Source organism: Melopsittacus undulatus, chromosome 3 (genome assembly GCF_012275295.1).
Source record: "Melopsittacus undulatus isolate bMelUnd1 chromosome 3, bMelUnd1.mat.Z, whole genome shotgun sequence".
Lineage (NCBI taxonomy): Eukaryota > Metazoa > Chordata > Aves > Psittaciformes > Psittaculidae > Melopsittacus > Melopsittacus undulatus.
Window position 1 is genome coordinate 107,815,956 of NC_047529.1, and position 142,510 is coordinate 107,958,465.

At 44.7% G+C, this 142,510-nt stretch overlaps 3 protein-coding genes across 4 annotated transcripts in view; 2 read left to right on the top strand and 1 right to left on the bottom strand.

The window, feature by feature from the left end:
* The first annotated feature begins 4,562 nt into the window (after positions 1–4,562).
* XDH (xanthine dehydrogenase) lies at positions 4,563–57,183 on the top strand. Of its 2 annotated transcripts, none has more exons than XM_034060552.1 (37): positions 4,563–4,697; positions 12,246–12,303; positions 14,689–14,785; positions 15,991–16,099; positions 17,180–17,306; positions 18,079–18,140; positions 20,252–20,320; positions 21,114–21,182; positions 21,597–21,683; positions 23,011–23,152; positions 23,973–24,065; positions 24,846–24,997; positions 25,894–25,987; positions 26,633–26,742; positions 29,994–30,178; positions 30,672–30,846; positions 31,380–31,469; positions 32,122–32,291; positions 34,768–34,891; positions 35,632–35,751; positions 37,255–37,351; positions 39,276–39,400; positions 40,122–40,255; positions 41,588–41,675; positions 42,297–42,383; positions 43,254–43,445; positions 43,935–44,080; positions 44,659–44,740; positions 45,315–45,410; positions 46,125–46,253; positions 47,266–47,340; positions 48,172–48,224; positions 49,330–49,444; positions 50,084–50,149; positions 51,737–51,925; positions 53,193–53,360; positions 54,102–57,183. In XM_034060552.1, exons 3-37 carry the CDS (start codon positions 14,748–14,750, stop codon positions 54,150–54,152), a joined length of 3,909 nt encoding a protein of 1,302 aa, XP_033916443.1. In that variant the 5' UTR covers positions 4,563–4,697; positions 12,246–12,303; positions 14,689–14,747; the 3' UTR covers positions 54,153–57,183. The 2 variants fall into 2 exon arrangements, with proteins under 2 accessions (XP_033916443.1, XP_033916442.1); XM_034060551.1 differs by lacking the exon at positions 4,563–4,697 and adding an exon at positions 4,710–5,514.
* A 26,161-nt stretch (positions 57,184–83,344) lies between these two features.
* Positions 83,345–113,672, bottom strand: EHD3 (EH domain containing 3). The gene is made up of 6 exons (XM_034060732.1): positions 113,069–113,672; positions 106,338–106,514; positions 100,824–100,921; positions 88,010–88,422; positions 86,884–87,048; positions 83,345–85,368 (listed from the first exon to the last, which is right to left on the bottom strand). The coding sequence occupies exons 1-6, from the start codon at positions 113,293–113,295 to the stop codon at positions 84,841–84,843; spliced, it is 1,608 nt and encodes a 535-aa protein (XP_033916623.1). The 5' UTR covers positions 113,296–113,672; the 3' UTR covers positions 83,345–84,840.
* Positions 113,673–121,611: 7,939 nt separating this feature from the next.
* The window catches only part of LOC101881710 (calpain-14), a 22,191-nt gene continuing 1,292 nt past the window's right edge, over positions 121,612–142,510 (top strand). The window contains exons 1-18 of the mRNA XM_034061278.1: positions 121,612–121,867; positions 124,219–124,288; positions 125,254–125,372; positions 125,943–126,079; positions 127,190–127,364; positions 128,232–128,297; positions 128,922–129,007; positions 130,241–130,315; positions 130,947–131,110; positions 131,780–131,943; positions 134,632–134,837; positions 135,391–135,427; positions 136,007–136,069; positions 137,790–137,847; positions 139,594–139,658; positions 140,323–140,391; positions 140,504–140,582; positions 141,821–141,937. Coding sequence (XP_033917169.1) covers positions 121,637–121,867; positions 124,219–124,288; positions 125,254–125,372; positions 125,943–126,079; positions 127,190–127,364; positions 128,232–128,297; positions 128,922–129,007; positions 130,241–130,315; positions 130,947–131,110; positions 131,780–131,943; positions 134,632–134,837; positions 135,391–135,427; positions 136,007–136,069; positions 137,790–137,847; positions 139,594–139,658; positions 140,323–140,391; positions 140,504–140,582; positions 141,821–141,937 — 1,981 coding nt within the window. The 5' untranslated portion in view covers positions 121,612–121,636. The remainder of the gene's footprint in view (positions 121,868–124,218; positions 124,289–125,253; positions 125,373–125,942; positions 126,080–127,189; positions 127,365–128,231; positions 128,298–128,921; positions 129,008–130,240; positions 130,316–130,946; positions 131,111–131,779; positions 131,944–134,631; positions 134,838–135,390; positions 135,428–136,006; positions 136,070–137,789; positions 137,848–139,593; positions 139,659–140,322; positions 140,392–140,503; positions 140,583–141,820; positions 141,938–142,510) is intronic.

Here is a 142,510-nt window from a genome sequence, read left to right on the forward strand (position 1 = left end):
ACAACTTGGACATGTTAATGGTAGGAGCTAATTGGGAGCTAGAAGGAAATTGTATTACAAGATATTAATATGTACAGGATTTTTTTAGCAAGGTCTGTGAAGAGAGGCAGTCATGTTCTTAGATGAACAGAAGTAGTTGGAGAATGCCTGCAAGCTTTTGGCATACAGATCCCTCTGAGACAGAGCAGTTAATCATAGAATAGTTAGGGTTGGAAAGGACCTTAAGCTCATCTAGTTCCAACCCCCCTGCCATGGGCAGGGACACCTCACACAAAACCATAGCACCCAAGGCTTTGTCCAACCTGGCCTTGAACACTGCAGGGATGGAACATTCACAACTTCCCTGGGCAACCCATTCCAGTGCCTCAGCACCCTTACAGTAAAGAATTTCTTCCTTATATCCAATCTAAACCTTTGCTGTTTAAGTTTCAACCTGTTGCCCCTTGTCCTGTCACTACAGTCCCTAATGAATAGTCCCTCCCCAGCATCCCTGTATGCCCCCTTCAGATACTGGAAGGCTATTAAGTGCCAGGTTGATTCAGAAAGCCTCCTTTTGTTAGCAGAAGCAGCTGTGGAGGTTTTATTGTCTTTTGAATGAACTGTCCACTGAAGTACTGCATTCTAAAATGAGAAAGTGATTAGCAGTGAGATACACAGGGCAGCCAGAGCACTTGTGCAGATGCCCAGAGAGGTTTAGGACAGGATATTAAATAGAAATTCTCATATAGTTGGTATCAGAGTTTTGACAAGGAGCCATATGCCAGATTGCATCTGATGTATAGATGAGAGAAAACTAGATTTAATGATCTCTTGAGCAAAATTCATCCATACCTTCACAGAGGCAGAAGAAAACAGATGAGGCAGACCTCTGTGTAGAGACTGTCTCCTGTGAAGAGCAACAGTGGAAAATTAGCCATGTAGGGTATGGTGTGGGAGCTAGCTTTTACTTATTCAGACTGCCCCAGAAGCTCCTACTTGTGTGCTTTGGGATCCTGGAATATCAGAGTATTATTTGAAGGCGGAGAGGAGGTGCTTTAGCAGCTGTTCAGAAGCATGAAGAGCTCTGCATAGTTGTTGCAGCTGCTCCCCTCTCCTTTCCTCCTTGAAACAACCACTGGAGGCTTTGCTTCCCCCCATAACAAAGGCAGCAACCAGTCTATAAGGGGACTCCACTTTCTTTTGGTGTATTCTGGGGCAGAGTTACAATGACTAAATGCATAAGGTACTCCTAGAACATCAGCAAAGAAGAGGAATTAAACCTAAGAAGAAGGATTAAAATACCTTACTGATTTTTATTGAGTTAGATTATTGGACAGGGGTTTGATCTCTCATGATACCCTGAAGGCAAGTAAAAGACAACTCCTAAGTGTCAAGCTAGCTGTTGCTGAAGACAATGCTCATGAAGAGAGGGAACATCTGTGGAAAAGCCTGCTTGAAAACAAGTTGCTTTTCAGGTTGTATTTGAAACATCCTTTGTTTGGTCGACTGGAATTAGGTAATGAAAGGAAATGTGGACTAATTGAACCAAGTCTTGCTTTGCTGATTGTTCTGAAGACTAGTGATAACTAATACCTCTCAACTGAGGGCTGAATTAGCTTAGTTCATTTCTTCTAGCTGTCAGAGGAAGCCAGTGGTAGGACTAAGGAAAGAACTATAATTAAGCTCCACCCATCTTCAAATGCAGGTGAAGAGATCATAATTCATGAAATGGATCCATACAATTAGAAAATATTCATACAATTATAAGCTGAACACTGAATGACTAGTGATTCATGAATAATGACCCAGTATCCACTCACAAACCTCAATGAGGAGATCCGATTTATATTTGGTTTGTGACCATGATCTTTTTCAAACCTGAACCTGTAACCAGAAAGACCTTTTGGGAGACTTATAAATGAAGTATGAACATCCCAATCCAGTCAGATAACAAGTCCACTTACTTCAAGAGTCTGTCTATAACAGTGGTCCATAGGTAATGCCAAGGAAGGAGACTTCCTCAGGCAACACTCTCTGCCTTCACATTCACAGTCTGTAATCAATACATAAAATAATGAATAAATAAATAAAATCAAAATTTTAACCTGTACAGAGAACTTACAATAAAGCAACACAACCATCAATAGCTTATGCTCTGGGAAGAATCTTTAAGTAAGATAGGGTATGTAAAGCCATAACTAACCTGGTATGCCCTCACAGCTGACCCTGATTTCAGCTGGTGGAGACCTCTGGAGATCCCTGAAAAGAATACCAGTGCAGGATATTTGTGCCAGCTGAAGAGGGATCTCCAGATCCAAAGCAAACAGTGGAAAGATGGCAACAGTGGATACTTATAAGCTTGTAACAATAATCCAGCTATTAGAGAGGGGTAGCAGGTATACAAGATCAATGTGAAAACATTGGAAGCTTCACACATGAGCATTAAAGGACTGACTTGGGACTTTGTTTTGTTTACTCTCTGCTTTACCAAACTTCTCCTCATAAATCCCTCCACAGAACCCTCTTCAGAGTTGCTTGTGTTTCTTCCCTCCCATTTCTCTCAAGAGGAGCATGAGAACAAAGCAACAAACCTTCTCACCTTTGGTTTAAACCTTTTCCTTCATTACCCCTGGCACTGGTTTGTTGTTGTGTTCTCATACATTTAATACCTAATTCTGGCATTAAACTCCTTTGGCAGGAATAGTGTTTCCTTAAATTTCACTGTGTTTATTGAGCTCCACATAGGATCATCTGCAGAACAGATTATCATTACAATTGCAACAGTCAGAATGAGAAAAGCCAGTTCCCTTTTTTTTCCCTAGGTTCTTGACTAATATCAGCTGCTTTCTGAGCTCTTTAGGGAGTGAGTGCAACTGCAGGGAATTTGGGACTTCTAAAACATACCCATCTCTGAGTTATGAATGGGCAAAGGGGTATTTCTAAAATGGGAAACCTGCCAGACTTGAACTGACCGGTAAGCCAGAATAACTTGTCTCAGAATCAGTTTGTGTTTGATAAAAGGTTTTCGTTTTAGCTCACTCAAGTGAGTTCTGTGTGAATGGAGGTGTTCTGTAATACACGTTTACCGAGGGTTTGGGATTTTTGCATGGGTTCCCCTTCTCCATCCCCATTTTTCTCTGTCATTTCTGGTAATTCAATTTGGCTTAGGGTTGGATTTCCAGACTTCACTAGCACAAGTTCCCCTGCTCTGGTGTTATTTAGAGGGTTTGGAAAATTACTGTTCTAGATGTCTCTAGTTTTCTGCCTATGAAATAGATATTGTAATAGACTATCCTATCAGAATGGTGAGAGAATTAATTTGGTATAGTGTGGTCAGTGACAGTGCTGAGATGAGGTCTGAAGTTTTATATTACTGTCTAATCTCTATATAGAGGTCACTATATATATAGATTAGGTTTTTTTTTTTTTCTTATGTGTATATATAAATACTAAGTTGCTGGGTCAAAAATACACATTATAGTAGAATATCATAAGCTGCATTTACTGACTTAGCAGAGAGGAATAATTTAGCTGTAATCACCAAAGCTAGGCAAAAATTTGTGCATGGGATTCCTTAAAAAGGGGTGACATGATCACCTGTGTTCTTTAAACCGAAGCAGAACATCATGCATTATGGAAAACACAGATTAGGAAACTAAGCATGTTTGATTTTGCTGTTAATGCTGTAATGGCTAGTTGCTTTAAGATTGCTGTAACATGTTACCTGTGGTTATGAGTAATAATTGTTATTTAAAGTATTACAAAACTATTTAGGACTACTAAGCTTGTGTACACTAATTTTAAGATTGATGCTTGCTACGTGAGGGTTGTGCTTATATAAATTTGCACAGATACAAAGCAAAAGAGATGAAGACTTCTTGGAGAAAAGCCTTGTTTTCCCAATACTTCTGTAATACAGAGTGGGAGGTGCCAGACAATAGGTGTCAGCACTGGTTCAGTTATGCACAACTTCCCTGCAGCTGGTGTTAAGCACAAGCTTGCTGTGAACTAGACTTTGAGCTAACTGCCTCTAAAGAAGTGCTGTGACAGTGTTTGGCACTTCTTGTAAATAGCTTTTCTCAGGGGATAGACTGGGCAATAGAATACACAAGTCAGAAGATAAAAGCGGGTAAATATAATGTATGTATGGTATGGGCTCTGCCCTGTTTTCAAAATACTGAAGGAAAGGCTGTTTCTGAAGGTGGTGGTTTAGATTTTGTTGATTTGTGAATTGTTCAGAGAGGTTCCTGGGAGGAGACTTTGATGAAGCACTTTCCCAGGGACTTTAGGAAACAAAAGAAACCCTAATTGAAGCTTCTAAGCCTGGTAGGCTGAAGAAGGAAAGCAAAGTCACCAAAATCAGGATGGAGCAGACAGGACTAAGTACAGTGCAAGGAAACTTCCATAAGACTTTGGAATCATGCTGTTTTATGGAGGAATTTTGAACTGGAGCTAAGGGTTTTGATAGCTTGTTCATGAAATCAGTGCATGTCACATCAATGCAACAATTCTGTTTTAGACAATTGGACAATTCTGCAACAACTTTGGAAGCCAAACCAGGAAGACTTAATGCAAAATGTGCAATGGAGAAACCAGGTGAAACTCCATCAAGGAAGTGGAAGACAAATTCTTCATAGAATTGGATTTCCTCTGTGTTTCACTGGCAGCACTCACATAAGGATATACAACCCAGGATATGAGGATTAAGCCAAAAAGATGTAAGCCTAAATGCTGTAAGAGCCCAGTGAAAACATTATGGTCTTTGACCAGCACCTCTTTTAAGGTGCTGGATTAGAGTGTCAGTTGTCTAGAATTGCTTTTATCTGGACAAATGCTTATCTGTTTAAACTATGTCCTTGCAGGTGGAGGATACTGTAGCTTTAAAACTGTAAGGAAAGATAGTGAAACAGCCTTGCAGTCAGTCTACTAGCTGATGTGCATGTATGGAGGAGTTGATAAATAAGCAGGTGCTCTCATTAGAGACCTGTGTGTGGTGAATGCCAGGGGGATGGCTATGCACAGGGCTTTTCCTTGTTAATATTTGGTGGGGGAGACAGTTGAGATAACCCCCCCACCCCTGTCCCTGGAGTGTGTGTTGTATTGCAAAATCCTGTGTGTTCCTGGCAGCTGTTGCAGTGGCACACTCGGAGTGCTCCAAGCCTGGCAGTATAATCTAAAGGGAATGCAGTTGAATTGTGATCTATTGCTATATAAAAGGGGGCGGGTCACTCTGCTGGTTCCAGCTCCTTTTCTGTCATTACTGCTGCAGAAGCACCAACCAAAGGCAGCTGGCACGCCTCTTCGTTGGCTCTTACATAATGTGGGGTTTCACAGGGCACTGATGTAGAAATAAAGTCAAACATTCTTGAGGCAGACTCACATTACTTGTATCGCTGGTGCTCACTTCGCTGTGGGGTGTAGGGCTGCTCCTGGGAGGGTGATTGGTGGCCCTGTTTGAGTGGATTTTGGAAGGTGCACAGGATGGCTCCAAGCGACACGAGGGATGAACTTGTTTTCTTTGTCAATGGTAAAAAGGTAAGGAAGATTCCAGCTTTGTGTCTTGATTACTTGTTTTTCTGGTAATCTTTTTCCTCCTTTCAAGGTTTCTAATACCAGCACAATTAGCATGGCATTTACCTATTAAATTGTGAAGACTGCTTATTGCTTTACTAAGTGGCTTTTTCTCTTCTTTGACTTTACCTTGTGAATCACTCAGAGTAGCACTCACATAATATTCCTTTTACATTTTAGATTTGTTGACAATGCTTTACTGCAGTTCTGAGGCAACTAAGTAAAGGTGCACTGACTTCATACAGGCATTTCTACTATAAATGGTTTCAGTATTTACAACAGATCTGGAAAACATAACTCATATGTAAATATCTGTATATAATTTCTATGTTCAGTATGTAATCAGACTTTTGATTTTTAGAAGGGCTTTCAGCAAAATGTTCATTCCACTTCCATTTAGAAAGCTAGAAAGCTCTAAAATCCAAGCCCATTAACTGATACTGTTCCCTAGATCAGCTGCTGACAATTACCCAAGAAGTGACTGTGTCTTGCAGGAGGGTGTCTGGTCCTTGTATATGCTCAACACCTTTGTTTGCCCCAAAGCCCCCCCTCTGTTTGGATTTCCCTGGCTATCATCGCAACCTTGACTATTCAAAAGCTTGGAACAAGTCAAGGCTGCCTGGTTTTGACCTACGAGTACCAAGTTAGCTCTGTTTGTGAGCTCAGCTCAATGCTAACCTTGCCCTGCTGCCTTCCCCTTGCCTAGATACTTGGGCAGGGAAACTTGTGCCAGCTGGGAGACTTGGGAAGGGGAGAGGGTTGCATATCCACTGTGTGCTGTGGAGCTGAGAGTCTGTGCACTGCTTAGGGCTAAATCATGTGCAGCACCAGGTTTGGGTTAGATAATATATATGTATTTATATATTTTATTTAATCCTTTGAGATTAAATAAACACATTATTCTTAGCTGGTTAAAAAGCTCTGTGCCCTGCCCTATAGACTGGCACAGGTTTGGTATCATTTTTGCTTTTGTTGATCTTTCCTGCTAGCTTAATCAAGTGTAAATGTGGGTGAGATTGTTGGTACAATGAGAGCTTTTAGTTACAAATTTTGATCCCAAGACTGGATTGGAATTTGAACTTCCCAAGGTACTAGAGCATTAGATACTAATGTTTTGTTATATCAAAGTATTGGTAGTTAGGAGTTAGAATGAAGCTTATCTAGAATGGATTGCAAGGTAGTAGAAGGGCTTTTGAATGTAATACTTATGTAGAACCCAGTCCTGTTTCTGAGGTTCCATAAAGAAGGGTGACAACTAAGCTTTGCTCACACAGATCAGTAATGGCTCCTATGTCAATGTTAACTGACATGTCAGCCATTCACTCTTTCTAGAGGGAGGTGAAAACTTGGAGCTCCAGGTTAATCATGACTAGGTAATGGAGCCTGATCAAGAGTGTGAAGCAGTGGCACAAGATGATGTGTGAATTTCATCTGATGCATTTTCTGCTATGGTGGGCACAGGTGGCATAGCATTAACTTGTCATCCTCTTGCTCTGTGAAGGTTTTAGTGACTTCAGCTCCCTACTCTGTGAACCCCAATTTTTAGAGGGTGAACTGGGAGCTCTTTGAGTCTTGCAGGTTGCCACAAACATGTTGGACAATCCAGACCCTGACACAGGCCTTGTTTTCATTTTCTGGTATGCTCTAATGGAAGAGAATTGTAGTTCTGGTGCCAGAGCAGCTAGGGTTCAAAACCAATATGCTACTCATGGTAGGTATGCAGAGTTTATAAACAAACTCTTGTATGCATTTAGAGCTTTAACATTTATTAGTAGTTATCTATTATTAGTAGTACAGGAGCATTGCTCTGCAGAAATCAATGGAAAAGCCCTTCTTCTTGGAGGAGACTCTTGACTAACATGAAAATGTGTATTGGTCAAGGCAAAAAAGAAGGGACTGAGCTGCACAGAGCTGGTTCTGTGGGGCTCTTTTATATGGGGAGAGGCAGAGAGGGGAAGAAAGAGCAGCCTAGACCCTGAAGTCTAGCAGTGGAAGGCAAACAGTTCCTTTTGTATCTGTTATCTCTTCTTACTCCATCCTGAAGCTCATAAATATGTTGTGAATGGCATTGCCCTTGATGCATTTCAGCAGTTTTTATGGAACTGCAGCTCTTGTTTACAAAAGTCACATCTCAGGGCCGACCTTGTGCATGTGTAAAGGGGTTTATCACAGTGTGATCTTGACAGTTGTTGGCTAAGAAAACCCCACCAGGGAATGATTAATACTACCAGTGTTATCAACTCATTCTGTGTGTCAAGGCTGTCTCAGTATCCTTCCCTGCTGGCTCGTGGATGTGACAGTGCTAGCAAAGGAGCATGTTCCACTGATCAGAGAGGAGAGAGCTTCTTGGGTTGTGCTCTACTCAGACCCTCTAGTGATGTTTTCTTCCTATTCCCTTCCTGGATGTGTTACTAAAATTGCTTGAGTTACACCACCACCAAATGCAGGTTTAAGAGAGAGAATTGGGCTCATGGGGCAGTTCAGTCTGTGGCAATGAATGTGGAGTTTGTTTGGACATGTCTGCACAATGAGACGTTATGTGATAGAAGGGGTGGTGGGAAGTGCCTGGGCAATGCTGCTGAAACAGCAGGTAGCAAGGTAGGATGTGGCTCCATCCATAGAGTCCTGGCTAAATATTCCTGTTGATTTGCTGTGAAGAATGTGATAGCATTGCCTGTGAGAAAGGTTACTGCTGTGTGAATTCTTGACAGCTTGACGTTGCTAATGGGTTGCCCATATTCTGTCATAGTACAAAACTGCGATAAGAGGTGGTAGATAAGATAGGGACTTTCATGGCAGCAAATACTTCTCTCTTTAGCCTAGTCTGCAGTCTTGTCAGAGAAAAAGTCTCTTTAGAACAGCTGAGCATACTTCACATTCAGGACTGTTTATTTTAAGCACCTGTTTACTTCACTGGGTATAAAGCTTGGCACGCAACTAAGACAGAGTTACCCGTGTTAACACAGAGTTAACACGGAGTCTGCCTAGAGTAGAATGGAAAACAACACACACAATTTAAAACTAATAGTGGCAGTTTTGTTTTCCTCAGCTGACAAATCTGTCTGATGCATCTATAGCATGTAATTTTAGTTCAAACACATGGAGTCAATATTTCTATTCCTATTCTGAGTGTTAAGAGGGGTGCTGTGCTGGAGGCCACATTAGACCTCTTCCCAAGCCTGTGGATGTTTGACTGCAGATGGGGCCAGTCAAAATACAGGACTTTTTGAGCTTTGGGATTCTCTGGGTCCTCCATAAACAGTGAGTTACAAGCTTTCAGCGTGCTGGTTTAAAGCAAAACAAAATGTTCTCATGAGCAATAGCAGATGTACATTGTGTGGTTATATTTCAGTGTGTTCCTCTGTGCTCTAATCCTTTTCCCTAGTGTAAATGCATTTGAAATCTCTTGTTACTTCAGGAAATACACATTCACAAGATTTTAAGGTCCTAGGGGACCTTTACCATTGACTAGTCTGACTTGCTGTGGGGCAGTCTGGTTAAAACCTTCCACCTTCTCATCTAGGGCCTAATTGAGTGACTAGGGACTAGTGATTGAATGGGAGCTTGTTGTTCAGAAAGGCATCTGTTTCTCATTTGAAGACCCTAGCTGATGGAAAGCTTAGCATGTTGTTTGGTAAACTAGGAAAGTTTCCATTTTCTTTCCCTTGTTGTTTCTCTATTTAGCTTTCTCAACTACTGTTCTTTTAAATTGAAAAACCCTTTTTTTTAACTTTTTGGGAATACTAATTTAAACATGATGCTTTGTGTTGTAAAGGCAAAGTTATCTGAGTTAGTGAACGCTGGTAGAGAAGAGAGCAAACAAAATATGTACTGAGATCCAAGTGTTTTACATAAAAACATGGGAAGGTGAGCTGAACACCTCTCTGGACCAGCCCATGGGCTCTAAGTGTGTGGAACTGCTTAGGAACTTGTTCCATGTAGTGCCTGAAGAGCTATGGGGCCGGGCTGAGCTCCCTGCTGAGGTGATCTGTGTGTTCAAGATTCCTAGAATCAGTAGGCAAATAGATGTGTACTACAAATAGAGCAGTACAGAGCAAATTTGTCTGGAGTCACTTGACTGTCCGTGCCATCCTAACATTTCCAACAAAGTTTCCTTCTACATTTGATTAATATTTAAGCTACCACATGCAGTAAAATCCACAGTTTTGAATCTGCCAAAGCGGTGTATTTGACAATATGAAATTTGGCTTAAAAAACAAAAAACCCAGCCAGTAATGAGCAAAAATGAAATATTTCTTTAATCACAGTGTCTAAGTAGGTTGATCCTACTCCCACTGAGGGCAGTGAGTATAATTCGTTTTCCTTCTATACAAGGACACTGGGGGAGGTGAACAGGAATTGTTTTGATGGGTAAGATATTGAGCTGTGAATCACGTTGTTCTGGGCATCAGACAAGAGAAGATGTTATCCCCACCCACAGGGTTTTAAAACATTTTCAGAACAAATCACAGTAGGTGATTGTAACAAACCAAAGACTGATGGTGTCCTGCGGCACGTCATTCTTCATCAATGGCAATGAACAAGAGGGAGCAACAGTAAAAAGTTCATACTCTCTAGCCAACAAGAGAGGCTTGTAAACAAGCATCCCTTTGTCAGGACCCTGATTGCAAAGAAATGACTCTTTGCTCTCTGATATTTGAGATCTGGGTTAAACCAAAATGTCCTCCCAACTCTTACCCCTAATCTTCCTCTGATCCTAAGTCTCTCCCAGCATTACTGAGACAGTGGAGCAGTTTGAAGTGACTGAAGCAGGAATCCTGGGCTACTGGTTTCAGCAGGGTAAGAGCATGGATTTGCTCAGGACATGTTCCTACTGGGGCCACTTCTGATAAAGCTGACTAGAGGGTTGACTTTGGGACTTAACACATGCTTAAATACTTCATTGAGAGTGTGTGGAGCTGAGTGGCTAAATGCTTTGCTGAATGAAGGCTTAGGCACATGTTTTATTTCTTACTTAACTTTCTTAAAAGGAACCACTAGGCCAAGCTTTTAATTGCTTAGTTTGAGTACATACCAGAGTGCTGCTTGGGTTCTTTACAGAAGAATTCTTGAGACATTTTCTTTGAATAATCTCAGTCTTTGAGTATTTTGAAGCTTTTTCTCAGTGTCTGGCTATCTTGGAAGCTGCTTTGAAGGGCTTGCAATGACCATCCGCACAGCCCTAAGGAAGAAATTCAGCTTGATAATGAGGGGATGAGTTGCTGAGAAAGGCTCTTTTCCTATGAAAGGGCTCTCAAAGGCCTTTTGTCTATGGGACAGTTGTAGTCACAGGTATTTTTTGGAACTATCTGCTCATGTCTGTTTCCCAGACTACAGCAGAAGGATATATGTGCTTACTCTGAACCAACCGGTCATGAGAGCCTCTACATGCTCTTACTTGCTTCTGTGCATCCAAAAGGTGAGGGAATAGGAATGCTCTGCTCTGAATAGCAGCAACAACTGTTGTATGATTTACAGTAAGACAATTCCAAGCTCAAAGAACGAACTTTGTTTCCTTATAGATTATCCTCAATGCAGGAATGAGAGATGCAAAAACCATCCGGTTGCGTTTTGTAGCAGCAGCTTTATCGGCTAGCTCTAAAAACATGGACTCAAATAGGAAGTATGAACCTTGTCTCTTCAGAATAGCCCTGTCACGTGTCGAAGGCATAACACTGAAGCAGTCCAGAGGTTGTGAAGGTTTCTTATCAGGAATTAAAAAGGCTTGCACAGTTGACCTCTGCCTCAATCTGCCCTTCAAACAGGGAGTGATTAACTTAAATAAACTGTAACCATTGTACTTGGGACTTGCACAATGTAAGAGCCAAGAGCACATGATTACATTCTGGCACATGGTGAATCTGGAGAAGTTTCTTGATGCTTTACTAATAACAGGAAAAGGGGAAGACAAGCTCTGAGGCCAGGTGGAGGCAAGGGCAGACCTTTGGTTTCTGACCCTTGGGCAGAGCTTCAAGTAAAATCTACTTTTCCATTTAATAGGTAACTGCTAATACTGTTGTTCACTAATAGGATGGAGCTGACTCAAAATGTGCAGAGGAAGTTTCCCCTTGGCTGATATTTCCCATTCCCGCACTTAGGATGGCTGATAATGTAACACTGATTTAACGCTAACAGGGAAGAAAGAGAAACTTCAAGATGTTTGGTACTTGCTGTGTGTCCTGCAGCACCTGTACTGCTCATTTTAGGGTTTCTGCTGTTGTTTTTTTCTGTGCAAAGGCTGTTACTGGTGCTGTTTCTGTCATTCTCTTTATCTGCTCATTTTTCGGTCTCTTCTAATAACAATATGGAGAAGGGACAGCAGTCAGTTATGTATGGTCAGTCAAGATGAGGTGCAATTTGGGGAGATGTCAAGAGTTCAAAACTTGAGTACAAAACACAGCTCTTTCTCTCTGCTCACTACTGATTCCATTTGCCATTTCTGAAGATTCGTCTCAGTGTGACAAACTGAAAAACTCTGACATATGTAATGTGTATTTTCTCTGTTGCAATGAATTCAAGGAAAAGTTGTGTCTGGATATGTGGCCAGCATTGCTGAACCTAGTAAGAGGAGTTAATCAGTGGCTCTCCTTCCTGCTCTGAAAGGAAGTTATAGCAAGACCAAGCTTTCTCCTTCCTACTAACCTATCTCTGTTGTTCAGCATTCAGTGTGTAACAGGATCTTCCTCTTCTTCCAGGTGGTGGAGAAAGATGTGGACCCAGAAACAACTCTGCTAACCTATCTGCGAAGAAAACGTATCCAGTGTCAGAAGAAACAGCAGAAGGCTTTAAATGCCTACAGCATTTCATAATTGTTTACTGTTCTGCCTGGGAGTTGAGTGCTGGGCAGAGCTTGTGCAGAGTGTAAGAGGGAGGGTTCTGCAGGGTCTGGTGTTTCTTGCTGCCAAAGATTACAGCTGGTATTCCAAGCTTAAACAACAGCAAGTTTTAAATAATATTCTTTAAATAAATTTTTAATAATTTGTTAATATTTTAAAGGGAAAACTCAATATTACTGGGAATCAGAATAGGATGTAAAGAAAAAAGACAAAAATAAAAGGAAATTCAGATTTTGTTCCACATAAATTGTAAAGAATTTTCTGGCCAAAATATTACAGCCACTTGAGCTGCTTGCTTTAGCACCCAATAATTGGGGTATTACTGGATACTTAATATCCAATAACTTGATTATCCTGTGGCCTGTTTATCAGATGACCCAGGGATGCAAACTCAGAGGCAGAGGTTCCCACCACATACCATGGGCATGTTACAGGAGTGGATGCATGCAGTCACGTTTCATTCCTGTTTGAAACTGGTCAACACATGAGTCAGATTAGCTTCAGGAGCTGGGTAGCTATTACTGTGATGACCAGGCTGGCTATACTAGGCTTGGTTCAGTGGATAGTGTCTTCTGAGGTTTTATCTGACTAGCTGGGTCTGTGCATATGCCCAACTGTTCCCATCTGTGTTGGTTTATGCCTTAAAGAGAATCATGCACGCTTATTTCACCATGCTGCCATGTTCTGTTTGTCTAGGATCTGAAAGAAGTACTAGAATATAACTCACACTCCTTTGGGATTTCCAGTGGAACTATCAACAGCCCTATTTTGTCGGACCATGTCTGAGGTGGATAAAGTTCAAGAGGGAAAATAAGTGGCATGACTGTGCCTTTGTGTACTTCTTACCACTAGACCTTTTATGTGTAAGCGTGTTAATATCTAATGCAAATAGCTCTGTAAAGAGATAACCAGAGCTCTTCAAAACCTTCTGATCTTCTACAAGAACATTCTGGTAAACTTAGGTTGTAGATGTCTGGTTATGGTCAGACAAATAGTTTGAGAAACGACTCAGGCAGATTAGCACTGTTGCCAAGAGAAACATTAGATGGCATAGTAAAGCTATTTCTGTTGAAGGAGGCACATTATTGTAGGTAAAGTAGGCATAGTGCTTAGGGACATGATTTAGTGGTGGACTTGGCAGCGTTAGGTTTATGGTCAGACTTGATGATCTTGAAGGTCTTTTCCAACCAAAATGATTCTGATTTCCATGATTCTATGAAAATGGACAGTTCCAGAATCTTTGCAGTGAAGGCAAAGATGATTTGAGTTCCCTGAATCATGATGATTGTTGTTTTTCCATAGACTGAAGTTGATTATCTCAGCAAGGCATGTGTCCATTGGCAATGAAAACTGCTGTTCTTTTCCCACCAAAAACATCTCAGCATTGGCCAATCCTTTTCACAATAGATAACAGCTTCTAATTACCTTCTAGTGAGTGAAGGAACCCAAAGCAGATGTGACTCAAGGTATTCTTTCCTGAAATCCCTTTACAGGACATTTGATGTAACGCCTGATTTTAAAGTACAGACATCCACTTTGCAGCCTGTGGAGGAATCTGCTTAAGCTGGTGCACACACTTTGTGAGTTCCCAAGTGTCTCTGCAGTGATTCTGTGCATCTCTGCTAGTTCTGGCTCTCTGTGTTTCCTGGGGTCTTACCTGAATCAGGCTGCTGGCAAATGTGCTTAGCTGGTTTTGTTCCTAGCAATGTGGAATCCATCATAAATGGGTCCAAGAGAGGAGCTGGGGTGGCCAGACCATGATTCTCCAGATGCAGATAGTCTGTGAGTAGTTCAAGTGCAGCTCCTGTGTCAGTGCTTAACTGCGTGACTCATAGAACTGTGGGACTGCTCTGCCTGGGTACCTTCAAAGTGGTAGGAATCACCAGGTGGAGGAAGAAGCCAACCACCACTGGTAAGAGGTGCTGAAGGAGATGTCACCATGTGTCTCGGGGATGTGGTGCATGCCTGAACAGCTCCTGCTCACACTGAGACTGCTTTGTTTCCCTTATATCAGTTCCTTTTCTGAGTCTAAAGAAAAGTGGGAACTGTTGAATTTCAGACACTTCTCTGTTTATCCTAAGAGTCTATTTGAACATAAACAGCCTCCTTTTTAGGGCTTTGGGTGTTCATCTTGGAGCTCACATGCCAGTATTTGAAACTTTGCTTATGTTGAGTTAATTTATTAAGCATTAAAAATGAGTGTTTGGTCTCCAGCAAGAACGTGTTGCTAAGCCTTGATTGACACCTCTTTGAGTAGGCTTCTGCCAACATTCTTTATTTTCCTTGATTCCTGTTCTCTCAGTGGGCCTATGTGGAACCAAACTAGGCTGTGGAGAAGGTGGATGTGGTGCTTGCACTGTAATGATATCCAAGTATGATCCCTTTCAGAAGAAAATCCTGTATCCTTTGCAATCTAAACTCTTCAACAGAGAAATGAAATGGGGACAGATCCAGATTCTTGACATTCCGGAAGTGTTACTGTTTCTAACAAAAGTTATATAATGTATGTTTCTGCCAAAACATAGCTTTTCACTTTCAGAACATAAACTCAAGACAAGAAGGTGTTTTTTTCCTACAGCATTACACAGTGCTGATAGGGAACTATTTCACTGTGCCATGAAATATTTGTACTGGTTCTACCTTGCAGGCTATCTGTCTTTTCCCAATTCAGAATGCCTTTCTGTTCCCTTCTTGTGAAGTAATATGACTCTTGGTTGTGATCACCCAAATAATGATTACTGTGATAAAATCTTTATTGCTATTATATTACTGTAATAATCTGGTTCCTCTATGCCAGCAGTTATTTACTTTTTCTCTACTTCTGTTGTATCCTTCAGAATGACTCTTATTTCCTAAGACACAAACTTCCTCCTGTTCCCTCTTTAATTGATGAGTGGAGCAATGGAATCAAACAAAACAGGGAATGGAGAGAAAGGATGAGGCAGAGGAAAAACAAGCAAATCTTCGATATATTTGGAATAATGCTTGGAGATACTTTAACTTGGGATCAACTTAGTGGTTCTGCTTAGTAATGTGGTCTTGAACAGGATATCTTTAGGGTCGTTATTCTGTCTTGATAGAAACGAAATAAAGCAGCTAGTTTCTATAAAATTTTGGCATCATTATTTTATTTATAATAGAACTCTATATGTTATTATATTATATCTATAATATAATATTATTCTATTCCTTCAGCCTGGAATTTTTCATGGTGTCTACCACCTAGAAATTGTTTCTTAGGCAAAAGGCCAAGAAATCGGCTCTTTTCTGTAACTTTGTGAATGGGACAGACCAGCTGTGTAACGTCTCGGTATTTGTTGTCTGCCTCTGTGAATTACTTGGTTTCTGTAAAGGTTAACATGCAACAAGGATGTTTCAAGCTCTAATTTCTGGGTCAAATCCTGGTGCATACTTAGTTTAAAGTTCAAGTGAGGTTGATGAGAACTTTGACTGGTGTACGATCGGTCATGTAACAAATACCTGTATCACATCACACCTATTGTGTCCACTGCTACAGTTCCTGAGTACTCTTCAGTCCTCCTGTCCACTTTTTCCTTTGTTGAGCAGCACTGTCAAATGAAATGACCTTAATTTATTATTTTAGCCACCATACTGCCAATGCTTGCCTCTTCCCTATCTGTGCCCTGCATCATGTAGCTGTAACTACTGTTGAAGGCATAGGAAACACAAAATCCAGGCTGCACCCAGCCCAGGTAAGCTATTAATACCGGCAACTTTAAAACCCTCTATTTATGTTTTCTTCTTATGTTAATGAATTCTGTTCCGAGGTGTTGGGACCTCTGTCATGATGTTAGATGCGGGAGTTTGACTTCCCACATGAGTAGTCTTTACTTGCAGGAATGCCTATGTGATGGAATCAAACTTCTGGGTCAGTGCTGCAGCTCTGTCACACCCTAGCAAGTTAACTGCTGCTATCCTGGCTGAATTGATAATACATTTATTTTAGGGCTATGTGGCTGTGTTTGGTCCACATCCTGGACCAAATCCCAGGAACTGGGAAGAGTGATGTTATGGTGAAAGCCTATAGAATGAGCTGGAACCAGGAATCTGAGTTAGATTTTGGCTCTTCTGTGGTCTTCCATGAAAGACCTTGATTTCTCATCCTGTGTAGTGAGGAACCTTCCCTGCAGTAGAGCAGTAAGTTTTGGTTCAGCAATGTTTCTGGAATCCCATAATATTCTTGGTGGGGAGGAGTGACAGGAATGTGAAGCTTTGCTCTTCTAGCAAGGTGTTATAATGCACTTTTTGTGGAAGCCTCAGCTTTGTCAGGGGTACCGTTCCTTTAGGAGAATTATGATTCATCTCAGTTTGTACAGCAGGTAGGACTTGTGCCAGTTTCTGAGACGGTAAACAACAAAGTGAAGAGTACATTAGACATGCATGAATGATGGCAGCTAGGCTGACCTTTGTTTGCTTGCCTTCTTTTCCTTATCTCCCTTTAAGATTCTAACAGCTAAGTTTTGAAATTCACACTCATGTCTATACAAGTAGCCCCAACTTTTCTAGCATGGTAGATCCAAAGAGCTCCTGATCTCATTGGAGGTTTTAGTCGCCTTCAGTTGGGAATTCAAAGCCTAGATGCATACTTTTCAGAGAGTTCTCTTTTTCTGCAGTCTGCTTCACGCAGTATTTGACTATCTCATCAGAGAACATCTGATGATAGTTTTAGCTCCTCTGGTGAGATTGTGTTTTTCTTAACAGGGATGTTACAGAAAGAAGCACAACAGTGAACTTGATATCATGACCTGATGGTTGTTGTTACTTTTTCTCAGGAGAGAATAGCAAAAAGTCATGGGTCCCAATGTGGCTTTTGCACTCCAGGCATTGTCATGTCCATGTACACGTTGCTTCGGAACAAACCTGAGCCCAAAATGGAGGACATAGAAGATGCTTTCCAAGGTAACACTCATAGCCCTGCGGAGCTGCAGCCTGTTCTGCTTTTATTACATCTGCTTCACTAAATGGGATGGAGGTGCACCTTTGGTTAATGTCTTTCATTAAAGATAGCTAATTGTCATGAAGTTCAGAAGTAGCTTTTCCCCTAGGAGACTTCTAGGTGCTGTGTGAGCAAAAATAGACTGGAAAATCTCACAGAAGTTCATTGTTTCCCCTGAAGCAGGGGCAAGTACCCTCAGTCTTGGATTAAGATGCCACTAATCTCCACATCTTGTTTGTTCGTTGCTGTCACAAAAGCCTGCAGAGGTGACAGCATCTGTGCCAGCCAACCTCATGTTGTAAAGGATAAAGAGAGCAATATAGGTGATGGAGTGTGGCAGAATCCAACCGTGTAAATCATCTGAGTGGCTGCTATTATTGCTGAGGTTAGAGCTATTACCATGCTTCTGGCACTGACCCACGAGGAAATCAGATGCAGGAGGAAGCAACCTCTGTAATTCAGGAGACTGGATAGTTGGTATACTGACTGCATTCACACAGTTGGGGTAGATGAATACTGAATAAGGCAGATTGCATTTTTTTTTCTAATTAATTTCAATAGAAAAGGATGGTAGGATTGTTGCAAGATTATTAATGAAATATTCCTCTTCCCAGTTCTTTCAGTAACTTTACCCAGATTTGACAAGCTTTTGTGAGAACAATAAAACGTTCTAAAAGAAGGGAGGTTTTCAGCCAAATGACACTGAATCTTTGTCCTTTTGCTCTGGCAATGTAGGGAATTTGTGTCGGTGTACGGGATACAGACCAATTCTGGAAGGATACAGGACATTTGCCAAAGTAAGTGGCTTCAGATAATGTTTAAAACAAATCTGGAAGGCTGGCTGTCTTTCTGGTACTGAAATAACCTTGAGATTAAATGGTGATGGAAGAAACGTATATACGTGCCACAACAGCCCAGCTCCAACTCTTGACCCCTTTGTATGTGCTTCATGCAACAATAATGCAGGAAGACCAACTCCTTTACTCACCCCAGCTGCTGGAAGTGGAGCACCTGGTGGTCCATTTATGGACCACAGGTTATCAGACTGATTCTTTTCTGTAAGTTCTCAGTGTCTCTGCCTAATGCAGCTTGCACACGATCCCTGATGTGGAAAAAGTGTAAAGGTATGGTGCATGAATAGGGACACACTAGGGGGGGTATTTGAAGAGAAAGATGTTTTCTTGGAAGATTAGCTGCAGAGCTGAAATAGCTCTGGAAAGAAGCTATAGCTCTTGCCTAGAATTCACCTGCTGGTTTGAGTGAGGTGTGAAGCTTTGCCTTAAGTTTTCTCTAGTCCCTTTGTTCCTGGAAGACTGCTTATGTCTGTGAAGAGAAGGAGATCATTAGGTATTTCAGTGATTATCAGCCACTTATGGGGCTACTCTGGTATTAAATATCACGAGTAAAGAATTTAGAATGCTGCCCATTGATTCCATTTTATTATCCAGAATTATGTTCAACAAAAAATACAAGCAGGTGTGAGATCCACTACAAATGGTTGACAAACCCAGTCGGTATAGTCTACTTGGATTTCCAACAGGCTTTCAACAGTGTCTCACCAAAGGCTTTTAAAGACAATAAGCAGCCATGGGGTAAGAGGAAAGATTGGTTAAAAGGCAGATAATGGCAGGTAGGAGAAAATGGTGTGTTTTTGCAATGGAGGGAGGCTGAGACGTGTGGTGTATGTGGGGTTATCTAAGATAACCCTAAATGCAGTGGAAAAGAGTCATGTGAGAAATAAGTTAACAAATGTCTTAGTCTGGGTAGTGAGGACAGAAACAGACTTGGAGGAATTTCAGAAGGACTTTATAAACCTGAGAGACTGGAGAATTTAATGGGATAAAAAATTCAGGGCAAATAAATACAAAGCAATTTACAGAAAGAAAGGCAGTCCTCATTTCATATCTAATAGGATAGACTGAGCAGACACAAGGTCATCTTGCTATTACATACAGGAAGATGATCTTGGAGGTGTGGTAGAGTTCCACAAAGCATCAGCTCAATGCTCATTGGCAGTCAAAACAGCACTTGAAATGCTGAAAACGCTGCCATGCCTCTGTCTGCATTATGGCTCTTCCTACACTTGAATACTCTGTGCAGTTCTGGTCCTCTCATCTCTGACAGGGTACAGCAGAATGGGGGAAGATCCAGAGAAGTGGAATAAGGATCATGTCCATGGTAATGTGGTTGCCGTACAGGGAAGCAGTAGGGAAGGGGCTCTACATAGCCCATGTACTGGTTTGTGGTGATCTCTGAGAGAGATCTATAAAATTGTGACTGGCAGGTGGAATGTGGACAGGCATCTGCTGTTCGCCGCCTCTTTCCAATACGAGAACAAAGTGTCAAGAAATGCAACTAGTAGAAGTTAGGTTGAAAACAAAGGCAGGTGATCTGCCGTATACCAGGTAGCTGACCTGCAGAACTCACCAAAGGGCGTTGTGGGCATCAAAACCTTGCACAGGCTTCAAGGGAGATGGAGCATGTACTGGGACAGAGACCTGTGGAGGGTTACTAAAGAGACAGAAACTATGCTGAGTTAAGATAGTCCCCTGAGCTGAATGCAACTGGATGCTGGTAGAGTACTAGGTATTGTATTGTATGTACTTGTCCCTTTTATTCTTCTCTCAGTATCTCCTCACAGCTCCAGCTTGAGCAGCGATACTGTCTGAATGTTCAGAGTAGTTCTAAACTAGGACAAGAGGTCTGTCAGTAGACTGGACATGACCTAGCCATGACACTGCAGGGTACTGCTTTCCACTGACAAGGGAAACGTCTACTTGCTTGGCAGCTGCCATCCCCCATTTCTGCTTTGGATATAATAAATGTGGGATCTCTCAAAAGCAAATCAAGTCTACTTGATTTCCTTGGAGTCTGCATGTGTTTCTCAGAACAGTTTTTGTCCCCACAGGACTTGGGTTGTTGTGGCAGAATGGCCAATGGCACTGGATGCTGTCGTAGTGAGAGGGAAAATAGCATGGTAAGCTGAATTTTGACAAGCCATAGTCTGCAATGTAATATTAGAGTTTTGGTGTTTTAGTCACCTCTGCTGTGGTGCAGATATTCAGAACCAGCTCAGCTTGTTTGAACTTCTGCTATTGGAATACACTGCCACTGAATGTGTCCTGGTTAGCATCAATAGCCATCATGACACAGGCTTTACACCAGTGAGCTACACACATTCCTTCTGAATCTGGGAGGTGCAACTCTTTGGTTAAATAGCATGGTGACAACTGTAAGAATGTGTTACCAGCTTCTGGTATATTGAAGCAATACATCTTTCTGTGAAAACAGATCTAAGACTCACTTAATTCCCCAGTACAGTCTTTCCCAAACTCTGCAGTCCAATGATGAATGGAGTAATTTAATCGCTGTTCCAATAAATTAGACAATCTGAAGCTTTTGGGGTATCTGGAGGAAAACCATTAATCACATTTTATGTGCCAGTTGAGGTGCAGACAATGGAGAGATGAAAACACAAATTAGGACATAAGGTAGTGCAACTATAAAATTAATTTATGAAAGAGAGAATACAATGAAATTATTTGCCAGGAATTCCAGTGAATTCCTCTGGATTCTTTGCTAGGAAGCATTCAGTGTTGCATGAAATATTCCAGCAATTAGGACTGCTTGAAGTTCTTTTGTCAAAGTACCTTATGCATGGAAAACATGACTACATAATTGCTACAAAAAAGGGAAGGAATATGTCATGTAAAAGCTGGAATATTCTGATTTTGTGTAGAATAGCTGAAGTGTGCTTGTTATTTCTTTAGAAGGCGGGCTGCTGTGGAGGAAAAGCCAATGGTCCAGGCTGCTGCATGGACGGAAAAGAAGACAATGTGGTAAGGTGCCTTTCAACTAGTAGTTTTTCCTCTATTTCTGAGATTTTGAAGTCTTAGCTCTGGCTTGTTCTGTGCCAAACCCCACTGTTTTGTATCTAGCTGTATTTATGCAAATCTCACCCCAGAAAAGGTACCTTTGTAATTTAACATGCCAATGTGAAAGTGATGTCACTTCTGATTGGCAAAAGCCTGTTAGTGTGTTCAGGGCTTGGGTTCTAGTTTCTGACCAGACATGCATTGTGATCAGATACGAACACCCGAAATGCTGAATCAGGTGATATCTTTTTGCTGTGTTTGCCATTCTGTGCTCCATGAAATAGTAATAGGGATTTGATTGGGAAGAGGAACAAGTTAGTGTTGTATGCAGATAGCTTTCTTCTCTGCATACAGCCATTTGCATTATCTCTGTCATAGAAAATGATGTCCTCCAGCCTGTTCAATTCTTCTGAGTTCCAGCCACTGGACCCCACACAGGAGCCCATCTTCCCACCAGAGTTAATGGTAAGTTCATCCAAAAAGAAATAGTATGTGGTTCATTGGTTTCATGGTGCTGCACAGGGTTTGAGTGTCTGCAGTGTCTCTGCCCCAAGGAAATGGCGAGCAGAAGATGGCTGCTGATAAAAGACGGATAGGCATGAATGCTTCCCTGTTGTATAATAGAGAAGGCTTTTAAGCCCGTGTGACTTAAAAGATATGCAGGCCAAGTTCTTGCCCCAGCTGGCTGGCTTTCCTCACTGTTTCTCACCGTACATGACTGCTCTTGGGTTGCCTTCCTTTCTGGTCACTGCCCCATGGGTGGAACAGTTGCTGACATCTAGATTTCAATTTACTAGGTCAGATGTGAACTTCTACATTAAATACAGCTGTATCTGAGCTAACGGCCCTGTCTTCTCTTTATAGTGTATGAAAAGAAGTAGAAGCTATGGGATGTAGCTGAATATATGTTTCAACTAGGTGACTTTCCAAAAGCACCAACTTCTGCACTCAGTGTAGCAGGAGTAGCAGTTGGTTAGCTCACACTCACAGGAAAGGTTAGGTGAGATTAGTTTCTCTCCATGTTTTATTCCTTTCTTTTTTGGTGTAGTTTTCACCTAAGCGAATGTGTCCCAGCCAGGAATCTAGTCCAGGACATGGCACATTTACAGCTTCCTTCACATTTAACAGTCAACTGAAATTCAGTTGTTTGTTCTGCTGCTGCACTCAGCCTAAATGTGTCATGAGCTACAACACGAGGAGGTTCTCATATATAGCTTAATATATATTTAGCATGAGATAGGTCCCATCTGCTTCTTCTCCAAGATGTTCTCCTGCCTAGAGGTTGATCTGATGTTGCTGGGGGGCAGCCGCATAAGTCTGTTTTCTTCAATCACTGGATGAAGGAATTAAAGGAACCAGAATCTGACTTTACAGCTGGTAGCTCAAATTCAGCAGTGCTAAGGAGTGACATTTTTGCAGTGAGATGAGAATGGAAAACCCATTACCCCCAAGATGGCTGAAGCCACAGACATCTGCCAGAACTTTGGTGAGATGGAGCTTACTGGCAGAGGTCTTGCTAGGGAGATGTGTCTGCAGAATGCAACTGGCAATATCAGGAAGGAAAAACTCTCGTCAGCATGAAAAAGACTTGTCACTGCCAGCAGAAGGATGGGGAATAGCTATCTGCCAACAACAGTGTGGATATCACAGCTAACCAGAAGTCACTTTACTAAGATGGAGGCTGGCCTGGTATAGGCATGGGCAGCATGTGAGCAGGGATTCTTGGCTTCAGCCAAGCTCTAGCTGAATTCACTATCTATAAGCTGAGTTCTATGTGGATTCACTTTTGCAGACTCAGAGTAACAAACAGCAGAAACAGCTGTGTTTCAAAGGTGAGCGTGTGATGTGGATCCAGCCTACAACTCTCAAGGAATTGGTGGCTCTCAAATCCCAGTACCCCAATGCCAAGCTCGTTGTGGGGAACACTGAAGTGGGTAAGAGGAAGAGCTGGTGCTCACTATGAGCGTTTGGAACACTTTCCATGGAGTATTTTGTGAGAGCTATGCAAATGTAACCCTCCCTTATGCTGTTGTTGTTAAATAGGTGTTTAATCTTCAGGTTTTATGTAAGAATGAAATTTCTTTTTGGGTACCTTAATCTCACAGTGACTGTTTTTCCCTGTTCTTTGCTGTGTTGGGTGAGAAAATCATGCTTATCCATAAGCCATAAACCATGCTTATTAAACCTCTAAGCTTATGTGTTGGGTTTGTGGAGTTTTGAGAAGAGGTGAGTGGCACACCATAAAATGTCTTCATAAGCAAACAAATTCACCTGGGAAACCTGTGTTTTAAAAGGTTTTTCAGTAAGTAAACTGTTAAGACTTGAAATCTTAATGCTTTTTTTTCCCCCAAATATATACTTCTGCAAACATAAGTGCTGAGGAGGAGAGTGCAGATGTATTTAGTAATACTGTTATCCTGAGCAATTGTTTCAGGTGACAATCCCCAAATACTGTATGGTTCATTGCATTCATTGTTCTTTCCTGAAGGATTTTGTACAACAGTAGCCAAGTTACACAAGTACTAACCAGTGTATTTTAGGTTATTGTAAGCCTAGAAAAGAGTCTCTAAAACTTCCCTATGGGAATTCTGGTATTAGTGGAAACCAGCTTTTTGTTTGGTATCTCTGTGACCTTATATAATCACAGATGGTCAATGAACCAACTCTTTAGTAGGCTTGCTGCCATTTCATTGGGAAACAGCTTAGGCTCTCTATCATCTGTGTGTAACTGAAGGAGTCTTACTTTTCCTTAAGGTATTGAGATGAGGTTAAAGAACATGTTGTATCCGGTGATAATAGCACCAGCATGGATCTCCGAAATGAATGCTGTTCAGCACACTGAAACAGGTGAGCAATAAAGAGGCAGGATGTCTGTGAAGTGAGTAGGGACTCCTTCAAATAATAAAGAGGATATGAAGGAAAATCCCAAGATTAAAAAGTGCTTTCTGTATGCATTAATTCCTCTTCCATGCAGGGAATCAACTGAGAGATATGTAAAATTAGTTTGAGAATCAGAGGGCTTTCACTAGAGGGTGTATTAGACACTTTATCTGTTTGATGCATCATGGTTTAGGTATATTAACTGGGATAATAATGGATTTCAATGAGCAGTCTTTTTAATTAGAAAATTAGTAGCTGAGGGAAAGATGCTGGATTTGACCATCTAAGGAACTAAGTGAAGTGTTGCATTTATCTTTGTGGTGGGAACAGGGCAACCTTATAAGTATTAAGAAGTAATTAGGACGATGTAGTGCATGTGGTCCAATGCTTGGTAGCATGTTTAAGTTCTGGAAACTGGAGAGGAGTTGGAGTTCACTTCTCAAAGGATGAACTAATACCTATGGGAGGGCAATATGGTTCATAATACACTGAGGCAAGAGGGTATAGTGGGTTACTGTCATATGAGAGTCAACACCACCATGAGCTGTGATTTAAAGGTGAATTTTGTTCTGGGGACATGATGTTTACATGCAGTGCATACAAAGTAGGCCAGTGTGGCTGAATGACTTCTCTATGCCCTGCTGTCTAATTAAACTTGGGGACATCTAAGCTTTGTAGACACAGTTATAACCATCCTACTGTACTTTGATGTCTGGGACAACAACAGTTCTTTTCATCTGTTTACAGGGATCACCTTTGGTGCTGCCTGTACCCTGAGCTCAGTGGAGGAGGTGCTGAGAAAAGCAGTGGCAGAGCTTCCTCCTTACAAAACAGAGGTCTTCCAGGCTGTCCTTGAGCAGCTAAGGTGGTTTGCAGGGCCACAGATCAGGAATGTTGCTGTAAGTGACTTGGGAGCATCAGGGACTAAAATGGAGACCTCAGTCTGAGGAGCTGGCCTGCATCATCCAATCTTGGTGTGCTGTGTGCTTCTCACATTTGCAAACCTAGGTGAAGAAGGTACTATGCATAAACCAGCTCCAGGAACTGACAGCAACGTGGGTCTTGGTGCCTGTGTTAACATGTTTAGCAAGCAAGGGAAACAGAAACATGGCAGCTGTCCAGGCCTGTTATCAAAATAAGTGGGGAAACTACTGAGATTTGACTAATTTAACAAATATGTATATAGGGTGCTGAACAAACCTCAGAGAAGCAGGTGTGTACATTTTTGCCAGCACAACTATGGTAGTCACAGTGTTAATGCATCAGATGTGGCAAATTCTCCTCCAGTTTTAAAGGGAAAGAAGAGGTGGGTTTGATGTGTTCCGACTCCAGATACTAAAAGGAAACAAATATGAAACAAGTAGATGAACCAACCTACCAAACATGAAATTTTACTCCACAAGATAGTGTGCCATTTGTATTGCAGCCAAAACTTGGGTTCCTGAATATTACTGAAAAGATGCTCCATACTTTCATGGATATTCCCTTAACTGCAGCTATAGTGATTGAATCTTGGTATTGTTGGGAATACGTGGTTTGAACATATAGTAGTTCTGCTGCATTACCCAAAGACTGTTCCTAAAACTGTTAGTATTTACTGGGACAGCAACTGATTTCATGGCTTTTACATTTTCCCACTTCATTAAAACCCTAAAATTGCCAAGTGAACAGGAAGAATATATCAAAGCAGAGTTAAGCTCTAGTGCACTGTGTATGGAGTAATGTACATATAAGATGCTGTGGGTGAATCTTCAGGTTTGTGAATATTTATCTGATGACTGTATTATAATTCTAGGCTCTTGGCGGGAACATAATGACAGCAAGCCCCATTTCTGACTTAAATCCTGTGTTAATGGCAAGTGGAAGCAAGTTGACTCTGCTATCAAATGGTAAGTTAGTAGCATTTCCTTGTGGCACTTAGGGGATTAGGATAGTCAACAATCCCCTGCCATGGATTATTATGTTTGGTCAGAATTTGAAGGTGGAGATTAACATTACATTTGATCCTTGTGGATTTTGCAGATAAAGATTGAAACTGTTTTGGTTTGGAGGGTTTTTTTTTTCCTATGAAGAAAGGCAACAATTTGTATTTTAACAATTTGTAATTTGTATTTGTTCTTGGGAAGAATTTTTTGGAATAGGATCCCTGAAATGGACTGTCTGATCAGAGACTTTCTCTTGTGCTGGGTTGTGTGCAGGCTACAGAAAGGGTAAAGAGGGAATTACACTGGGTTCCTGGAAACTGGTTCAGCTGGGGGCTCAGCTTTAATTACATAAAGAAGGAGGGAGATTGATCAGTTCCTGTCTAAATAAAACTTTCTATGTAGGCAGAAGCTGTCATAGAGTCCTAAAGACCAGAACAAATCTGGGAAAATCCTTCCTGACTTAGTGAGAGGGTGGAAAAATGAAAACTGGTGTCATATCAAGAGTGATTTGTGTAGGTTGGAGGATCTTTCGGATCTTTCACACTTACCATTGCTGAGCTTTGTCTGAGTTATTAATCCATCTGCCATTGATCTCTTCTTGCTCTACAGAGGGCGAAAGGACTATCATGATGGATGAGAAGTTTTTTACTGGATACAGAAAGACAATAGTTAAGCCTGAGGAAATCCTTCTCTCGGTTGAAATACCCTACAGCAAGAAGGTAAGTTTGTAGGAAAAGACTTTAGTGTTTGTGGAGCCGAAATGCTGTTATTTGGATGTTGTTTTCAATGTCAGGCACTCTTTCACTTTGAGACTGAACTCCAAATGGTGACGTGTAGTCCCAGGTGGACCAGGAAGCAAGGAAATTATTTGGTGAAAATCTAGCAACATGCTCTTTTTGACAAGCAAGGGGAGCTGGGCTTTATCATAAAGTATGGTAAGTCCAAGAAGTTTTCTAGTGCAAGCAATATGAATTTCACTTCATTGTCTGAAGGGTTTTGCGTGCATTTAATAACGATGAAAGGTGACGAGGTGATGTTCCCAAGGAATAAGTTCTGTTTGCAAAATATATAGCAAAGGTGCTAGCAGTTCCTGAAGTGAAGGTTCTGGAGGTTCCTGCTTTGTTTCTGCGAACTAAAACGGGAAAAGAAATGGGGGAAAGTGTGTATGGGTAAGACGGAAGTTCAGTTTCTGCATCCTTGACTTGCAAGGCTGAAACCAGAAGGACTGATTATTAGGGCATTTTGGCAATGTGGATTAGCAAATTCGAACAAGCCTGTGAAACTTCCTTCAAATAGAACAATGAGAACAAATAGAACTTCTGTAGCAGCATGAAGCACAACCGATGCAGAGTATCTAAGAGGTGAACCTCTACTTTCTTCCCTTTAAGGTTCAGAACATCAGTCTGTATTTTTATGGCTGTGAAGGTATTTACCTTTTTAGGGCAGAGGCTACAAGTTATAAGGTACAGCAATTCACAGTGTAGTGACTCCTCCATTCATATGACAGTCTTAAGGCAATTTCACAGGGCAAACTTTTACCAGTGGGGCAGTGGCTTCCTCCCCAGGTTATGTGCAGCTCATTGATCTGAAAAACTAAACCAACTTTTGAACTCTCTGCTTCATGGTTCCTTGGCTGATCTTTGCTGATGAACATGAAATCAGGGAGACTAAAGTTCTTCAGGGGACACCTGAAAGTGCTGGCATGAGGCAGGCAAAGTCTTCTGGAACTGTGGTTTCCTCTCAGCTGGAAGCAGGGCTGTGTCAGCACACAGATCAGTACTTTTTGGTTGTTTGTGTTTGTCTGAAACTGATGGTACCTCGTGCACTGGTGTGACCTGTCACACCATGGTAAGAGTGGCTGAACCCCAGAAATAGTAAGACTAAAGGAGTGTAGCAGTTTACACATTAAATGTCACTGTAGGGGGACTGAGCTCAGGGTAGGCTTTGTCACAGAGAGTGTGCAGTAAGAGAAGAGGCTGCTTTTTCTCTTCTTTGAAAGCTAATTGGTGTAACATTCAGCGTGGCAGAATGTCCTCACTGGGAGGATGCTGGTGATGCTCCTCTGCTATTACCTGCTGACTGCCCACTAATTACTTGAATTTAGGAAATGAAACACATCCTTCAGTTATATCATAGAATCATAAAATAGTTAGGGTTGGAAAGGACCTTAAGATCATCTAGTTCCAACCCCCCTGCCATGGGCAGGGACACCACCCAAGGCTTCATCCAACCTGGTCTTGAACACTGCCAGGGATGGAGCATTCACTACCTCCCTGGGCAACCCATTCCAGTACCTCACCACCCTCACAGTAAAGAATTTCTTCCTTAGATCCAATCTAAACCTCTGCTGTTTAAGTTTCAACCCGTTACCCCTTGTCCTATCACTACAGTCCCTAATGAATAGTCCCTCTCCAGCATCCCTATAGGCCCCCTTCAGATACTGGAAGGCTGCTATGAGGTCTCCACACAGTCTTCTCCAGGCTGAACAGCCCCAACTTTCTCAGCCTGTCTTCATATGGGAGGTGCTCCAGCCCCCTGATCATCCTCGTGGCCTCCTCTGGACTTGTTCTAACAGTTCCATGTCCTTTTTATGTTGAGGACACCAGAACTGCCCACAATACTCCAGGTGAGATCTCACAAGAGCAGAGTAGAGGGGCAGGATCACCTCCTTTGACCTGCTGGTTACCCTCCTTTTGATGCAGCCCAGGATACGGTTGGCTCTACAATAACAAGTTCTTCATGCATAAAATGGACTTTTAGTGAAACTGTTCTCCTTGCCAACACAAAGGAGCTGTTCTTTACAATAATGGAAGAACTGCTGTCCACTTCTGATGAGAAATAATTAATGGAACAGACTGCTGAGCTGTACAGTCACTTGGCTAGGCTACTACAGAAGAAACTTGGCAGAAAACTCTCCAGAAGGGCCATGCAAAGACGTTGGATCTGATTCCTCACTTAGTCTGTAAGATGCCTCAACAGAAATTTGTTCTAATCTGCAGAACAAGCAAGGGGAAAAACTTGACTGTGACTCTGTGAAAAACTACTGTACCTTCAGGGTGACACCATCTCTTGGTGTATACTGGCAGTGTTAATCTCCTATTTACTGCCACTCTGCATATGAGAACTGCTGAGTTTTATGAGTTGCTGCTGTGCTTAAAAGAATTTCCTCACTCTGTGGAGCCCAGCAGAGGATTCAGGGTAGTTACAGAGAATTGTATTTGCAGTGTCAGATTGAAATTGTCTTTTATTAATTAGTCTGGTCTATAAACAGAGGAAGTTTAGATTGGATATAAGGAAGAAGTTCTTTACTGTTAGGGTGGTGAGGCCCTGGAATGGGTTGTCCAAGGATGCTGTGAATGCTCCATCCCTGGCAATATTCAAGGCCAGGCTGGACAGAGCCTTGGGTGATATGGTCTAGTGTGAGGTGTCCCTGCCCATGGCAGGGGGTTTGGAACTAGATGATCTTAAGGTCTTTTCCAACCCTAACTATTCTATGATTCTATAACTGTGAGACATTTGTGATCATCGATTTCAGTTCTTGCAGAGTTCAAAGACTTCCAAAGGGAAGGGACTTAGGGTCTGTGTTTTACTGATTAGGCTTCCAGCTTAGCAGCCTGGGAGAAACGAATATTTGCTGAGGAACTGTAAACTTGTTTATGTACAAATATATGCCCTGGTTCTTCCTCTCAAGATATGTACAGGCAGATCTCAGTCAAAGCTCATTTCCCACACAGTCCTAGGCTGGCTAGTAAGCACTGGTCTAATACATCAGAATCAATTGTTGAATCATGTGAAAATATACAGCACTGCATGAACAAAAATGTCCTGCTTGACCCTGCAAGATGAAACAACCAGATACAGTTCCCTGGAATAGCTCATCCATGTAGAGAGATGCATTAATAGCTTGTCCATATTTATAGTCCAAAGCATGCCAAAGTAGAGAATAAAAGAATATTTTCCTCTCTCCTAGGGTGAATACTTCTCAGCTTTCAAGCAGGCTTCCCGTCGGGAGGATGACATTGCTATTGTGACCTGTGGGATGAGAGTCCTGTTCCAAGATGGTACTAGCCGAGTGGAGGACATAAAACTAAGCTATGGAGGAATGGGTCCAACAACTGTCCTGGCACTAAAAACCTGCCAGGAGCTTACTGGCAGGTAGGAACCTTCCTGTGATAGAGAGGCTGCTTAATGGAACAGTGCTGATTTTTACAGGAGCATACCAAATACTCCAAGGGGAAAGAGGAAGAAGTGTAGCTACACTTCTGCAGCAGTCTGCATTTTGCATGGTGCCTTGCTTCCTCCAGTACTCCTTACCCTCAAAGATCCATGTCAATGTCTCATTCAGAGAGCTGTTTCCATGCTAAATTCACCATTGGTTGAAATGGGCAGAAGCTAGGTGTGGGTATGACCTACAAAACTGAGGTTTTTCAAACTGGGCTAAGAAATCTGCACCCTTTAATAGCTTTTCCACATCTTTAGAAAAGATGATGTAAGCCCAAGATGAGAGCAAGGCTTACACATATACTATAACCAGAGATAGAACAGATGTTGCTTGAGAGCTTATGGAGCTGCATGTCAGAAGAGTTAGTCTGCCCTGGTGATATTTAGGACTGAGCAAGGGCTCAGTGTCACCTTTGTTCCCTTTCAGAGACTGGAATGAGAAGCTGCTGCAGGATGCCTGCCGCTTACTGGCAGGTGAGATGGATCTGTCCCCTTCTGCGCCCGGTGGGATGGTGGATTTCCGACGCACGCTCACACTCAGCTTCTTTTTCAAGTTCTACCTGACGGTCATTCAGAAACTGAGCAAGAACCACAATGGCACTGTGAGTGCTGCTGGGGAAGGCAGACTTGGGGAAGGAGGACCTGTATGTGTTGTCTTGGTGGCAGGATATTCATTCAGATTCAATGAGAGTTGTACCTCATAGCAAACTCCATGTTGCAGTAGATGCTAGGGGTACTCCTTACCCGCATGGCAATGTGGGGTGCATCTTCCCACTTGCTTCCTTGTGGCATCCCCACTTTGCTGTGGATGATGTTCTATTACAGCTCCTGTGGGTCTGTGGCTATGTTCTTTGAAAACAGCCTGAGTCCTGTTTGCCTTTTACCTAGTAAAAGATCATAGAATCATAGAATAGTTAGGGTTGGAAAGGACCTTAAGATCATCCAGTTCCAACCCCCCTGCCATGGGCAGGAACACCTCACACTAAACCATATCACCCAAGGCTTCATCCAACCTGGCCTAAAAGATGAATTATCTTCACTGGAAGATGGAAAATGGAGAATATCCTGGGCTACTGGGGGACCTGAGAAAGGGGCTGGCAGGGAAGATGATTGTTTTTTAATATGTCTCTGGCAGAACAACCTGTGTGAGCCCGTCCCCTCAAGCTACATGAGTGCTACAGAGCTGTTTCACAAAGATCCCATTGCAAATGCCCAGCTCTTCCAAGTAAGTACCAGTACTTGCATGATGTAGACCTGGGGTTTTCTGTAGCCCAAACTGCACTTCTTATCTTGTCTCCCTGAGTATGGGCAATATGTGAACTTATGTAATGCCATTTCTGAGGCTTGTATTGGGATCTCAGTCCCTTCTTTGCTTTAGAATACAATGTTCATTGCCTGTGACTGTTCTTGGCATGTACAGCTTCATAGAAATTCTGTGGGTAGCAATGTCCTCCTGCAGCCAGCTCCATATCCAGACTGATGTTTCCCTTCTGCTTTCCCGATTTACAGCCTGCTTTTCTTTGCATATCTCATGCTTCAGATACAGGATGTATCTTTTTCCTTATTTCTCCATTAATGACCTGTTCACTTCATCACTGAGAGCAGAAGCTAGTTTCCAAACTTGAACCTTTTATGCAAGCTGTAACATCAGACCCTTCTTTTCCATGGTGGTTTCCAAAACCAAATCCCTTTCACTTCGTTCTCTACAGCCCCTTCTGTGTAACCACTTGGTCTTGTTTACATTCCTTTCTGACAGGCTTAAACCCCCATCCTGTTCCCCATCTCACTGGAATGTCTCATGGTGCTTTTTGCTCTTCCTTCAATGCTTCTGTATCTGCAGTCTAAGCAGTACTAGTCAGCCATGTGTTTTACTCCAGGAAGTGCCCAGGGGGCAGGCAGTTGAAGACATGGTGGGCCGGCCTTTGATGCACGTTTCAGCAGCCAAACAAGCATGTGGAGAAGCTGTTTACTGCGATGACATCCCTCACTATGAGAATGAGCTGTATCTAACGCTGGTGACCAGCACCAAAGCCCACGCTAAGATCCTGTAAGTGTTGCTTGTGAGTTTCAGATGTCGGAAGCATCCATTGCCTGGTGGTTTAGAGAACACTGACCTGTCAAGCTGTGGGTGAAGGAAATGTTTTTGCAGTAGAGGGAACTCCAGTTCATTGCACATTGTCATATGGAGGTGAGCTGTATGTGTTACAGCTGCCTTGCAAGTCCTAGTCAGTGAGAATATGAGGGAATTAACACCAAACTCAAAGCTTTGCTGAAGCACAAAGCCCTCAGCAATAAGCAACCTTCTTGCATGCTGCGTCTCTTGTACTTCAGCAGGAAAGATTAGAAAGGAGCAGGGTAGGAGAGCACCACAATGATTCATTTTATCACTAACGAGAACATGCAGCTTAAACATGCTTTTTCCTACCTGTCTAAAAATTTAGGTTGTAACATGCAAATCTACCACAATACTCCTGCCGATGAGTCTTCTGGTTTCTGGCTTGCACAGTGCTTGCTTACACTGGCTATGATCAAGCTCTCTGCATAACAGCCCTATATGTGTTAATTTCAGCTATTAGATGTAGATATGCAGCAAGGTGGATAGGTCAGTGTTTGGAATGTAGATGACTCTGAAAATATCTTGTCCACGCAGGGCATGACTTGATACATAATTTGTAACAATAATGACTGACCAACCCTAAAATATCTATGCTGGCAGGTAATGCCATCTGCATTCTCATGAGTTTTAATCCTGCTTTACTGTGGGACTCTCTGCCCCCCACAATCCCTAATTGTGTTGGTTCTGCAGGCTCTTGTCTGCCCTCAACTACTTTGATGTGGGATGCTCTGTGTTATATTGCCTCATGTCATCCTCAATAGCTTTGTGATGTGCTGCTCATTCCTTAGGCAATACTTCCTGCCTATTTGGGCTTCCTGTCCAGAGGTTTCCCACAGTGGTCTAACACAGGACGGGCAGTATGATGGTCATGGATGCAGAGATGTAGTAGTCAGCTCTTGGGTTATGAAATTGCTCTGTCATCAATGTTACATCTTAGGTGTTGCAAAGCAGTCATTGATGAGTGCTACAAATGCATAAACACTGTTAATACTACCAGTGCAGATGGGGCAATAGAGACAGCATCAGATCTATGCCTGTGGCCACAACATGCACTATTTTCCAATTACACCTTCTCTTGCATTTCTGTTGCATGTTGATCTTTCAAGCCGTGAGCCTGTGTGGTTCTATAGAGGAAGAAGTAGCATATTTCATGGGGTGACAGAATTACCTCAGCCTATGGTTTTGAGGGTCAAAATATTGGTTTTGAAAACTTCAATTTCACCCGAGTCAGATTTTGACTACCAAGTGTAAATTCGACATCATCTGCCTCTGTATTTCCAACTAAGGGAAACTGTCAGGGGATTGTTTCTGAGGCATTCCCATGCAGAAGCACGGGAAAGTTAACTTTCCAAAGAAATATAGTGCTGTCTTCAGTTCCTGCTGTCAGGGTTCATGTGGGAAAGTTCATTCATACATTCAATGTCTCCTTAAAGAAGTCTGTCATTCGCTGGGATGCATAAACAGCTACTTCCAGGCACAGTTTGTATTGGAGTTTCAGGAATCTAAACAGGCGTGCTGAAAAAATGGCAGCAATTTACAGAAGACAATAAATCATTCAGTTAAGCAGCAACAAAGACACAGCTTTTCCATTTGCACCAGGTCCCTTGTAAAGCAAGTCAGTTACATAGCCAGTGTGCAAAACACTGCAGAAGGAGCTTAAAAGTCTTTTGTAATGGATTTTTTTTATGTGCTTCATATAGAAACTAAATTATATTGACTTCTCTAGTTACTTTCTATCCTGCTTGTCACTTAGTTCTAAATCTGTATATGATTGAAGCAGACAAGTGTTCTGGTTAGCTATCTTGTTTGCTGATTACCAAAAAAAGCCACTCATGGAGCTTTTTGCTTTTGCAGCATCTTTTCTTTTGCATCCTTTTAAATGCCCTTCAGCTTCCTTGTGATTGATGCTCAATAACTTCTTCCTGACTTACAGGCACATTTTTATCTAGAGGTGAACCCACGGTAGATGATAGATGTCTGCAATAAAAATTCATGTTTATCAAATAGGGAGGAATTTTGTCTTCACAGAATCATGGCAGCCGAGAAGACAGTGGAGACATACAGTCACTGATACCAGTCTGTCTTTGGCAAAGGGATCTGTACATGTGGCAACTGGGCCAAATTCAGATATGCTTTGGGGAAAAAGATGTATGATATAGTATTGTCCAATGCAGCAGACTGATGATAAGGCTCAGCTGGGATTCAAATTATCATATAGATTTCATCAGTTTTTGGTCTAACACATCCTTTCTACCTTGGTTCACATGATATGCATGTGACAAATTCCTTCTCTTTTGCATAGCCAGGAAATTAGGCCTGAAAATGTATTGGTATCTCATGAATGCTGACAAAAAGGAAAAATGGGAAAATAATAATGCTGTCTCTCCTCCTTTCCTTCTTTCTTCAGTTCTGTAGATGCATCTGAAGCCCAGAATGTTCCTGGGTTTGTGTGTTTTGTCTCCGCCAAAGATGTTCCTGGCAGTAACATCACTGGCATCGCTAATGATGAGACTGTCTTTGCTGAGGATGTGGTATGTGGTTAAAAATAGCCTTTCTCAATCACACTGCCCAGGCGATAAGGTTTCTAGTAGTTCCAGTGAAGTCCTCTTCTTTATACAGAGATAAATCCTAACTATTGGATCAATAGAAATCTTGGTGCCCAAATCAATAAGGTCTTAGTCTCTTTGCCCTGCGCCCCTCTCTCTATGTTATCATAGAATCACAGAATGGTTTGGGTTGGAAGGAAGCTTAAAGACCATCTAGTTCCCTGCCATGGGCAGGGACACCTTCCACCACATCAGATTGCTCAAAACCCTGTCCAACCTGGCCTTGAACATTGCCAGGGATGGGGCAATCTGTGCCAGTGCCACACCACCCTCATTGTGAAGAATTTCTTCCTAATATCTAATCTAAATCTCCTCTGTCAGTTTAAAGCCATTCCCCCTTGTTCTGTCCCTACATGCCCTTGTAAAAAGTCCACCTCCGTATTTCCTGTAGGCCCCATTTAGGTACTGGAAGACCGTTACAGGGTCTCCCTGGAGCTTTCTTTCTCTGCGCTGTTATCCTTTTGGCTGCAGGCCACTGGGACAGGCTCACTTACTCTGTTACTGTCCGAAGTTGGTTGTGATCATTTTCCCTTGGCTGGTTTTAAATAAACTGGTCTGAACGAACAGCTGCAAAACCAAAAGATATAGATGGAGATAATTATCATGAGCCTCTCCATTATTGCATGTAGACACCAGATGATGGTGGGTCCCAATCTTGCCTGTAGGTCACTTGTGTTGGTCATATCATTGGTGCGGTCCTTGCAGACACACAAGAACATTCCAGAAGAGCAGCTAAAGCTGTGAAGATTAAGTATGAAGAGCTCAAACCTATTGTCACAATTCAGGTAAGATGGCTTAGATCTGGTTCTGCAGTTAGCTTGAGATCCCCTGATGTCTAGTTAACTTCTATTCTCACTCATGGTTATTAAATCATGTGTTTTGTTAGTCTTTGTGGGTGCAGCAGGATATGGATAGAGGGAATAATAAGCATATTTAAATATAAAGAGGACACACCTATGATGTAGTACTGATTGGGAGTACGTTAACTTGTTGTGTGTTATTTGAAGCTAAAAGAAATAAGATACATCATGCTCAGCAAAGATTTGTTTAAATTAACAAGGATCCCATCAGTTACATTCTTCTGATGTGTTTACTTTCAATATTCTCTGGTCTGACCCTGATGGCTTCATTGGTATTCATTCAGTCTTCATTCTGATTTATAACACTCAGTAATAGGGTGGGGAAATGTTTTCTTCTAGCTCTGTCACTGTACTGCTTCTCTGAGATTTCTGCAGGCCACTTGTCTGCTTTCTGAGCTGATGAAACTGGTTTGCAGGAGCTCAGTCTCCCCTGTGAACATTTCCACTGACTGCATGGACACAACCCTGAGATGGCTTTTCTCAAAGCTGAAGAAGATAATGTCCACAATTTGCGATCATTTCATGCCTTTTTTTTAACTAGAAGGCTTGTTGATAAGATTTGCTTATGTGACAGTAAAAGCAAAGGGTATCTAATACAGCATTCAGATCCAGAAATGAGACAGAAGTGCATGAAGCTGCTCTTATGGGGGGAGAAACAAGAGCTGTGGGATCCTAATTAATTTTGTAATGGTCAGTATGGTCATACCTTGTGTTTTGTAATGTGAATTGTATTCATGCAAATACAGAGAGTCTGTGCATTGTCTAGTGCAGATGCTGGTGCTATCATCTGTGGACAGACCTTTCGGTTTATATGGTTTGTGGGTTCACAGACAACGTGTGTGCACTTTTCTGAGGCTTCTAGCTGTTTATTCAACCAGGGGAGATGGAATAGAGCCAAAAATGTGCTGATTTTTGTTGTTGTTTAATCATTCTGAGGAATTTTTTTCCTTTATGGAAAGCTTCAGCAAAGGTGAAATGTGTTTATAGAACTTCCCCAGGAAGGATTATTGTGTATGAACTCAGAAGTGAACTATTTCTGCAGAAGTTCTCATCCTGTTGAAGAGGTTTTAGTTTTCTCCTTTCTGATTGTTTGTTTCCTTTTCCTTTCTCCCCTATTCTTGCCTGCAGACTGTACTTAGGTTGTAAGTCATAGCTCTTGTGGCTACAGACCTTGAGATTCTGGGCCTGTAATGTAAAATGGCTCACAAGGAGCAATCTGAGACTGTCCAGTTCTGGTGTTTATTGTGAAATTGCTGAGTTGCCCAAAACTATTACATCCTGCTTCAAGTCAAGTCACTTAGCTTTTACCATAGTTAGTGTGTGATGAGTTATTGTGCTTTTTAGCTTGGGTATTTATTCTTCAATCAGAGGAAGTTTTGTTTTCATTCAGCTTCCACAAAAATTTAATTGTGTCATTACGTTTCCTAGGAAGCTATTGAGAAACAGTCCTTCTTTAAGGCTATAAAGAGGATTAAAAAGGGAGATGTGAAGAAAGGATTTGAAGAATCTGATCACATTTTGGAAGGTGAGAATATGCGTCAATGTTTCTATTAAAATAGGGTAATTTTGACAAAGGAGGTGAAATATCATGCTTGTTTATATGCTCATTAAAGTAAGGCTTTTGGGGCTAAATGTTGTATTTGGTTTCTGATGACAGTTTATATACAAATAGCTTGTGAAAGATCTAATCTCAGTTTCCAACAAACTTTGGTGCTCCCAGCTGTGCCCCTGCAAATGCTCTCTTCCAATGTAAGGACACATCTTCTTAAGCAAATATTCTGCAAAGGGAGGTTTTTTTCCCTCCCTGAGACTTATTCATGTAGGAGCTTTTCCCTGCCCGGGCATAGTGTGGTCTAAATCTTATAGACAGTTTCCTATAATCTGGTACCACTCTGTTATGAAAATGTGCCATGAATGAATGTTATGAATACATTCTATGTTATGAATACATGTGCCTGAAACCTGATCCACCAATGTTGGTGGCTGTAGGAATCGTGAAGAGCTTGGTACTGCCCTGTAATGCTGTCTTGATGTTAATTGTTGGACTGTCTTAGAGAATGAGGGGCTTTTTGATGTACTTCTTGGTTTCATTCCATTGGAGTCTCCCAGGCTGTAGAGACATGGGTAAATGCAGCAGTTATCAACAACTGTTGAAACCCTCTAAGCTAGGAGGGGAGAGTGCCAGAGCTGTGGTCTGGAGTACTCTGTCAGACCCCTGCCATTGCTTGGTGTATATATCACCAATCAATAGCTCCTAGGAGGAAGACATTTGCAGAACTGTGTATTTATCAATTAGAAGGTGATGTATCCCTCTTACAGATCCAAGAAGGAAGTTAAATCAGTTACAGACACAAAGCCTGGTGTGTAGGGAGTGTTCTTGAAGATCCTGGAGAAGCATCCCCCCTTACCTCTGCGTGGAGGAAAGGGGAGTTATTTAACTGAAACACTAATTTCCAGCTCTGTCAGTTGTTGTAGTTTGGTATGCATTGCTGAGAGCTTCCTCTGCAGTCAGCAATTGGTGCTGGCACTTGAAAGGTGTCATAAGCTATTGTTAACTGTTTTCTTAGAGTGTACTATCCTATACAAAATGAAAACACTGTGCCAAGCAAGGCAGAAATTGTTCTGAGCTAGAAGAATAGGTTATTTAAAAGGCTGCAATATTGTGGGAATGCCAGGCCAACCCCCTCGAGGAGGCAAGGGAAGGGATCCTGCTGTGTACCAGAGCAGGCGCTGTCTCACACACATTTATCACTGAGCGAATTTCTCACTGATGTACCTAATGAAGGCAGCTATTTTGTTGCTGCTGAAGTAAGTAAAAGGGAGAGGGGAGCAGGGCTTTGAGAACTTCACTGCATATTTTCATGGCAGCTGAATCGATCAGGGTCATGGCTGAGAAAGGAGGTTGATTCTGACATTCATAGCATGTAACATGACTGGAAATTGTACCTTCAGCACTGCCAGGTAAAATGTGCTGGGAAAGAGCCACATGCAGTGACAGGGTTAATTCCCAGTTAGATCATCTTAAGGCATTCTGGACTTCTATTTTTGTTCCCCTGTTTCAAATCTGTAACCTTAGATTTGACCTGTTCAGCTGGTTAATTTATTTTTATCCATCCTCTCGGAGGTGTTATAAGGGCAGTCTGAAAGGCACCAAACACTGCATCTTAAGGGTCAATGGCTTATTCTTGAAATGCCAGTCACTTGGTTTGGACTAAAGATTTCTTGAAAGTGTGTGTCTGTGGTGTCTGTTTGGGGTTTCTGGTTTTTAACATTTTGGGTTTTTTTATGTCAAATCAGAAGTTTCAGTTTTAGGGTTTGGGATAGCCAGTCTGGGCAGTGCAAAGGGTTGTTATGTCTAAAGGGTAGTAGCCTGTAGGCAGCACACGATGGGAGATACATTGTAACACCAGAGACACCCTCTCTTTGGGGCATTTCTTTCCATTTTCTAGGAGAGATGTACATTGGTGGGCAGGAACATTTCTATCTGGAAACTCACGCTACTCTGGCTGTGCCAAAGGGGGAAGATGGTGAGATGGAACTCTTTGTGTCGACCCAAAACCTCATGAAGACACAGGTACTGTCTCATTGACCTGCTATCTAAGAGGCATTTATTTCTCAGTTTTGTACTAGATAAATGTTTTTTTATAGTTGGTCCTATGTTGTGTTGAATAAAAGAAACCACATATGCTTAGAGCTGGGTATGGGGTCTAAAGTCCATATCCATCCTACTGGTGTCCTGAATCTGCTCACAGATGACAGATACATTTCTGTTGGCAGCACATCTTTGTCACCAGTGATTACATGCTTAACACTTTCTGGAGAGGGTGCCAGCTGGTCAGTAGGCATGGCTGTTGGATGATATGTCAGGAAGAGAGGTGGTATAGATGCTGACTATATGTATCAGCTCTGCCATCTTGCGAGATAGGCTACTGGCACTATGGAGTAGCTTTGACCTGTCTACTGACTCACCAAGACTGACCAAAGGTTTCATAATAGAGTGAGGAGAATGGGCAGAGTGGTTTGGTCATCAAAACCTGTCCTAAATGAGACCTTTGTCTTGGTAGCCTCATCTCATGTTAGTCTCTTCCTGTCTGCTGAAGCACTGTGTGCCTTCCCACGTCAGGGATGAAATACTGGGCTTATTGGTTCTGATTGCATCAAATCCAAGTGCAGGACCAATAGGACCTGCAGCACGACAGAGTATTTGCACTGTTGCAATGGTTGTAGAAAGGCAATGTATTAGTATCTAGTTCTGAACACCAGCTCAGCTCAGTACGTGTTCTGTTGTTCTTTAGGAGTTTGCTGCTAATGCATTGGGAGTCCCTTCAAATAGGATTGTGGTGAGAGTGAAAAGAATGGGAGGAGGATTTGGAGGAAAAGAGACTAGGAATACTATTCTGACCACTGCAGTGGCTGTTGCAGCCTTCAAGTAAGTTTGGATGTGGGGAACAAGGCTTTTTCCTTTCAGACTGTGTCAGCCTGCTTCTTTCTGGAACATTATTTACACTGGAGCATACAGAAATTCTTCATGTCTTGTTATTCTACAGCTTATAGCAAGCCTAGGACTCCCCAAAGGAAGTGTCTACTGGGCTCTTAGCTGGCTGGAGGAATTGAGCCCACTCAGAGGGGTGAAGCTGATGTGGGAATATCAGCTTTTAATAGGAAAGGGGGGAAACCCCCTTACTCTGATGTTCTTTTGGAGCAATCTGAAAACTCTTGTATCTCAAGTTATCTGCCTCTCCACCCCAAACCCTTTTGAAATCCAGCACTAGCCATGCTTATTGTTTTGTCTAACAGGGGTATGAGAGTCTCTTCCTTACGTGAAACTATTACACCAGCCTTGCACTGCTGTTTCTGTGCTCTTCTGCAAACTCTCTCTTTGGAGGAAGGGTGGCCACTGGATAGAAATCCATACTTTTCAAGCCCCTTAAAGCTCAGGGAATGAAGTTAGACTCTAACCATTTGTGAAGTGTAGACTGGAAATGTGCTTCTGATTTCTGGAGTTTTGGTATTTGCACATACTGCAAGTTTCTGTGGCTGTGAGTGAACATGGCCTTCCCAGCACTGCCCTTGTACGTGAGGATGCACCCCGCTGGCAATGCTAGATGGATCTTGCAACACAGCAGCAACTTGATAAAAGACCTTTAGAAGAAAGCAGCCAAAAGGCAGCTCCTGTAGTTAAATAGCTTTATTTTCCTATTCTGAGCAAATCACCTGCTTTTGCTGGTTAATCAGTAATACTTTTTTTTCTTTATTTCTGTGAGCCAAACCACTGTTTTATATCCCAGAGGTTATGAAATAACATCTATGGCATTCCTTACATATTTTTACAACTTGAAGATAGGCACTGGAAAGGCAGAATTGTTAGAAAATGAAGAGCAACTTCTCTAAGCATTATTATATAGCTCATATGGCATTCTCTCTTGCAAGCCAAGAGAGTGCCTTAAGAAACACTCTGGGAAACAGTAATTATTCAGTTACTAGTACCTGTCTCTGTAAGAAACTATCCTTTTTAATACCAGAGTCTCTGCAAGAGTTTTCATGAACAGGTCCCAGCTTCTAAGACTTTTTTTGGTTGGTAGGGTTTTTTTACCCTGTTGTGCCATTTTCTGAAGAGAAAGACCTGTGAACCAAGCAGTTTACCCTTAACCCCCCGTTGCTGCTCTGGAAAGACAATGCTCACCAAAAAGAGGAGAGTCTTGCTCTGTAGGAACTGTATTGTGTGTTTCAGGCTTTGCCTGATAAATACATTCTTTAACAGAACTGGCCGCCCAGTACGATGCATGCTGGATCGAGATGAGGACATGCTGATAAGCGGTGGGAGACATCCCTTCCTGGGGAGGTACAAGGTATGCATACATATGAAATGAATGCATGGCATCTTGGTGTTATCACCTGAAACATCAGAGTAGTAAGATACTGGGGGAAAAAAGTGCTTCTCTGGCTGCTTCACTGTTTCACTGCTGCTGTTCGTGCTGGAAATGGATCAGGTCAGCTGGGTTATAGCATTTTCCCTGTTGAAGTCCTCCAGATGTGCTTGTGGTTTGGATTGTTCACTTCACCTGATCTTGGCATCAACGTTCCTCTCTTCCTTGCAACCAAGACTTTGCCCCTGTTGACAGTCACATTGCTCTTAGATGCTTCCCCATTTGTTTACAGTATGGTACAACTGTTTTGTTAACTTCCTTTCCTCTTCAATCCCCATCCAGTTGCTTTTCAAAGCAAAAAATAAGCAAAAACCTGATAAGGAATGTGTGGCTGTGACAAGTGGCCACCACGTGTTTCAGAAGAGTTCTCTGGAGCAAGATTAAGATGCATAAATGGACCCTTTGCTGGGAAGCTTCCTCTGTAGCTGCCTGTGCTGCAGCAGAGGACAATCAGCCTTTTGTAATGTCCATTCAGTTGCTGGAGGGAAACACAAAACAGAACATTGTGTAGAAAACTGATTACTAAGGAGATTCTCTTGGCAGGTTGGGTTCATGAAGAATGGGAAAGTCAAGAGTCTGGAGGTTTCATACTACAGCAATGGGGGCAACTCTGTAGACCTCTCCTATGGGGTAAGTAAAACATTCTGATGGCTTCAGAGAGTTATTGCCTGCTGCTTGCCCATCCTGCTCTCTGACATGACTGAAAGCAGTCCTTGATGGGTTTTTTCAGCTTCTACACTGACTCTTTGAGTCAACTGACATGCCTTAGCATGTGCTACATAATTCTTATTGGTGCTGAAATAACTTGGATAAGGCAAAAGGGTCAAGAAAGTTTGCTTTGCATTACAGAGGGCTGTGGTGAGAAACTTGTTGCACAATACAAGATGACTGATAGTTCCTCAGCTTTGGGGAAAACTTGTTCTTTGGAGTAAGAAACATCCAAGTCAACAGGCTGCTCTGGGCAGAGTGCCTAAATCAACAAACTTGTTAAGGACTGGCTAAAACTGACATTGGCTTCACAAGCACTAAGGACAAGAATGGGGCTCAGTTCTGAGTTTGTCTTTAAGACTTTTTTTCTGCTGATGAGTAAAGAAACCTCTCCTTTTTTTTGTCATGTGAGTGACCAACCTGATAAACTAGTGTCAGTCATGTTTATTTTAGCTCCCTTTCTCCCTTTCTGGTTCTTCAAGGTGGGTAATGGTATTTAGTAGTAGTTTGGCTCAGCACAAGACCAGGGCCGACACAGGAATGTGAACAACAGAGAAAGGTGCTTATTGTCCTGTCCTTCAGGAGGATGCCACATGCCATTCAGTTGTAAATGGGACAGAGTACTGCTTGCACCTCAGTGCTCATCCAGCTGTGCTGAGTGGAACTGCAGAATAGAAGAGAAAGAGCTGGTGGCTCTACATTAGCTTCAGAGCTTTCCAGCCTGGCTTTGACAGCTAGTGAGAAGTCTGACATGTGAGTCATGTGTCCACCCACATTCCTTCTCTTTACCAGGTTATGGACAGAGCCCTATTACATTTGGATAACTCCTACAACATCCCCAATGTCAGCAGTGTGGGCATTGTTTGCAAGACCAACTTGGCTTCCAACACAGCCTTCCGTGGCTTTGGAGGGCCTCAAGGAATGATGATTGCTGAGTGCTGGATGAGTGACCTTGCTCGGAAGTGTGGCCTGCCACCTGAGGAGGTACAGACCCACTGACACATTTCGTGCTGGTGCTGCTTTTGAACAAGCTCTGAGAATGGACAAACCACAGAAGTTTATTGAGCATAAGATTTTTTGCTTCATTTTTGCTAAGCACTTAGCAGAGTCTCAGGTTTTCTGTATGACAGCCACATTATATCATGGATTATCTTCTACTTCATTGAATTCCCTCAACAGCCTCAATTGTGGAACACCTGCTTTAGGCAAGATGTATCTCAGAAAGTCCAAAGGCACTAGGTACTTTAACCTTACTAACAACGTGCTTAAGTCCCAGTCTCTCTTGAGAATTTCCAGCCTTAATGTCTTAGTCCCCATTTCCCCATAAACAGATATATGTCTGTTAATTCTGCTGTGCTGTAGAGTGAGAAGAGGAGTAAAAATTGGAACTGACATGCTTTTGATATCTTCCATTAGAAAGACCTAACCTGAAGCGTTAAACTTGACATGTCCTTTATGTGTCTCTTTGGGAAGGTGAGGAAGCTCAATCTTTATAATGAAGGAGACCTGACTCATTTTAACCAAAAGCTGGAGGGATTTACTCTGCGAAGGTGCTGGGATGAATGTATGTCAAGCTCTAGCTATCATGCCAGGAAGAAACTAATTGAAGAATTCAACAAGTAGGTGCTCTGGAGTTGTCTTGTTACCTGTTGCTTATCATCTACTGAAGTTCTCTTAGCAACTTGAGTGATACGAAGACAGACCTTATATTTGTAGAGTGACTTTAAAAATGTTTCTTTCTGAAACTCCTTTATGCTCACTATGGAAAAACCTCCTTAAGCTTGTAGCTTCAATAAGGTAGGATTTGACCTACCATGACCTGATTTTGTAAGGGAAATGTAGCAAAGGAGAGAGGGTCTGGTAAGTCCAGCCAGGCTTTTCAAATGGCTATTAAGTCGTTTTGTTTAGGTTTTCCACTGCCTTACAGTCTTTTTTAGTTGGCAGTTTAGTTAACTCAGTAGTTAATAGTCCAGGCAATTGCTTCTATAGTGCCTGGGGGAGCACCTTCAGTTCAGATTTCTTCTTGCTAGGACCTGTAAACAAAGCCAATCTTTCATAAAAATTACTGATTAACTCAATCTATATTGCATTCAGGTGCTTTGTTTCTGCTTTGGTACCTAAGCTGTCAGAGGGAACCATAGTATTGAGTGGCAATGAAAGCCCTCATGAGTATACGAATAACGTTCTTTCCCTGCAGGCAGAATCGCTGGAAGAAGAGAGGGATGTGCATCATTCCTACCAAATTTGGCATCAGTTTCACTATCCCGTTTCTGAACCAGGTCTGTAAGTGTCATTCATCTTTTCAGCAGAGAAGCTAGATTTACACTGCCTCCCCCAGGCCCTCCTCCATTTGTGCCAAACTGGAGCTTTTCAGAGTAGTAGTCAATTAGTCAAGGAAGAGCATGTGTTTTGCAAAATAAAGTGAGCAACACAGCAGTTACCAGTTCATGCTGTCCAAAAGACACCATGGTGCAGCTATGTTTCCATGGTATTGTGTTATTTTCCCTACCTATCCTCTCTTCCTCAACAGTCAGCACTGTTTCTGTTGTCTGACCTGACTTGATAGACTCTCAGTGGTGTTAGCAAGTTCAGGTGAAGGGACAGGTTTGGGTTACTTCACCTGTTTTCTAAGCTGACAATACTGACTGAAGTTTGTTGTGTCACTGGAACTGCTAGTGAGTTGATGAGACTAACCCAAACCCACCTCAAGTGTAAACTAGTGGCTTTAATTACACCAAAGAACAATATTGGTCTAGTTCCAAACCGGTTCTCTCTGTAATTTGTAACTGAAATCCTGCTAAGTACTTCACTAGTTCGTTTATGATGAGTCTTGGATTACTGTTCCTTTTATAGGCTGGAGCTCTAGTCCATGTGTATACAGATGGCTCTGTGTTACTTACACATGGGGGTACTGAGATGGGTCAAGGACTTCACACCAAGATGATTCAGGTAAGAATGAGTTTGGACTTCTTAACCAAATGAGACATCTTGTCAGGAAAATTGCCCTCAGTCTACAGTATTGCCTCAGACAGCTTGCTGCTTCCTCTCTGTGCATGTGGAGGGTAGCAAATCATGACTAATTCATCTTCACTGTTTCAGCAGCAGTGCTAGATTTCCAGATTATTATCACTATTGAGTGTGAGAATTAGGTTCTTAATCATCTGAACTGTTTATTATGTAGATAATGCAGGTTATGCTTACAATCTAGCTTCTCTAACAATTTCATTTCATCCCATAAAACTGCAGTTTACATATATTTTATGCAAAAATTGGTTGTATTGCAAGCATACATATCTATATATGCTAACGCCTTTGTAGCTAAAAAGACTTAAGGGAGTGATACTGCTTTGGCAGGGAAATGAAAGGGGAATCTAATAGGGCTCTTTATCCTCTGATTCTTACAACCGTTGAGAGAAGAATTTAGTCTCACAGTAGTGAATTGAATGTTTGTCATTGTGGCAAAAGTATATATGGTCACATTCAGTCTGTGAAGGACAAACTTAATGTTCTGGCTAGTGCTCAGTCACCGAATCAACCGAAGCCTCAAGGAAAATGAGATTTAGGACAGGAGAGGGTAGAGGTTGCAGTGCTAGCAGTGTAAGCTATGAATAATGGTCATGTATAGGAATTGCTGCTTATCCATTGTTTACTTTTCCTCTGCAGGTTGCTAGCAGATCACTGGGAATCCCCACCTCCAAAATTTACATCAGTGAGACCAGCACAAACACTGTCCCAAATACCTCCCCGACAGCTGCATCTGTCAGTGCCGACATCAATGGGATGGCCGTTCATGTAAGGAAACTGAGTTACTTGAACTAGTGGGTTGTAAGCTGGGACTGGAGAACATGGAAGTTTGATGTGTGTTTATCTGTTGCTCAAGGAAAACATATCCATTAAAAGGCAATTCCAGCCTAAGGATACCTCACAAATTCTTTACCTGTTACAACTGCTAGCATTGTTAGATGATGAATGACTGTATTTTTTAGTTGTTCAAAACTTTCCTCTAGTCCTTTTGTGGTTCTAAACTGGAGTACTTATGATTTCTCAAAGTGAGCAGAACAAAACATCCATTTAAATAGCTGGCTTCTTAGTAATTAATGCAGCCTTATCCATATCAAATATATTGTGCTGCAGATCTTGGTAACAGATGGTTTGTGGGCTGTACTTCAGAATCAAAGACCTGTAAATGTTGATACACTCAGAGCAAACATCCTTCTGTAGCAATAGTGTGATCATGATTGTTTCCGACATGGTGGAGTTACCAATGCATATATTTACAGGGTATGTGACTTTTTCATTGAAAAGAGGAATTTAGCATTGATCATTCTCAGGTTTAAAGAAAATGGGAAGTGTAACCTGAAGTAAAAGAATTAAGTTGTTTTTATTCTCTGCACAGCTTGTCTGAGTATGTTGAATTTAGGCAAGAATGTTACACATTTTTTCAGTGTTACAGGATCATCTTGCTAGGTGTGCTGAAATGTACTGCTATGACTTGGTACAGATAAAGTTACTGTATAAATGGGTGGACTTCTGATATTTTCTGTCATGGTCCTAAATATTCTGTACTGAATTTGGGGTTCCCTTCTACTATCAGCATAGTCAATCTGCTTTAACGTCTTTTTCAGTCAGCGTTTCTTCCTGCATAGCAAGATATCTGTTAGTGAACTTTGTTCCTTTTTATGATAGGCCTAAATCCTAAAGGCAATATTGATTGAAACAGAAACGTCTTTGAAACTCCTATAAGGCTTTTCATGCTATAAGCTGACTTTTCAGATCTTTAAATATTGCTTCTCTTTGTTTCCAGAATGCATGTCAAACCATCTTGAAAAGACTTGAGCCGATCAAACAGTCTAATCCCAAAGGATCCTGGGAAGACTGGGTAAGCTGCCTGTATCTGTCACAAGATAAATGGGCATTGTCAGAGATTGTTTGAGTTGGCAAACCCTGTATGCAGGTATATCCTCCAGCCTTCTGCTAGCAAAGATCTGTGCAAAGACACTGACAGAGAACCCTGGCAAGGGAAGTAACCAACACTTGCAAGAGGTCATCCCCAGAACATCAGTTATGACTTTAATACTGAGATTTCTCCAGATCCTGGTGCCTGTCCATGACAAACTTGGTCAAATAGAAGTCTTGAGTGGGTACATACATCTTTCAGGCTACAGCCTTGGACAGGAAGAAACCTTATTTGTAATGAAGGGATTCTGTTACAAAAATGACTTTTTGTGAGCTGCTATCCACATCCTATAGTGCTCCTTAGCTGCAATACCTTTGTACCCTCAGTAGTAAGAGATTAGTGTGCTGTAAGCTCTCAGGCCATTTTCAGATCCAAGTTCTCAAGAGAGGAGCTCTGACTTTGTGATTTGCAAGTCAGAGTAGGATTTCCCCTGGCCTCATTGAAGTCAAGATGACTGTCAGTTTAACCTTTGTCTCAGGTTGAAAGTCTAACCTGTAGCTGAGAGCTGCACAAACAAGAGCAAGTCTTATCCCCCTGCCAATGGGCAAGTTCTGCCCTTGGTAGCTGCTGACAGGGCTATTTGGGGAAGCAGCTGCATCATGATGTTTTCCTTTGCGCTGCTGGTGCTGGGTAGCATGAAAGCTGTGTGTCACTGGACACCTTCTATTCATGCTCTCCTGGAAATGTGTTTGGGGTAGCTCATTTGCTGTGGTTGAACGATTACTGTTTTCAAACTCTTGTTCACTTTGCCAGATTAAAGCTGCGTATGAGAACTGTGTTAGTCTGTCGGCAACGGGGTTTTATAGGTGAGTGAATGTTCACACTGTGAAGGCACAATGGGAAATTCTGGGAGGATTTACAGCCACTATCCCCTGACTCTGCTTTAACCTGGGGCTGCATTCCCTCTCCTACCTAGGAATGTTAAGCTGAGGTTAACACTATCCTGGCTGCAGAGAATCAGTTCCTGATGGAGCACAGCTCTTGAGGCCAAGTTCAAATCTCATGTAAATCTGAAGTAGATCTAACTTCACTCTAGGTGACCTAGGTCTGAGGAGGCATAAATGAAATCAGAGCTTTGCCTGGGGCTCTGCTCTGTGTCAACCTCATGACTTAGTTTTGCACTAGAACCATCATGCAGGGGAAGAAGGAGGCAGGGGTTGTCCTTGAGGACAAAGCTTCTTATGGCAATTGGCTGGAGCAGTATCCCGTTTGTTGTGGCATGAGCAGATACCAGTGCTTCTCGTTTCATTCTCCCACTTTAAACTGTGGCTGGTTCCTGTGCAGTTCTGAAATGAGCAACTTTTCTTAGCTTTGCTGCTAGAGGAAACCAGAGATCCATCATCCTAGAGGCAGAGGGGTTAACATAAAGCAAACTAAACACAGTGCTGGAGAGCTTATTTAGGACTAAAATACAATATGAGCTCATTTCTGTTGCATCTCTGAAATGTGTTTTTCTGTTAACCAATTGACTGTCAGTATTTTAATAATCCAGTTTTCAGATAAAGTATAAAATGCCAGATACAAAGTTTGCCGTGAACTGTGCTTAAATCACGTCTTAGCTTAATCCAGTTTCTGGTTCAACTTGCTCATGCTCCGAAATTTAATGACCTCCAAGAAATGTTCAACTGCACTCCAAAAGCTAAAGATTTGCTACTGGCTTGGTAGGAATGAATTCATAATAGTCATCACAAGCCCTGAGATTCATGGGAAACTAAAGGCTAAAATAGTTGGATAGATTCAATCAGGTTTTGGAATACAGAGCAGCTTTAGCAGATCTCTTGTTTATACTTTCTTAGCATGGGCTTGACAGAAGGGCTGAAACAAAAGTGAATAAGGATTTCTTGCAGTGTGCTTGTATTCATTTTGACTGTTCATTGAATGAAATGTGGTTTTGTTTTCCTTTGTGTGAAGAATTCCTGACCTTGGCTACGACTTTGAGAAGAATGAAGGGAAACCGTTCTGCTACTTCAGTTATGGCGTTGCTTGTTCTGAGGTTGAGATAGATTGCCTGACAGGTGACCACAAGGTGAGGGGGTCAGCAGTGAAATAGCCCTCTGTGTTTAGGTGAAGGAAACATTCACAGGGAGTTAGAACAAATACTGGGTGTCAGCCTGTTCCTAGCTCTGCCATTGGTCTGGTGTGACCTTCAGCGCATTTCTTAACTCCTCTGTTCCACAGTGCAACAATCCGTAAAGTATAATAAACCGATAATTGGCTACCCTGGGGGGGGTATTAGGAGGCTTTAATGAATGATTGCAAAAGTTATTGGATTTGCTTAAGAGATAGCAGCCCTGTGTTAGCACAAAAAGAGCAGCAACATGCTGGAATTGAGTTAATCATTACAAATCACACCAAAGACTTTCAGAAAGAAAGAAAAGAGGAAAAAGTATCTCATCAGAATCTGTCCTAGTTGGTTATGCTCAGATGCAGAGCACTGACACGAGCAGCTGGGAACCAATGTAAACTGGGTCCATGGATCTCTGGGGAAATCCTTTAGTTTACTTTAGGGATGACCCTCAGATTAAAAGTCAGTTGAGCTCAGGTAGATGGTTGAATGCTGGCCAAGTGTGGGTAGTGGTTGGATATATTGCTCCTCCTCATACAAGACCAGGGTGTACAAGCTGCAGCGTTCTGTGCTGATTTATTCTTTCTTTCTGCCTTTCAGAACATTCGCACAGACATTGTTATGGATGTTGGTACCAGTCTGAACCCAGCCATAGATATAGGACAGGTAAGTAAAATAGTGTTGCTATTTTTACCATGCTGAAGTACCCACGCTACTCTCAGGCTTTTCTTCATCAGCCATTATCCCTCTACAGGTTGTGTGTTTGCAAACAGAGCATTTTAAACTTGGGTATCCAGTGGGGCATACTTAGCTATGAAAACCAGTTTGACTTAACTAGGCAATAAGCACAGATTTGCCTCAGACATTAAGACTGCAGGATATTCCCCAATTACCACCACACTGGTGCTTGTCAGCATCTGCCTTGCCTAAGGAATGAATCCAGAAAATACTAATATGATGGAATAACCTCATCCCAGGCTCAGTTTCTGCAGTGTGGCATATGAGACTAAATCCCACACTCCCATCTGTCAACATCAAGTCCCACTTAACTCAGTGAAAATTCTTCTGTGAATAGAGATTCTGTCCTCCAGCTACTGCTGTGTGGGAATCTCAATAGGAAGTTGTACCAGTCACTTAGCTTGCAAATTCCTTGGGCAGGGACAAGCTTAAGTCCATATTTTGTGCAGTAGTAATCACAATGATAGCTCTCAGCAAATAAAGGTAATAAACACAAGCTTTGATGTACTAAGAGATAAAATGTTAGGTGTCTGCACATGCTAATCTAGCCATTTTAGCTCCCATGGTAACTCTAGATGTTGATGTAGTGTGATTCCTGCTGCTTTAGCTAAAATGAAACTTCATTGAAAGCAACATTTTTCCTGAAAGAGACTTTTCTGGAAGTGGCCAAGGGAAGAAGGAGCCTTTCCATCTTCACAGCCTGTCAGTTTGGGTACAAAGAGATGGGCTATACAGAGCCTGTCAAAGACATCTCAATTTCCTGTGTCCTTTGAGAAGCTGCTGCAGAGGATCTGGGGGCACAGGAAAGGATATTGTGTGACTGCAGGAGCAGAAGTACAGAGAGCTAGATTTATGAGTGTTCATGCCAGAGATTTAGACTGCTCTGCCTCTGTGAGCACACAGAGCAGAGCTGCTTCATGTCAGGTTGCTCAAGCACATCCTCCTCTCGTAGCTGCTTCCCCCCTTTTTCCCCCTCTTAAAATTAACAGTGGTCTTTGGTATTTGAATGGATATGGGAGTGTTTTTTGCAGGTGTCTGTGCTGGTCACCTGTGAATATGCAGTACTTAGGAAAGCATTTATACTGAAATAGAAAGTGTAGAATAGTTTATCTTCAGGTATGTCATCTTCAGTCTTCTTGTACTTTGAATTACCAGCAAATACAACTCATTCAGTGGTAACCTGCCTGTGAAAGAATGAATACTTTGGCATTGGTTTCCTTTTTTCCCTTGCTTCCTTGGAGAATTCCTGTCCTGCTTTTGCAGTGTATCTCTTTGTGTGTATTTGTAAACTGCTTCACCTGCCAGGGCAATGCAGCCACATCTTCATGGGAACACAGGGATTGTGCAAAGCTGCCAAGCTGTACTCAGCAGAAGGGATAAGGGATTAGGGATGAAAAGTGGGAAATTAGTCCGGAGGGGAGGGCTGGAAACTCTGGCAGAAATCATCACTGTTTGTTCTAGTGCAGGGAGGAACAGCAGCAAAAAATACGTAACCTTGTTTGGATGTGTTTGTAGATAGAAGGAGCATTTGTCCAAGGCCTTGGGCTCTTCACCATGGAGGAGCTGCGCTATTCTCCTGAAGGAAACCTGTATACTCGAGGGCCTGGGATGTATAAAATCCCAGCATTTGGAGACATCCCAACGGAATTCTATGTGTCTCTTCTCCGTGACTGTCCAAACAGCAAAGCAGTCTATTCATCCAAGGTATACCTGTGAGATCTGCAGGCCTCTTCCTGCTCTAGAACTCTGTGGTGCTGCGTGTGATGAAGTAATGATGTATGTGCATAGTTCATCTTGCTATGCTGGGTGTATTCTGGGATCTGGATGCTTTCTCCTTCCTTACCAGAGGGATGCATATTATCCTTTATAGTTAGGAAGAACTGAAATGACCTGCACATTGCTGTCCTGATTGTCCATTAGACAGAACTGAAGTGGCTTTACTGCCATAACAGAGGCCATAGCCTTCCCTTGTATGTCAGTTCCCTGGTTGCAATTCCCTAGCACCAGAGCCACCACTGCAGGTAACATTTCCAGCAGTGCTGTTTCCCCAGGTCTGATATACCAACATCTTGTGTCTGATGGTTTGTTTCTTTACTGTTTCAGTGCTCATGATACCCTTAAAGGTCCATTATTAATCCATGTGTTCTTCAGCTGTTCCCACTGCAGTCAGTGCTGCTCTCTGCAGTTAGTGAGGGCTGCACAGAGCGGGGCTGCATGTACAACATCAATGAATTTGCTTTACTTATGGTTCAACAGAGCATTTAGAGGCCATCTAACATTCTAGTCTGTATATGCCTGGCCCGCTTCCTTAGAGATTCCCATTTCCCCTTCATCCACAGAAACATCTTCATCAAGGAGAAGTTTTGGGGTGATCAGTGGTGATGGCAATTGAGAAAAAAGGGGCTGGCAGGAGCCTCAGTGCTACATAATACTTGTGTAATCCCTGAGGAAGGCATTCCTGCTAGTTTGACAAGGACCTCTAGTGATGGAGCATCATGGTCTCTGCCCAGACAACTCACCACTGAATTATCTGCATTCCCTTTGCTGCAGTTTTAGCACCATCCCAAAGTTTGTGGGAATGGGTTAGTCCCCTTTTAATTCATAACAGCCTTGCTGTGCCAGACAGCTTGTGTTTTCCTACTGTCTCTTCTTTAAATGGACTGAGAGCTGGTTTAGCTCAGTCTTGCCTCACTGATATGTGGCTGACTGGAGGCTGTTTTAGCTTCATGTTTCCCCACTGATCACATCTGGTAGACTAAGGCTCACATCTGGAAGACAAGGGGGTGTTTTGGCTTGGCCTTTGCTTCTTGACCACATCTGGGAGACTGAGACATTACGAAGAAGGAATGAGGAATGCAAACAATTCCTGATTGTCACATAGGGCTTGGTCATCTTTCTTTAGCTTCATTAGTTTTTCAAGGGCCAAGACTGTTTTGGGCTGCAGCCTCACTCTTGCTTGTACTCTGTCTAGGCTGTGGGAGAGCCACCTCTATTCCTGTCTGCCTCGGTGTTCTATGCCATTAAAGATGCCATCTACTCAGCAAGGAAGGACTCTGGCCTGACTGAGCCATTCAGGCTGGACAGTCCTGCCACGCCAGAGAGGATCCGCAATGCTTGTGTGGATATCTTCACCAAAATGGTAATAGCTTCTGGTTCCATCGTCTGCTTCCTACCTCGTATTATGGAGTGTGTGTGCTGGTCACAGTGGCCCAGGTCTGGGATAAGGCAAGATCAGAGGCTGTGGCCCTGCTTAAGCAGATGGGGTTCATTTCATGGGTGTTATTCTTCATTTAATATGCCACCAAATGAGAGGCCAATCCACAGACCAGCACTGCTAGGGCTCCTGTTGCAAGAAGGGTTGCTATACAGTATCATGAAGCTGCAGTTCATCCTTCAGTCCTCCAAGTGTAGAACAAAGGCCCTGACTTGTTGTCCTGATGCTCCTGACTATCTTCTCTCAGGGTATCACCACCACTAGCATATGTAGGGGCCTGCTGATTGCAGTGTACTCAAGAAACAGCTGTCTGTCCATGTGGGCATCCTTCAGATTTTTGCCAGCTTGAACCCCTTTGTAGTTAACAGCAAAACCTGGTTATCTTGGTCATTCTCACCTGATATCTGCATCACTGTCTGGGAGGAGGACTTGGAAATGGGTTTGAGAGCTTGCATAGGCTGTTGACCATCAGCCCTTCAGCTAGAGCCAGGCCCAGCCTCTAATAGGGGTGCAATGAGACAGACATTTCTGTGTTTTGAAGCACTGGGGTATGAGCTCAGGTCTTCAATGGTACAAAGTCACCCATCTCAAAAGGAGCATAGGGGCACACCAAACCCAGGCCAGGACCTTCATCTGTTGCTAACTTACTTTGTTTTCTCTTTACAGTGCCCTTCTGCTGAGCCAGGGACCTTTAAACCGTGGTCCGTGCGTGTGTAGATGTGTAGAAGGGAAGCTTGAGGAGCAAACTCTCCTCCTGAAACTGAGCTGACAACAGAGGGACCACAAGGCAGTAGAACTGTAATGGGAAAAATAAATCTGTGTTCATGCGGCTCATCCACTGATTCACGGAGCTTTCACATTTCATTGTCCAATCATTGTTTCCTTCTAGCAGAAGGAATTGCTGCCAGATTATAGCTGTGATGTAAATTCAAATGAAGAGTAAGTGGATGCTGATGTTATCCAGATGTTACTGAAAAATCTTACAGGTTTCATTTAAAACTGCTGCAAGGATGGGAGACATGTTTATTGCCAGCCAATGTGAAATAGCAGGGGGGTTGTTTCTTCTTTTTCTGCTGTAGGGAAAAGATGGATCACCTTGTGATGCTGTGCCAAGAACTTAAATGCATTATACCCAAACGGTCCTCTAGCTGAGATGGGGGAAGGCATGAGAGGCACTGAGGGCTGGACCCTGTTGTGTCCCTTCTGCACACAAAGCCTGATGTACACTAGAGAAAGATGAGGAGGAGTTTTGATATAAGCTAACGAAGGTGGTCTTGCCTATTTAACAAATGTGGTTCACAGGAATATCCTAAAAATCGCTGATTTATCCTATGTTAAATGACTATTGCTTTGTCTGCACTGGGGCTTTAATGAATTCTTAGTTCACGTACTACTGATTAAAGATAAAAACTACACCTATACCAAGAAGACTTGCAGTAAGATACTGCTTCATTAGTACAGCGTTTTCCCACCCCACACCTCCACATCTTTCCCCATCCTTTAAATAAGAGAGATGTCCCTGCCTCTGGCAGGGGAGTTGGAACTAGGTGATCTTAAGATCCTTTCCAACCCTAACTATTCTATGATTCTATGACATTAGAGATCTTGGAATGACAGAAAAAGTTACTCATGGTTGTTCCCAAGGCAGTTTATACCGGCCCAGGAAAGGGAGAGGATGGACACAGCTGGGGATTAGCTGGCGCTGGGTGCCCTCTAGGGTCAGTCCTTTGCTGTCGTCCTATTGCCTTGCCTTCTTTCCCAGACAAATCCTGGTTTTGCTGAATGTAAGAGAATGAGAATGTTTTGCTACAGGGACTGCTTGTCTGAAAAATGTGCTGTGTGATGACCTCGTGTCTTCTGGGTTGAATGCATTTTTCATGTTGGATTTAACGCTGAGCATCCCTCTTCACAGGTTTTGCCACTCACATTTAACACTGTAGCATCATGTTATCTCTAGGTGATACCAGCCATGTACTGTACCTGCTCATCATGTGCCAACTCTTATCTGTTTCTCTGGCCCACAGCTTTATGAAGATGTCCTTTTTCAACCTTTGCACTCCTAGGGCCATCCACAAAATATGATGCAAGAGGATGTAACTCCATTGCTTTATACAAGGTTTTGCTCACATACAAACTGCTTAAAACTGGCCTCCATCTTAGGACTTAATGTATGCACAGTTTGAAATATGTTCTTTAAACACTCCGGGGTATATAGCTTGGAAATGTGCAGATTTATTTCTTGGCTTAAAATATTATGGTTCTACCACCTAGGAGAAGCACAGTTGTGTATGTGAGTTGCAGAAAGTATTTTGTGCCTGCTGGGCTTGCTATGTAATTGTTTTGTTCATTGAAATATGATATTGCTGTTTCTTAAGCATAGAACATGTGCTAATACAGAACATGGGGAGCTATGGGCAAAGAGGATGATGGTGAGGAGCTTCCAGCGTTGTCTCAGGGGAAAGCCACCAGTGTTCACAAGAGACCTGTGGGTGTCCTGGGACATGGTGGGATGTCACCAGCAGGATGAGGGAGTGCTCTTTATCCCTCATGGTTCTGGAGGCACCTTTTCCATCATTTCAGGAGGGGTTTGTGTGTCTCACAGTCACAGTGACTGCCTGGTCAGGTGGCATTTGTAAAGGAGATGTGTCAAGTGTCTCTTTCATTATTTGCTTTGTGTGTTAATCTGAAGTGTATTTGCCACATGAGGTGTATGTGCAGTGGTCAGAGCAGGATAGGTCAGTGCAGACCTTAGCCTGTGGAGACATTTTTGCTGCAGCACCAGTGAGCCACTGTTTCCCAGGCCCCAGTCCTTGTCCTCAAGCTCACTGCAGCTCAGGGCCCTCTTATTACCCTTCCACAGCCAATAGCTGGTGGAAGGAGGAAACCAGTTCCTTTTGGGATGCACTGGAATTGAAAGTAAATTATATCAAACACCTGAGAGAGGGGGGATAGCATAAAATCAGGGTTGCAAAGTAACTACAGAAACTGGTTTTGAGGGTGTAGGAAAAAGGGAAGCTTGGAGACTAATAGGAGTTTACAGAGAGATCATAGTAATGCCTGTGGGTGAGATGGGCACCCTAAAGAACACAAAGCTGAGGTTTTCATTTCACCTCTTGGTGTCTTAAGATTTCATACATTGGTTTCCTGTGGAACTAAATGCCAGGCACTTTAGGGAAGGAGGGCTGGCAGGAATAATGTGGACTGCACTACAAAGCTGCCTGAGAACAGGTCTCCTGCTGTCAGTGCATGGCACTGCCCTCTGCTAGATGCTGCATCAGATCTTGTTACACACATCTCCCTGCATGGGATTTCAGCTTGCAATTGCTGAAGGGAAGGCTGCTTATGAAGAGAAGAATGTTCCCAATGAAATACAGTATGGATGCATGGCTAACGTTACAGTCCTTCCAGAAGTGTATTCTCAGAAGAGGAACTATGCCACCTTGCCAGACTGTACAGTATTACGCACAATAAGAGCACTTAAGTCATAATTGCTGTACCTGGGTAGGTTGTGTGAGGGTGGAAGGAGGCCATCTGATCTGATGTCTAAATGTTATTAAATGCATGTCCCTTGGAGAGAGAGGGAAGCCAAGTTTTCAGTAATTTCAGTTTTAGGTCGATTCTAATCAGGGTTTTTCACTACTGGTCTTTAATGAGCATTGTCAAATCAGTGTCTTTGTACATGAATGTGTGTGGAATTCTCTGTGAATGTCACAACACTGCAAAATAAAGCTAAAAGTTATTCTGGAAACAAGTGTGCTATGGGAAAATCTGTCACAATCTGAAAGCTGGACAGCTTCAGCTCGTCCTTGGGGTTGGGCAAGGATGGGCCCTTCCCCGAGGCAGGTCAGCTCCATGGCCAAGGTGGTTGCCATGTCCTTATCTCATCACTAGCAAGTGGAGCTGAAAGCCAGGCTCGGCCCATTTGAGTCAGTCCTGTAAAGGGGGATCCTTGCTCAAAACTTGTGAGTGGAGCAAGCATCCTGTGTTCCTGGGGCCCTCTTGAGCCTAAACATGCAGGAGATGTTAAGGTCATAAACCAGGAACAGTTCACACAGCATGGATAAAACTGAATGATAGGCTGGGGCTGTCCTTCCCTGAGCATGGAAGGGTTGGGAACATCACCAGTGGCTCCTCAGGAGGGTATGCCATATCTCACCTACTGTGTGGAGCAGACAGACTCCACACGATGCGCTCCTTTTGGGAGTGCTTCCTGTATCTGCATGGAGAGACTTGTCCCAAGGAAGCCATCACCAAACCTCTTGGCCCAAAAGGGAGCCCAGAACACAGCATGGCAGTGCAGACAGAGTGTGGGTGGATGGTGCTGTGATTTGCAGGAGGTCCAACTCACCCCATCCCACACTGCTAGGCTTGCCGAGAGCTGTTCCACCCCATCACATCTCAGTTCATGCACTTTTCCAAATCCCAATGCCATGTGTTTCCCTAGTGCCTGCTATTGCCGCATTTAAACACAGTTCAGCTGCGTGAAGAGCCTTGATACGCTGTCCCTGGCAGTGGTCCATCTCTGCTCTCTTGGAGCGGTGACATGGACAAGTGTGCTGCACACAGCTCTGGAGCAAAGGTCTTTCTGTGACCCAATTCCATTTGGATTAAACCTCTCCAAACCATTCCCTCCAGCTGGGATATTGCTACCAGGTCTCTGGGGTGCCTTGGAGGTCTGACAGAAAGCTGCTGGAGAACGGGAAAGCAGCAAGGTCCCAGCGGTAGAAACGAGACAGCCGCTGCTTCTGCTGTAGGGACAGCTCACTGAACATCTGCTCTGATAACCAGCTGTAGGTCCAATGCACTTGGCTGTCGGTGAACTCGGGGAGGAGGTTATCCACAGGCAGCCCAGCTCTCTGCAGCAGGTAACCCAGCTCCTGCCTGAGGAAGCCGAACATCACCACATAGTCATAGTGGACAAGGCAGGGCAGGCAGATGCTCACAAGAGGTTTCCAAGCCATGCTGGCGTTGTGTGCTCCACTGTCTAGAACATCCTGAACAAAGCTGCTGAAGGAAGGGCTGCTGCCCATGCCTTGCATGAACGTGGAGATCAGCCTGTGGAAAGGGTCCCTGACAAACAGCACTTTGGTGTAGGACCCTAACACAGCCTCTATCTCTGTCAGGTTGAACTTGCTCAGCTGCGTCTCCTGCCTGTGATGCCAAGGGTTGGGAAGCGGCACCGGGAGTGTCACGTTTTCCTTCTCCAGCTTTCCCAAAAGCTGCTGCCATTCCTCCATCCCTGTCGATGGCACTTGGCAGTAGAGGAGCTCCAGCTTGGTGCTGACCCTCAGACTCGAGAGCAGGCAGGCTCTGTCCTCCGGGCTCCTCGGCAGAGTGGTCACTTTGGCCGATTGGCTGCAGAACGCTCTTAGTCTCTTCTTCCTGAGCTGCTGGATGTGAAGGAAGGTGTCCAGGGTCAAAGTGAAGCCTTCCTCTGCCCTGGGGGCCAGGTCACCTGGGAAACACCATTTAAAGATGGAAGGTGACTAAAGTTCATAGGGGACCTCTGCCTTGAGCTGGCACAGGATGTTGTGGCAGGTCCTTTACCAGCCACTGCAGCATGGAAAGGACATAGCATGACGAAAGAAGATGGGTAGGGCAAAGGAGACCTGCTCTGCATGGTAAAGAGCTCAGTGTTGCCAGGAAATGGGTTTCTGTCCCTGTGAACGTGGGGGATCTTGGACACACAGAACCCTCTTCCCTCAAACCACCGTGTCTGAGCACTGACCTGGACTATAGCAGTGTGCCACAGGCCCCCTTTACTAAATCAGAGCTTTTGCCTTTATCTCCTCACTTTCAGCTGAGCTTGACTGAGGTAAGTTTACCAAAGTGAGTCAGAAATATTGTGGGAGCTGAGAAGTAGTAAATTGCTTCTGTTAATTAGTTAGCATCAGCTACGAAATGCATGTGAAAGCAAGAGATTATCCTTAATGGCTCAGGGCAATTTAGAGATCCAAACACACTTCTTACATCACTTCCATATGTAAATTCTGTCTACTGTAGATAAAGAGTCGAAAGCAAATAAAACCCAAAAAGCAAACAGAAACCAGAAGAAAACAAAGCAAATATAAGAGGCAAAAGCAATAAAAAGCCTCTATTGCAGTAGGTTTAATTTCTCAGATTCCGGCTTTGCTTTTTGCTTTGTATCTACTTGGGTTTGATGTGAAGAGGCCAGCGTGGGTTTGAATGCAGTGGGATGAATACCTGCCTTGCTGCTTTATTCCCTTGTAGCAGCAGCGCATCTGCCTCATCTGCTCAGTGTAGGCATTTGGCAGCCCTGGGGAGATGGTCCCAGGTCCTTGGGAAGGTAATTATTTCCCACTGATTTGTGGAGGCCATTGCATAGGGAACATATACACAGCTAACAATAGGAAATGGTCTGCAGGAACCCAGGAAGAAGCACAGCAATGCCTGAAGCTGTCCTAGGCTTCAACTGCACAGCCCCACACCGACAAGAAAAGCTAGTGATGGCTTTGCCCTGGGTTGACCAGCACTGGAGGGGAAGGCCAGGTCGGACAGAGCCTTGGGCAACCTAGTCTAGTGTGAGGGGTCCCTGCCCATGGCAGGGGGTTGGAACTCAATGATCTTAAGGTCCTCTACAGCCCAAACCATTCTGTGTTTTTTAGGCAAGAGAAGCATTAATCCCTGATTCCCAGGCTCCCTCCTGCCTCCCCAGCAACATTTCACCCTTCCCAGCAAAGGTTTGGGAGTTACCTTCAGCAGTTCCCCCACACCTGATACCAATGACCCCACTAAGGACATAAAGCTGCAGGGCTCACGGTAAGGGCTTTCTCCACAGGTTATCCAGTGCCCCAGGGGCTGTGCAAACAGCATCTTCCGTGCTGTAAGCATTTGCCCACCCAGACCTTCCAAAGAACTCCCCAGGCCATTCATTTCCCCTAGGTATAGAAGTGCTGCCTCCATATGGGACCATAATGCCCCTGGCATTACCTCTGTGTCCAGTGGCCAGGCTCCGGAGCAGCAGCCTCCAGCTCAGGAAGGTGGCAATGCCCAGGGCAGCGGAGAAGATGAGGCGGGGAAGGAAGCGCATTTTGGGTGCTGCTGCAATGCTGGGAGCTGAGCACAGTGCGGGTGAGCAGGCAGGGACAGGGAGAGCGGTGGGGAACCTCCTGTGTTTGTTTAATAGGAAACACACCCAGAGCTGGGTTAAAGTACTGTTTGGGCAGCAGCCCTGCTTGGCTAGGGGCAGGGAAATGGCCTGAGGCACAAAAGGTGCCTCCTGCTCTGTGCTTACAAAGTGAGCTTTTGAGGCAGAATCTGCCTTTTCCTTCAAGGGCTTTACCATCCTCAGTACTCAGCCACACCAGATGACTGTGGTCCCTGTGAGAACCGCCCTGCCTGCAGAGCCAGGTGGGGAGAGATGTCCCCCATCCCCTGATACACCTTGTTCTCTGCTGGCTTTGCACTGCTTAGGGGGATGCTGCCGTGGGGAGTGTTCAGTGATGAATGGTGGGCTCTGGGTCCTGTCTCCCTAGTGCTGGAGGGTCTTTTAAGGTAGGGGAGGGGAGGTGATGGTGTTGGATGTTCCTGTCCAGAAGGGACTGCTGAACTGCTGCCTGTGCCCTTTCTGCTGGGGGCTGCTTAAAACTGTGGCTGCTGTTTGTGGTGTCAGAGCAAAGCAGAGCAAAGGCTGAGTTATACCACAAAGGGAGTGCTTTCCCAATGAGGTGCAGCCTGACCTGGGAGTGTGACAACTGTGAAGACCAAGGCAAAGGGGACTGCAACAGCGAGGGGAGTGTGACCTGCTCCCATCCGGCCCCATGGTTATCATGGCTATAAAGACTTCAACCCGGGCAGTGATTATATACAGATTGCCTTTTCATGGCGAGATCTGCTGTCAGCAGCATCCCATGGGCTGGCACAGGGCAGGGACACACTGGCCAAAGACCCTGCAGCTGCCAGGGGCTGTAGTGGCCAAAGGAGATGGGATTGCTGCTTCAAAGCCTGGGGAGAGCAAGCAGACAGGCTGGGCACAAGAGCTGTGCTGTATGGGAGCTTGCCAGCGAAGCAACCCTGGGTGCTGGAAACCCATCCTGCTGGAGATCCTGACGGAGCCCGGTCTTGTGCCAAGGGTGGATTTGCCATCGTTCGGACTGGACAACCGTGTCTTTCCCACCAGAGGGTGCTCCAGGCCCGAGGAACCCCTGCCCGCCTCGGCTGCGCTGGGCTCGGTACACTGCGCTTCTGCACTGCCGGTTAAGGAGCCGTCTTCACGGTCGTTACGGTCACAGCTGCGGCTTTCAAAGTCGGCTGGGTCTCGTTCGAGCCTTGGGAAAGCTGCTGGAACTCTGGGAGAGGCTGTGGGATGGTTTCCATCCCTCAGTGAGGACCATACCTGTCCTTAGGTGATGGCATCCTGACGGGAGGTCAGGTCTTGCAGCAGAACCCCACTGCATGTATCCCTGCAACCCGTGCCCCCAGACGCAGGAGAAGCACGGTGCAGCCTGCGGTTGGGGTATATGGGGGCAGGAGTGAATGGTCACCCTTTGCTTCCTGTCCCAGCAGAAGGCACGCATTTATTTCAGTGTGAGCTGCAGTGCCATGCTTGCTTCTCTCAGTGTGATGGGTCTCAGGGCAGGAGGATGCCTGAGTGAAGGCATTATTAGTAACTTATTGTTAACCATGAAATTATTAGTGCTACTACTAATATTATTATTAACTGAAAATAGGTGTTTCTTGTGTCAGTAACACAAGAGCACCCCACAAGGGCTGCACGGGGATCAGTAAATCACTGCAGTGCAGGGCTCTGCACAAGGCAGCACACCCTCCAACGCAGGTTCGCTGGTGTGGAGGGCAGCACCATCAGCTTCCCTGCTCCTGGGTACCAACCTGGTGCTTCTCTGTAGCTCCCAAAGCTGCTCTGAGGCAGCTGGGCAGCAGCATCCGTGGCCTGGACACACACCAGAACCCTACAGGGGTTCAACAGGAGCTCACCCAGTCACCAACGGGCCTGGCTTGAGCACAAGGAGATGCTTTATATTAACATCCTGCAGTAAGGTTAGTGACTCAAAGGGGCAGAAGCAGCTCTGAGAGTTCTCTTCATTGAGCAGGTGGCAGCAGCACGTGCCTTCCTGCATCAGAATGTCACATTGCAGCAGGGACTGTCCCAGCCGCAGCCCTGCTGAGCCACAATGCAGCTGGAGCTGGTGGAGAGAAATGAAGTCTATTTGTGTTTTACAGTCATAAGGTGAAAGCATGAAGATGTTCTCTGCCTGAGGGGCAGGTAAATGGTGAAACCCCCTCCCTTTGCTTTGCATTGCAAAGTTTTACCAGTATGGGCCTTTCCAGAGGAGCAGGAGATGCAGGGTCTGCTGTGCCTCTGTGACCTGCAAACAGGAGGAAGCTTTGAGTTTAGGGGGAACAAGAGGAGCAGGGAACTTCTCCTCTCCTTCCCTGCCTTGTAGCTGCCATTCAAATGGGCTTCGTCCCCAGGTTTTCTTTCTTTGTGGTGCTAAGTTTTCTTACGTGTGTGTAGACACTTCAGATTTAAACTTGCTGTCAGGCTTTCCCTGCTTGTCTCCCATTGAGTGCATAGAAGTGGTTGACAAGGCCAAGAGTAATCCTTGGTAAGAAGTAGAAGGCTTCCTACCATATGTTATAGGGAGGCAGCACCCTTTCTCGGGCACAGAGGCTGAGCCACGCAAGGAAACACACTCGATCCTACTCGATGCAATTACACAAGGGGATTAATTAGGGAATTCATGTGAAATTACACCATATTTGGGCACACTCTTATTGCTGTACATGTCAGAAAAAGCTACTCTCCTTTTCTTTACTGTCAGGATTACCTGACTATGAATTTCCAGATTTAGTCCCACCAATATCTCCAACTGGATTGACTCAGGCTCCCTTTTTTCCCCTCATAGGACTCAAACCCTTTGGAGATATTCTTACATGTTAATAAACATCCTCATCTTCGGCCTTCCCACATTCCTCCCACACTTCCAAACTGTGCTAAGTATTGTCTTGTGTGGCCATGACCTGCAGGCACTGGTGTGCCGGTCCCCTCTTCCTTGTTCCTTGTTGCTCCTCGTGCTGGTGCGTGTGGGAATGTGAACTCTGCAAAGTGATGGCAAACGCTGCCCCATCCACCGAGGGATGTTTTTACATTGCGGGTAAAGGAAGAGCAGATAGGAAACCTTCTTCTCCTCCTCCCACTTCTTGTTTGGAAACTCGGGATACAACATCTATGTTTTGCATGTGATGTTGGGCCTGTTGCACAGCAGAAATGCGGGAGCAGCTGGAAGAGGAACATAATAATGCTCCTATAGCATTATTTAACATGGAAAATGCTAAAAGTCCTAAAAGTCTTTTGACTGCTCCAACTCAAACCAAAATGCCAAGGAAGAAGTCGGTATCTATGGATAAACTAGGGGTGCTGTAAGCTGAGGGAGTGGTTTCTTCTCCATCACATCTCCTGATCCCTGAGCTCCTCTCTGTGCACTCAAGGAGAAGCTTGGCTGCCCAGCTTGCTTCAACACCAGGGCATAGACTGACCCCATTGCCTTTAGTCACCGGGACTGCTTTGGATGAGGTTTAGCACATGTGAACCAGAGCATGTCTGTAAGCATTGTCTCCTTTGTTCTCATGGTCATTTAAGAGATTTGGCCAAAAGTGCTTGTTCTTGGCTGCTTCCTGCTGGGGAGGATTTGGGGTTTCCTTCTATCTGGCTCCTGCCAGATGTGGGCAGCTGTGGGGTAAGTCAACCAGCCCAATACCCTGGGCTTGTCTCCATCTCCTCCAGCACTTGCCACCAAGCTGACAGTGTTAGCAGGGAGGGCACAAAGGTGGACGTTTGCTCTTCTGTATTGGATGGAGAGCAACAGGCTGGCTTAAGGCAGGAGGGGAGAAAGCTGGAGGCCACAGGGACTGGCCAGTGCTGGACCAGAAATAGTTATGCAAGGCGGAAAGGAAAGGAAAGCAAGTTCACATTGCACCAAGGAGCAGGTAGGACAATGTTTGGAGGGGTTGTACAACTCTGGCGCTTCCTGTTTTCCGTGGGCAGGAGCTGTGATTGTCACTTCTTATTCAGCTCCTCATCCTGGGAGGAAGACACTATCGGGCTGTCCAGGGGCAGCAGGATGTTTATGTGGTAGGCTGAGTCAAGGTACTGCTTTTAATACTCCCCGGAGCAGAGTCATTGGGGGAAATGTACATTTTAGGTTGTATTTTTATTTAGAAAAGGCTCATAAACATCCCAAGAGCTTTGGGAATTGCCATGCAGGCTGCGGGCCTCCCTGCCAGCAATGAGCTCTGTGTTTCTCAGGCTATTACACAAGGATTTTACAAGGTGCCACGAGCTATTGGTAATTCAGGGAGGATTCGTGTAATTAGTGATGCTATATTGAGAAGCTTGGCTTAATTACTGCAGAAGCTGTTAAATTCTGCATCGACTTAGCTTAGGGCCCAGTGTCAACGTGAACACCTAGTGCTGGTGGAGAGGGGGTAAGGCCACCCTGTAACCTCCACCATATGCCTGCCCAAAGGACCCATCTCTGTCCGCTTTGTTAAGGACAAATGTGTTCTTCTGGAAGAGAGGGGGGTCAGGGGACTCAGTGAGCCTGAATTCCTTAACAACTGAAGGATTCCAGCCATCATCTCGCTGCGGGAGCAGGTGGGAATCCCATGGGAGAGAAAATAGTGTGTTTGGATCTACATGTGCAGGGGAAGGATGCTCATGGGACTAATGGCCGTCATCTCTATCCCATCACCTGCCATGGGACCAGCAGCCATCCATGCTATCACCCCCATCCCATCCCTTCCCATGGGACCAGCAGACATCCATCCCATCACCAGCATCTCATTCCTTACCATGGGAACATCAACTCTTCACAGAGCTTCATGGCCTGCTTGGACCTTTTATCAGCAAGAGTTTCTCTAACAAGATCTCGGTCTTGCTTTGCATCCCAAGCACCTCCTGGCTCCTCCTGCCCTTCCTCACTCTTCCTCTGTTGAAACGCAGTAGGGCTGTGGGGAGAAGCCTGGAGTGCTCACAGACAGACCAGGCAGTGCCTGTGCATGTGTGGTAATATGGCAGATCTAGTCCTTCACCTTTGCTTTCTCATTCATTTAATGTGGATCAGGTCTTGTCCTGGCTGTTCTGTTCCTTAACAACATGTGCTTTAGGGAGCGGCTCTTGGCTGCCCTTTACATTTCAGTGCCCTGCAAGCATTAGCGTGGGCAGATGCTTGCTTATTTAATCCAGACACTTCTCTTCTTTGGGCCGCTCTTCCTTTTGGGAGCAGAGAAAGAGGGGATCCTCCAAGCACCCTCAAGATCCACCTCTCCACCCCACCGATGTGGGGCAAAGCCTCTGCTCGGCCTCCAGCTTCACAGATTGTAGGGTCTTGTGTGGCCACAGTGGTGCTGCTGGGGGCTGCACAGAGGAGATCTGGGTCTGGAACATGTCAGGAGCTCCTGGAAAAGAGAGAGTGGTGGTGGAAAACATTGGGATGGCAGGAAGGAGACCTCGGGTGTGAAACATCACTCACGGGACCCAGATCTTGATCTCCCTTCTGCATTCCCTGAAGTGGGCAAGGAGGACATGGGCAAAGCAGGACGAGATCTCATGGGATTTGAGCTTGTGTCTCCCATGGGTCCTCTTTTCCTGAGCCTCAGCTCCCCTATTGCAAAACTGGGAGCCCTTCCCCAGGCTTCACACCTTGTGCCTGCCCCACATTTCTGGGGAGACAATTTTATGTTTAAAGCAGCATTTTCCCCTTTTTGCCTCATTTTTCTGTGTCGCTGCCCGGCCGGGTGAGGAAGGCTCCTGCAGTGCCTGTTGTTGATATGGGAGGATGGTTTCTCAGGCAGCTTTTGGCCTAGGATGCTCCCTGAGAGCCGAGTTTGTTTGAAGGCACATGCAGGCATCTGCCCATCGCTCCTGGCCATAGCCAAGGGAGTGCTGCCGTGTTACACTGCTGGCTATCACATTCACTTGGCTGCTGATTGTTTCCATTATTCATATAGAAACTCCTTAATTATTCCAAGATCTCCAACTTGAATTGAATGTCTTTTAAAGAAGGCAGCAGCTTGGGCTTGGGCTACTTCCACACCTGGCCTTGGGGGATGTTATTTCTAATGAGCATCGTTTTCGGGAACCCTGGAATCTCTGCTCCAGACAGTTTTACTGTACCAGAAGTGGCAGGGGGGAAAAGGGTGTAAGGTCTGTTTGTTTTACTTCTTTATCCAGACAATAAGCCAGCAAATACTCCCAGGTTGTTTATATTTGGATAAGGCTGCTCTGCGTCCTGTGAAAGGAAAATGACACATTTACTGCTCCTGCAAGAGACAGTGTGGGACACAACAGGCCTGGCCACGAGCAGGCCTGGCTGCCAGAAGCCTCTTGAAGCGACTTGTGTGATGCGCAGGATGGCTTTGGTGCTTTGGTCCAGGTGGTGAGGGCACAGCAGGGGCATGAATTTTAACCTGTTTGTAACCTATTGGTGGCATTAAGGTTGGGGGAAGATGCACAGAAAAGGCAGAGCTTGGTCCCCTGCAGCATCCTCAAGCTGCTGCCTCCTCTTCTCCTGCTGGATGTGGGGCTATGGACACCGGGAAGTGGCCTCATCAGTTTTCCCATCCAACAAGCTAGGTTTGGAGTCTGTGGGATGTGAACCATAAACTGGAATTCTGCTTTCCTGTGGTTTTACCCAAAAGCATGGTCCCTTGTCATGAGGAATGGACAGGAGGCATCATAGGGACATTCAGCTGCATGGTGCTGTGCTGGCTTTGCTTGGCTCCCACTGTCTCCTCTCTGGGCACCTGGCACTACATGGGGACATGTGTGTTGTGCCTGTGTGCCCACATCCCTTGCTGGCCCTGAGCCTCATGCCTTCCTGCAGTGAATGGGATTTAGGTGCTGCAAACAAGACCAGCAGCGAAGCCAGGGCTGAGCTGGTCCATACCCAGCCCCATCCATCCCAAGGGCAGAGTCCCTTGCCTCAACATCAGCCTTGCCTAGTGTGGATTTTGGGAGACACCCCATAGAGCACCCGCATTCGTAATATCCCACCCAGGGCTAGGTCTTATAGGTGTGGGAGCCTCTTGCCCCATTCAGCTGCATAGAGCTGAGGGATGCTCTGCCCTCCTCCTTGCTGACACATTCCTGCAACCCAAACGCATACCTGAGATGTTTCCACAGGAGCTGGGCAGCCCTTCCCAGGCAGGCACAAGGAGCAAAGTTGTGGAAACGATCCCAAAATGGTTTTCCTTTTGGTTTTTAATTCATTTTCTATATGAACTGTTGCCCAACAGGGAGAGGTTGGGCAGAGATAAAATGTGCAACCCTGAGGCCCCACAGCACCACTGGTGCTGAGACATGTCAGGGGAGAGGAATTGTCTTGGCCAGGATACTGAGTGCCTGCTTCACCCCCATGGAACCTGGGCAGCTCTGACAACTTCACCCTGGGGCAGGCACTGTAAGGGAGAGCCAGGAGCCCACGGCCTCACTGCAGTCTGTAGCCCCAGCAGGGCCCAACATCCTCTTTCTTGAGCTCAAAATTGGTCAGAATTATTGTCTTTTTCCAAATATCCTCAGGGTTATTTTTATCTAAAAGTGAAGAAAAGAGAAACTGCTCTTCCTATTGTTTTTTTTCCCAGGGTATTTTGGAAGAGTGAAAAGGGGAAATGACTTTCCTCCCTCATTCAAAGCTGGCAAACGCAGCCAAAACCTGCCTCCTCTTCCCATTATTTTACTTCTTTTCATAAACCTCACCTAACTGCCTGCAATCTGAGCATCTCTGCAGATGAAAAACCCCACTCTCTTTGAAGAGCCTGCATAGCAGATACAGGTCAAGAGAACTGCTGTCCGTGAGCTCAAGGCTTTGACGGACCCATCTGGGAGTACTTGGGATACAGGAATATTAGAGTCCTGTTTATCCATGTGTTCATCTGTACATCTCAGCTGACAAGAAGAGATGCTGCATTGCAAAATCTTCCATCACCTGCTACCTACCACTCTCCTCACCACCTCCATTGCTTCATGAAGGACATCAGTGCTGGTGACCAGTCTTGATACTGACAATGGCACACAACCTCCTCCTTGGGGCTGCCCCCTCCATTCTGGGGTGCAGTGATTGCAGCATAATGCACTGGATTACATTGATTTAAATAGGTTTTTCCCCTTCAAATGGTTGTTCTCAAAACAGTTGTGACACTATTATTCAGCAGGATCACATTTGTCTCCCTGCAGGTGCTGAGGCGCATTTGATTTAAATCTTTCCAAACAGGCTGGAAACAGGGGAAGCAGCTTCTTGTCACAGAGCAAAAACATGGTAGGGCCTGGAAAACACTGAGAAATCACTTCAGAAGAGAAATGATCCTTATGAGTCCTCCCCAACCTGACATATCCTATGATGCAAACGAGCAAATCGCTGTCCTTTCACACACAGCCACCATTAAAGAAGCAGCAGCAGATCCTGGACTCAAGGTAGCTGTGGTCTGAAAAAGCCTAAGGGATCTCAGCTGTGCTTGCTAGTGCAGGGCATGAGATGCAGCAGCTGTTGGAAGCCATGCTCTGGTGCACGCTCCACCTGCTGAATGTGGGTTGAATTCACAAGCAAGCAGTGAAACCCTTAACAAACAGGGCAAGAAAGGCACAGAAGAGAGGCCCAGAGATCCCTGTGCATGAAGGGGGGGTCCAGGGGGGTGTGAACTGTTTCACACCAACAGCCACCAGACTCTGTGAGCCCCATTCTTCCTCTGTACCTACTTCCAGTGAATGTGGCACATGGAAGCAAACCACACTGGGAGCCCTTTGGAAGCACAGGTTTCAGATACACCATTGCTAACTCTTACCCAAGACCCTGTGGCAGGTTTTGCCTCTGAGCTCATGACCCCCAGTAGTTGTTACACCCTGGATGAGCATCCTTGGCTGATTCTCCTGGTGAAGGTGAAGGAGGAAGCAAAGAAGATGAGCAATGGAGAGGTGGCTCCCTTGGGAAAGTAGGCATCCATCTCTTGTTTCAGCCCCCAAGGGAGGGTGAGCAAGGAAGGGGTGGGAAGATGCTGTGCCAAAACAGTGCTTTCCACAGCTCCTCAGTGGTGGGAACTGGCATTGCTGCTGGGATCGATGTGGGAGTGCTGCCCCAGCCCTTGGGGCTTAACTAGAGCAATGCCCCTGAGACCTGGCTCTTGGGTCCTCCTGAGGCTCTTTTACACCCTTGGCTGGTGGTTTGATGTTGCTCCATCACATTCCTACTCCCTTACTCCTTCCCCCGCAGCCCCTTTGCAGAAGACCATGCTGGTATCCCTGGAGAGCTGCCAGTGCCAGCTGCCTCTATAAATAGTCCTGCTATAAACTGAGCGAGTTGGGTCCCTGGCAGGCACAGCCCTGCCTCCAATCACTGTGCTGCAGGATGCAGGCTGTGAGCGCTGCCACACCAGAGACAGATACTGTCTTGTTCGGAGGCTGATGTTTGATTGTCAGCTGGTCAATAAGTGATGCAATGGTGGCACTCTGGTACTGCAACGTTCCCTTGGTCTTATTTAAGTCAAATGTTTTAGTCTTTGTACTGGGATAAATTGATCTTAGAAAGCAAACTAAGATATACATGCACACAAAAGGAATGCAGGCTCTGTAGCTATGAGCCTGGGTTAGATGTCAGAGCGTTGGGGTCAGACCTGTGGGTCTTTGTTTCCCTGTTCCTTAGAGGAGTCAGCATGAAGCTTCCCGTGGTTGCAGGATACATCCTTCCATTTAGAAGGCTGGTGCTTCCCCAGAGGCAGTGGGCTGAGGGCAGCTCTCATCTCCATGGCCCTGGGGGATGGCAGCAGTGCTGTTTTTCATGTTAAACTAAAGGGACAGTGTTCAGTGTCCAAGGCCAGGTTGGACAGGGCTTGGAGCAACGTGATCTAGTGGAAGGTGTCCCTGCCTGTGGCAGGGGGTTGGAACTGGATGAGCTTTAAGTTCCCTTCCAACCCAAACCACTCTGTGATCCTATGATTTCTTTATGCTGTCCTTGCCCCCATTGACTTTCTGTGCCTTTCCACATGTTGAGGCAGAGTCCCCAGGAATGGCCCCATCGGATTCAAACCCGTGCAAGGAGGAGGGAAGCTTTGTCTGCCTGCATATCTCTGACAGCTCCCTGCAGTATTAAAGGATGTCTCAGGGATGAGCTGCAGCCAGAGCTGCCTTCAATCCCGAGTGCTGCATTTCCACATCCACCTCCCCAGTGAGGGAATCGGGATTTATTCAGGAAAGGAAAAAACTCTGCACTTTTCCCAGGAAAACCTCTCCCTCCCTTCTGTTCACTTGCTGGGAGGAAGGGCTTGGGGGGGATTGAGGCAAGTGTCTGCTTGAGACCCAGAGAACATGTGAATTCCTTCTCACATTCCTCTTGCCACTCCTCCTGTTAGCACTTGAGGATTTCTTCCCTGGTCACAGAGAAAAGCAGGCAAGAAACTGTAGGAGCCAGTGGGTGGCAGAGCCTTTGTTGGTGTCTTCCTTCCATAAACTAATGCAGATGACCTTGGTGGCTTGGTGGAATAAAGGTTTCAGGGTGTGAGTACCTGCGCAGAGCAGACATAGCTAGCAAGAGTGATGCCTTTACATTACAGGACACTGAAAACCATTGGCATTCAGGCTCGAAACAGCCTGGCCTGATGCTGTGGTGCTTGCGTGTGCAGGCAGAGGTGGGGAGCAGCCCCCAAGGCAGCCCCTTATGTCCTGCTCCTCCCTGCAGCTCCATTGGGAAGTGTGGGTACATGCGTGTCAAGGAGTTGTGTGGTGGGGGAGTGGGAATGGTGGGAGGAACATCTGTTCTCCTGTGCTTATATTTATCTCCCGGTGGATGACCAGGCTCAAAAGGCAGGATACGCCTCCCTGGAGCCTGATGAACTCACAAACATCTACCTGGGAAGGATGCAAACCTGGACCCTGCTGCTAAAAATACCCTGTCAAACAGAGGTTTTCCAAAACAGAGTTCCGGAAATGCTAAATTTGGAGGTGATTCATTGAGGGAGGGGGGCACAACTGCTCTATTTATTTTCCCTTAAGGCAACCAGGAACAATGCAAATCCCAAACGCCTTCATCCTACCCCCTTGGCTGGGCTGCTGTGCTTTGAAGCATCCATCAATAACCCTGTAGGCACCGGCTTCCCAAGAAAGCAGACCTGCTGCAAAAACAGGAATCCCTTATCGGGCAGCAGGAAATGCTATTTTTACATGAAGTTCAGATTAAAAATACAAGGGAAAGATACACACCATGGGCACAGGCTAAAATTAAACCTTGAGCTTCACCCGATGGCTGGCTCCTGCTGCTTGCCTGATGGAGAAACCAAGGGTGAATGCCAAGGAGTGTGCTGTCTCTGGCTGCTCTCGGTGGGATTTGCTCTGCTGCAATGCTTTCCTCTTTCCTTTTTCACCCTTGTATGAGTGTTGCTTAAATAAAACACCCTGGACCACTGCTATGGCTCTTTGCATCTTCATGTGGCCCCTTGATACAGCTCTGAGCCAGAGGTTTCAGTTTCTGACTGCCTGATCAGCTGCTCTGACCTGTGTCCAACCCAAGCCTTTCCCTCACCAAACTTGATGGTCCAACATGATGTACTGATGTACCATGAGGGTTTGTCGTGCCCAAATGGCTCCACCATTGCCAGCTTTGGGTCTGCTCCACAGACTGGCACATCTGGGCTGGATTTTGAGCATCACCTCTCAAAGTTCTTTGGGCTCTGTAGTAATGAAACAAGCCATGGGCCACAGTCCCCCAGTCCCTTTCTTTCCCCCAGTCCAACACTGGTATGCAACTGCTAAAGCAGCACTGTGGCTGTGTGTTTTCATTACCACTGTGATTCGTACAACCAATGAAACCCATTTGCAACCACACTTGTGTTCTTCAGTACCTCATGGCTCTGTCAGCTGAAGCTGTGCTCAGGGCTCTCCTCTGAGCTGCTTTTCCAGCTCTGCACTGGGTGGCACTGGGGCAAGTCCCACACCTACCACTGGTCACAGAGGTGGTCCTGATGACACCTTGTCAGCAGCTCTTTGTGGGCTTCTCTGTATTGGATCATGGGCCAAAAGGCTTTTCATTTGTCTTGCAAAAAGCAATTAAAGTAGATGCAGAAAAGTTGCCCCATAAAATGGATCTGCAAAGACCACACTGATGTTTTTATGTGTGTGTGTATATATACATGTAGATATAAATAGTTACAAGACTGTTTCCTGCCTGGGAAAAGTCCCTTTCAAATGTCCATGGAAAGCAGGAAGGCTTTTGAACTCAGGTGGGGGCATTTTGCACCATGACAGGGTTTCCAGCTGTGTGAGAGATGCTCAAACCCCGTGGAGAGCCATAATCAGAGGCAGCAGGATGCCCACAGCTTGCTGTGTCAGCTCACAGCCAGGGATGGGTGCTTTAGGGCATTGGGTGCTTTAGGATGTGCAGCCTGTTAATGTTGGCATGGTCCAGAAAAGCAGCAGGTCTCCAAAAGGGAACAAGAGGAATGTAAATGGCAATGACAGTTGGATGTTTTGAAGCACAACAGGAGCAACAGAGCAAATAAGCTGAGCATGGAGGGTCTCAGCCCTCTCTTGTTGGGGGTATCACCACCAGCTCTGCCCAGGATGACCCTACATAGACTTAGCTTTGCTTTACCTGTTCTGAGATCATGCAATGACCCCTTTCTACAGCAAAGCTTTGCTCTGAGCCTTTGGCTACAGAACATGTCCTGAAAGGTTGTTTGCTTGGAAGAAGTACTTCAGAGCATTGGTAGCCTCCATCAGCAAAGGAATGCCCAGAAAAATCCAGTGGGAAAGCTTGAGTTAGCCAGACCCCTACAGGTGCTCAGCAGAGGTTTGGCTTGCCAGGTAAGCAGGAGTTTGAGAGCAGAATTTGTTTCACCTGAGCTGGTCTCCTCCTATTTAATGCAATTATGGGAGGGCCTGAAAGGCTGATGAGAGAGTGGTGGTGCTGCATCACTGGGAGCCAGACTGTGTGCCTTTGGAGAACAGGTAAGGGAGGAATGTGAAGGCATTTGGTGGTGGTTTTGGATGCTCTTGAATGCCCTGGGCTGGAGGGAGCTGCCTGGGTTGTTGGTTCAGCCATAATGTCATGTTTAGAAGATGGCTTTTTGATTTGGAGAGATGGTAGGGTTGTGGCATCCATTGCTGCTCCTGTCCGTGGCTGGCCTGGTCAGCTGCATGTACTGAAGATTAACATAGCATCACTTCCTTTGTCTCTCTTCTTGTGCATTGATGTGTGTTTGGGGGGAGAGCTGCTGGCAGCTTTGCTAGCTAGCATGGGCAAGAAATGAAATGATGTTGGGTAACCCTGTGTGTGAATGGTTGCGTGTGGCTTGCGTACAGTGAAAAGTGGATGCCTGGAAGCACACAAAAATGCAAGTCTGTGATCTCTGCTGTGTTGTGTAAGTGCTTCTCACTTCTGTCACTTACTGTAAGCTGAAGTAGTGAAATTCGGCTCAAAGGAGAAGTGATGTGAAATGGTACCTAATCTGATTTGGCAAAAGCACCAGCCCCACAAGTGGGCTGCTCTTCCTCTGCAGGGTGCAATCTATGTTGGACTTCACTCTGTAAAATTATCTTGCTTATGCAGAAAAGGTTTTGCTTTGCAAAACATCACCTTGCTGCTTTGACCCCCTGAGATTGCTGTCATGACTGCCCAGACTGCTCCTGTGTTGGACAGGGTCGGGGGGCTCCGTCCCTGCCTTTCCCCTTCCCATGGGCAGGGCCTGTGTACCAGTGGAGAAAAAGGGCATTTGAAGTTAGTTTTACTTGACTTTCTGGAGGGGACTGAGTTTCCAGCTGGGTATTCCTCTTTTAATGAGAACTGTTGTGGGCATTAAATACTAAAATCCAGTGTGAGAATCTGGTAGGGCATCGTGTGGTCATACCTGATGTGGAGTCAAGCACATGTGGTGAGTCTTCTCTTATCCCTGAAGGACAGACTCTTGCAGAACCAGTGAACACAGGGGTGCATGTGAATGCTTTTGGGCTGGATGGAGGTGGGTGAATCCTGCACCAAGAGCCCCTTAGGGTTTTAGCACTTAAAGAGAAGGGTAACTGAGAGGTGCTGCTTTCTCTGATATCAGCTCTTTGGCCCAGATGGTCTATGATCTGATATAACCTATGGTCTGGCCCAGGATACTGAGGTGGTAGAGAGGGCTTCCCATATAGGCCATCAAGATGCTTGGGCTGTAAGGCAATCTCCATAGGAGTACTGATTGTGACTTTGGGGTTTCAGGTGAAAACCCGTGTCTGAGATCCCCCCACCTGAATACAGGGCAGATCAGCAGTAAGCAGAAACAGCTGTGCATCTGGTGTCTCCTCCAGCATGCACACATGCCCAGATGTAATGGAGGTCACACCATCCCCAATGAGACATGTAAATGTACAGCTTGTGTCCTTGGAGATTTCATCTCTTTTTTGCCTGTGCTGGAAACTGTGAGCGTTGCCAGAGACAGTGCAAAATGCAGAGCTTGAGGAGAGGGCGCAGGGTAGGACCAAAGGTGCGCCCTGACACCCATCCATCATCCCAGTGCGGTGATGGGCTCAATGTGCTCCTCTTGGCTGATGTGCTCAGGTTTCTTGGACCTGGTCCCTGTTTCATATTCAGCAAAACAGAACTCAGTTTTTCCTCCTCCCCCAAATATGTTATGCTGCAAAAAAGAATATCTGCTGGTTCTTCCTTCCCAAGGTGTTTGAGAGTCAAATTTTATCAGAAAAAAATAAAAACCCAACCCAAAACTCAAAACAGGAAACTCTTATCAGCTTGCCAGGAAACTCTATTGCTTTGTGGAAGTGTTACCCTACGGTCATTGCTACTTTCAGTAGCTGTTTGTGTGTAATTTATGGCCTTAAGATGGGCGTCAATCTTCCATACAAGCACGGGAGAGGCTCTAAAGCTGGAAGGGGTAGTGGTAGGAGTGGAGGGTGGAGAGGAAATGCCAAGGAACAGGATTTGTATTATCTTACTTACATATATTTACAGTGATAAGATTTTCATTGTTTTCTATGGTTAAATTATGATCCTTGGTTTTTTCTGTATTCAGATCAGGAAACAACAAAAATAAGACTCCAAAAAATGCAAAAGTTTAGTCTTCAGTGACTGTTGCTCAGCAAAAGTAATTGAAGCACTTGGGATGGTCTAGGACTTTTTGGCAAGGAGATTCCTAGATTATTGCCATATGAAACCCTGTGTGTTTGTATTCCAAATACGTGCAGGTGTCTCTGTGTAAAATGATATATATATGTGTGCTATTGAAGCTTGTCAAGCTTGTCACGGGGGGTTTGCTGGTTTGTTTTCGTGCCCCAGTTTTGGTGTGCCCATCTCCAGCACAGAGGGCTTGTTCATATCCAGAAGTAGTTAAAAATTGCATTGCTCCAATGTGTCTTTGGATTTAAAACCCCAAACACTGGTATGCAATGTAGTAAAGCACGTCTGAAAACTCTGTGTGTGTGCTTTATGCATAGAGATCAGGAGCTTAACATTCAAACCTGCCTGGTAGCTGTGCTGATCAGCACTGGCTCCTTGCCCAGCATTTCCCTTTATTTTGCCTGGGTTTGTCCCCTGGTGTATCTGTTGGAGTGCTTTGTGCATTGCTGTCACACAGCATCGCAGCCATCTCTCCAACAGAGCTGTTCCATGTGCTGCGAGCTGTGTGATGTGCAGGAGGAAGCACAATGCTGCTGCTGCCAGGTTATCGTGCTTGTCACGTTCACTGCTGACTAAAGTGCTTGGTTATCTCTTAATTTCTGCTGACGAACTTCTTTTGCCTATAAATAAGAATTAAACTTCTGTCTGGAAAGCAAAGCTGCTGGGCCATGAAGGAAAAGGGACTTTCTGAGTGGGTAACCCACAGCCAGCTCTCCTAATGGCAATAGGGTCAGGCAGAAGAGCCAGGATGATGTCCTGAGTGAGCTCTCTGAGTGCCACCAGTGATGCAGAGCACTTTTCCATGGACTCCTGCCCTGGCACTTAGAAATACACCCTGGCTTTGGGAGTATGGGGAGCAATGCTTTACTGGGGACAGTGCATTTCTCAGCATGGCTTGGGGTCCTGCATGGCTGGAAGAGTCCCTTTAAAACTGGAATAAGAGGTTACAGATCTCTATCCTTCCATCTTACAACAGATAATGAGTGCACTTTGAAGCCTGACTGTCCTATTGGCTTCTAGTCTGATATCCCTGAAACAAAGGGATAAACAAAATGAAAACAAATGAAACAAATCTTTAAATAGAAAGATCAACTGTTTTCCACCCCTGTGTTTTTAAATGGTGGTCTTAAACCCAGAGCACACTGTGCAGGTTTAGCATACTGTGTTCTGCGCTTCTGGGAAATGGGTTTGTTCCATGATTGCTTGAAATCTTTGGCCAAGTGAAGTTGATAACTGCACTCATGTGTGAACTCATTTTTCGTCTCTTAATACCCAATTATGTCTCTAATAGGGTATTTGAAGACATTTGTCTGAAACCCAGTAAACAATGGCCTTTTTCTCTCCTTGGACTACATTCTGTGTTTGCAGTAGCACTTTGTTAGGAAGTAAAAAGCTATTTGCTGGGGCTGTAAAAATCACTCTTCCTCTCCTTGTACCTTATCTCATCTTCCTGGGCAGAAGTCAAGAGCCTCTTTCTTTCCCCCCTCCCCTTCCCTCTTAGATATACAATTGAATACAAATGATGCAAGGGGTATAATATGCCAGGTATTTTGCACACTCATCTCTGGGGAGCTGATAACAGCAGCCTGCCTCTCCTGGAAATGGCCTCTTGGCCTGCTCTCTCTTGCTGGAGTCAGCAGTTACTTACAGGGCTGGGAGGTGCTTGTCTCCCTTGCCCTTCCAGTAAAGGACTTGGGGCAGGCAATGAGGTTGCATTTCTGATTATCCTTGAGGCTTTGAGGTGCCTCAAGAACAGTTATCGCTGTTATTTCAGTGGCAGGTCCAGCGGCTCAGTTGCAAACCTCCAACCAGGGTGGTGGGCTCTTTGAAAGGCCTTCCCTTGGCTAGATGAGGGGGGAAATGGGCTGTGAACAGCTCTGACCAGCCCTGGAGACAGTGGGAAGCCAGATCTGTGAATCCTCTTTCCCCAGCGGTGTCCGAATGGCTAAGGTGAGCCCACCAGGTCTGTGTCACCCCGACCTTGGCAGCCTTTCCATGTAAATCACAGCTCTGACATCGATGTTGAAGGTGGCTGAGCAAATCCCCCTCTGCGGAAAGGGGAAGGCTGCAGCAAGGACCACGCCAGCTTCTGTTTGTAACTGTCCTCCTGAAAGGAAGCAGTGACAGGCTGCCTACCTGCCCTTACTTCTGTGACCCAAGTGAAGTGAGGGAGGTGACTGGGACAGAGGCAGCTGAAAAGGGCAGTGTGTCCTGATCTGTCACATTAGCAGTTTATCACCTCCTGCTCTGCAGGGCTTGTTTTCCTTCCCCTGTGAAGGAGGCATCCATGTTTCCTGCTGGCTGGAGAGTAGCTGCTCTGGGATGACAGCACAGATCCTCCATGGAGGCATGACCTGCTCTCAACATGCTCTACTTGCAGCAGCCTGCCCTGGCTGCATGTACACTGCTTCTTGACCAACTTCAGCAGCTTCCCCCTGTCCCCTGGTCTCACCTCTGTGCCTCCCTTTGTGCCTTTGCCAGCTTCCCCTGTAGCACGGGCTGGGAAGCCACCTCTGTTGTGTTGTTCTGGTACCCAACAGGGACTTTCTCTGGGCGGCTACAGGACAAGGGCCTTTACTCTCACCCATCTCAGAAGGTCTTTGGGGTGTCAAGATAAGCACTTTTCTTCCCCATTCATGCTGTGCAGGTTGGGTGAGGATCTGTACTTCCCCAGAGCCCTGCTGAGAGGGGAAGAAGGACACAGAGTGGCCTTGAGAAAGCCAATTGTTGTGAAAACCCCCAAACAAAGCCCATCAGTGCTCCTTCCAGGTTCTCACAAGAGATGTGAAACTCTGGCCTCAGGTCTGTGCTGAAATGCTGCCAAGGCTGAGATGATGTGATTCTGGGTTTGACTGAGCTGTGCAGAGGGAAAAGCTTTTCAAGCCTAGACTTTACCACTTCATAGAGAGCACGTGTCTCTTCTCTGCTGTTCTGCTGAAGTGCTATGCCTGAGGCTTGATACAGCCTCCTCCCCAGCATCCCCTCTCCTTATGACATGGGGAATGTACTGCAGGCTGGAGCAATTCAATCAGCAGAGCTGTAAGGGAAGTACTGCTGCCAAATCTCACTGCCTTCTCAGTCACCATTCCTGGGAAGCGTTGGTGGGAGGCACACACAAAGCTACCAAAACCCCATCACCATTAAGGTTGCATTGTTGCACAAACAGCTTTGAGACAGTGGTCCATGGGCTATGGTTTGGCTGCTATGGGCCTGGATATTTACAAAGCATTCAACCATCACTGTACTTGATAAGGTAAAATACATACATGGCTCTGTTGAGAGCTATTTGCTAGTTTATAGCATGTACTGCCTACCTGGGGCTGAAGCAGGTTTGAACCAGAGCTTAAAAACCAGGTCCCAAAGCACCCTCAGTACTTGACCCATGGTGGGCTTTTGATTATGGCTCCCTGTGAGACCTGGGGCTGACATGCGCTGCTTGTGTAACTCCTGTTCTGTAAAGATCCCTGTTAACTCCAGTGCACCTCTAGGCAGCAAAACTTCTTTCTCAATTGCTCTTCTGGTTGCTGGATGATTTATGAACAGCCTACAGAGCTCCAGACCAGCACTAAGTGACAACCACTAGATCATCTCCTTTACCCTTTCGAGGCTGCTCAGTTTCAGAAGGAAGAGTCAGGTCTTGTGTGGCTAGGAAGGAAGAAGGGATTTAGGTGTGCTTAGCTAATACATGTTGGTGGCTGCTGGTGGGACACTGGGAATTACGCTGCTGTTTCTTATTATAGTTTAGTTTGCAATCTGTGATTTCTTTGCTTTTATCCCTCTTGCAGGATGTGTCATCAAATATGATATTAATTGGAGAGCTAATCTTTGTGGCAAATGGTGTGAGTTCCCTAGTTTGCCAAGGGTTTGCTACATGCTAGAACTGCTTTGATGGATGCTAGTTAGCTGTTATGGATGCTTAAGCTGCTCATGTCCTTTCTGTGTATATAGAGGAACTGAAACTCATTGGCATGTGAAGGAATTATTTACTGAGGGACTGGGTCTTTCCATGCTAATCTGGGAGCAATTCAGCTTTTGAGAATTTAATATGCCTGTCAGCTTGCCAGCTGGGACTCCAGTTATGTAGTTATGGTACAAACTGGAGATGCCTGTGCTATGTGAAGCTTTAAAGATGGTTGGATGCAGATAATTCTCCTTTATCTGTTTTGTGAATGGCTTAAGCATGGCAGGAAGACAGGAAGTGAGCTTCTGCACCCATACTTTTCCACTGGCTTTAGGAGAAAAGCTGTTAAAACTCTGCCTTGAAAACTGATGGCAGAAGGAGGTAAGAGAAGTGGCCAGAGAGCTTTCCTGGGGAGCTGTGCTTCCTTCTGCTATCACCTTATAAGGAGCTTCTGTGATTCCCATCTTGCTGATAGTGGAGGGTGGAAAGCTGAGCAATGGGTAAAAGCTATTTAGAGACAGTTTCGAGTTGGCATTTGCTTGCAGCAATCCCGTGAGGCACAAGGAGAGGAATCCCACGCATATGCCCTTCATTTGTCTGCACGATGGCACAGGCAAGGAGGACAATATAATCCAAGGCCTATAAATATCTCTTGTGTCCATGTCTTCAGAAGACATTAAAGGAGCCCTTGCTGACACTTGTTTACACAACACGTAACTAGCTGGAGGAGAGCCCGTTTTAAACCTAGCAACTCAGTGTTTGACGTGCTTCTGACCAGCAAAGGCATCAGTGGAATGGGCACGCCATGGACAATGTGTACTGAGCTCACCAGGGATTTCTCTGCCTTTGGGCAGAGAGGAATTGTTTAAAATGCATTAATTTAAACACTGGCTTTGTTACTCTATCTGCAGTGCCTGAAGGTGCTGGGAAGCTACACACAGTGATTGACTTGCTGCACTAGCCTTGAACTTCTTGGGATGTTGAGTTTCCAAACTAAGCCTTGTTCTCCCCCACCCTTGCACAGACTGGGAAGAGGAGGAAAAGCACAAAGAAGGAAAGGGAAAGACCAGAAAATAATAGCTAGTGTATTATGAATATTCCACAAAAGTAACTTGGATGTTATAGTCAAGCTGTTCCTCTGTGATAACTCAATGGTGTTCTTGGTGAGTGCTCCCAAACACCCATCTGTCAAGAGCTGAAGGAGTTTAGGACTTCTGAGTCTAGGAAGAGGTTAAATAATCTATCATGTCCCTTGTTTTGCCAAAGCCTAAATGTGGAGTTACCTAATCCCACTTCCCACATCTTGTCCCTATAGTAAGAGAAACATTGAGATAAAACAATAGGAAGAAGCTATCAATGATGCAAGAGGTGTAGCTCTGCTGGGCTTGTAGGAACACTGTCAATCTATGTGAGGACAACTGGTCCATAACTGTGTTCCCCAATGCTGTCATACGGACAAAGCATTAAGGCATAATAAGAACAAGTTTAAAGAACAGTTTCCAGACTGAAGATTGAATTTCATTGTTGTATGGAGTTTATGTTGGAACTTGGAGTGATGGAAAAACTGATTCCAACTTTTTGTTTGATTAGAAATCCCTCTGAACTGGAGCATGCTGGCTGAATTCCAGCTCACTGAAGTAATTGCCTTTTTCTAAACTACACACCTCCTGTGAAATCCAGGGAACTTAGTGTAATTACTATCCTTCCCCTTCACATAAATGGTAGTACAGAACTGTTGATCCAATCTGCCTATTGTTTTCCACAGTAGAGAGAACTCCTCTATTGGCCCATATAACTTGTGGGTACAGATTTTTCTTCTCCAAATCCTTCCCAGAAAGGAACAGAAAGAGAAAAGACCAAATGCAGACCCTACTCAGTGAAAGCAAAAGGACCTTTTTGCTCTTCTGACCTTGTGGAAGCTCTTCTGTCTGTGGATGGATAGAGAGGGGCATGAAAGACGTGAATGATAATTGCATGTCCATGTGATGAAATCCCCCACCCATAGACATGAGCAAGTGAACAGGTTCCTCTGTATAACTTCCTGGGGAATACCTTGCTCAGTAACTGAGAACTGCTCTTAGGAAAAGGAAGTGTTGTCGGATGCAGATAATACCTTTGGGAGCATGGCTCTGTGAACCGACACAGTGGACATGGAGTCCTTGTGGGCCTGGGAAATCACCTCCTTGCTACAGATGTGAGGAACAATACAAGTGGCTGGGATTGCCCAAAAAGCCGTAACTGAATGGAAAAATAGAGAGGGTGTGCAGCTGCTGTCTGGGAAAGGGATAGAGAAATGTAGGTCTTCTCATGGCTGTACTGGAGGCAGGATTGCATCTGTTGCATATAGAACCTCAGGGTGCTTGGGGTTTGGTGCAGGGAGTTGGAGTGTGCTTTTGTTTTTTCATTTCCTGAAGAGCTTAACAAAAGTAAAATGTACTGGATAAACTTGTCTGAATATGGAAGACTATCTGTAAACTGCCTTTCTGGAAACAGCCTCTCAAGAGGCTGTCCTGTTCCCTCTGTAATGAGGTTGCTTTGTCTCCTGCCCTGTTGCTGAACTACAGTGCAATCGTGTTAAGTAACTGTCACTAAAATGCTTGTGCTGGCTTTTCCCCTACAACACGGCTGGGGAAGTTGCACTCTGACAGCACAAGTGGTTTCTGAGCAAGTGTTGAAAGAACCTTCCCATGCTGTGGTGGTTTTGTGCACTTGGCCTGTGCTGGCAGAGCAGTTTTCCCACTGTCCCTTCTGAGTGAATCCTGATGACACATCCTGGAGGGGCTGGTGTGGGGATGTAGAGCTGGAGCCTCTGCACAGCACACAGAGCAGACGCAGCTCTTGTGGCATGTGCTGTAGCCCTGGTGTGGATTAGCCACGGTGTGGGGGACTGCTGCTACCAATAACACACTCACTTGCTCTTTCCTGTTTACCAGCAAGCCTTTTCTTGAGACTGATAAAGAACAACTGCAGTCGGTGTGATGAAAAACTGATCTACTATGTGTGTTTTAACAAGATACCAATGTGCTGTATGAGCAGGCATCAGAAAACCATGCCCACCTAGGGGAAGGGCTGATTCAGGGGGCTCTTCAGCCTCAGCCTGGAGTCAGATGGATGCCAGTTCCACAGAATGACCTGGACAGCATTAGCAGATAGCACACTTGTAATGACAGTGAAACTGGGGGTTACTGGGTAGTTGAACTAGAGTTCTCTATAGTCACTCTGCTGACTTTCTAAATGTGCATTTATTCTTACTCTCCACCCTATGATCTCCTCTCACCTCTCTTTCCTGTACAATTGCCAAATGGAAACTGTGCCAACCACTGCAGCTCACACCCTCTTTCTGTGTGCTTCCCCAGTACATTCCTAACTGCTCTCATTGTCTTACTCATGCATCCCTCTGTCCTGTTCTGGGGACAACCACCACTGTAATCAACACATAAAGAAAAGGCAACAACAAGAGAAGCGAAATTGGAACCAGCAACATTATGGACTGGTGTTTTTTTGTGTCCTTTTCAGATCTTGATAAACCTGAAGCATTCTTGTCTGGCTTCCAGGTGAAAACTCTTTCAATATATTCCTTTTCCTAATTATTTGGTGGCTACTTCCCTCTCTGTTGGACAAGGTGAGTGGTAGGTACAATCCCACTTGCTTCAGCAAGCACTGAGGTTGTGATTAGCCTGCCAGAAGAGAAAGGAGATGTTGCAGATGTTAACCAGTCACTCATCAGTGTACACCCAGGGCCAGCAGGGCTGGTCTGTATGTGCATATTTGGGAATGTGCTAAGGATCATTTCCTCATTCTGCTGCATGTAGAAATAAGCTGCTTTTTCCCCCTTATCAGCTACAGTTCATTTTGCTATGTAAAGAAATAGACAGATCTGGCCTTTCTTTTTTAATAATGTTTTAGGACCAGGGTACAAAAGAGGTTAATGCATTAATTTCTGACAAGTGATAAATGTACTGCAAGAAGCACATCCTACATACACAGAATATATTTCTCTATATAATATGAACACAGAGATATAAAATAAGTTACACTTGTCTTGGTTTTTCATCACAGTAGGAGCTCAGCTTTATATAAAGTGACAACAGGAATTGGAACAACACGCTGCTCCAAAGCAACAACAAAACCCAGAAGAGTGCCTCTGTGTGTTGGTGTGTTCAGGAAGGAAAATGGGAAATAGAGGGATTTCTGCCAAAATCAGGTCTTGAAAACAAAAACCTCCGAGCATGAAAGAGGAGGGAGAGGGTCTCTTAGCTCAGGGCAGAGGTTCTGGAGATCAAGTGTTACTGTGTGGTGAGGAGGAAAGTGGGTGAAGGCTGCCATCTCTGCTACCTTTGTGGGGGCACAGGTAACAGAGCAAGCTCTGCCCTGTGCCCCAGTGTTCTCTGTTCTCGTGATGAACCATCTACCTACCCGACAGTGACAGGTTCCTATCTTTACATTAAGAATGGGACCTTAGCTTACACTGTGCACAATGAGAGTAAACATGTCACTTCACAGGAATGATAAACACCACTGTTCAAAGAGAAAACACTATCCACTGGTTACGAAATGTTCAGTGAGCCTGGGAGCGGTGTTCCAACCCACCTGATGTCTGCCCCTAGTGCCCTCTCCTTCTGTATCCCCTGTGGGGTGGTTCTCTTGGCCATGCCTGCAGAACTGATCTCCCCTAGGGACTGTAACAGGAGGTAGAGACGATTGGGAATTCTCAGTGCCTGTCCCACAGTGAACAATGAGGAACTCCAGCTGCCCAGTTCAGAGCTGCTTCAGATTTTATTCATATTTTTTTGCCTTTAAGGACATTGAAACACTTGTAAAATTTGACTCTTAACAGTAAATCAAGGCTCCTAAAAGTCTTAACTCTGGGGTCTAGTAACTAGTATTTTAGTGTGGGCTTATGTCTGTCAATCAGGAAGTGCTCTTTAGTTTGGCCAACAGCTCTGAGATGTTGTGGTTTCCTCTTTGCTATCAAGATCTCTGTCTCCTGAAGTTTGTGAGACTCATTTAAGAGCAAGAGGGTGCAGCCAAAGCTCAGGAAAGATAGTGGCAGTTAGCAGGTTTCCATTAGTGCCTACTCCACTCAAAAAATGCAGCCCACTTCAGTTTTTCTTCTGCTTATCAGATCCTCCTAGTCTCAACATACTTTCCTTACCTTCATATTTACAGACTACACATTAGAAAGCAGGGATGTTACACTGGAAGAGTTAATTGCATATTATTGTGAAGGACTGGACTTTTGTTTTCTTTTTTCTTCATACAACAAAATAAGTATAAATCCAAAGTTGATCTCACCTCTAAAGGTATAATTTAAGTAAACATGTTTTTCTAGATCTTTTTCCCCCCCATTCCCTTTCCCTCTCCCATGTAACTTTCACTCTGTTACTTTCCTTTTGGATGGAGGGAGGAGATGGGAAGGGAGCTCATTTGGCAGCTCATGACCTTCCAACTTGACTTTAATGAGATGATTCGCCAAGGCAAACTCCTCATCATCCAGCATGCCATCTTTGTCGATGTCAGCCAGTTTCCATATCTTGCCCAGCACTGTGTTGGGCAGCTTAGACCTTACCATCTCCTTCTTTGCATTGGCACCAGTTATTTTACCATCGACAGGTGAGAGTGTGTAGAAGATCTCATCATACATGGGCTTGTCCCTGGCCACCACCCACTCCGCATCATCGATCCCTTCACCAGCGCCTTCGCCATACCCATGGCCAAATGGACCATGCAGGGTGCCCTCAAAGGCTCCTCCCTTCACCATCTGGGTTGGCCGCTGTGACTCTTCCTGGCGTACGAGCACCATGAGCTGGGCGATGTCATTAGCCAGCATGTCTTCCACTGTCTCCAGCAGCTTGCTCTTCAGGGGCTGGAACTTGCTAAAATCCTGGGCTTGCAACTGATCCTTAAAGTGGGACAACACAGCAAGATGTGAGCACCACGGCAATGCACAGTGCAGTAACAGTGTAGAGTGGGATGACTCTCTGCTATTTGGCTCAAAACCTCTGCTATTGCAGAGGAGGAGTGGGGAGCTCAGCATTCCCTCCTCTGATAGCCCTGCTCCTCAGCATGTGATGGCCTCTCTCTGACTGGCCTTGCTCTTACTTAAATGCTGTTTAAGCCCTACCCAAAATGATCTCTGCTCACAAAGTGGGGCTTATGTAGTACATGGTGAGAAGGGAAGTGGTTTACCCAAAGGCCAAGACGATGGCCATATGCAAGTAAGACTCCTTTCTAAGTTACATAGAATTAATCTCCCTGTAGACCAAATTGTTCAAGGCAAACTGGTTCTGCAACTCTTGCTACGTCCTCCAGCCATGGCTCTGCAATCCCTCCCCCTCTGCCTTCTGAGAAGGAGATGTTACTCTAGGAAAAGACTGTTTTATTCATCAGCATGTGGGGCATCTTTCAGATGGCACAAAGGCAGCAGTATGCCTGTAAAGAGGTGAGCATGCCTTTACAGCATGGCTCAGCCTGTAAATTTTCACAGCTAAGCAAAAGTGCTTTTGAGCAGGGCTTGCAGATAAGTCTCTTCTAAAAACTGCACAACGACCTACAGCTTTATCCTTCACCCTCTACTTGTTAAATCCACACTATTCACTCCTTCTGGATCGGTACAGTTATTTTTAAACACACATTTTAACAAGCAGTGAATGGGATCCTCTATTGGATACACTCCATAGATCTCATTCCCAAGAACTTATGGAAAATATACTTCATAAAAGAAAAAGAGATGGGTGTGTTTTCCATAGGGAGCTAGTAATGACTTCAGCAGCTAGCAACTCAGAACAGGTTTCTGCTTGGACTGAAGCCATGCAGCAATGTAGCAGTGTCCAGCATTGTCTGAATATACAATACGAGGCTCTGATCCAATGTTCTTTGAAGTCTTTGACTTGCATGAACACTGGGTCAGGTCTTAGCTCTGCAGAACAGAAAACCTGTTTCTCTGTTTAAAACAGAAGAGGGGCTTTAAGTTTCCACAGGCTCCTTTCTCTCTATATACAGAGTGAAGTAGAGGATGAAAATAAAGGCAGCTCTTGAGGAAGGGGGCATATGTATAACTTTTTCTGGTTATAGTTTTTCTTTTAATATACATTAGAAATATTCTTAGGCCTGCAAAATCTGTAAATGGAACCTGGAATTTAAAATAAAACCAGAAGAAATGATTTGCTGTCAAGTGCTATTCAGGCAGAGATCCGAGAAATGAAGGCAGCTGTAGCTTCACACGAACCCTATGTGCAAAAATGTTCGTGGCCAAATATAGCCTGCGCATATTGCAAGGCCTATTTCAACATTACAACAGGCCTTTCCCAACAACTGCAACAACAATCAGTGTCTGCGTGGCTTCTGTCATATACCCTAAGGTACTCTAATGCTTCCCTTGGATGCCTGATGATGGGGCCAAGATGTCACTGCTTACCTGCATCTTTCTCAGATTAGGGAAGTCTCCTGGTGAGATCTGATGCTCCCGTTCAATCCGGGCATAAATCTCTCCCAAGTTGTTAACAAGCTCTTTCTTTTTATTGTCTTTCCCAAACACCGAGGGCATTTCCTTCTTTAGGGAGCTGATGATGTAGGCATGGACCTGAAGGGCATTAAATGATACAGAATGAAGGAGACAAGTGTTAAAGAGCATATTGGAAAATTGCTCCCAGCAGAGAGTATCTGTACCCAGGACTCAGCCCCATCTTGTCCCACCCTGAAGAACATGCTCAGCTCCTCAGTTTGCCTGTACCTCCTGATTATTGCTGCAGCACTATGTGCTGCTCAGCTGTGTGCTCTACCCGTGGTAGGACAAGGTGAAAACAGTGTATGAGTCCTGGACATACAGTAACATTCATATACACTTCCTAGAGGGAGTGGTGTGTTGTTTAATTTTACTGGGAATAGCCTTCCAGGCAACAGTCCTTTGCCAGTCTGAACCAAACATAGAGGTTTTTGGAGCTCTCTAGGCTATTTTTACTGTTTTAGTAGGAACACCAGTCCTTAACTTGTGGCATTGTGTTTTCTCTTAGAAATGAAGGCCCTTGCACAGAGGGCCTTCTAGGGAACTTTGATCTCTCTTCTCAATTTATATGGGGTTATTCCTTGGATACTGAGGGGCTTCATTCAGCTCATTTCAAATATCCAGAGATACAGCAGGCTTATTTGTCATTCCTGTGAGTCTCCACCTTCTGTGTGTCCAGGTACTTCTCTTGGCTAAGAAAGTTTAAGGTAAAAGAGCTAGAGCTTACCAATTCCCTTGGTTCTGACATACTGAAAAGGTCTTAATTCTCAAGTTGCAATCACAGAGCAACTTTCCAGATCCCTTCAAGTGCTACCTGCTTTGATCTGCAGCCACCTTTCTCCCTGTAGCCTCTAATGACTGAAGCACCGAGAAAAAGAGGTGCTTTCTTCCTTGAAGTGCATAGGACTAATATGCCAGGCCTGAGTGAAATGGGATGGATAGAAAGTAGGATCCACCAGCTCTGCAAGCCAAACTGGCTGAAACCACTCCCCTGAAGCCTCCATACTGCAGACAGTCCAAATTGAATGCCAACACCCACCTTGGCCAGCCGTGCTCGCTTGATGAGATCATTCAGCTTCCTCAGGGCTGCATTGCGGGGCAGGCTCTGGATATCCCTGAACAGATCCTGCTCCTCTGCCTCAAACAACTTGCGGTTGTCAGGGATGAGCAACGGATGCGACCAAAAGGAGCCAATGTAGACCCTGATGACCTCGGGAGTGTTGACGATCTTTCCCAGGGACCACATGAGGGCACCGTACACCCGCATCAGCTGCTGAGTCTCTATCTGGTCAGCCTTGTTGAGAACAACTCTCATCTTGTCCTCATGGTTCTTCAGGGCCTTGATGACCTCAGAAAATTCATCGGAGATGTCCAGCTTGTGCGCATCAAAAAGGAGAATGATGCGGTCAACCCGCTCTGCAAACCACTCCAGTACAGCAGCAAAGTCATAACCTGCAAGGGGGGGGAGGAAAAGCTGAGATGCACATGCATACAAGTAAAGAAGCCTATTTGCTGTACCAGAGTTATGCCATCTGAGGGTAAGCTTGCAAAGAGTAAGCTGTCCCAGTAAGATCAGGCAGCTTGATAAAGGCAACGTGAAACATCATTCCTCATCAAAGGTGGAGATGAAGCATTGTCCTTCACACTGAAACACCCAAGGTGCAAGGAGTTAAGGATGGCTCTCATCATCTTAAGAAATCCCCCAAAGAAATCCTGAACTTGTGCTACAGATGCTTCATTTAAATTCATATCACAAGGAAATTGCTACACTCAAACAGCTACTGCAGAAGTTTTGTATGTGGCAACAAGAGAGGTCTAGTTTCTGAATTACTGGCTATCAGCATAGCATACATAGGCTGTAGGACACTGGATAATTGAAGTACTTGCACCCAGACTAGTTTGAGATGTATGTCTCTACTGCTTAATAACTCTCAGGTCTTGTCTAGTTTGGCGAGACTGTTGGTCCCACTCAATTCAAAACCCAGGATGCAAATAACCTGCCTTACCTGAGTAACCATCCTGTCATACCTCCTGCATGTGCACAAAGCAAAATGATTTGTGTTTGCTTTGCCAAGTGCTTGATGCTTAGCAGACAGCATTGCTGTGAACACCAGAGGTGGACTCAAGCTACAAAGTGTGGGTTCAAATTTCTTATGCCTCAGAACTAAGGATAACAGAAGCACCAGTGTTAGACTTGGGTGCATCTCTAGGCAACACAGGGCATGATCAACAGTGTGGTGGTGATGTTGTTTTAAAAGCCAGCAATAACAACAACATGACCTTTTCTCCTAGTAGTGTTTTTTTACCTCTCAGCCTCACTGATAGGCCCTTTGCTCTTTCAGGCTCTCTATGCTGTGGAATACTTGAGGTTATTGGTGTTGCCAGAGTGTGGTACTCAGAGTTAGAAGAGATCAGGACAGAGCTTATGCTACTTGCATTCAAATCCTTTGACTATTTTAATCTTGGCTTTCATGAATAAATATATGACAATTAGTTCAGTGCTCCTCCCTTTCTCCCCTTTCTTCTTTCTGTCCTCTTAAACACCTAGAGGACACCCAGTGCATCCCAGTCATTAGGTCAGAACTACAGAAGGAAGGACTGCTGAGCTCTGATCTTGATTTTTGCCACAAGACTTTTCCTTGTGACTAAGCAAACTGGGGTGGAATCCTGGCTCTCAAGTCAGGTCAACTTTCTCTTCAGCTGGATAAATTGGTATTAAATGTTTGCTATTGAGAACTTACACAAAGCATTATTATCGGGCAGAGTTTTGCTTTGGTCAATTACAGTTTTTTCCTTACAAGAAAAGGGGTCTGGGGTTTTGGGGTGCTCTTGGATGTGGGTAGCTTGCTCTGCTCTTTTTCATGGGATCTACAGAAACTGGGTGGAAGAGAGATGTCTGTCTCACCAGTGGCCTTCTGCTCAGTTAGGACACTGGTGCCTTCTCTAGCAGCAGTAAGCAATGATGGGCCCTGGCTCTTTGCTCAGTTATGTTTGATGCTGAGAACTTCAGATAATGCACAATTAGCATTACCTTTGACAAAGACCTGCTGAGCATTCAATATATTATATTGATATCCATATATCTTGCCTAGTCCATCTGTCTGACCTCAGTAACAATCATGAGTCAGATCTTCTTACAATTGGAATAAACTTGGTCCTGCTTGCTTTTAGGTATTAACAGCCTTTTAGCCTTAAATGTTCTCATTGTAATGAGCTCACCTCCACAGGTCTAACTGCTTATCTGCTGTAAAGCCACGTGTGCTGACTCCTTCCCAAATTGCTCTGAGAGCACTAGCAGCATGACAAAGTCAATACAGATACCTTATTTCATGTGGACTGGGTTCAGGCTGTAAAATGTTGTTCTACACATAGATCAGTGAGTTTGCAAATGGGGACCACTCTCCCCTTTCCACGTGGCATATATAGCCACACCTAATGTTCCGTTCTGCTTGGGCTGTATTGGAAACCACTTAGCATGACACTGCTGTTTATTCTTCATATGCAGAGCTACACAGCTTGCTTTTTCACCATGGAAGCAATGAGTCAGGCTGACCTTGTTTGGAGATGTTTGTGCGTTTAATCTTGTCAAATCTCATTGACTAGGATGCTGTATTGTCAAGCTGGCATGTGTTTGCATGGCACCATGACTACTTTTTCCAGCCTTTTTCTTAGGGGGATCAAGGGGAAAACAGTCATGCTCTCTAAGGCACAATGCAATGCTACAGTGATGTCCTGTCACAGATCATGTGGATAGTTTCCCTCTGATAGCAGAGGAACAGCCAGTTAGCCTCCCTGTGGTTAATAGGGGCTGGGATGAGGTGGGGAAGGTGTCTGTACCTATCAAATGTGGCATTGTAGTCTTGGTATTAGCTGAGTGCCTGGGAGCCTGACCATAGACCTTTGATCTGTCACAGTCTCAGGATTATAACAAAAGTATCTTTAGGTGCTTAGCTCTGTTGATTTTTATCATGTATCAAGTCTGGATCCACAACAGCACTTAGAAGGGATCTGTTCTTTCCTATTCACCAACAAAAAAGTTGCTCTATCCAACAAGAAGAGGGCATTAATATCTGCTCAGACCTCTTGTATGTTTCCAGCTGCTACAGTAACAGTCAGTCTTGAAGGTCCTTGTGGACTTCATTAAATGTTTGGAATTGATTCCTAGACTTTCCCAGCTTCTTTGAGGAAATTCTCCTGACAACTGTCCTGCATACCACCATTGAAGAGAGAACAAAGCCCTTGGGGACATACACTTGGGGTGATGTTTCAGAGCAGGCAGAACAGTATGGACTCATCTGCATCCCATATTGAGAGAAAAAACCAACTCTTATTCATCTTGTATATCCCACTAACTTTGGCACTTAGGCAATGTGTGAGACCTCTCCTGCTGGTTCCCAGCTAAGCATGAAACCTCTCTGTGCAGTTCTAAGTATTCTCTGGTATAGAAGTATGTCAAGAAAACCAAGGTGTGTGTATTTTGTTAAGTGATGACACTTGAGAGGAAAATTATCCTAAGTGTTGTATTGTTCCTTAACATGTAGTATGACCTGCAGAAAGGGCAGGTGGGACAGACCTCTGTTTACAACTGCCTTCTTGGAGCCTGACCGTGATGGTGTTTTCCCACACAGACAAGTGCCTAGAGAACTGCTACACTGGTGATTTGTAGGGCTGACTTTTTAGTTTTGCTTTTAGCACATAAAGGAGTAGATTGTTCCTTAAGCAAAGCTTTCCTTTTCAAATGGTTCTTCAATAGCATTGAGAACTGAGGACGTTTTGCCTGACTCCAGCCAGAGCTGGAGGTGCTCAATACCTGAAAATACATGAAGTTCATTCTGTAACTAAATCCAAGCATTATAACCTTGCTTTAATTTCCATCCTATTACCCCTTTTTCATTCATAGGTGTGTAAGGCCTAACTTTTGCTTCTGGCAGATTATCAGTGTGTGAGCTTACACCAAGAATTGATCTTGATCTACAGTCAGATTAGGAGTTTTTGAAGTATTCCCTTGCTCATTCCACTGCAAATGTGTTATGTTTCTTCACGCCTTCTTAGTGTTGTAGTGTTGCTAAGGCCTCTCACAAAAGCAGCCAGTTACTATCTCTGATTTGGCAATGTTTTCAGTGATGGGTGAAGCTATCCACATAACACAGCAGTTTTATGCTAAAGTTACAGGGCATTTGGGAAGCCATCTGCTTGCCAAGCTGCATAAATGCAAAACCATCATTGCAGGGAAGTTCAGACAAATGAAAAGGGGACAATTTTCTGCTCACTAATTCCTGTCTGTGGCTGCACTTGCATTTCTGATGAAAAATGATGCACACTTAATGTCTAGTACCACTGATGAAGCTTTCACAACCTCCAGATAAGGTGAACACAAGCAGAAAATGAATCCCAAGCATACAGTATTAGGAGGATAAGATGAACATGAAAATAACTTTCTTCTATCAGATGGGTTTGGTTTTTTTTATGGGACAGATTTCCTTTTGACAGTGTGAAAACGACTCAACAGATTTTAACTCAAAGCTGACAAGTCAGTGGCTTTAGCATAGAGAGAAAATGATCTTCTTGCAGACACCCTGCCACCTAGACTCCACAAGGCAGACTGGCTTAATGAATACTTGTCTGTGTGCTACTGGAATACCTGGCAGCATGCATTTCACTAAGATCTGGCAGGATTACGCAATTACATTTCTGTCAAGTCAGGCCAAGCACGATACAGCCTTTATGCTGACTGTGGGAACACAGATGATACCTGACCCAGCATAAAGTCTGCCGGGCTGTAACATTTCAAGCCAATTTAAACCAGGAATGAGCGTGCATGTAATGGTTCAGCATTTCTCACCACGTAGCTACACTGGATGTTTTGTTTGGTTGGGCTTTGGGGGCTTTTTTGGTTGATGGTAAGCACTCTGGATTTCCTGTCTTGTGAAACTATGTCCACAGCCCCCGTGGTAGTGTTGTTTATGTGGGATGAAACGGGTATAGTAAGATCAAGAAACACTGAAAACCCTAAAGATGCTGCTTTGCACCAGGTATTTCTCAGCTTGCTGCCACTACTGCTTTAAATTGTGCTGCTGTTTTTGGTAGTTGACCTATTTCCTGCTGAATTTTAGTCCCTAGGAGCTCCCTTTTCATTCTTTTAAAGCTGGTGCTATCCAAAGGTTGAATATTCACCAGCCAGCAACCCTCCATAGGCCAGAGTTTTATGACTATGTCTCCCTATCTGTCAGGGTAGATTGGCTCTGTATCTGAGGACAGCACCAGAAGATGGGATAGCTGGCATAGCAAATGCTGACTACCTAGAGAGGGAGCAGCTTTTGAAGATGAAATGAATGCCTATTCCAGGAAGCTAATGACTTGATCTGAATCTTAAATTGAATAATAGGGTTTGGAGGCTTAGTCTATCTGGTCATGGCGATGTTCCACCTGAAAGCCATTCGAAGACAACCACATTATGGCAAAACAAGCAGACGGCCCATACTGGAGAGGGAGAATGTGCCAGGAGGGGCAGGTGTTACCTGAGTGTGACAGATGGCTGTAGCAAAGGAGAAGTAAGGCAACATGATGGTCAGAAGAAGAAAATGAAGGAAGGAAGAGAGGGGGAAGTGACACATCCCTCTGAGGACACACACAGTGAGTGGGAAGCAGAGTAGGTAGCTGTTTTAAGATCCTGGGAGAGATGATGCAGCAGAGAGAGGAGGGTGATAGGGAAGAATGAGATGAAACAGCTAGGACTTGGTGGAAAAGAACAGTGATTTGGACAAGTTTCTCTCAAGGTGGGAGCTGGTGGTGCCAGGAAGGAGAGGACAGAAGGGAACATGAAAAGCAAGGGATGAGTACTGGATATACCTCACTGCAGCTCATCCTAAACTGTCTTTGTAAAATATGGCCATATTCCTCCCTGGAAGTGGCTGCCTTCCACAGGGATATAGATATTCCTGTAATGTATACCTGTGGGTGTGTTGGGAAGTAGAAGTCCTTCAGTAGGAAAAGGTTTCTATGAATGTTCCATGTCATAATTTCTAAAGCAGACCTCAGATACTGATCAATTCTGCCTTTGCTTATGCACAAAGAAATAACCTGTCCTGGAGTTGCTGATTCACAGCACTAGGAGCTACTTCCTCCAGCCAGTGCCCTGCATCTCCTTCTCAGTACCAAGAACTAATGGAAATACTAACATATGTTTTGGAGACTTAGTTTCCCAAAGTCAAAAGGACTCAAAGCACAAAAAACCTACCTATCTTCTTGGCTAGGAAAGATGAGTGGGTGTCATATTCCTAATGTTAACATTTACATTAACCAGTACCTGGACTGGCAGGCTTTAGCTTTCATGTTTCAGGGCCAGGAGCCTGACAGGGCTCTTGCTTTATGTCAGTGGCAACTGAGTGAAATCTCACTAGGCATACTGAAATCATGTGGAGCAAAACTAAGGATAGCATTGCCCAGAACAGTTTCATTGTAACATCCTGTTTAGCTTCTATGTCCACATAACAGACCTCTTCCCCTCTACCCCTTTACATGTTTATGTCTTTGTCATTTGTGACAGATGGACTGCTAGTTTTCTGGTACTTGCGCCAATTCAGGAAACAGTTCCTAGGCAGATTTGGAGACCTCAGAAAGCATCTGAATATAGGCTAAGTTTTCCAGAGTGGTCAGTACACAGCAGCACTGAGCAGCTGGAATTCCAAGGAAGTCTTTTTATTACTATGCCCAAATACAGAGTTCTCCCAGTATACATAGTTTAAATCTAGGGAGAAATCATGTTTGAAAACCTGCCCTGAAATGGCCATCAGTAACTGGTAGCTGCTACCAGTGACTAGGGAACAGTCCTCCATTGTTAGTGCTGAGAGAATACATGATGAGCATGAAAAATGTAAACTGATGAGATACTGATGGGCATGACCATCTTTCCTTGATGAAACCAGATCCTTAGGGTATTGCTGGAGTGCACAGTAGATGATACAATGGACAAATTGAACAGCTGTTCTAAAAATCAGACTTATTACACAAATTAAGTGCTTGTATATGCTGCTAACAGGAGTAAGAAAAAAAGCACAGCCCTTTCTATCTGTGCACTAGTTAATCTCTGTTCTTTTGCATTATTTCTTTCTCTTCCAGTTCAGGAACTGCAAAATATAGCACTGTTTCCAACTGAAATCATGAAGACAGCCCCTCTCCCTAAACAAAATCATGGTTTGGCCCTTCCAAAGCCCAAACACAACCTTAAGGTTTTCTCTGCACCCTGCTTCCAGGTCAGAAAAGTTAGGTTCACAGCTTCATGTGTTTCTATAAATAAAAAGAGCTGTGCAGATTTTCTGCTCATTCCTGGGTTGCTTTGAGAGGAAGCAGAGAGCTGTGTGACTGCAGGAACTGAGCCTTGCAGTGGCACAGTGTTTGTGAGACTGTGCTAAAATCAGGCAAGTTGGTGGAGAGGCTGCCTCAATGCAGCAATGAAGGTGAAGTGGGAAGATAAAAAGCAGTGCACTTTCACCCTGCCAGGCAGATTGAAATACAAAATATAAGCAAACATCACCAGTAGGGAGTATTACAGCAAATATTTGAAATGCCTCCCTTTTAGAGGCTTTCAGGGCGGATGCTTTCAGTTGTGTATCATGCTGTTGCTAGCACACATGACAAGGCTCTTTAGAAAAAATATTTTCTTGTTGCCATTGTACCCTAAACAACATCACATGAAATGGGAGAACATCAATTCCCTTGGTATTTGCCCTTCCCTTCCAAGCATGGCTATTTGAGACACAGTTGAGTCTGAGAGCTCTCCACTGCCCATGACTCTTGCTATTAGCATTTTTCTTCTCACTTTCAGGCTTCTGAGTGACTAAATATCCCTAGTGCTGAAGCTGCTGGTCACTTGGGAATTCTCCTTCCCAGGAGGCACAGCAAGCAAAGCGTGTGGAGCTTTTTTAGTCTTGGTTATGGGAAGCCTGGGCTGTACCACAGCCAGCAGAATGGAACTGAGTGGAAGGCTGGAAAAAGGCTGGAATAGTGCATACTGGCAAGAAAGCTGATGGGCAATGATGCTGTCAGTCCTGACCTGTGGCTAGGACCCTGTGCCCTACTAATGTGGGGCAGGGAGGAGGTGATATGTGTACATAGGCAATATACGTGTATGTGTATATGTAGGGTAAATATGAAGTAAACGCTCAGGATATATATTCAGGAAGTATCAGCCTGAAACAGGGATCACCTACTGCTTGGCTGAGGCACCACTGAAACTGGCAGACTTGAATCTGCCCAGCTGAGGGCATGTGCAGGTTGAGACTGACAGCAGAGTGCATGAATTGCTGTTATCAGGTGGCTCAATCAGCATGGCAGACTGCACAAGATGATGAATTATGAGAAAGTCCTAACTCCTGAAGTACTGCATGACCTGACCTGTGGCCCTCCCCTTTATCCTTGCTCACTTCAGTAGTCATTCCTTCCTCCTCTTCCCTCCCAGGAGGATAGCCTTGGCTCATTATGTGACACCAGAACAGTGTTTTGCAAGTGGGTAGCACCCATATTATAAAACTGTCAAAGCAGACAAAACTGTGCTGTTCTGGTACAAATATCTACCCTGTAGGCATCTCTGCAGCCTGCTGTTGCCTCGTGCTCAGCTGGAAACAATAGAAGAAAGGAGAAGGACAGATGAAGTAATACAATGACTAGTTCTTTAAGTGTAGACATAGATCCATACTCCAGTATGTGAAACAGGCTGGAAGAGAAATGGCTTTCCTTCAGGCAAGGATAATACAGAAGCAGTGAAGGGCAGGATGCTTTAGGCCATGAGATCCTTGGAACACTTCCCACCAAGCCTTTAAAAACTAGGGGTCTAGCTACCATGCCTATGACACCATGGGTGCCCATCACAAAGTACCTGAGACATAGCTCAGTAGGACAAATCACTGCAGGCAACTCCTTGACTACCCTTTCTATCAGAGCCTGAGAGCAGCTGCAGCTATGTCAGTGCTGGTGATCTCATTGTATGCCAAGGGGATGTGGACTTCACCTATGACAGACTGCACTGCCCTCAACTGCTTGACAGGCCTGAACTTGCAGGTCTGCTACTGGGAAACCCCATGGGCTGCTGTGGGGGGAATGGAGCTCTTATGATCATGTAGGAAGAAAACCAGTGCAGAGCTCTTGAGAATTATACCTCCTCCTTGGAGAAAAGCTTGCATTTGCAAACCCCTGCTGCTAGCTACAGAATGCTGCCTGCTTGCAAGCACTAACACTGGTGCTTCTGCACAGTGTCTGTCCACTGGGAAAGGGATTGCATTATCTGTCACGTTAGTCCTTTCAACAGCAACAAGGCAGTGAATTTAATTCAGAGTCGAGTTCAGCCAAATAAAAAGCTTCAGAACCTGGTCTTGCCCACTGAATCACTGCTTTAAACCCACTTTCCTTGCTCCTGCTCCTTGAAACATGTATGCAGTAACAGGAACAGCCATTGCCTTGAAATTCAGGGGTATAAAGCGGCCCTCATGGATTGCTAAACTTTGATACCATGGTAATCTGCTAAATTGGTGCTGTATAGATTAGCTAATGCTCTTGATGTCTAATGGGAAAGGAGACAGATTTGTGATGTTCCCAGCGAGAGGAATTTCCTATTTTTAGACACGCTGCTGGTTCTCATGGGATGGGCAGGCTGGGAAAGCCTGCCACATCTTTTGCATCTTTACTTTTCCTCTTTCTGCTTTACCATCCACTCCCTTCCCTGTCATTATGTCACAGGTACCACAGTCTGAGGGTCTTAAAACCTACTACTGGAAAACAATAGGGCTATGAAGAATTCCCTTGCTCCCAGCAGTTAAAAAACTCCAAAGTATCTCTTGGGAAACCTCTGTAAAATTCCCTCAGGTCTTGCTTCATTTCCAAATGAAATCTGGGCAATCTGGGAAGGTTGTGCCCAGTGACAGGACATAAACTAAAACACAAAAAGCTTCACCTCAACACCAGGAAGAATTTACTTGTTGAGGGCAGCAGGGGACTGGAACAGGATGCTCAGGGAGGTTGTGGAGTCTCCCTCTCTGGAGACATTCCAAACCCACCTGGACACATTCCTGTGTAACCTGCTCTAGATGGTCCTGCCTTTGCAGGGTGGTTGGACTAGGTGATCTCCAGAGGCCCCTTCCAAACCTAATGATACTGTAAAGGCAGGAGCATTTGGCTGTGTCAGCAGGTTTTTGTACTGTCTTCTGCCTAGAAACCACACTATTGCTCTGTCTGCCTCCAAAACCAACTTGTAATGAGGGTAACTGGCTCATAAGCTTGGTGGCAGAGGCGCCAGCCTCACCCCTTTTTCCTGTTGCTCTTCCATGGGAGCTGGAAGGGAAGCATTCCCTTTCAAACACTAGGTTCCTTGAGATAAACTCAAGCCAATACCTGGCAGCAGCCCTTCCTAAACATAAGCACCTCAGCACACTTGACTCTTTCTGGTCCCTGGGCTGGATCCCCTGCAGACAGAAACTGCTGGAGTTCTGCCAGCTTCAACAAAGCTATGTTGATTTAAACCAGATGAGGAACTTGTCCTCTAGCTATTGAAGGAAAGGCCATCCGACATGGTCCACAGGCCCGTTTCTGGTTGTTCTGGATATAATCAGTGACTTAGCAAGATCCCACCTACCCTGCACTCTGAACTGCTGTGATTATGTCAGCTGACTGCCAAGTTGTGACAGCCCCTTATCTTAATTGAAATGTAGCAGAGCAAATTCCTGGGATGGTAGGATGAGCAGAAGATGGCTGTGCTCCATCTAGAGTTTTCTCCTCCCCTCAAGAGGGTGGAATGACCATGCACTAGTCACAGGGCCAATGCACAAGCACTTAATTGCATTAAGGACAGAGAAGATGTTCCAGAAGAACTTGTCCCATCTGCTTGAGGCAGTCCTACAAATACCTATAGCATGCAAAAGCTTAGAGAATTAGGACTCCCTTTTACCCTTCTCTGCTTATGAGGAATGTTCCCTCAGTTGTTCCCAGCTGTTTGGAGAGGCATTACTGGCTTGGGTCAAAGTGCACCAGTGACTTTCCTAACTTAACAGCTGTGCATCAGCATTTCTGGCATTTACTAGATAGAGTAGCTGTGGGAATCGTGGAATTGTTTAGGTTGGAAAAGACCTTTAAGATCATTGAGCCCAACTGTTAACCCAGCACTGCCAAGTCAACCCCTAAACCATGTCCCTAAGTATCTCTGAAATACCTCAGGGATGGTGGCTCCACCACTGTGTGGGGCAGCCTGTTCCAATGCTTGACCATCATTCTGGTGGAGAAATTTTTCCTAACTTCCAATCTAAACTTCCCCTGACACAGCTTGAGGCCACTTTCTCTTGCCTTATCTCTTACTTGGGAGAAGAGACTGACACCCACCTCGCTACAACATCCTGTTTTGTAGGGAATGATAAGGTCTCCCCTCAGCCTCCTTTCCTCCAGGCTGAATAATCCCACTTACCTCAGTCATTCCCCATAAGATTTGTGCTCTAGAGCCTTCTCCAGCTTCACTGCCCTCCTTGGGACCAGTCTTTGTTGTAGTGAGGTGCCCAGAACTGAACACAGCACTTGACTTGCAGCCTCACCATTGCCAAGCACAGGGGGATTATATCTTCCTTAGTCCTCCTAGCCAAGCTATTTCTGACACAAGCTAAGATGTTGCTGGCCTTCTTGGCCACCTGGGCACACTTTCAGCTGAAGGAAGGAATGTTTGCACACCATGTTTTTCAACCTTCTGAAGGCTTGTGCATCTTGCTGCCTTTTACTGACTGCCTGGAAGGAATTTTTATCCTCTAGGAGTGCAGAGAGCCATGTTAGAAAAAAACTTAATGTGAGTTTTCAATGAACACTAGCCATCCTCTATAGCATTACTGATGCTTCGTTAGCTAATGTCCCTGTGGTGGAAAATTCCAGTAAAACAAACAAGACCTGGCTCTGTGCAAGGTGGTTGCTCAATTTAAAGTGAAAAGGAAGTTTTCAAGAACAATTTCAATGCAAAGGAGTGTTAGAGAAGTGGGAAAAGCATGAGTCATCAGAAACCTTATGGGACAGAACACTGACATATGGGAAAGGCCTTAGAACTTGGGGTAGAGCCTGTGCTGCTGAAACTTAATTGTGCATTCTTAATAGGCAATGTGAATGAGAATTAATATTCTCCAACTTGAATGCTGCAATTACTCCTCTTGGCTTTCTTCCAGTGAGATGATGCATAGCTACCACCTTTGTCTAAGGAATCTGCAAGAAATGTGAACTATGCCACTATTACCTTACAGAGTAATAAGTGACTAAAGATGTTAGATTTGAAGTACTGAGATCTTTCCCACTGTGGGTGAGCCTGAGACACTCAGAAGTTCATTAAGACACCGTGCTAGTCATCAGATCCATTTAGGGTGTCCAAGATTTCTAGATTCCCCACTGCAATGAGGAACCTGAGTGCCAGTGATTCTTAAGCCCAATCCAGTCCTGTGCTAGGATCTAGGAGAACTGGATATAGTGCAAGAAACCTGCCAGGAGGTCAACTGGAAAGAAACCACACTGATTGCCATGGGAGCCTTGCTCATCAGTAAGTCACTGAAAGTATTTCTGCAAAGTACATAGGTATTAATTGACTCCTTCTGATGGAAATCTGTTCCACTGTGAATTACTGGACTGAGACATAGGTACTGATGACCTTGTCAGCAACCTTCCCTGAAAGCATTTACATTATCTATAGCAGATTACCAATGCCCCTTTGGACTTGATTTGCAAAGTCATGCTTTATCTCTGAGAGGTTTTCTGTCTACAGCTTGTACAGGTTGAGGTGAAACTCATATAGAATCCCTTTGGCTTTCACTACTATCACGTGGAAGATAACTGAACTTGGGACTTACCTCTGCTAATCCTCTGTTTTTCTCCAGAAAGGATTCCTGGCGTATCAATGACGCTGATGCTCTCTAACACAGGATTCGGTAGCTGGGCACAAACAAACCTGTATGAAAATAAATGTGCTTAAAATAAAAGCAAAAGCTATTTATGATGTGCTGAACATCACAGACAGCATGGGACAAGCCAGGCTTTCATATCACTAACATGTCTTCAGTTTGAGCTTGGAGCTGTTGATTTAAAGAAATGACAGGGAAGCCAGAACTGAACACTTTCTCTATTTTGCTGCTTCTAGAACATGGGTCTCAGTCATGATCTAAGACAGGATTTTTGTGGCTCCCATATTGTGAATTATTAATGAAAATGTGGAAATCCAAACGTTTTCATTTGCTATTTAGATTCTAGCAGAAAGTGGTATTTGTTTTTCTTCACTTTCTTGATTCTCTTACTTTTTTCACTTCACTTTTCTTCACTCCCTTGCAGACTCCTGAACTCAAATGAACTGGAATAAAACTAGTTTAGAAATAAACTGACAACATAATAAGATTTTTGTTCTCTTTCAAATCTGGTTTTCAACAGAGAAAGTGTTCTGTCCTTGGACCGTGGAAATCCTAAAGCATAGGCAGCATGAGATCAAGAAGTTGCTTAGTCTATCCTCCTGCCTCAAGGCAGGTTTAATCAGATGTTTGTCTAAAGTGTTCTTCAAATCCATAACAATGCAAACTCACCATTTGCTGGGAGTCCTACTACATTACTTAATTATCCTTAGAGCAAACCCTCTTTTTCTTAATGTGTAATCTGAATCTCCTGTGCTACAATGCCTTTCAGTCTCCAACACAGCAGATGTAGAAAATGATTTCTTCTCTTGTCACAATATATGCTATTGTCATCCTGTCTCCCTTCAGTCTTTCCTCTGAAGAATGGTGTTTTCTGTGGGTTTCCCCTTCATCTCTTTCAGTTCTCTCTAGCTGCCTTTCCAGCTCATTTCTAAATCCCTGAAGACCTTTGCACCCTTCCTTTGGGTCCTCAAACTGCTTCACATATTTCTTCAGGCATGATGCCCCAACCCTACATGTTGCTCCAGCTGTGACCTTGCCAGCAGTGAAGAGAGTGGATGGATTGCTCCTTATCTATTCCACATGACAGTCCTGTTTATATATCTCCGTAAGATGTTTGCTTTTTTAACAGCAGTGTGACACTGTTGACTTACATTCAGTTTGTAATTCACTCCTCCCCACTCTGCAGCTCTATTTCTGCATAATAGCTCTTTAGCTAGTTGTTCCCCACCTCATGCCTATGCAAATCACTGCCTATAAGGAGTAACTTGTGCTTGTGGGTTGTAGCTCATCTATTTCAGTTGCTGGTAACACCAAAGGACAGTAAAAGCCAAACCATTTACATAGCTCCTGGTAACATTTCATGGATAGCCTTTTTGTGATGGCATTCCAGGCAGCTATAACTGTGTGTGTGTATACATGTGTATTAATAGGGTGGTGTGACATCCAGATGTAAAAATGTGTTACTGTGGGAGGAAGCAGAACCACAGGATGGGGATTGGCACAAAGATGCAGTCTAGGCAGACAGAGCCCTGCAGCACTCTGAGTGGCCAGTCCTACTGAAGTCCTTGCATCTGTGAACCCCTCCAAGCTATGCTACAACCTCACCCCAATTTTTCTGCTTGTATGACTCCAAGATTTTTGCAAGAGTGAATCATTATGAGTTAGATTAATAAGCTATTTGGCTATTTCAGACCACATATTACAGCCTCTGTCCTGTATCCACAGCTTGGTAGGTGGCACCAAGGAGCATTTCTGAATGTGTAACACCTCATGTAGAAGCAGGCTGGCTTGAGTCTCCTGTTGACTGGCAGGCACAGCAACAGAGAACAAAAGGCTCCAGAGGTCACGTTATTCCCCTGTCCTGGCAGCCCAGGTTTGCTCTCCATTGCTACAGACCTGATCATTCTTTATGTTCTAGTATTAAATGGCTCAGGCAAGGGGATTTTCTACCAGTTTCTCTAGAGAAAGTACTCCATGGGAGATTTCAGATACAAGGTCAGAGGCCAGCATGAGCGACTGCTTTCTGGCTCTGTTGGCAAGGTTAAGTCTGCTGCTTTCCAAGCAGAACTGCAGGAGCTCAGGGAGCATGACCTAATTATCTCTGGGGCCATATGAAGGGAAGAACGTGGTGCCAAACTAGACTTTCACTACCTCTGCAGGCAGGACATGGGGCTGCAACAGGAACCTGTTATCCATGATGTCTCCTGCTGTTTGTTGACCACACAAAACCAGGACTGACTCCACCTTAGCTTTCCAAGACAGGGATAAGAGGAAGCTTGCAACAAAGCCAATGTGATACAAAAGTAATGGCCAAGATTCCCGATTTTGCTCCAGGCCATTGGTGCCAAGTAAGTCCTCCTGATAATTAAGTGCAACCTGTAATCTCTCTGCTGGGATCCCTCCAGAGCTGGGGTATTGCCACCAGTTAGAGTGAGGAAAACAAGCTCTTCTCACATAGCCAGGAACCACCTGGGGCAAGGAAAAGCAAACAGACAGGCTACTGCAGAGCTATTATTCTCTTTTTCCCCCTGGAAAGCTTCTCAGCCTTACCTCTGCCTCTAGCCAGGAAGATATGGGCAGGCACTCAGTCTCTTGGGAATGAAGGGAGGGAGGAGACAGGTTCTGAGCAGCAAAATTAGCTGCTGTCTCCTAGCCAAATCATGCCTGTACCACTCTTCCCTTGCTTCCTGGAAGGCAGATCCTAGTCTCTGCCGGGAAAGGGAGTAGCAGCAGAGGCTGGATGCTCACTCCCTCTGCTGCTCTACTTAGCCTCCCCTGGAGCAGCAGGCTCTGTAACCCATAGGAGACAGTGCTGTGGCCTGTGCCCTCTCAGCTGAGATGAGCATGATCTGTATGAATGCCATGGCCTTGGGCTGCTCTTCTCCTTTCCACCAGAGCCCATAATCAATTGTTACATTTAACCACCCATGGGTGAAGGAAACTTGCCGATGGTTGCTCTCTTATCTCAGTTTAGAAGGGGGGCTCCTGGCAATTATCTTCCTTCTCCAAGTTTCCTGATCACAGCCTTCTAGCTGAGGTCAGTGCCTTAGCATACACATAGCAGCAACAAGATATGTGCAAGGCAGACACATCCTTGCACTGTTTCTTGCCAAGAAGCCAGGTCCACAACAGGAGTTAAGTTTGGAGGCTTGATCCAATCCAGTGGGTGCACCCTGTCCTACATGTGCTAAAATTCTGGTTCTCAACAATTCTTCCATGCACTTAGTTTCTTAACCTCACTTGGAGTATTGTGTAAAGTTCTGGTGCCCTCAACATAAAAAGGACATGCAAGTGTTGGAACAAGTCCAGAGGAGGCCACGAGGATGATCAGGGGACTGGAGCACCTCCCGTATGAAGACAGGCTGAGAAAGTTGGGGCTGTTCAGCCTGGAGAAGACTGTGTGGAGATCGCTTAGCAGCCTTCCAGTATCTGAAGGGGGGGTATAAGGATGCTGGGGAGGGACTATTCATTAGGGACTGTAATGATAGGACAAGAGTAACAGGTTCAAACTTAAACAGGGGAAGTTTAGATTGGATATAAAGAAGAAGTTCTTTACTGTGAGGGTGGTGAGGCCCTGGAATGGGTCATCCAGGGAAGTTGTGAATGCTTCATCCCTGGCGGTGTTCAAGGCCAGGTTGGACAGAGCCTTGAGTGCCATTGGTTTAGTGTAAGGTGCCCTTGCAGAGGGCTTGGAACTAGATGGTCTTAAGGTCCTTTCCAACCTAACTATTCTATGATTCTAATTAGCTGGGTATTACCATCTGCACCTTCAGCATTGTGATGCTCACACTGCTGAACTGGTGACCCTTAGTGTGTTTCCCTTTGCCAGCTTAGAAATGGTTATATCCCCCCCTTTTCTATCTGTCAGCAGAAAAGGTGCTCATCAGCTGTTGTGGCTACTCCCTGCATTGCAAGCAGGACTGCACTTGTGTTGAATCACTGCTGTGGTCCTCTGCTCTTGTGTCCTCACAGGAGAAGAAAGAGAGTAACAAGACCACAGCATGATACAGTGAACTAGGCTGATGGATGTAGAGATCCCTTGCTTTATTAGGAGCAAACTGCATTCAGAAACCATCCATCAGTCCCATTCAGGAATGTTTGCTTTTTTTACCTTTCATGTCTGGCCTCCTTACTCCTGATGTTGCTTCTTCTCTCACTGAACTGTCTGCGAGCTGTGACTGTTCCTGGCTATCAGCAGAGCTGCTCTGAATTGTTCTCTTCATTGCTATCTCTGAACTCCATGCAGGAGACCTGTTACTTTCTTAGAGCAAACCCCATTCGTTCCCTGATGTAGGGAGGGGGCAGTCACCTGACCTAACTGTTGGCCAGATACAGATGTTCTGGGTCCTATAACATACTGACAAAGTCTGTCCAGTGCAAAACCATGTTCATGTATTTGAATTATGAGCCTGCGTAGTGATCAGATTGCTTCCTAAGCACTGTGAGGTTCTCCGCATAGTAATGATTCCAGCTAGCTCTCTCTTCTCTTGTCAAGAAGAGAGAAACCTCAGCCTTCCCTGAAGGTTCCTTCCCTGCCTCACTGCAGCCTGCAGCACTCCTGTAGTCAATGCTGGTTGGAGATGCTGCGCTCTCTGGATAGACTCGAAGCTTGGAAGTTAGAAAAGGAGCCAAAGTCCAACTTTCCAGCTTGTTTTGCTGAGCAGCTGCCATGTTTGCAATGTCTCCCACACTGTGTTAGCAGGGAAGGCGTTGATGAGGGGCGTAGTCAGTTTGTTCCCATCTGCCTGCTGTAGCACAGCTCATGCTCATCTAGGATATGGGTGTGTGCTGCCTGCTTCCTGCAAGGCCTAGATCCAAAACTCAGTATGGTTCGGATAGGTCTAGGGGATGGAAAGGTTACATTCATCATGTTGCAGAGCCACTGTCCAAGCCCCTGCTACGGGTTTGTGTTTTCACAGGAAAGACATTAGAGCTGAGGTCAGTTTGCACCTAAGGTTATATGCATAAGGCATCAGAATGGGGAGAGCCTAGGTTTGCTTCAAAGGTGACATCCAAACAATGTTTAAAAATTAAAAACCACAAAGATGTGCATTTTTTTTGTGCTAATTCCACTTCTCTACTGACTTCAGTGGCTACAACTGGTTGGACTATTTAGTTTCAGGGAGCTGAACTAACTGCAGAGTAGCAGAAGCTAGGAACGTAAGTAAGGTAGAGCAAAGTATACTAATGAGATTTACCTCTAGACTCCTACAGGATGAACTTAACAGGCTGTGTGATAGTTACTTTTGTTTGTTCAAGTAAAACGAAGGTTTGTCTCACTTGAATTTGTTAATCTGCAGTGACTGACTTGTGTGCACCTGGTAGTACTGGAATGGCTTTGCATCAGCTATGCAGATGGGGGAAAAGGGATAGGGTAACACCTTACCCCTTTAAATTTCTAGCTATGCTGCTCATTAGGTTCTAGACTGATTCTCCAGAACAACCGAGTTCTTGAGTACTGACCTGTTCAAAAAGGCATTGCCGAAGGCGTTGAGTTTCCTGAATGGTTTTTTGGGATCCACCACCAATGCATTTCCAGGAACAATTCCTTCCACATCTCCTTGCATAACTGCTATAAAGGAGTCAGTTGTAGGCTCTGGTCCAATCCTCATCCCTGGGAAATCCTGCTCCAGCAGGTACCTGTAGGTGAAAAAAACAGGGTGTGGGCATGAGACATGAACTGCCTAAGGCCTAAATGAGCTGTACTGAGGATTGCAGTGTAATTCTGAAGCTCCAGAGTATGGATCCTTCTGTGGCTATTTTTAGCACTGTCACTGAATTGTTTGATAAATGTCATGGTAGCTTTTCTATTCAGGACCTCCCCATTTAAAGCTTCCTTACTTCAGATTGATTAAGAAATTGAGATTATAGCTGCTGGGAAGACAGTCTCATCATGTTTGATCATTCTGTGTATTTTAATCCTCAAGACATTTGGAACAGACTTAGCACAGCAAAATAAAACCAGCAGTTCACTGCAATCACAGAGTTAGTCCTGAAACATTACTGGCCTTCAGTGTCCATAGCAATTATTCCACTGCTGCTCATTTCAGCCGACTCATCCAACTAATGTGCTTAGCCCCCCATTCAAATCAGTGTGCTTCTGCAATGCATCTACAGGTCTGCATTAGACTGCTCAAGCATACTGAGCATAACCATGTGGGTGGCAGAGTATATTCCAATGTTTGTTATCAACCTCAACAGAGCAGTAGAGTACAGCATCCCTTATGATTTCCTCAGCCTCTGGCAGCTTCTCTGAAGGTACAGTTTGGCAAATTTCAGGGAATGGTGCTGTAGGACTGTGAATATGATGCTGGCAGCACATCCTGACTTACCCTGCCAAGTTCAGGGTGTGTCAGTGTGTGCATGGGGACAGTTTCCTTTGGCTCATGAAGGAGCCAAATGCCATCACTGAGGTCAGGTCTATGTCTGTGGGTGCCGAAAACATCTTGCATGCTGGTTCTGTCATGAAAACTAAGATCACTGTGTGCATATGGCTTGTAAAAGGTAGGCCTCAGCATTGGATGGTGCTGGACTACCTGACCTGGTGTTTAAGCTCTGAGTTGTTACATGAAGAACATAATGACTGCCAGGTTATCAAAGTTCATAGTCTACTGTGTTGCTTGTCAGCAGTGAGCTGACACTTCTGTTGCTTTAACCTAATCTTTAGCAGATAGAAAGATACAGAATTGCTGTGATGATTAAAGTACATTCAGGGGATGGGGGAAAAGTCAATGGTAGAAAGGTTTTTCATGATTGAGATCAGTAATGTTCACTCAGGTGAGTCTTCCCAGAGAGGGGAGGTTCCTACTGGCATGTAAGCTTGTAGAAACTTTCTGGGGCTTCCGGATGTCACCATTATTTCACCAGAGGTAATCACCATCAGTGCTTAAGAACAACAAAAAATTATGCTTGTTTGTCAGGGCTATTTAGTGACACTGTATCAGCAAATGCATCTTCAGCTCCCAATGGGCAAGTTCAGATTAATTGGATCTAGAGGTAAACCAACCAAGTGCACATCCACAATATACTGCAAATTACTGCTACTTATCTGGCTTGGTACACATTAGTGAAGAGAATGGTGAAGTTACTCTTCCTACAGCCAACAACATCCATATTTCCCCTAGAAGATGACCACTTCCTTTATTGGATATGTTTTATCATGTATTTTTTGTGCCTTTCATCCAAAGCGTTTTCCAAGTCCTTTGCTCACCAGACCACCACCAGAAGTGACTTTTGTTAATGGGAGCAAATCTGACATGAAACAGCAATTGCTTAGCAATTCCCAAAAACCTGAAATAATCCAGGAAGGAGTCCAGGAAGGGAACAGCACTCTGACGTCCTATCCTAGGGTGGATACATCCTATCTACCAAAATCCTACGCAGGGCCTCCTTGAACTTTCCTATAGAAGTAGGTCATTATTTAACAAAAGCAGGCAGCAGCTAATCTGGTATGTGCCACCTCCCTGGCTGGTGATCACAATACACCTTCCTGGCAGCTATGGTAACTTTTCTCTAGGTTAAAGCAGCCCAGAATAAGGAGGAGACACTTTTCTCCTACCATGGGCTCTGTACACTATCATATAAATGTTCTTGGCTCTATTCCCTGGAGGGCTCTTTACAGTGAAATAACTATTTGCTAGGTTAGAAGCCACTTGGCCAGACTCTGGAACCTAACTCATGCCTCCAGCATGGCAGTTAAGAAATGTTACCCCTGCTGGACATCACTGCAATGCCAGTCACTGTCATTGGCTTTCCTCTGCTCCTGCTCTGTACTTTGCTTTTGGTCTGACATATTTAAGAGTGATATACAGATGGGCATTCACTGAATCCACAGAAGTAAACATGAGTTCCCTTCCAAATACTAGAGAGAAAAAAAAAACCCCAGGTTTAGATAACAATTGTAAAATGCAACAAGTGGAAGGCTTTTGGGAAACACTCCCAATTCCAGGTCATAGCCTTGCCATAAACAGTAACCTGCACATGTAATATGATAGCTGTTGAGCAACAGGACAAAAAACCCTGGGGGGTTGTTTCTCAGAAACTTTTCTATAAATGACAAAGTCTAAGCTGAAGACCTGCATGTAATAGCAGCACTCTCCTCCAGGAAGGCTGCTCAAGAGCATTTTATCACAGCTCCACTCAGTTATGTTTTGACGCATTTATGTGGTTTTCTTGTACAAGATTTAAAAACAAAACAAAACCCAAAAGCACTCATACGGAAGTAGCTACAGGCCAATATTAATTGATCTAATGTGCAACAAGTGGTATGAAATCAGAGAGATAAAGATCTGCACTGCCTAGTATCATAGCTTCTATTTTAAGTAAGGCTCCTCTGGGAACCTTGGGTACATTGTGCAGCAGGGTGTCTGCAGCACAAGAATCTCATTGTACACAGGACAAATACAAGGGGATTTATTGACACTGTCTGAGGGGGGGAAGGCACTTCTGCTAGGCAGTGACACAGTCTGCCTCTGCTAGCAGGAGCAAGCTAGAAAACACATGCAATTTTCACATTTGTGGGGATTTCTTGGAGAGAAGAGCAAACAGTATCTATGGAAAACACCGATGAGCAGCAAGCAATTTCCCCTGCCAGTGTAGCATGCCTTACTCTGACCTGCTGAGCACATTTAAGGGACTGCAGGAGTGACCTGCAGCCTGGCTTGGGAAGCCTGCAGAGACTGCCAGGCCAAGAGGTGAATGTTTCTTTTCTTAATGACCAACCTGCTTTTTGGAGAAGTGTGTGGAGTTAGTATGTAACTGGGAGCATCACATTGCTTTCTGCATTTCAGGCCTGCCCCTGCTCCTGGTGAGGGACAAGGGTAGGAAAGCTGCAGTGGCAGCCTGGCTCAGGGTTAGGATGGGTTTTGAGCAGCACTGGAGCCAAGGGAGGAGATCCCAGGCTCTCTGGACAGGAATGCCGCAGGATGTGGGGGAAGGGGCTGCCTGCCTGTGATGAGTCATGCAGGAGCCATGCAGGATGCTGCTGTGTGTGGTAGCTAGCAGAGGTGATGCCGAGTGAAAAAGGGAAGAAGGGCAGAGCAGGAGGAAATGGTGACAACTGCCCGGTGCAGGCAAAGATGAAAGGTTCAGGGCCACATGGAGAGGTCACACCAGAGCTCTGCATATAACCTGTAACAAACAGTCTGGAGAGGCCAGGACACGTAAATGATTAGCTGGAGCAAGAAGGGGTGGCTACACCAGAAAAGCAAGCCATGGTGAGAGCTAGTAGAGCTCTGGCAGGCTTGTTTATTTTATTAGCAGGATAACTGGACAGAAGCCATGATTATTTTTAGAAAAGACCATAGAATCTAAGTTAATTAGGAGACAAATGTTCTGTCCTGCACTCCCACCCTCTTACAGGAAACATAAAAAGCAATAACATCATAAAGGCAGGTTTCAGTGATATCCTGCTGTGGATATCAGATATTCTCAGGTAGAAGTGTTACCTTGTCCTCACCATCATGGTCTTTCAGACCCTGGCACTGCAGATAAGCCTCAGCCAAATTTACACGGAGAGAAAGGGAAGTGAGCAAGAAGAGAAGAAAATGCAGGAATGGAAAAGCTGCAGTTAATGACACTACATCTTCCACATAGCAAAGTAAGGCTCAATCCTCTGTGTTCCTGAAAGCAGGGGAGAACCAGGAACCTGGTTCCACTGAAGACAAGCAGCTGCTCTGGTCTCACCCCACTGGCTTTGTCCCCACACAACTCACCTTCTTCCACCCCACCTCAGCCTCTAGGAATGTTTCTCATTGCTGACCTTGACGGTCTTTTTTCTGCCATCAGCTTCTGACAAGAGAGCAGCCTCACTGCAACATGCTGCAGCTCTGGTGCTCCAAAGCCTTGCATTTCTTCCTTGTTTCACCTCAAATTTCCCAAGAACAAGGAAAGATGGCTGGGAGACAAACCCACCTCAGGTAGGTTACTAAGAGCCGTTTTTAACAGTGAACTGGGCTGGAGTTCCTTCTACACAAGTGTTTAGTGACACCAAGTAATTTCCCTGAATTGCATGGCAGTACAAGCAGGACGCAATGCAAGAGTGGAATGGGTATGTAAGGATAATACTAATTATCTCCCATCCTGACAAGATCATCGAAGAGATGTCCAGAGGCTGCTTCTTGCTTCACTCTACTGCCCAGACATAGTGGTTATCTCCCCTCCCACTTCCTCCCCCAGTCCCCTTTAACTCCTCCCTGCTCTGTTTTAGCTCCCACTTGCCTTCCCACAATAACTCTGGATGCTAATCTGGTGCTTATCCCAGTTCTCTAGTGACCAGAGCCTGCAAGTTCACACTGAAAGCCTATCACAAGCATTACTCAGTTTTCTGGCAGCTCTTGCCTTTGGTTGGGAACACAGTGAAGTAACAGACCCTCACATGTCTCCTACTATTAGAGGCCCCAGGGCTCCCAACTTTCACCTTCTTATGCACAGTTTTACACAGAAGGCAGCTCTGCCTTCCCTATGAGGCCACCTCAGGTCCATTTCACATTCCTGTGAAGTGGAAGCTCCTGGTCACTTCTGCTTGACCATAGTCTCTGTGTAGGCTCATCCCAGCCCTGTGCACAGAGAAGGCTGAGAGAAAAGGCCACAAGCATGAATGAAATGCAGTGGTCAGTCTCAGATAAGCTTGCTGACAGCAGAGCAAAGGGATTGTGGCCCATGCCACATGAGTGGGATGCCTGCAACATGCCTCGGACACCTGAACCTCTTGCAGAAGGCTTCTCAGGCTTACAGAAAAAGGGCTTTACTGAAAAGAGGGGCAAAGGCAGGAAGTCTCTGCTAACAACAGCATGCAGGTGAGACTGCAGAGAAATGCTGATGCTGGCAAGCCAGGCAGAAGCATTTGGAAGAGATGCTCTAGCTGCACAGCCAGCAACCTCAGGAATGGATATTCAGCAACCTCCTCATGTTCAGGGGAGGTTCTTCTCTGAGTATCAGTAACCCAAAGGACAGAAAGCGCCTTTGAAACAGGTTTGGTACCAAGTCACAGAACAAAGATCTGGGGTGGAACCAGACAGCTATGCTAGCTAGCCTCTCTCATGCCTCTTTATCATCTACCTGACTTGCTCACATGACAAAAGCCTTTTTACTCTTAAACTTTGTTTGCCAGGTAACAAGGTAACAGAAGTGCATTCATTTCGTGGCTCCTGGCCAGGACATTAAGCAGCAGGAATATTACAGCACACAACCCACTGTGCCCCCTTGCATTTCTCAAGGTCACTCTTTAACAGGTACAGCCAATTTGATTCACCTCTCTCTACTCTTCACAGCTCCCTCCTCCACCAAGAAATACTGGTAGAACAAAGGTCTGGCTGCTTGTGGCTTTCGTCCAGATCTACACTGGGGTAATTCCACAGATTTCAACACAACCACACCAGAAAAAGGCTGGAATTCAACGCTAAGCTTATGAATCACATAGGAAACACAGACAGCACAGCTTCGGCTCTGATCCCAAGAGAAAAGCTGCTGCAAGTTGAACTAGCAGCATGACAGAACAGAGATCTATGTCTGCAACCAAGTCCAGCTAGGAAAGTTTAACCATGTCTTCCACAGTTTCACATCAAGCTGCTGACAGCTGCCCTTTCTTTACAGCCAGGAACGAACTTAACTGCTCCCAGCAGTGCAAGGACAGAGTTAAAACAGAGCTTACAGTTGGAGTCCCGAAGATGGGCAGGTCTCTTTTGCGCACACATGCGACTCAAGCTGGGTTCTGCACCTTGCCTCTGGTCATGGTGCAGAGAAAGACGGACACAAGAGACCACTTCCCACTACCCTGGGCCATAGGCTGTCCCACCACCCAAAACCTGAAAACAGTGGCTGTCAGAGGGGGTTTACCCTGACCGGAACAGTCTCAGGGATACCCTGCACCAGGCTTCCCGCAGCCTTTGCGCTTGGAACGGACAGGAGGGCCCCAAATGACTCACGTCTCCACACTACTGCCCTGCCTGCATTCCTGCCCCGCATTTGCCACGTCTGTGATCCAGGGGACATCTCACACCATCCTATCCTAGCGAAGAAACACTCCCAGTCTGAGCGGAGGTGGCTTCCCAACGGAAAGCTGATAATGGGCACCAGGGGCGCGAAGGGGAGAACAGAAGGATCGGGGTGTAAGACAGGTAGGAGAGCAGCCCCACCACAGCCCACGGGCACTAAGGGTGCAGGCACACTCCGGAGGGAAGGAGACGGGAATTTACCTGATGAAGGTGGTCTTCCCAGTGGAGTACTGCCCCACGAGGAGCACCATGGGCTTGTTGTCGAAATCGGCATCCTCCAGTGCAGGTGAGTGGAACTCATGGAACTTATAGTGCTCTTCCAGAGGGAGCAGCTTGGTTTTGTAGAGCTTTTTCAGGCCCTCACTGACCGTCTGGAACACCTCGGGGTCCTTCCTCCGGCGGTCATCGGTGCCCAACCAGCTGAACATCTTGGGGCCGCCTGAAGCCAGCTCCGCAGTGACCACCAACGCTGGGCCGGGGGGCGGCGGTGGGCCTGGGGTGAGAGCTGCCGCTGGCTGCGGGACGGGCTATCCCCGCATGCCCGCTCCGTCGGGGAGCGGCGGGGTGACTTGGCAGGCCTCGCTCCCCTCAACGCCCACCCGCGAGGGCCGCCTTCCGTTACGCGACCCGCACACGGGCGGTCTCGGCCGGGAGAGGATGGCCTCGGGAGGGCAGAAGCACCGCTGCTCCTCGCAGCCTCGGCTGAGCGGCGCACGCCGCCTTCCCTTCCTTCACGCCGCCGGCTCCCGGCGTGGGCATGCCGCGGAGGCGGGGCGGGCGGCAGCGCCCTCCGAGCGCGGCGGGCGGCGGTTAAGAGCGGCCCGACAGGAAATGGGCCGGCACCGGAAGCCGGCGGGGCCTGGCAAGCGCCGCCCGTTCTACCCGGCGGGTGAAGCCGCGCTGCGCGGCGCCATCTTGAGGTGGGAGAAGGGCCACGACGCCCCCTGGGGGCCGAGGAGGGGTTTTGCAGCCCGGCCGCCATTTTATTCCCTTTCTCACCTCACTGTAAAATAAACCCCTTCGTGCGCAAATTTAATAGGGACTGGGCTGTTTCTGAACGCCGGCACCCCGAGCTGGGACCCCAGCCCTTCACAAAACCCCTTCCCCCGTGACTCGGCTGCGCTGCTGCTGCCCTCAGTTCTCAGGTGCTTGCAGAGATGAGGCTGGCTGTGCCCAGAGGAGTTCACCATGTAAGCAGATGAGACAGGCAAATTAGCTGCTGTCTGCACTCCTTTATTCCTCCAGCAATTAGGGCTGACAGGACAGCTGCCGAGCGAAGGCTGCAGCACTGGGGCCAAAGCCTGCATGGGTTTTCCATCAGCGGCCTGTTGTGTGTCCCCAGGGACAGCCATCAGCCATAACACCGGCTGCGGGCCTCGTCTCTTCACCACTGAGCATGTGGGACAGAGCAGGGAGTTTTCCTATAATATCTCCATCCAAACGGCTTTTTTCCCTTGAGTTGATCCAGTAGGGATGTGAAATGTGGCAAGAGGCAGTGTTGGAAGCAGTCCCACTGTGTGGAAGACGCTTGCCCTTCCCCAGCTATTTGCAGATGGCAGGAGCCCAGCCTTGTATAAGCAGAGGTGAATTAAATGTGGTTGTTTCTCATGGGTTTTGGGGTACATCGAGAGATGAGTGGGTCCCTGTGTGCCTGGACAACAATCCGGGTCCCTTTCCATGCATCTGGCTGCTGGAGCAGCCGTTTCCCTGGTTATTCCTGTTGTGTGATCCCACATGTTTGTATACTGTGGTACAGCCTGACCCATGAGGTGCGAGTGATGGCTTCAGGGACTGGTTTTCTGGAAGAGAATTGCAAGCTGCCTGTATCAGGCTCCTCTGCTTTCCTGCCAATGCCTAAAGCTGCTCTGAAAGTGGAATTAATGTTTTGAAACCTTAAGACTGATTTCCCTCATTTCTTTAGTTTTATAAGTTGAGATTTTGGGCTTTAAGAATTTAATAACTCCTTTTCCAGTGAAAACTCTGGAAAATGAAAGACCCCATAGAGATCAACATGTTTTGGCAAGTATTGCTCATATTATAGGAAAAAATCACTTTCTATATAGTTCTGCCATTTTAGGGCTGCACTACTCCGATGCCATTCTGGTATTTCTACAGCTATATATGGAGTCTCTTTGGTGCTTATTTGTGATATCCTCTGAGCTGAGCAAAGGTCAGGCCAGGAAGCCTTTGATTGTAAATCTCCGCAGGCCACCTTGGTGCCCTTCCTGAGTGCAATGAATAGGGAAGGAAAGCAAGGTTTGTGTTGTGCAAGCTGCAGGAGCTGACTGTTACAGGTATGGGAGAGCCAAGCGTGGCCCATGTTTACAAGAAGAGAGTATGTGTGAATTGTTAAGTTGTGCTAATCATAAATGTGGACACCGTATGGCCAGAAAAATGGTTCCTTGCTCTGTCTGAAGAGAGTCCCTTTCCTTTGGATTCTTTATCACCAGGGCAGATCACAACCAAGCTTGACAGTCTTTATAGACTTTCTTTAGGTGTCTCACAAACATGGCACAAGTTGATTTACTTTTCAGTCTGTTTTCATAGCCATTTGTCTTTGGAAGGCGTACTTCCTCAAGGACTCTTTTTACCTTGAAGTGTAGAGCTTGTCAAAAACAATGGGAAGTAAAATGAGGAAAGGAAGCTTAGGGTATAATGAGGTTTTTCTTTTTGCCAGAATCTGAACTGAAAACTTCAATCTGGTTTCATTGTTTATTCCTTTTCATTTGTGAAACAGGGATGTTTTAGTGGATGCTTTTTGTTGGACAGGTTGGACTCATGGTGCAATATTTAAGCAATTTTAAAGAATAAAGACTTTACATTTTAGAAATTCTGAAACAGAATGAGCATAAACCCAATTAGATATAATTAATATTAATATATTTTTTAAAATGCTGTTTCAATAGTGGAAGAATGGCTGTTTTTTGGAAGTTTCTGAGCTGTTCACATGCAAAAGGTCTCTTTTGTCCTTTACAGAAACTACTGCTCAGGATATACCCGTATCTGATACTGATGAGAGTCTGCTACTCCCCTCTACTATAGAATGTCTTTCTCTCGAGCTGTGATGGATTAACCTTTTAGGTAACCTTTTAGGTCTCTATTTGCTCACTCAAGTCCCTGCTGATGGCTGCCAGTCACTCAGCTGGATGCTTGCCTTGTCCAGGAGAGAGAGACTTTGCTGGAGAAGATTCACTTCCACTTTGGTAGAATTGAATGGGAATGGACCAAGTCACATAGTATTTACATTCAAAATGAAACCTAATTTTGAGGGGCGAAACACAATGTTGTATAACTGAAACTCGTTCCATGTGACATCAAGTCACGGTGACGTGTGTGTGTTTGCTTATCTCCTGCCTTAGGTAGGTCAGGTTTACTTCCTACAAAAGGTCAGCTGAGGCTGGGGACATTAGCAAGTTACTGAGCTGGAAAAGAGGGGGTGACTCAGTATTGTAATACTTTGACAGTGTGAAGAAACTTGCAGGAACAATGTAATTCAGTAAAATTAACTTCCTGACTGTGCAGTTACTGTCACTGTTTGTTCATTACCAAGTAAGAAACCAGTGTCAAAAGTTCTGGTAACAATGGATTCAACAGGGAATAGTCAGGTTGTGCAAAAGGGATGAGGGGAGAGGAAGGTGCAGTGGGTCCCCATAATTTAACCAAATACACTAATTTGATGAGTAAGCGAAGGACAGTTTCCTCTGGTTCAGCTAGATCAAACTTCTTTGCTGCCTGCCGTTGACATGTGGCTTAGGAACAAGTGTCTCCAGCGTAGTCTATGCTTTTCCTCACAAATTGCTGTGCCTTTACCACTCAGAAAGCTGCTGCCTTGCTCTCCTGCCCTTACTGCTCCTTCTTATTCCTCTGAAATATTTCCCATTATGTTTCTTCTGCCATTGTTCTCATGTGGCTTAGCATGCACATGCTGCCCTTTCCCCTGCCCTCTCCATGCTGCTTTTATCTCCTCATGGCCTGGGGTGGAACAAGGTGCTGGCACCCAGAAATGCCACTACAAACAGAGAATGTGGGATTGGCTAATGTATATATAATGAGAGGGAAGCATGCTTGCCTTCAGAGAGCTCTCTCCTTAAATCTGTACAGCAAATAAGACATATTGTATTGCACATAGGGTACGTGACCCATGCAATGTCTTTAATGGTGCTGAAAAGAAAAATCCTCTTGAGCCTTTTGCCATCGTTGTGATACAGAAACCTGTGGGTTTCTTATATAACTCTTGGATGGTTTTTACTGTCTCTGTCATAGGATTTATACTTTCCTCAAACTCACATAAATGTTTCTTTTAGAAATCATTCTGATTTAGTTATTGACAAAGTTGAGAGACCGTCATGGCCCCGTCTGGTCTGAGAAAATGTGGGGGGTTTGAGGGTTTTTCCTTCCTGTGTTTTGTCTTACCTGAAAGCAGAAACCTTGTTAAAACATATTTAGATATGGTTGAATGCATCTTCCTTGTTGGTGCTATTTGGAGAGACGTGGAGTTTTGTTCTTTGACTAACCAAATGGCTGATTAAACAAGGAAGCTGCTGTCCATTGAAGCGATAGGTGAGTCAAACAGTAGTCTGCATGATAGGCTGACCTGTTCTTTCATGTCTTCTGTGGAATATTGGGTTCATCAGAAATTTTCTGGCATTACTCAGTATGCTTTTTTAACCCACCTCCTGCTTCTACCCCAGTGCTTGATAGGTTAGCATTAGCTCTCGAGATTACGTAGTCAAGACACATGCACATAAATTCGCATATAGGTAGAAGATAGCATACAGTATCTAAAAGCAGCAGACATCACTGACAGTGGAACAGTTATCTTTTGCTTGAGGACACACCTGGAAAAGGTAGGACCTCAAATGCCAAGTGCTATGAGGAGGGATTTGGTGCTGGCATTCAGCAGTTACCTGTGGCTAGCACAGACTTGGGATTTTCCAGGGGGTTGAAAGGAGTATAACTGTCATCTCGGCAGGATGCTGAGTTGAAGTTGTCCTCTAGGATCACATTTACACAGTGCTGCTGGCAGTGCTGAATGTACAGCTGCTGCTGTTTTTTTCTCTGGAAGTCATAGAGAAAGGCAAAAAGTTCCTATTAGCAAGCATGAGAAGAATGGGTGGGATGTAAAGCAACTAGAGAAGCCGCACCAGCTGTTCATGTCACAGCTCCAAAGCCAAGCCACATTTTGTGCAGCCTTGTTCCCTCAGTTCTGCTGTTTGGGGGTGGCTTAGCTGATACATGATCAGAAAGTATTCTGCAGAGATCAAAAGCTTCACCTGAATTAAAGGGGAGTTGTGGGCAGTCAGAATCTCTAATGATGATGATTATGAATAGGATGTATAACCTTAAGTACTTGAAGGATAGGTCTTGATGGGATTCTCATATTTCCACTGATTTCAGTGTGACTTGCACAATTTACGGAGCAAAGAATACGTATTTTAAATTCTCAATCAGAGTCTTTAAAAGTGAATATTTGATCAGGGAAACATTGTTTGAAGTTCTGAAAGCCATCCGGGCATTTTTGCTACAGGCTTTTTTTAACATCATTGGGAGGCTCTGGGGCAGATTCGCTGCTCAGCCTTGGAAATCTCAGCAGCAGAAGGTGTTTATCAACATCTGGGACAATAATCTAAGCACTGGGAACTCAGAGCAAGGTCTTCCACTTCTTGGTATGTGCATTCGTTTTGTGAGAACACACAGTTCAGTGATTCTTTTCAGGATATTTTTATTTGCTAAAAAGCCCATAGGAAGAATGGGAGTCAGCTTGGAGTTTTTATTTCTGAAATACACCACTACATTTAATCAAAGACTTGAGGTTGTACCTGCAAGTGCTCTTTTTATACTGTGTTTAGAGACTAATAAAGATTAACAAAGCCTAATACAGTTATGTTTCCATTTTGACTAATGACTACTAATTTCTGTAGCTAATGTTCTGCTGTATTATGAAACAGTTGTAAAGGATGGCCCTGCATTGTTTGCTCTGCTCACCCGAAAATTTATTTTGCATGCAGACATTTGTTCTGTTCCACACAATCAGGAGCAGCTCCTCAGTGCAGATAGATTGTATTCATTAAATCAGAGGAGATGAGAGTAAGAGGCTCTCACAGAATTCTTTCATGGTCCAGTTACTTTTACTAAAAGTGAAGGATTCTCTGTGAATTCTTCAGATAGCAATTTTGAGACTTAGGGACAAGGTATTTAAGATGTGAGAAAGATATAGAAGAAATCATAGGATGCTAATGTAGTGGAAGGACTCAGGTTGCAGACATACTAACAAGGGGAATGTGCAGTGAGTAGAGAATAAAATCCATCCAACCTACTGGTTCACGGCTTCCATCTAAAGCTGTTAACCTCTGTCTGCTACACTTGGCTGCTTTCCCTTAGAAATTTTAATTGCAGGAAGAGACCTGCACATACTCTGCTCCACCTGTGCTGGAGGACACAGTGGGACATTCCCATTCAGTCTGGTTGGGTGACAGTGCTGGATGGAGTACAAGTGATTTCCAGGTATACCTTGGCTAGCTCTATGCAACTGTATCTGGCACCTGCTCATACACATGACTGCAGTAAGACAGCAGGCAGAAGAAGGTCAAAACAAGGTGGAACACATTGTAGCTGTCTAATGAGTGACTGTTCATGACACATAAAATGCTTCATTGCATCTTTTGTTCAGAGATTTCCAGGTAGTTTGGAAAAGTGTTTGAAACAACACACCTACAAGTAGGTTCAGCTGGTTTTCAGATCATATAAAGAAGCTGCATTATTGACTCTCAAAACAGACTGATACAGTTGAGACTGCTGGCTTAGTTTCTTGAAAAAAAGGCTCCATATTCAAGTGATTTAAACCTCCACTTTGAAAGCATTGTTTGGTGGGTTTTTTTTCAGACTATCTCTGAGTTTCAAGGCTTATCTCTAAAGTTTAGTTCTTTTTCAAATAAATGCCAGGATGAGTTGAGAACTGGTGAAGGGTTACAATAATTTTATCAGGCATAAATACTCTGCACACCGTAAAAGCAAGTCTCAAGTATTTCCTCTTCAGTGTAGCTCAGAGTATATCAGTTGCTCATCAGTTTTTCCTGAGGAGCAGCAAAATGAGAAATTCCTCTTCATACATATCTTGCCTGTCTATGTAAAGTGCAGCCAGTCACCAGGCTGTTTCCTTCCTCTTGTTTTTCTCATAAATCTATCTCTCTGTCTGTTGCTCATGTTGTTGTAGCCGTGAAAGTCAGTGGCTGTGAAAGGCGAGGTTTGGAGGGAGAGGCAGTATTTTTCGTCTGCAAAAAAACCAAGCAGGCAAGTTGTTAGGCACTTAAATCCTTTTTCAAGCTGAAATGTTTACTGTACAATAGAAAATGGATTTTTTTTTTTGTTGCCAGGGTTATATTTTGAAGATTTTTCTTTGGTTGCCCTTGAGGATCAAGCCTTGTGGATCAGTTGTAGAGTGATTTGATAACAAATGAGGGCTCTGTGTGGGAAGGATGGCACAATCTGGGGTTGTTTGGTTTTTCACAGGAAACACCAGTGACCTTCGACTTTGATGGGAGTAGCAATCAACTGGTTCCTAACCGAGACCAGTTTCCTAGGGTGCCTGGGGCAGTGATTTTGAGTCTCAGAGACCCTCCTCTGCAGGAAAGCTTTCCAAATGCTGTATCACTCTGGCATGTGAACCATTTATTGAACTTTGTAGCCCAGTTCAGTTTTCAGTCCACCTGTAATGAGAAGGCTGTGATTATGATCACCTTCTTGCTTCTGAGGGGTGTGATTTGTCTGCTGAGAGTTTAATCATCATTTCTCTCAGGAGCCCACCACTTGCAGCAGAAGGTGATCACAGGATCACTGAATAGTTTGTGTTGGAAGGGATCTTAAAGACCATCTAATTCCAACCCCCTGCCATGTGCAGGGACTCCTTCCCTAGCACCAGACTGCTCAAAGCCCTTGAGAATCATAGAATCATAGAATGGTTTGGGTTGAAAAGTTCCTTAAATATTTAGCATAGCTGCTAATATTAAAAAAAGGCAATGAAATCAGTCTTTGCTGTTTTCAGTGGGGGGATGAGAAACAGCTATCTTGAATGTTACAAGAAAAAAAATGACCTCAGCATGTGATTTCATGTGTGAATCTGTGGTAATCAGCAAGATGGAATGTGATCTCTTGGGACAGATTGTATCATTCTCAAAAATGAGGCAAAAAGGGCAAAATAACCTTTGGAGGGGTGTGAGTAATGGCTTTGTAACACCTAATGTATTCCATTTTTCTGTTAGCTTTTGGTATATGTGTTATTTTTCTTCCTTTTTGGGAAGGGGAAATAACCACATGCCAGAATGTGATTGAATAAAAACTGTCATTCATGTTGCAGTGGGTTATGAAAATATCCTGGAAAGCCTAAAATAGTCCAGAGAGACTGAGCATAACTATGTGTATGGATTCAAAGCCACATTAAAAGGCAATGGGGTCACTCATTTTGATTTCACTCAGATCTACAGTGAATGTAAAGCCCTGAAAACAGACTGATATGTGCTAAATTAGGATCAGATGGGTCCCCACTTCTCCAGGGAAGGCCACCCCCCTGCCTCTCCCTGCTGGCTAAAGAGAAAACTATAAAAGCCATGTTTAAATTGACTCTTTACACTTATTTTAATTATCAGGAATTCTTTGGGAGAAGTCACACCTCATCCCAAGAAAACAGGAGCTTCCAGCAGGACTGTGCAGGGTGAGATCCCTGCAGAATCCTCAGTGTAAAAGAATTATTGAGGTGTTACTGTGGATATCACCATGCCTTTTCTCCTGTGCTTGAAAAGAAAGAAGTCACCTGTGCCTTTAGGCAGGAGTATCTTCCAGAAACACCCCACTCTTACCCAGCAGAACTATCAGGCCTTGCTGGAGACTTGCTTGAAGAACAATCACCTGTTCACAGATGACACCTTCCCTGCTCACATCAGCTCTATAGGAACTGGAGCACTGCTGAAGAAACTGCCTCAAAATTTACAGTGGAAGAGGCCACATGTAAGTGAGTTTCAGTGAATACTGCAGTGTAAGAGGATGATCACAGCTGATAGCCAGGAAATAGTTTTAACATTGATCAGACTATTCTTAGACTTTAATTTAAGTGTGCTTTAATGCCTCTAGAGATTGCACATATTGTATCAGCTGTCATTTTGGAAGCTGGGCTATGCAGAGTTTCATAATTGCCTTTGAAGCATTTATTGCCCAAAATCATAACCAGGCTCACTGAGTTTATACCCACTAATGCTCAGAGCAGTCAGGGAGAGCAGGCAAAGGGAGCAGGGGGAGCTGGTGTCCATAGGGCTCACAGCTCTGGTGATCCCACCATGATTCCATGATGACAGTTCTTATGGTGATGGCTCCTCTCCACAAAATCCAAGATCTTGACCTTTTAGAAAATTGCTGTTTTGAAACAGTTCTTAGCCTTTGAGCCCTCTCCCATGGGCCACATACCCTTGTGATGCTGGAGTCTGCTTTTTTCACATGCAGCAGCAGATACCTTATCCTCTTGCTGGGCTGATTTTTTTTTCCTGCTTAACTGTTTAGTCTATTCTACTTAGAACAGTCTTTTCCCAGCTTTTAAGGTTTGGCTTGTACTGATACCAGTAACTGACCGTTAGTCAGTAAGTTGTTTTTAGTTCTGGGACCTGTTTTCTACTGTGCGCATGTTTCCAAGGCCTTTGCTGATATCCTATGCTTAAACTGTACCTCAAAATAAGAGGCACCTGGTTGTATGGGCTGGTCACAGAGCACATTCTCATAACAAATGGATACATATCAAGACCAGGAGGCCAGAGCAGCGGCCTGGCACATTTAGATAAGGCCTGTTACTAGCAATGGTAGTTCTGTTCTTACTGAGCCACTGAGCAACATATTGACAATCAGAACTTCCTGAAAGCAACATACAGATTTTTCTGAGAGTTCCAGTTCTCATGTTATCATATCTGTAACAGAATTCATCCAGGTAATAGCAGATAGCATCTCCTAGCTCAGATATTTTCTAGCTGTGATATTTTATCAGATTCAACCAATTTCTTAGAAGGGCTGAGTTTCTGCAAAAGTCATGAAAATCACCAGGAAAGTAGAGGCACCTTTGCTAAGTGAGCAGGAGAGGTTGGAAATAGCAAGCCCTGGTTCTCAGACTTTTGTATGTTATTCATCTCACAGATGGTTTGTGTTAAGTCAGAATCTGTATGCAGAGGAAGAGTGCAGTCCTCAGGGGCCTGAACTGGATTGTGCTGCCCTGTGGCTGAGGCAGCTAAATCATTATAGAGGTATTTGGGAAGGAAAGGTCAACCTGAGTCCTGGCTTCTACAAAGCCCTTCAGGTGTAGCTACCACGCCAGAGATAATGGAATGGACTTGAAAGCTCCCCTGTCTCTCAGTCCACCATTCTGCTGCTCTAAACTGCCTTGTGAAGAAGGCTGCCATTTGCTCTGAATGCTAAACATAGCCCAGCAAAGGCTTTTTGAGGATGGATGCTGTGCATCCTTCAGTCCCTGTGCTGCAGAGGAAAACACTGAGATTCTGCCATTCAGCCTGCAGGCTCCTAGCTTGCTGCCTCTATGACTGATGACCTGCAAATTGAACACCCAAATTCACCAAGGATGGGGGTTGGTGTCTAATTACTGTAACTGCCTTCTGAGGGTTTGCTGTTTCTCTGCAACTGCCTGAAGGGGAAGCCAACAGTGTGAAAATTAGATTGAGCAATTTGTGGGTCATTCGAGTGAAACATAAGTTTGACACTTGAGTTATTAATTTAACCCCAGAGGCACTTGTGAGAGGGGAAAAAATAACAACATAATTTCTCTCTGAACAATTATTCATGGACCTACTCTTGTCACAGGAACAGGAACTTCTGTAACAGCCATCAGTTAGTCTGTAGCTCAATTGCCAGCTGTGGAGGTATCAGCCAAGCTACCTGAAAGTTTGAACAGTTATGCTCTGCCATACTTGTCAGCAATTAGGGAGGAGCAGGGCTGGCAGGTCTGCAGGGTTCTCTTCCTAATGCATCTGCACATCAGTGACTTACATTGAGACCAAATTCAATGCAGACCAAGCACAAATGTATGCCCAGGCTTGTGTCAAGTTAGCCAGAGCACTTGATAACACTAGAGTTATACCTGAACCAGAAGAATGTCTGCTGGGACAAAGGGACCACAAGTAATTTTGAAAGCTTTGAACAGGCAGAGGGAATGTTTTGTATCACATATCCATGAGGTTTTTACATCGCAGACTGGGAGCTCACTAGATTTCCTATTTTATGAGACTACAGAAAGTCCTTGACTTTAGGCTAACCCAGCTTATGTTACTGACTTGACTCTCATATTTTTTTGGTTGTGTGATTCCCAGGCTTTGCATAGAAGTCCAGTATTTTATGGTGCAAACAGAAAGCAACTTGATCTCTGCCAAGGAGTGGTGGGTAAGGAAGCTCTTTCGCATAAATATCTAAGAATTTTTATACAAGATAATGTTTTTCCTGGAAATTTGACTGTATAAAACTTGGCATAGAAATAGAAGGTGTACATATCCTTCTACCTTCTCTTGACATGGTGCGGATGAAAAAATCATGAAGCTGGGATAGGCTCAGTAAAAAACCTGTTAAACTTTAAGGTAGGATTTGAGGCATGAAAGGTATCTCCAACAGCTGGAATCACCACTCTTTGTGCATGTTAATGCTGCAATGGGAAGTGATCCTGTTCTCTCACTGGTCTGGAATGTTGTTACTTGACCATTGCACAGAGACCATAGAAGCAGGCAAATCTGAAACTTTCTCTGTCTTTGTACTGAAGGCTCAGCATGATTGTGTTCTCTTCCCAGCTTTCCAGCTAGGAAAGTAAATGCTGTGCTCATGTTACCTGAAATGAAAGGATATATTGTCATCTGCAAAACAGGTAGAGCAGGACTAAATTAATGTTGAAGGGCTTAAACCCTTAAGCATAAAGTCTGATAAATACAGTCTTGTGTGTGAGATCCATTGGAAATTAGTTTTCACGTCTGAAAAGTTAATGTTTCTAAGAAAAATGGAATTTTTTAATAGCGTGCCTTTATAGAGAACAGAGAAACAACCCCAAACACACAATGTCCATAAAACCCCAGAATATTTCCACTGACAGCTATTTCTTGTTAGATTTCTTATTTAACCAAAAAGTATCCAAATAAAAAGATCATGGGGGAACAATTATAAACCATAGTTTGGTTAAGTAAAGCACGCATCTGGATCATCTCATTTTCTGGGTACAATGTGTTATGATTGTATGGACAGTTGTTATAACTGTAAAGACATCAGCATGACAGCGCTTCTGCAGGATCTTGGTGGTGTTCCTCAACTTGGCTGACAACACTCACTTTTCAGCCAACTGCATGTGTCCGTTTGTCTTGGCGCAGAGAACTGCTGGTTCCTGGCGGCCCTGCAAGCCCTGACGTTCCACCAGGACATCTTTGCTGCAGTTGTGCCACAAAACCAGAGCTTTGAGAGGAAATATGCCGGCATTTTCCACTTCCAGGTACATCTGCTCCCCCAGAGCACAGGAGGTCTTCACAAATCCTCTGTCACATTTTGTGTCACACCCTGAGATAATCTGTGTGACAAGTGGCCAGAGGCTATCCCAGCCTGGAGTGTAGCCCATCACCCCTCCCACAGGATAGTGCAGTGGATCAACTACAAGATATCTCTTTCTCTCCAGCTATGCACTACCCATATTTTAATCCAGGTAAAAGTCTTCTTACACAGTAGCAACAAGTGTCAGGATTTGAGCACTTCTGCTCCAACTTTCTACCACTTTGCCCAGGTTTTGATACAACTGTGCTACCCTGCAGTTAGGAATTCCTTCCTAAGAAACCCAACTGTGCCTCATTTCCCTGCTTAATCCTTTTGCACCTGTAATGTTTTCTTCCTCTGGTAGGGTGGGACTGAGGAACTGGCTCTGTGGGTGAGTCAGTATGTCCTGCTGACCCAAAGCAGCTTGTCCTGTGCCCATAGCTAAGCTATCTTGCCTTTCCTGTTGCTTCAAAGGGGAGGGTCCCGTCCAAGGGAAACATCAGCTCATTCTTTTCCCATTCCTTTCGCCTGACAGTTCTGGCATTTCGGTGAATGGGTTGATGTGGTGGTTGATGATCTCCTGCCTGTGAATGCGGCAGGGGAGCTGATCTTTGTTTCCTCAGTCTATAAGAACGTGTTCTGGGGAGCCCTTCTGGAGAAGGCATATGCTAAGTAAGTGACTCAGTCCAATTTATGCAAATAGTGTCTCTAAAATATGTTGGTTAGTGCCTACACAGTTTGTTCTTGTTTATAACTGCACCTCCTAAGTCTTGCCATGTTTGGAGTATAGTAAATGGTTCTTATCTTTTTGTTGTTATGCAGTAAAAGCTACTGCTGTAGTAGCTGTTATCAGTCCAGGCCCTTGAATTGAAACCTAAGGGTTTAGGAATTGTTGTGAAACAGACCTATTGTGGGGGGATTGTCCTGTGAGTGTTATCACTGTTTGGAGTGTATTGGCTAGGCTGAAGCCTCCCTTGTAATACTGCAGAGGAGCAAAGGCCACGAGTTTTTTAAAGAACCAGGATTTTGAAAGGTGAATGATTTCTGATGCCTTCTTTGATGTATTATGAGTTTGAGAAACCTCCAAGGAGTTTTGCTTTGGGTATCTGCTGAAACATTTTACTTTGGTTTTGGTAGAAATCCCCCAAAGCTGAGGCATCTAACAAGTTGTTAGTGAGAATACTGGCTTCTCTCCAGGGTGTTTTATCTGGAGTGGTTTATCAGGACTAAGAAGAAATCAACAAAGCAGAACTGATGGCGTTTGTTAATATTGGGCTGAAATAATTTCTGCAGAGCAGGGAAAACTCCTAGTTAACATTGAGAGAAAAAGTCCCAGCAAAGGTGAGAAAGCTGAGATATTTTCATTTGGTGTTAGAGCAAAATGACCAGAGAAAGTTGCACTGCAGTGGTAAAGTTAAATGGAGACTGAGCTCTCAAGACAGTATACCTCTCAAGGTGCTGTATCTTAGATATAGATACATGGTGATAAATTCAGGCAACATTTGCTAAGGCAGAATTGTCAAAGAACTAGTGATGGACATGTTCTCACTATAGTGCAGTGAGAAATGTCCGTGAGAGACCTTTTAGGCTATGGCTGATCTTGAGGACAATTTGCTAGATCCCCCTCTTCCTAAATTCCAATGATTCCCCTTGAGTTAATCATGACTGACAACCTTCCTTTTGTTTTTGCAAACCTTTATTGTATGTTTTCATTGGTACACTGTTCTCTTCTTACCATGTGTGACTCTAATCGCAAGAACATATTGATGTCTTTTTTTATAGACTCTATGGCTCCTATGAAGATCTGCAATTTGGGCAAGTTTCAGAAGCCTTGGTGGATTTTACAGGTGGTGTTAATATAAGGATGAAGCTTGCAGCAGCTCCTCCTGATCTGTGGGATATCCTGACCAGAGCAACCTACAGCAGATCTCTCATGGGCTGTCAGACACATTTAGGGGTGAGACTTGGAAGTGACATCCAACCTCTTCACAGCCAAAAGCCTTTCCAGACCTGTTTTGCTCTGCTCAGCTAGTCATTGTGACTCAAAAAGTATCAAAGCTACTGCATGGGACTTTCTATAGAAGCCACATTCTTAAACTTTGCACATGGATTGATTCTCTGCTGCTCTCAGCTCCCTGTTGTAATGCTTAGGGACTGATCTATGTATCAAAGAATCTGTATTACATATTGTTCTTCTTCCCATTTTTGTTACATAAATTTTCCATTCTTACAGGTGGTGCAGTGAGGCACAGAGACTCATGGAGTATCTTATATCTAAGACAGAGAGATGTGTAGTTCAGAACACAAATTCAGATCTTGGCTTCTAAGATTTAGACTGGATATTAGGAAAAAAAAGTTCACTATGAGGGTGGTGAGGCCCTATCACAGGTTGCTCAGAGGAGTTGTGGCTGCCCCATCCCTGGCAGTGTTTAAGGCCAGGTTGGGCAGTGTTTGGTCTAGTGGAAGGTGTCCCTGCCCATAGCAGAGGGTTGGAACTAGATGGTCTTTATGGTCCCTTCTAACCCAAACGGTTTTATGATTCTACTGTTCCTGGATTTTAAAAAGTGAGGTCTCTAGCCAAAGATCTATAATATAGGAAGAGATTTTCCTATCAGCTCTCCAAATTCAAGCATACTGCAAAATATGGCTGTTAGGAGCTTAGACTTAATCTTTTATTTTTTTTCCCAGTTCAAACCAGTCTTTGTTTGCTTTGAGAGTCATTGCTTATACTGGTACAGGTCTCTGGTATTAGTATGAGTCTGCTGTGTAAGCAAGGATAAAATAAAAGGTTTCTTTTTCTTCTGTTTCTCTTCCTTGTATACAGGCAACAAAGGTCCTGAAGAATGGGCTTGTTGCTGGCCATGCCTACACAGTGACTGGTATTAGAAAGGTAAGACTATCCCTAATGCCCTGGGTCCAGGTTTGTTTGGATGTCAGCAATTTTTATTGCAGTCATAGGTTCAACCTTTAGGTTGTCATAGGAAATCTATAGTATTTCTTCCCCCAGTGCTCTTGTCTTACTCTAAGGCTAAAAGAGACTGCGTGCTTTGTAACGATTCACTTCCAAGTGTGTCCATTTTACTGTCATGACCTTAATGTAAAGGACAGTGGTTGTAGATCAGCATATCTGTAAGTGTGGGAATGATTCATAGTGCTCTGCTGAAAGCATCACCTACAAATGCATTTTGGATGTTGAGGATGAAAGAACTGGCCTTTGGGGATGCTGGGAGGATGTGCTGAAAGCTACTTGGGATAAAAACCTTCCTCTGAAATCAGAGGAGGGGCCACAGAGAAGTAGAGATAATGGAATATAGGGGCCAAAACCATGAAAAACTGCAGATGGAAACGTGAGTCAAGGCTAAAATAAGGGAACTGAGCTGGGCTTCTGAGCAGAGAGTGCAGGTGGATCCCACTGATCTGCAGAAGTGTCATTGGAAGTTCCCTAAAGATACCTGTCTAGGGGTAAGTGGCAGTAAAATAATAGGTCTCAATGCAGTGTTACTGTTTTCTGCAGGTAACCTGTCAATATGGACCGGAAAACCTAGTGAGACTGAGAAATCCATGGGGAAAAATCGAATGGAAAGGGGACTGGAGTGACAGGTGAGTTTAAAAAAGGGAAGGTCTGATGCCCAGTGGGAGGAAGGGTTTCTTGGAGGAAAGATGCTGCCATCTTCAGGCATGAATTAGTGCTGAGAGCAGCATTAAGATAAGTAACAGTTGCTTGAACAGACCCTCTGGTGTCAAAGCAATGACTCTATAGATCTGTATTTCTCCAGCACATAGTGCTCACATAGTTGGGCTCATTTCACACATGCAGCTTGAACAAGCTGAGTTCTTTTCCATTCACTGAATACCAGAGGAAACATAATATGAACATCAGATACCGACCACTTTGCTGTGATCTGGCTGGCATGCAGAGTGACAGCTATGCAGGAGGCTTTAAACAAACAGCATGTTTCAGGGCATGGGAGGGACCATGCAAAGTCCTCCATGGGCTTCAAAGTGTTGGAGTTGAGTGGCTGTGCCTCCATCCTGGCTGTATGGGGAACACAAGTGTGAGATCAGAGGAAGCAACCAGTGGGGCAAATGGGCCCTTATATTTGCATCTTCCTGAAGCTTTTGATTGAGATCCATGAAAGATAATGGTTTGTATTCTAGACCACTGGCAATGGTAGACTTGTGTCCTATTCGTCTTTGAAGTGGAGCATGTTCATTTCTTCCAAGCTTCACTTCATTCCCTGTTTGCTGAGGCTTGGAGGTAGGGAGGAGGAAGAACACAGGAAAGTGTTGGGAATTGTGAGTGACTTTCACCTTGTCTGCAGAGCAATAACTTTTCTGATGCATGTCTGTCACATAATGACAACATACCAGCTGTTCCTGTTAAAGAGCATAATGAGCAACATACTGTAGGCCTGCCTTTTAAATGACTCCCAGCTGCCTCTTGTGCTGTCCTAGTCATTCATTCATTCATTATGCCAAACACTCTTCCTATTATGTCTCCTTTGACAGAAAATTAACCAACAAAACAGGTCTAGATTTTTATGGTGTAAGTACTTGGAAGCTGTGTGTGCAAGTGAATGGACTAGCATATGGAACTGCAGTATTTCTGGCTACTGCTGGAGAAAACTGTAGTCATTTAGCTACATCTCATGGGACCCAGAGTGCTTGTGGAGTATCTCCTGTGGCTGAAGGCATAGGGGACCTGTGTTTAGTGGGGAATAAATGTGGAGATATGTGGGGACAGGAATTTGGCTTCTTCTTCTAGAGAAAAGCTATGTACTCTGCCTTGAATTTGAGGCAATGTTTGAATAGTCACCTTGTTTTTGCCCTCAGCTCTTACAAATGGGAGCTGCTGAGCCCAAAGGAGAAGATTTTGCTGAGGAAAAAGAAGGATGATGGAGAATTCTGGTAATGACACAGTCTTGCTTTTCGCTTCTCTGTCAGTAGCTCTGAGGCTGCATCTGGAGATGAAGCAGCCCATTTAGGTCAAGGTATATGGGATCTTCTTTATGACAGCCCATGCTTGCTTTCTTGCTGTTTTCTGCTACATGACGACGTGAGAAGCAGTAGCTGTGCTGACACAGAAAGTGTTCACTGTTCTTCAGTGGCAGGAGTGAGGAAGAAGCAGGACACTGCTGCCGGAGACAGCTTTCAGGAGTTTTTGTCTTGCCTTTTTTTGACGATAGCTTTGGGAAGCTCTTGCGTGCCTTGTTTGCTCGTGGTTTCTCCATAGCTTCTGCCACGAGGTGGCAATGTTGTCACCCGTGTCGTTTCAGTGCTCTCCCTTTGGTGGCAATATGATTTTAATCTCTGTGCTGCTATCCTTTACTGATTTTTTAGTCTTGCATTTGCTACTCCTAGCTGCTGCTGATGGAGCAGACGCTCTTTTCTTTACTGCCTAATAAAATATGAGCATTACCATATGTAACACAAAATGGTGCAGCTTCGAAGTTCCCTGCTCCTTTTCCTTTTTCTTTTTATAAGCCATATGGACTAAACTAAACTGCTGACAAGATGCTTCGTGGCACTCTTTTCCCAGGATGTCTCTGCGAGATTTTAAGATTCACTTCGTAGATCTGATGATCTGTAAGTTAACTCCAGACCTGATGAGCCAGGAAGATGGGAAGAAGTGGATGTACTCCCTGAAGAGGGGGAGATGGGTTAAAGGAAGTACAGCAGGAGGAAGTCTGGGATTCCGTAATGGTGAGGGATGCTCTTTTGGATGACTTTGGGGTCACCATTACCAGCACTTTATACCTGTTAACACAAAACTGACAACAGAAACGTGGTCTTCCTGCCTCTCCCTCCACACAAACATCAGAAATAAGCAGTTGAAGGACTTTGCAGCTTTTGTGATAGTAGAAGCTAGTCATTACTTGCTAGTAGAGGGCAGTGGGCTTGTTATGGCATGCAATGAGGTGCAGGATCCTAGGATCAATTGCCAACACTGAGCTTCTTTGTGGCATTAAACTTGCTTGTTAAAATTTGCATCCTCGGCACCTCCAGGGAGTGGTATTTGAAGTAAAGTGGATGGGGAATGCAGAGGCTCAGCCCTCCTGGAAGCAGAGCAGGTGGGATCTGAAGTCATCTATCCCATACACTGAAGGTGATAGAGGAATAGTGGTACATTTATAAACAAAATGAAATCTTAGTTGCATTTGAGCAGAGATGTAGTTCCCTGGCCTCCTGCCCGTCCTACATAGTGGTTGCACTGCTGGATGTGCAAACTGCACCTGAAGATCAAGTTCTTGTGGGCTCTGGAGTCCAGACAACCTGTGATCTATTCAGTCTGATGTCAGGCATTGAATGGGAAGCTGGCAATCAATTTTGTGATGGAAAATGACATAAAAATGTTTTCCCCATTTTGTTTAGGCACATTTTGGATGAACCCTCAGTATTGGCTGAATGTTTTGCCCGCTGAAGACAGTAAGAAAAACTTGGGTTCCTGCGATGTGGTTATATCCCTGATGCAGAAACACAGCAGCAAACACCGGAACCGAGCTCCCCACCTCTTCATTGGATTTTCACTCTACAAGGTATGAAGAATTGCTTTGCCTTCCTTGCTTTCACCACATAGGAAAAATTCCAGCCCCTGTAAATTGTACAGCTTTGCAAACCAAGAGTTCTGTTGTGTGCAGGGTGGTCTCTGTTCTTCTTGCCTGTGCCTAGTCTTCTCACACAGCAGGGCTAGGCTCCTACAGGCTCTGTGCCTCACTTGCTGCCTCTCTGGCATGCTGTGTGTCAGCCTGCAGAGCAGTAAGAAGTGCCTGTTGCTTCAGAGCACATTGGGCTTTATTTTGCCCTCTCTGAGAGCATGTGCAAATGCTAGAAGAGGGTGCCAGAAGTCCCCTTACTTTGGGGCAGGGAGAGTGCTGCTCTCTGTTTATATTCAGCCTTGTGTTTGAGAACAATTCCTAGCATGGGGTGGCAGCTGCCTATGTGTGAATGCTGCTAGTTCTCTGTGTATCCAAGGATAAGTGGGTATTACTAAAAGGAGTGAGAGTTTCCCCCTTCCCTCAACTCTCTGCTTATCTGAATGCCTTGCAGAGCCACTGTTCTCCCTTGAACAGAGCCACAGCTCTTGTTGCTGCAGTGAGCTTGCACAGCTATAGAGAGATGGCTGTGGGGAAGGGCTTTCAGGTTGAGGGGTTGATGTTTCTGAAGGCAAAGACCCCAGCTGGACATACATAGCTGCTTCCCAGCAATGACATGGCTATATTGTATGAGACCCAGAGATTCCTGTCTGACAGATGCTATTTCTTTTCTTCCTGCAGGTGGACCTACAGGTGAGTCCCTTGTCACCACTGCTGGCTGTTTGCAGGGGGACCTGGGCTGGTACAGCTGTTAATGACAACACTGAAGGTGGTGTGTTTGCCTTTGTTTCTCACCTGACAGCTAGTAACAGTGTATTTGAATTCAGTAAGGTACCACGGTAAGTCACTATTAATGTAGAGCTACCCACTGACTCTTCTGAAAAGCAGCCGTATCAGCAGGGCTCAGTGGCCTTAAAAGGGGGCATTAGTAGTTCAGCTTCTGCACTGGGTCTTCAAAGGTATTACAAGCAGCATCAGTGTTTACCTGACCAGCACTTTGTCCATGCTGCACTTGTGGGAAGGTTTTTTGACCGCTTCTTGACTGTGTCTAAGCTGGACTCACTGCAGCTCTCAGGGGAGCCAGAGCTACTTTTTTGCTGCCTCCCAGTCTTGGGATGAAGTGTGAACAGAGACCGTGTGCCATGCAAATCAGGTATCTCCTGGGGAGCCCAGGTTCCTTCCTGGTTCGGGATGCTCTGGAGCTGATGTTGCAGGTGTTTTCAGCTTCCTTTGGCCAGATGTATTTCTAGCATTTTCTTTAACCAGAAGCCTTTGGGACCTGAAGAAGGGCTCTGGAACTTAAACCCTGATGTAAGTCCCAATTTTGGCCTTGACTTCAGAGGGTTATTAAAAACAAGGAAAGGTTTAGCTCTTGTTATCTGGAAAGGGCATACCTTCTACTCTGTCACCACTCAGAACGCTTCACATGAGAGTCCCTTTGAATTCAGGGCAGCAAAGAACTAGTTTGGTGTATGGTCAGGGCAGCACAATTGTGTTCACACTTACTGTATTTGCAGCATGGTAACCATGAGGTAAGATGCCACTTCTTCCTGACTTAAATATTTTGGGCTTACAAGTGAGTTAAACTTCCTGGCAGAGGGATTCTGAGTGTGGCTCTAGCACACTGGTGTGCCACACCTTGGTGTCAGCCAAGACTTCAGTTTCACGTTTGTTGCAGTTGCCGAGATCAATATAGAGAGATAACAAGCTGAGAGCATATGAGATATTGGAACTACAGTCAACAAAGTATTGACTGGAATATAACAACTTTGAATTTAACATAAGGGGCATGAGGAAGAGTAACCCTGAACCTTTCAGAAGAAAGATTGTTCTATTAACAAGAAAAATACTGGCAAAGGAAAGGGGAACAGCATCTCCACTATGAGGCTGTGGAGTAAAATGGCTAAATGTTCTGAGGAACAGCCAAGATCAGAAGGGGACAGTGGTTTTGGGTAGCAGGATTAATTATTTGGCTTGTGTACTGGGCACTCCATGGCATTAAAAATGAGTTCAGAGTTGCCTAGATTAACATTTTATCCACCCTCCTACTGCAGGAAAGTGCCTGCAGAACAAAACATCTGTAAATGCTGAGTGCCAGGCAGATCAAGGACACATGCATGGAGTCAGAGGTAGGAATTAGGATGGTCCTGCATTACGTTCAGATCACAGGTGCTCTGAAAAATCCTCTGCTACCAGATCCCTAATATAAAGGGCAAGCTGGGGAAAAAGAGTGTGGTACCTATCAGGTAGGAGAGATGTCCTGGTCTCTAGAGCAGTTCCTGCCTGCAGTCATTTCTGCAAATATGGAAATTACTTTTGCAGTAACCACTTTGACAGGAGCCACTTCTCCTCCCCAGTCCTTGCTGCTGTTCCTTGCAAGTACTATTAAGTTGATAAGGTTGCAGGAAGTCCATTCTTTGTCATATTAGCATTGGGCAGAGGTGATGCATAGTGAGAATCACCATGTCCTGGAAGGAGACTAAGTCCTTTGGGCCCTGTTACCTGCTTGTGCTGTAAAAATACCCGAGGTGTGAAGGCAGGCTGTCTATGCCATGCCTGTGAGCTTCCCACCTGCATTTTGTCCATTTGTTTGGCTGGGGTAGAACACATTTCTGTTTGTTCCCTTAACAGTACCAAGAAAGCAACAGAAAGCTTCCCCCAGCATTCTTCACCCAACATCAGCCTGTGAACAAGCACCAGGTCTTCCTTGATGAGCGAGAGGTGACTCATGACTTCCACCTGGAGCCTTGTGTCTATGTGATTGTCCCAGCCACCCTGGAGCCTCAGCAGGAGGCTGAATTCATCCTGCGGGTCTTCTCCAGGAAGCACGTTCTTCGGTGAGATGCTGCTGCCCCTCTGCTAGTACCTATTTCTCTGGAATGGTGGGATGGTCTGGTCTTTCTAGTCTCACGGATGCAACGTAAAGACTTTACTCTGCAAAAAAGCAACACAATCTCTTTTGGAGAGAATGGTTGTGGGTTTCTTCTACTTTAGGATTCTCAATGGCTGAAGCACTGCTTTTGGATTTATCCTTTCAAGTAGTGTTGAGCTAGACCCACAGAAAGGATTCTTGCAGCATGCTTATGTTTGAGAATGTGGAGAAGGACAAGAGGCTTTTAATGCACCATCAGTTTACCAGGAGACCCTGCTGGCAATGCTACAATGGTTGCTTGTGCAGGAATGGTGCTTTGGAGACTTCAAATGCCATCAGGCCTTGGAGAGCCATATGGACATGAGGGCTTCTCTTGCTGCAGCTGTAACACTAGGAAAAAATATATGCTGCAGCAGGAGGTTGTGGTCCCATCTGGGAATGGGGGATGCTACCTGTGATGAGACAAACACACAGCTCTGAGATATCTCCTTAATGTGTCTGCTTTTTTGCATCTCCAGGGAAATGGGTGGCAACACCAGTTTCACCCTATCTAAGGTGAGTATGAGAGGAGTGGGAGATCTGTTCTTTGGTCTTCAGTTCTGAATGTTGGGTTTTTCCTGTTGCTGTACCCTATGGAGACGCTGAGTGAGAATAGGTGCTCTTGTGTTGTAGCACTTCTTGCAGCAGAGCTTGGGTTTACAGGCAGAGTCCCCTGGATCATGTGCACAGATGCAGTCAAATGGGGAGATGTGCAAATTTTTTGACCTTAGCTGTCTTTTTGCAGACTTCTTTTTGTGACACCATTATTCTTATTTGCTCCTCTATCTTCCTGTATAAAGGACAGAGACCCTTCCCTTTCTTCGCATGGAATGAGCCCCATCCTTTGTTGTTGAGCAGCTTGTGGAGAAGGAAATATTTCTCCCCACCTGAGTGTTTCTTTTGAAAAATAACATTTCTATGGGGTGGGAGCTATCTTAGCAGTGACGTAGCATTGCTTGCAGTGGTGGGGAGGAGGTGGAAGGGTAGAGAACAAGAGTGCAGTTCTGGGAAAGCATTTTTAGCAATGGTTTTTGGCAATGTTCTTCTTCCTTGACTTAATGATATTTTTCATTTATTTTTTTTTATATCTTAAAGGAAATTGTAGATAGGTATGAGGGCAAGATCTGGGAGGATTTCTTCACAAAATATTTTGAACAGGTAAGTGTGTGCATGAGCTCATAGAGTTAACTCCTCCAGAGCTATTATATAGCTCTGTGAAAGTAAAAGGACATGGGTGCTCAAGACCAAGTGGACATGGCATTGGGTGGCACAGTTTAGTGTGAGGTGTCCCTGCCCATGGCAGGGGGGTTGGAACTAGATGATCCTAAGGTCCTTTCCAACCCTAACTGTTCTATGATTCTGTGTTCACAGAAGGTCTGGATGTGAAAGTGTAAAGCAGAGGGGCCGCATGAGGTTGGGCTGTGTGTCCAGTGACTGTGAAGCTTAGCAGTGTTAGCAATGAAACAGGTATACTTCACAACTGAATGCAAATGCTTGGAACTTAATGCCACAGGACATTGTGGGTGTGATGACAGTATCAACAGGCTGAAAAGATATTAGCAAAATGGTGGGCAGCAGTTCCATAAGCAGATACTAAAGGACTAGGCAGGGATGCACCCTCTAAGATCCCTTTTCCAATAGGTGTGGGTGCCTGGGAAACAGGAGAATGAACAGCAGAAGTTGGCCAGGCTCACATGCTCTCCCTAAACACTAATTCCTATTGCCTGTATTGGGGATAAAATGGTGGGTTGTGGGCTTCCATGCTATCCTTTAAGGTGTTCTTAGACTCACTGGGAAAAGTATCCTGTTAGAGAAATATTGGCACTTGTCTCACACGTGCTTCAACACAGTTTGGTGGTAGCTAACTTGCTTGGGGAGGTGAAGTAGGTATCCCATCCCCTCCCTTTTTCACTAACTTTCCTAGTGAATATGATTCTTACTGGGAAAGGTTCTTTTTAATGATCTCTCTGTCCTGATTTGGGATGGAGTTGACCTTCAGGAATCCCACTGACAAAGGATGCAAGTGTTTCACCTTTCGGAAAGGGTTTATTTAGCAACGTACTCTGTATTTGGCAAACACAATTTCATAGAAACACATTTGCTCTTTGGATAGCAATATTTTGACTATTTAAATGTTGAGCAGTATTTAGCTGTTACTAAAAACAAGCAATGCTTTTACTTTTGGGCACTTGTGTAAGATTTTGATTTTGAGAACAATGTGGCTTCCAGACATGCTAGGAATTGCCACGTACTGTGAAGTGCTGGTCCTTTGCTTCGAGAGGTCCAAGTACACACAAAGACAAGTTCTGCCATATCGTAGTGCATTACCTTGGCACGGCTCCGTGATCTGAAAATGGGCTTTTATTTGGACGAGTGACATGTAAAAAAAGCATCTTCCAAAGAAACAAATGTCACAGTTCCTAAAAAATCTTTAAACTTTAGTATAACAAGGAGAAGAGGAAGTTTCTGCTTTGAAAAAGTTTGGGAAGAAAGTATTCCAAACTTTCCATCTTTTTTTTTTTGTTTGTAAATGATAAAAGGGAAATATTTGAAGCAGATCTCTTGACAGTGTGCTTGATGGGACAGATGGCACTGGGGCTGAAAGGTTAACAGCCTGGATCCTCACTCAGCATAAATCTGCGCTACTGTATTGATCTGTGCAGAGCCCTGAGAACTTGGCCCAGAGCAGACTGCAGCCCTTGCAGGCTGAGAATCTTGTTATATTCAAAGGGAGTCTTTTCTGTTGATCTTCACTGTGGCTGGAGTGGGGCCAAAAAAACAGAGAATGAAGATGGGACATGCTGGGAAAACAAAAGAGGGAGAAGGGTGATTTAATAGTTTATATAAAAAATATTTAAAATTCTCTTCTATATCACAGAATCCTGAAATAAATGCTGTTCAGCTCCAGAGAATCCTGAATAATATATCTTGGAGAAGTAAGTGCTGAAAAAGAATGTTTTCTGTGAAATAAACCCTCTTAGAGAAAAGCTTCAGCTACTGTTTCTGTTTCTCAAATTCTGGGAAGAGAAACTGGCTTCAGTCTGACTGAACTGACTCTTCTGATGCCATGTTTGATTTCCAGAGAGAAAGGATTTGCTGGGGTGTGGATTGATGTGGTAGAAGTTTTCTAGGTGAAGCTAATCTAGTTTGAATTTCAACAACGGAAAGAATGAGGGGGAAGAGCAAGCATAGATATTGTGTGTGGATGCCAAGTCTGAATTGGACCTCCAAGCCCAGCTCAACCTCAGCCTTGATTCTGAACTACCATATTTCACCCTGTGCCACTTGCCACAGTCTTGGCAGCACCACTGCTACAAGGTGTAGAAAGTTAGCCTGCTCTGTAGGCAGTTATGCAATGGAAGGGGGACTTGCCTGTGCCTTGATGTTCCTGGTTCATGCCTGCTATTCTTACTCACTCTTCCCTACTATGCATGCATAGGGCTGTTTTCTTGCTCTGTTTGTTTGGGAGACAGGATGGAGGTGCAGGTAGCCTGTATAACTTACACTTATGAGAACCAGGTGAGCCCTAAGGTTGTCTCTCTTGCGAGGACTCTGACATCCACTATGCCAGTGGCAGCCTACAGTATTCCATGAACTCATAATTAGGTCCCTGGTTATAAATGAAGCTACCTGGCAGCAGCAAGGTTTTGCAGGGGCTGTTTTTTCTGAAAAGTGATAACAAAGTTACAGATATAATGATGAATCCAATTTTCCTTCCCAGTTTCTTCACTGATAACAACCAGTGTGCATCAGAAAATACACCATCCAGACGTTACAGGCAACAAAGAAGAAAAACAAAAGACTTATGTGATGCCTTTTCCACTTAAGCTGAATTTGACACTGCTCCCTTTTCCAAAAAGGTGGACAAAGATAGGTCTTCCGTCTTTGCAAAATGACCCACTGGGCACTGTCTTGTCCGTGAGAAGACTATGTTAAACAGTCTTCATTTCTCATAAGTGATCAATATGAAGACATTAATTTAAAAACCTTACAGTACTTGATTCATACTTACTAAACAGGGCTATTACAAGATTAAAACATCTTCACTTTCTGCAGAGAAGGGGCTGGTGAGTTATGGTTCTGTCCCTTGCTCAGTGGAAGTCCACAGACAATCTATAATCATGATTTGCAGTGAGATTAGAGTCTATTTCTGTTACTCTCCATGTAACTTACGTATGAACTGGGAATGCTAAGCTTTGGTGCAGCATCATGTTTTCAGTGATGCCTGTACTTTTAATTATATTAACAAAGCTGGCAGTGTGTCTGTGGAAGAGAGAGATGGAGATGATTAGCACAAGGGTTTCAATCTGCAGTGCTGTTCCCCAAAGCTCTTCAGGTCAAGCGACTTTGCTCAAGGTCATGCAGTAAATTCTGTTTGGGATTACAGCTTCGGATGTCCTTTTCCTTCCATTTTCTCTAATAGCTGGAGATAGTGGACTATATTTCATTCTGTATTACATGCCTGCAGGGAGCTCATATTGGATTTTCTGCGACTAGTAGAATCCATCCTGTAGCCTCATATTTCTATCATCGTAAATGATACATCTCAAGTGGGTGTAAAGTTTCACAAAGGCTTTGGGGCCTGAGCCCTCTCAAGTGAGGGGGAATTTTGTCAGAGTCCATTTTTCTGGGAGATGTTCAATGACTCTTCAAAACAATTTTTCTTTCTTCTTTCTCTCCAGATTTCCAGAGTTTTCACCTGAATTTCAGTCTGGATGCCTGCCAGGGTATCCTGGCGCTCCTGGATGTATCCTTGGCATGAGTGATGTTTCTCTGGAGCATTATTTATTAGGGCAGACTGGGTGTTACTGTGATTTCTTTACCACCAGGACACAGCCCTTGCATTTCTCACCTTCTGTAATAACAGTTCAGCTGTAACAGAATGGAATTGGTTTGAGAAAGGGTTGATTCCTGCTGCCTCTGAAATCAGCAGCCAGTATCTGATGGGGGCCTACAAAGGGTGCTAGAAAGGTAATCTTCACCAGGGACTGTAGTGATAGGACAGGGGGTAATGGTTCGAACTTAAGCAGGGGAAGTTTAGATTGGATATAAGGAAGAAGTTCTTTACTGTGAGGGTGGTGAGGTACTGGAATGGGTGGCCCAGGGAGGTTATGAATGCTCCATCCCTGGCAGTGTTCAAGGCCAGGCTGGATGTAGTCTTGGGTGATGTGGCTTGGTGTGTGATGATCTAAAGGTCCTTTCCAACCTAAACATTTCTATGATTCTATAAATTTAGTGGGGGGAAGATCAAGCCTATAGATAGGCCTTGTGGGTTAAGAAAACATTATCCTCATATTATAATTGTGTGAATGTTAGGGTGTCTATGAGGTCTTGGTTTGTTTGGGGTTTATATGTAATGGATGTTCTCTGATATTTAGTTGGGATGTTCTGACCTTAATTCTTCCACAAAGCTGAACACCTCTGGCACGCTGAGTATCCAGGAATTCAGAGTCCTGTGGAAAAGGCTGCTTTTCTATTTGGTATAACAATAATTTCTATGGCCCTTTTCTGTATCTCCTTGCTCACAGTCCCTTTGGTGTCATCTGTTGTTTTGGGGGAATTGGTTTTGTTTAAAAATACTCCCGTCACCAGGAAGTGTTCCAGAAAAGAGATACTAGCAGATCAGGAAGGCTTCACCTTGTGGAACTGCATGCAGCTGTACAGGAGACAGGTGAGCCCACAGCACACCTTGGCAAGTCCTCTTCCTCAGAAAGGCTAGAAAAAGCTTAGGGCTGAGAAACAACTTGAGAATTGTAGGCAGAGCCTAGGAGGAGGAGAACACCATAGGCTGCATGGTTTTAGCCATCTCTGCTTCCCTCTTTAGCTCGGTAAACTTATCTGAAACTTATTTTGCTGTGGAATGGGCGACTTAATCTTTGCCCCAGTGTGGTCTCATATGGATAGTTCTCTGAAACAGAAGTGTCTATTTTAGACCCAGTTTTTAAATCCCTTCCTGTTCATTGCTAATTTAATTGTAAAGGACTGTGTGAGGTTGTGTGGATACAGGAGGCCAGATCAAGCTCATATTAAATTGCTACCTCTGCTGAAGCTGACAGCTCAGGGACTGAACCTGTAAGTGTGGGACTTGCACAGAGGCAATGCTGGTGCCTGACTGCATTAATATAATTTCTGAAGCTTGATCTAGAAATGGAGGACAATACATATGAATTCAAATTCTGGACTAATCTCTGTTGCTCACGCTGGGCTTTGAGTGGGGGCTGATGCTCAGTCTTGTAGCTTCATTGAATGTGTACAGCCTAAATATCACTCTTCTTTTTGGTGAGTGCTTCACCCAGTTCATCTGAGTCAGTGCAAACACAGTGAAAAACCCAGGGAGACCTCTAGTACAGCAAACTAAAATCCCAGGCTATGAATAGAAAATACTTCTATTCCTTGCAAATGCTGCTTGGCATTGGGACTGATGCTTTCTTATGAGCTTCCTCTGTATTTTCTTTTTCATCTTCTTTCTTATACTTTTGTGGAGTATTGCTCTTAAACACAGCTGCTGTTACTCCCTCATACCTCTTGAGCAAAGGGTGCCCATGAGTATTTTATTTCAACTCTGGCCAGCTCCCTCTGTGAGGGGATCAGATCTGAACCTTTTCAGATTTGAAGGAGATGCAATCTCTGTGTAATGGCCTGGTTTGGGCTGGTTGATATTTGACTATCGTAGGGGAGGTCTGCAGAAACAAGCTGTTGGAGAAGGGCTGAAGACCTCTCAGTTGCATACCCTCACAGCTGTGTACATACCCATAGCTGTGCACATTTGTAGAGTCATAGGTTACTTTGGGCTGGAATGGACCTTAAAGATCATCATTCAGCTGTGTACAGCTGAGACTTGCTATCTCATTCTGTTCTCACCCCCCCCCCCCCCCCCCCCCCCACTTTTTTTTTCTCCCTTTTATGAAGGTATTTCCCTCAGCAATGAAGTCTGTAATTTGATGGCAATCAGATATGGTGACCCTGACTTGAAGATCCGCTTTGAGAGCTTTGTGTGCTTCATGCTTCGAGTGGAGATCATGGGAGGTGAGGTTGGTGCTATGTGGTTGGCCAGGCAAGCCAGGCTGCCCAGTTAAGCCCTGGCTGTTCTGGCACTGTTCCAGCTGGCAGTGGCAAGGTCAAAATAAGGACTGGGTTTCTGAATAGACCAAGAGCAAGCAATTAAAAGCAAGGGACAGATAAAGAAAAAATCAAGCACTCTCTTTTGTCTTTTCACCAGTCACTTTCTACAGACAGCCAGGCCATACATATCGAAGTGGTTTAGTTCCCTGCAGGTTTGCACCAACCTTCTGTAGGAGGAGGTAGGTGAATTACAGATGGAGACTCCTTATTTTCCAGGAAGAATAGAGCCTTGGAATATACCTGTGGTAGGACTGCAGTTATGATGAGACAGTTGTTATTCAGTCTGTGAGCTCATGTTGTAGACACTTTGTGTGCATGTCTCAGCACTGTAGAGGATGAGGTTTGGGCCACATGCTATTCAAAGTCTAACAGTTGAATGGACAGACAATAACATGCCTGACTTTATTCAGCTGCTCTCTGTGTCCCAGCCTTCAGGGTTGTTCAAGTGACAGATCAGAGAAGCTCACACACACTCCT

Coding starts and splice junctions, on each gene's coding strand:
- XDH (XM_034060551.1), top strand. CDS start 5,461: ATGGCTCCAAGCGACACGAGGGATGAACTTGTTTTCTTTGTCAATGGT. Junction 21,684..23,010: donor TCTTCCCACCAGAGTTAATG/GTAAGTTCATCC, acceptor TCACTTTTGCAG/ACTCAGAGTAACAAACAGCA. Junction 39,401..40,121: donor AAAACCTCATGAAGACACAG/GTACTGTCTCAT, acceptor GTTGTTCTTTAG/GAGTTTGCTGCTAATGCATT.
- EHD3 (XM_034060732.1), bottom strand. CDS start 113,295: ATGTTCAGCTGGTTGGGCACCGATGACCGCCGGAGGAAGGACCCCGAG. Junction 100,922..106,337: donor GGCAATGCCTTTTTGAACAG/GTCAGTACTCAA, acceptor ATTTTCATACAG/GTTTGTTTGTGCCCAGCTAC. Junction 88,423..100,823: donor AAAACAGAGGATTAGCAGAG/GTAAGTCCCAAG, acceptor CCCCCCTTGCAG/GTTATGACTTTGCTGCTGTA.